General features: G+C 45.6%; 5 protein-coding genes and 4 pseudogenes across 9 annotated transcripts; 2 read left to right on the plus strand and 7 right to left on the minus strand.

The window, feature by feature from the left end:
• Window positions 1–2,764: 2,764 nt before the first annotated feature.
• Window positions 2,765–18,858, plus strand: LOC308164478 (EP300-interacting inhibitor of differentiation 3-like; the record flags this gene model as incomplete). The annotated part of the gene is given in 19 exon segments (XM_080538561.1): window positions 2,765–2,804; window positions 3,589–3,739; window positions 4,686–4,933; window positions 5,465–5,545; window positions 6,402–6,532; window positions 6,778–6,929; window positions 7,318–7,417; window positions 8,250–8,326; window positions 8,328–8,335; window positions 8,454–8,548; window positions 8,742–8,790; window positions 9,338–9,420; window positions 10,466–10,528; window positions 14,837–14,994; window positions 15,120–15,244; window positions 15,536–15,543; window positions 17,913–18,070; window positions 18,214–18,338; window positions 18,851–18,858. Coding segments are annotated over 19 exon segments (1,860 nt in total).
• An 18-nt stretch (window positions 18,859–18,876) lies between these two features.
• Window positions 18,877–37,244, plus strand: LOC308164479 (putative ATP-dependent RNA helicase TDRD12; the record flags this gene model as incomplete). The annotated part of the gene is made up of 16 exons (XM_080538562.1): window positions 18,877–18,918; window positions 27,643–27,828; window positions 28,140–28,293; window positions 28,821–28,948; window positions 29,484–29,675; window positions 31,673–31,801; window positions 32,416–32,533; window positions 32,634–32,773; window positions 34,117–34,331; window positions 34,516–34,597; window positions 34,782–34,960; window positions 35,161–35,391; window positions 35,800–35,875; window positions 35,989–36,161; window positions 36,360–36,558; window positions 37,182–37,244. 16 exons carry the CDS (start codon window positions 18,877–18,879, stop codon window positions 37,242–37,244), a joined length of 2,307 nt encoding a protein of 768 aa, XP_080394688.1.
• A 19,333-nt stretch (window positions 37,245–56,577) lies between these two features.
• On the minus strand, window positions 56,578–60,794 carry LOC308163586 (fibroblast growth factor 18-like; annotated as a pseudogene). The gene is made up of 2 exons: window positions 60,268–60,794; window positions 56,578–56,679 (listed from the first exon to the last, which is right to left on the minus strand). The product of its transcript is annotated as a fibroblast growth factor 18-like (transcript).
• Window positions 60,795–80,265: 19,471 nt separating this feature from the next.
• LOC308164480 (RNA-binding motif, single-stranded-interacting protein 1-like) lies at window positions 80,266–81,955 on the minus strand (annotated as a pseudogene). The gene is made up of 2 exons: window positions 81,950–81,955; window positions 80,266–81,010 (listed from the first exon to the last, which is right to left on the minus strand). The product of its transcript is annotated as an RNA-binding motif, single-stranded-interacting protein 1-like (transcript).
• Window positions 81,956–83,522: 1,567 nt separating this feature from the next.
• On the minus strand, window positions 83,523–85,343 carry LOC308163587 (glucose-6-phosphatase 2-like; the record flags this gene model as incomplete). The annotated part of the gene is made up of 5 exons (XM_080537754.1): window positions 83,523–84,040; window positions 84,139–84,260; window positions 84,352–84,459; window positions 84,774–84,887; window positions 85,126–85,343. The coding sequence occupies 5 exons, from the start codon at window positions 85,341–85,343 to the stop codon at window positions 83,523–83,525; spliced, it is 1,080 nt and encodes a 359-aa protein (XP_080393880.1).
• Window positions 85,344–87,419: 2,076 nt separating this feature from the next.
• LOC308164481 (RNA-binding motif, single-stranded-interacting protein 1-like) lies at window positions 87,420–89,557 on the minus strand (the record flags this gene model as incomplete). The annotated part of the gene is made up of 3 exons (XM_080538563.1): window positions 87,420–88,323; window positions 88,865–89,097; window positions 89,530–89,557. The coding sequence occupies 3 exons, from the start codon at window positions 89,555–89,557 to the stop codon at window positions 87,514–87,516; spliced, it is 1,071 nt and encodes a 356-aa protein (XP_080394689.1). The 3' UTR covers window positions 87,420–87,513.
• Window positions 89,471–90,549, minus strand: LOC308164483 (RNA-binding motif, single-stranded-interacting protein 1-like; annotated as a pseudogene). Its single transcript has one exon. The product of its transcript is annotated as an RNA-binding motif, single-stranded-interacting protein 1-like (transcript).
• Window positions 90,550–93,094: 2,545 nt separating this feature from the next.
• LOC308163588 (glucose-6-phosphatase 2-like) lies at window positions 93,095–97,659 on the minus strand (the record flags this gene model as incomplete). Its single annotated transcript, XM_080537755.1, has 5 exons — window positions 93,095–93,612; window positions 93,705–93,826; window positions 93,918–94,025; window positions 97,090–97,203; window positions 97,442–97,659. The coding sequence occupies 5 exons, from the start codon at window positions 97,657–97,659 to the stop codon at window positions 93,095–93,097; spliced, it is 1,080 nt and encodes a 359-aa protein (XP_080393881.1).
• Window positions 97,660–102,501: 4,842 nt separating this feature from the next.
• On the minus strand, window positions 102,502–104,107 carry LOC308164484 (annotated as a pseudogene). Its single transcript has 4 exons — window positions 103,537–104,107; window positions 103,236–103,468; window positions 103,118–103,191; window positions 102,502–103,019 (listed from the first exon to the last, which is right to left on the minus strand). The product of its transcript is annotated as an uncharacterized misc_RNA (transcript).
• Window positions 104,108–144,179: the final 40,072 nt, after the last annotated feature.

The raw sequence follows: 144,179 nt of genomic DNA on the forward strand, positions 1-144,179 counted from the left end.
TGTTTTAAAACAAGCTTGTATTTTGGGTGCTGATGGGGTAAGACAGTTGAACTAAGCTGATTTTAAAGTTACATTCTTCAAGAATCACTGGCTGTATATCATTCATTTAAAAGTCCAACAAACAAAACATTAGTCTGTCCCAATACTTTTGGTGCCATGAAATAGGGGGACTATATAAACATATTTTTGTAATTTCTAAATGGTGAAACTAATATGTACACAAATACCCGACATTACAAATAAAAGCTGAGAATCTATACATAACCTCTTAATCTATACATAACCTCTTAATCTATACATAACCTCTTAATAATTGTTTGATTTACAATCCAAACTTCTAAATCCAAAACAGTATTGAGCCAAAATAAGAAACAATTCTTCACTGTCCCAATACTTACAGTTGGCACTGTATGCTGATATCTGTTCTGCTCTGCTCAACAAGTGTTACAGGAAGTGTTGGAACGCTCTTTTTCAAAACTCTAATTCTACTGAGAGGGCAACATTGTTAATGACTCAGGACATTCAATTCAAGGGCTTTCGTCATTTAAATATGTGACACAGTCTGATCATTACCAACTTTGGTCCGCATGTCGGGATCCGATGTAATGATCTGACTCTTCTTCCGAAAAATGTGAATACATTTCCGCGCTGTTGAAAATCAATGACACATCGCTAGTCAACTAACACAGCTTGTTTTGTGAGCCTGCTAACAATATAAAGTAGTGTTCTAGTTAACTAGGTAGCAGTGGGGATTACTCACCCAATCCATTACGTTGCAGTATTTTGGCTTGACTAGAGAGTTTGTGTTGTGATTCGTATTTTCTTTCTTTTCTTGCCGACATGTGGACCAAATGATCAGACTGGGTCACTAGTGGCGCTTTTCCACTACCGACCCGAACCGGGCCGCATTTGTATCCGAGCCGTGCCGTGCCGTACTTTCAGAAACGCTTCTCCATTATACTGAGCGACCCGGGACTGTAGTTACGTGTCATAAGATTCCCCCCCCCCCCCCCCCGCTATACAGATCAGAGGGGGGAAATGCGATAAGAATTATGTCAAAATGCAGCACTATCGTGCACAGATCAGCCTTACAACATGTAACGTTAAGTGCCTGTTACTTGCCGCTTTCAGTTCTAGTAGACTAGTTTAGATCTCGCAACCAGGGAAATGCCGACATGATTCTTTTTTTATTTCTCCTGACACGTTGAGCACTGTGCTTTTTTTTGTTGGTGAACTACCGTAATAAGCCTAAAAAAGTTCAACTGTTCAAAAAGTGCAACTTCTCTGCTTTCAGAAACTGTTTGAATCTTTTAGATTGGGCATATAGTTCATGAATTACGGTAGTTTTAAGGAACGCTGTAAAATCCTGTCTGCACCGACTGCTCCCAGCTCCGGTTTCGGAGCAAGACGCGAATCTATCGGCATTAGTCAAATACATGCTCACATCCAGTCATCAGCTCACTGCTCTCCATCAAAAAGGGCACATCCATCAATAATATTACATAATAACAACTGCTCTGATTAGATTGCTTAGATTGTTTAATACATCAACGGGGGGGGGGAAAGCGAGATGAACTCTGAGCGAGTATCATGCTTCCTCCAAGACACGAATCTACCGGCATTTGACTGCCGCTGGACTGAGGAACAGCATAGGCACAGCACATCGCCATAATAGCGATTTTTTTGTTATGCTTGTTGTAAATAAAAGTTCTATGATGCATTGAAATGACATTAAACTAAGATAATACGATGGTCAGCATAATTTTTCGAATCTTTATTAATAAGCTATTACAGAAACAGTAAGTGACATTTTCCTAGAGCGAAATCTGTTGTGGTATTTAAAGATGGCGGTCAGAGAAGAAATCTATGAACATGGGATGACGATTTCCATTGACCAATCAACGGTGTGCAGCGTCACACGTCACACGCAGCCTGGCAAAAAAGTACCTTTCCCCAACTTTCCCTACCCATCCCGAACAAGAACTATTTTACCGTGCCGTGCTGACACGGGCCGCTCAATGGAAAAGTGCCAAAGAACAGGGCTGACCCGGGTCGACCCAGGCCGGCCCTGTAGTGGAAAAGCACCATAGCAGACCAAATGATCAGACTGGGTCACTAGCAGACCAAATGATCAGACTGGGTCACTAGCAGACCAAATGATCAGACTGGGTCACTAGCAGACTTAATGATCAGACTGGGTCACTAGCAGACCAAATGATCAGACTGGGTCACTAGCAGACTTAATGATCAGACTGGGTCACTAGCAGACTTAATGATCAGACTGGGTCACTAGCAGACCAAATGATCAGACTGGGTCACTAGCAGACTTAATGATCAGACTGGGTCACTAGCAGACCAAATGATCAGACTGGGTCACTAGCAGACCAAATGATCAGACTGGGTCACTAGCAGACTTAATGATCAGACTGGGTCACTAGCAGACCAAATGATCAGACTGGGTCACTAGCAGACTTAATGATCAGACTGGGTCACTAGCAGACTTAATGATCAGACTGGGTCACTAGCAGACCAAATGATCAGACTGGGTCACTAGCAGACTTAATGATCAGACTGGGTCACTAGCAGACCAAATGATCAGACTGGGTCACTAGCAGACTTAATGATCAGACTGGGTCACTAGCAGACCAAATGATCAGACTGGGTCACTGTGTTCAACAGGTTCCAGTTCCCCAGGCAGGTCTGGTCCTGTGCCGTAGAACAACTATTTGTATTGTTTCACTTTTGATTATGAATCTTTGACAGGATGGATGTGGAGAACTCAGCTAAGACAGCAGAGGAGAGAGGTGAGGGAACTCTCTGGAAGTTTTCTTTCTGCATGTCTACTATATCAACATAATGCATGTGTGTGTGTGTGTGTGTGTGTGTGTGTGTGTGTGTGTGTGTGTGTGTGTGTGTGTGTGTGTGTGTGTGTGGCGAGTATGCACTTATATGTGTATACAGTATGTATACTAGACAGACTATAATAGACAGACATGTTGTTTCCAAATGTATGATTATTTCTCTCCCTCCCTCCCTCCCTCCCAGAACCCATTCAACCTACTGTTCACCTTGCCTCAACCTCGCCTCAACACAGAGGACCATCCAGCCTCAGGCCACGCCCCCGTAGTTGGCCCCCTAGTGGCGATTCCAAGAACAGCACGGAAGATGTCAGAGTACATCTGTCTCACAACAACTTACCTGATGTCGTGTTAAGTTTCAAAGAATTTAACATGTTCAGCCTGAGCATGTTTATGCCTGACTCTCCCCCGGTAAGAGCTTCACCTGGAAGGATAGAGAGAATTTAGGAAGTAAAAAGAAAATGAAAACTATTTTATAATTTAAGTATGTGGTTCAATATCAATTGCTTTTACTTTTTAGACTTTTCACAAAAAATGTACTCCTGAAATCCTTGATGATGAGAGCAAGGGAAGATACTGGTAACTTGTTTTTTGTCATTATATTGTGTATTATACATATATTTCTGACTGTATGGGATTACTACAAGAGATTACTATGTCGAAATAGTTGAATTGGTGGATATCATTCGTCATTGTTGTATGTTCAACAGGTTCCAGTGCCCCCATGCAGGTCTGTTCCAGTGCAGTATAACAGGCCTGGTGTTTGGGATGAAGGGGGAGGGGGAGGTGCTCTATGAGACAGTCCCCTGGGACACGAGGCTCCTAGCCCAGAGTGGCAAGAGGCCTGCAGGACCCCTGTTCAACATAGACTGCCCTCAGAAGTCTGTCCGTCAACTACACCTCCCACACTGTGAAATCTACCCTGGTGAGAGAAGAATACACTGTGCTGTGTGCATGGAAAGAACATGTGGGCTATACATAATCAGGGAAACCGTCAATTATTTTGTCTTAATCACATAACAGAGACTTTAGTGAAAGACAGGAAGTAAGGAGGAGAGGGTATTGCAGCAGGGCATGGATCTGAACCCATGCCGACATGGGCATATGTGACACTGGCTGGTCAATTGAGCCGCAAGTCGGCAACCAATCAAAATGTTCTGATTTTTATTTTGAAACACGGAAATACATTTCAACGTTGTTGAAAATCACAACACAAACTCGCTAGTCAAGCCAAAATACTGCGACGCAATGGATTGAGTGAGTAATCGGGGAAGGGGCGCGTCGTCGGTGTGACGCAGAAGCATAAATCCGTTTATTATTTATTTTGTTTCATTGAAACAAAGATTGATTATTGTATGTATTAAATGTTTTGGAAGGTCCAAATTCAAATATTTCATGAGTCATTATTTGAATTTGCAATGGGAACGTATGTTAAGCCAGAGAGACTGGACAACAGGGTGACATTCACAGGTGTGCAGACTTGAGAAGGTGAGGTACAACATGCACTGGAGCCCGCGGCCACTGCCGCGGCCACACGACTAATCGCGACTAATCGAAAAAACAATCGACAGATTAGTCGACTACCAAAATAATCGTTAGTTGCAGCCCTAGTCTGAAGGTTGCCTGTTCGATACTTGATTTATTTATTTATTTTTATTTTTACATTTAACCGAAGCCTTCATGCAAATCGATTTACAATATATATATATATATATCTGTCTAAGTGAATCACCGTGGCATTCTTAATCCAACATCCACCACAGAAGGGTTAGCTACACTTCTTTACTAATCCAAACGTTTCCCCCCCCCCCCCCCATCACGTCTCAGTTTGGAAGAGGAAAAGAGGTTAGAAGACCACAGAACACCTAATTCGTCCAAGATGAGCCGGAGAGCAGTAAACAGAGGTGAAGAGTCCATGGCCAGACAGGATGGGAGAGCGGAGAAGGGCGGAGACACAGGTGGTGATGATGATGAGGCAGGATGCAGTCCGGTAGACATGATGGATGATGGTGATGACCTGGCTCGAAGGAGTGAGATCCGGAGCAAGTACCGAGACCTCATCAGCACGGTTCAACGTGAGTGGAGGACACTTAAGCAATATCACACGAGAGGGAGTGTGTTATACTGAATATCAGCACGGCTGTGATTCGGTCGTAGGTACGAGGCCGCAGACCTCGAGTGTGATATTGCTTTTATACAACAGTTCTACAGCGCGATTTATTAGTTAACAGTAATAAGCGACAACAGATTATGATTTGTTTGTTTATTTAATCATAAAAATAAACAAAAAATAGTTCCGCAACTGAACTTCAAATGGACGGTTGCCTAGTAACCTGAACACAAACATGTAGTCTAATTAACGGTCATTTAGTAGAACATCTGTGCGGCGGAGTGATACATAGTTAAAGGTCCCAGTGCTGTTATACTGTATATCAGCACTCATGGAATGCCTCTTGTCCAATCAAATTACTTGGTCGGAACTAACTGTTGTATAAAGCATGATAGTCTTGTTTAGGACTGCCATATTTCCCCCACTTTGTGTAACTATTTTTGACACCTTTCAGGGATACTGAGTTGGCTTGACCATTGATTATATCTGTTCACAGAAAACCGAGAGGACATGTTGAAACCCAAAAACAACAAACTCACTGAGGTTCTGGAGGAGGCCAACAAACTTTTTAAAGAAGGTATGCTATGATAAATATTCTCTCTCACCTTTCTGCATAAGGCATGGGCCGGAGTCCAAAATTGTGAAGTTCATTTTCGCCCTAAGTATTTTGTCGACGGTCTCTTTTACGCCATGGAAAAGGCAGAAACCAGAATGAAGAAGAAGTAAACAATGTTAGTGAGCCCATCTGTTCGGTACATGATAGATCTATTTTGGGAGTTGCACTTGAATTATGAAATGCCATCGTCGCGGAGTAAGTGGCTTTGTTCAAGCCTGTTTTCTATTGTCAAACATTGTAACCTCAGGGCTGTGGTTATAGTTTCTAAATAATGTGCATTATCTTTACTGTTCAAAGAAACAACTTCACCTGTTTATTTGTGTGCGTCTCTCGTCTATCTTGGTTTACTAAACTTTATTTAAACCACACAATACCAACGATGGCATCAGTGATGTTAGTCCAGTGAATGCAAGTAAACTGTTTGAACCTTTTTATCTTAGTGAATAGAGTTTACCCACCTTGCTTTGTGTGCTATTTGTTTTAGGGTTTTCCAACCTATTCAATCCATGGTGTTCAGGGTTTAACCTACTATATTAAAAAAAGGGGGGTCACATGTAGAAACTGTTGAAATTCCTACACTGTTCATCTGATTACCCTCAAATTACCCTCAATCAATGCTGAACGTCTGCACATCTTGATTGTTTCATTTCAAGTCTATTGTGGTGGTGTAAAGAGCCAAAATTATGAACGTTCTGTCAGTGTCCAAATATATATGGACCTATGAACTGTATAAGCAAAGTGCCTCTTCCCACCACCTTTCACAGTCCATTTCCCCTCCTGCTTTAATAATGACGTCGCTCTTTGTTTTCCCTCACAGTTCATCAGCCCCGGGAGGCAGTGCTGGATGCCCAGCTCCTCATTCTAGCAACAGACCTTGGCAAAGAGAAGGCCAGCCAACTGCATGCTGGGGGATCTACCTTTGACCCGGCTGCCTTCACTGAGAACCTTGTGAGTCAGAGTAGGAGGTGGTGGAGGATGAAGATAGTAGTTACTCTGATAGAAATCATCTCTAGTAATCTCCCAGAAGCAAAGTATCTTTGTCAGGGACCATATCATTGTATCTGCATTTAACTAGCCAGATGTCAGGATGTCTATTGATATGGTTGTCACAAGTCTTGTCAAATTTGCTTGTTCAGGACTTTGTATAAGTCTGATTGCTGAAACACTGTTTGTGTTTTGGATGGATTACCCAGCTCTCCTTCATGGGGCTGAATCGATTGGAGGATGAGGAGGAGGAAGCAGAGAAGGATGGCGCAACCGGCGGCTACCTACCCGCTGATGCCTGGCAGAAGTTGGCTAAGAGAGCAGAGTGCTGCTTCAGGACAGCCCCGACCTTCCACTACATGTGAGTGTCTCCTTCTCCTTCACCTCTTTGTGAGGATCGAGACAAAGGTGTCTACCGTACTGACCAACATGTGTCTTGTTATCCGACCAGCATATAAACCTGACTCAATTGTCACCCTATGTTCAGTCCTGAGCCTTCACTGTCGTATGTATCTGTATTTACCTGAGTTTCCTAGTAAAGTACCTACGTTTTGGATTATTGTGAACCTTGACGCCTGCGTTATTGCAGCACTTGGGTACACACACACCACTCCATCTCGTTATGTGCATGGAAGAAATTGATCAAGTTGACTAATAATAACTAATTGTTATCGTCTTGGATGATTTTCCCCTGTATTTTTGCATGGAGAGTATATCTCTGATTAATCCCAGTGTCTGTTTTCTACCAGGCTGGGCTCGTTCCCGGCAGAGCCACCTCCACCAAGGCAACGGGTAGAGAGGCAGAGGAAGGTGCCCGGCCAGGAAGCCAAGAGGACCATGCCCATGCAGGTCTCTGTACTTCACACACTCAACATATCGTGGCGTTAGAATTATAAGGTTCTATCTCCATTTTTGTCAAAATTGAGTTTTTTTACATAATCTGATCCATTAGGTGTTTATTAAAGCCTGTGTGGTGTTATTTTTAAAATGTTGACATTTTTGAGTTAGTAATTCATAAAATACAAAGGTTCCATCTGACAAAACATAATGGAATGTAAAAACTTTGACGCTCAATATCTCTGAACTACCGTAGACGGAGATAGAACCGTATAATTCTAAGCTCACGATTTGTGTTTGGAGGATAGTGATGTTACCTAATTTATGTATTTTTTAGAGGGGGGGGTCTACGTCTCATCCAAGTCACATGATGCGTGAGCTAACATCTTCCTGTCTGCTAAACTCCACTGCTGTTGGAATAACGTTTAGCTTCAGGCAGCTAGGTACAAGTCCAGACAGTGTGGAGTATCATTGTTAGACCACCATTAGTGCTATCTATTTATAGCACCACTATAACTCGTGCTACTAGTTATATATCACATATCAGACTCCATCTTTTGGCCAGCAACGGTAACTTTTCCACCTACCTCAAATCTATGGACCGCTTTCAAATAAACACAACAACTCTGTAAAAAGCAAAGGAGCACAACACTTTCTGGTAGCTTTTTAGTCATACGTTTGAATACCTAATTGTTACCAATTCACACACGGTGTGGCGCTACATCATTTGTGGAGGACGACATGTTTACACTTGTTTGTCATTTTAAGTGAGGTCACCCAGAGTCCAAGATGGGGGAAATAGGTCATGTTTTTTAACTGTAGTTTGCTTGACTTTATCTTGCAGTTGATGAACTTTGAAGAATCCCACCAGGAGGCAACTGAGAAGGAGGTAGAGAGGATTCTGGGATACTTGCGAAGCTACTGATGACCGTGAGTTTTGACTGTTGTTTTGATATATATTATATTGTATTATATATATCGACTTGATGTTTACATTTAAGTTAATAATTGTATATCAGATCGATAGCCGTTGTGTCTCTCTTCACAGCGACATCACCTATCTCATATTATGCGTTTGTGATCGATCCCAACTCGTTCTCGCGGACAGTGGAGAACATTTTCCATACGTCTTTTCTGATCAGGGTGAGTGGCTTATGTTTGATAGGTATAGTTATCAATCGATGGGGGGGGCAACCACCACTGCAGCACTGCTACTCATTTATGAGATGCAGATAGTACTGTATATACATAGGGAGATACAACTTTAAGATTCCTACATTTACTATTACATAGCCAATGGAAGAATTATTGTATTCCTATATTTTGTGTTCCTTAGGATGGTTTGGCAAGGATGTACCTGGATAACGACAAGTTGCCTTGTATCGGTAAGAAAAAAACTACATTTCCCATCACACCTTCCGTACGCATGTGTATGAGTCTTTAATGAGTCATAAATATGTGTGCAGGTCGTGAGCTTAGAATGATAAGGTTCTAGGTCTATCTCCGTTTAGGGTAGTTCAGAGATATTGAGCGTCAAAGTTTTTACATTCCATTATGTTTTGTGAGATGAAACCTTTGTATTTTATGAATTACTAACAAAAAAAATTCAACATTTAAAAAATAACACCACACAGGCATTAGTAAACACCTAATGGATCAGATTATATAAAAAACTCAATTTTGACAAAAATGGAGATAGAACCTTATAATTCTAACGTCACAAGGTGTTGTGGTTGTATTAGCCGCCCTGGTAGGAGTAATATCTGTGAGGTTTCATGTTTACGAGTCCTGTTCTTGATGTTGCTTCCTTCCCATTATTCTGCAAGAATTATCTCAGGTTGTTCTGCAGGAATAACAGGTCGTTATTAATGTGAGTGCATGTGATTCAATAATACTGGGTCATTATTAATGTGAGTGCTTCATGTGATTCAGCTCCTGTGGAGGAAGGGGAGGTGGAGGCTGGAGGGTCGTCCACACAGCAGTGTGTCATCTCCATCAGCCGTAAGAGCTGGAGGGTGAGGGATGCTCTAGCTCTATACCCATCACTCTAGCTCTATACCCATCACTCTAGCTCTATACTCATCACTCTAGCTCTATACCCATCACTCTGAGATTGAGAGATCGAGATAACGTTTATTGCCACTATGCGTTACACATATAGGAATTTGCTTCGTCACCACAGCAAGTGCGTTTATACTTTTTTCACATATCAAAAAACAGGACAACACAACAACAACACAGGACAGACAACAGTGCATTGGATAGTGCGGTATAAAGTAAAGTGCAGTGCAGAGTTTTTTTTTTTTTTACAGAGTCCAGTTCAGTCCTGGGCAGACTTGGGGGCGGGGGGGGGGGGGAAGCCAGAGTCATTTAACAGCCTGGCGGCTGAGGGGTAGAAGCTGAGCCTGTGGCGGGCCTTAAGTGCCTTAACTTAAGCTCTCTAGCACTCTAGCTCTATACTCATCACTCTAGCTCTATACTCATCACTCTAGCTCTATACCCATCACTCTAGCTCTATACCCATCACTCTAGCTCTATACCCATCACTCTAGCTCTATACTCATCACTCTAGCTCTATACCCATCACTCTAGCTCTATACTCATCACTCTAGCTCTATACTCATCACTCTAGCTCTATACCCATCACTCTAGTTCTATACCCACCACTCTATACCCATCACTCTAGCTCTATACTCATCACTCTAGCTCTATACCCATCACTCTAGCTCTATACTCATCACTCTAGCTCTATACCCATCACTCTAGTTCTATACCCACCACTCTAGCTCTATACCCATCACTCTAGCTCTATACTCATCACTCTAGCTCTATACCCATCACTCTAGCTCTGTACCCATCAGACCCTTTGTATCTTACTCACTAAGCTCATCTATCTCACACACCAAACATCATATTTTTGTTCATAACTTAAAGGACTTTTTTAATGCTCTTTTTCAACAAGTTAATATAATTTATGTTCACACATTTGACAACCAGCTGATTGTAAAAAGGTTGTTTTATTTGATGTCATCTCATGCTTTGTTGTTTTCTGTCTCCTAGGAACTCATTGATGTCTTTGACATAACGGAGCCCTTAATCCATGCTCCAAGCACACAGGCTCAGGCAGATTGAGGCATCAGAAGCTGTTAATACAAATTTTTTGGAAATGTTCATTTGTTTAGTTCTGACCTTTCTGAGCGACGATAATTAATATTTTCTTAGTTAATTCACAATAATTTTTTTATAGCACGATCATTTCTATGTAGGATAGATAATTTATAATTTGCGATCTGAAGAAGAGAATATAAGAAAAGAAGAATTTTATGTTCATAGAGTTGTATGGGTCAAAGTTGAAAGTTCGCCACAACTATCGCATGCCCTGCGTTCGCCTACAATGGCTAAACATCATCCAGATTTGATCTTCTGCAGAAAACAAGCCGGTGTTGGTAAGGTCTTACATTTTAATTCAGTAGATGTAAGCGCATTGATAGTGTGTGGTATTTGGCAATGGTCAGTCGAAAGAATGTTACCACAGAGAAGGAGAGAACCAAACCAATCTGTCAACTGTATTGTATTTTTATCTTGTTATTAAAGTTTGGACTGTTGTTTGACGTTTAGCAATTCCGGGTTTTTGTTTCAGTTTAAAGGGTTAGCCGGTTTGTTATTTTTCATTCATGATAAACGTGTACCGTGTGGCAGCCCTCTCACTATGTGCTGTGACCAGACGTTTTCCACAGAACTTTTTTTCAACACTTTCATTTTTAAAGGTTTGAACATTGATAAATGTACCTTCAGTATCATACACGGGGAAGAAATTGATACATCATTTATTTGCATACATCTAGCCTTGCTTTTCCCGCTTTGACACACAGAAACACTAATATTATTAATTTCTATCCTCCCGCTATCCTTGTTCTGCTCAGACTAGCAGAGATTTTGTATGACAGCGATCTGACCAGTGTAACCCTAACCCTGTATGAGGAGAAAAAACTAAGCACATAGGATAATTACATTGGAGTCAGATTATCAATATTAGACATGTTTTGCTATCAACAAAACATAGCCAAAAGTCTCTGCCAAACATTCATGTGAAAACTGATATTATTATATTTGCTCTACAGCCTGAGTCAGTTCAACCATTCTTCCTGTTCTAAAATGGTCATTGTATTCCTGCTATTTTTATGCAATAAAACGTATGTCACCCCATTATTCTATCCAGACTGTTTGAGAGTCTAGTTTCCTCCTTGTAGCTACAGTATCAGTGCACCCAGGTGGCAGGCTGCAGGTTATGATGTTGTCCACATGAGGGCGCTGGTGATCCCACTGCTTTTCCATTCCATGGAGTGGAATGTTACTGTGCTGCTACACAGCTGGATACATTCATCAATAATAGGAGGCCTTTCATATAAATAAAAACATTGGAAAATATAACAGTTTTTTATACTGCTGCTGAAACAATTCGGAGTGCCAGATGTGTGATAGTTTCAACCACTGAATAGGAAATATTCTCATGAAGTTCTGGATTCGCCAATTCGCTTTGTGTTGTGCTGACGACAGTTGACCACCAGATGGCGCCGTGCCTAGTGTTTCTGCTATATGGCCGTGATGATAGCGCCCTCACGTGTTCATACATTAGTATTGCAGTGTATCTGTTACGTTCTACGTTCGCTAGGGAGAAGAAGAAGTAACAAAGTATTACTGGTGTTATGTAACAAGGAGTTTTATTATAGCAAGGATAAATTAAAGTCTTATTGGTATTGAGAAAAACAGAACTGGAGTTACAACAAATGCTTCAAACAAAAATAAACAATAAACTCATCCGTGATGGTTCTTTAAACAATAATTACTAACAGGTTTCTAACACAAGGTATAAACTAACAAGTATCAAACTAACAAGTATCAAACTAACAAGTATCAAACTAACAAAGTAGTACAACAAAAGAATGGTGGGCACACAGCTCCTGCTGCTTTCATGTCAATGTCTTTTAAATGATGTGGCCTCTGATGATTGGCTGGTTTGGAGTTGATTGGCTGGAGTTGATTGACCACTGCTGGAGTTGATTGGCAATTATCAAGGGGGGGGGGTCCTCTGGACTGGACTTATCTCCTATGGCTGTTAAAGAGACATACACACAAACACACAGACAACCAGGCTACTCATAGCCGTCACAGTATCAGATGAGTGCTACGTAAACGCATTTAAACAGTATTGTTCATTCAATGTACATTGTTTTGATCTCAATCATTCTAAATAAATAATGTTAACTCATTCATAAAGACAAGTGTAGTGAATCCAGAACCTGAGATAAGGAGATCAGCGAGAGAGAGAAAGCCTGTTTGAGTGTAAAGTCTGTACTAGTAGGATCTACCAATGCTCACTCAGCGACGCAACAGTTTGCCAAACACTACAATAGTGATGCATGGTGGTGTAATTATTTTGCCCAGTGCAAGTCATGTATGCCTATAGTATCACTCTTTCTGCCCATTGATTAATTTGTATAAATGTTGTTTAGTTTGAGGAAGTGCACGGGGGCGTGACAGATGATTGAATGAGTGAGAGGAAACCACAGACACCTGTGGCAGAGTTGGCTGTGTGTTTGGAGAGCGTGCGACAATGACGTATTACTATCTTGTTATTTAAGTTTGGACTATTGTTTGACGTTTAGCAATTCCGGGGTTTTGTTTCAGTTTAAAGGGTTAGCCGGTTAGTTATTGTTCATTCATGATGAACGTGTAAAAGACGACCAAAGGGTGATGTCGTGGTTGGGTGGAGGGTGGTGATGTTGTGGTTGGGTGGAGGGTGGTGATGTTGTGGTTGGGTGGAGGGTGGTGATGTCGTGGTTGGATGGAAGGTGGTGGCATTGTGGTTGGGTGGAGGGTTGTGGTTTCGTGGATGGATGGAGGGTGGTGGTGGTTTCGTGGCTGAGGGGAGGATGGTGGTTTCGTGGCTGAGGGGAGGATGGTGGTTTCGTGGCTGAGGGGAGGATGGTGGTTTCGTGGCTGAGGGGAGGGTGGTGGTGTTGTGGCTGGAAGGCTGTGGTTTCGTGGCTGGGTGGAAGGTGGTGGCATTGTGGTTGGGTGGAGGGTGGTGGTTTCGTGGCTGGGTGGAGGGTGGTGGTGTTGTGGCTGGGTGGATGGAAGGTGGTGGCATTGTGGTTGGGTGGAGGGTGGTGGTTTCATGGTTGGGTGGAGGGTGGTGGTGTCTAATATTTGTAAACACTTGTAAATATACTTTTCGCGAAGGCAATAAAGCCTTTTATTTAGGATTGGTGGTGTCGTGGCTGGGTGGAGGGTGGTAGTGTCATTGCTGGGTGGAGTGTGGTGTTGTCATGGTTGGGTGGAGGGTGGTGGTGTCATGGCTTGGTGGAGGGTGCTGGGGGTTCGAGGGTGGTGGTGTCATGGCTGGGTCGAGGGTGGTGGGGTTGGAGGGTGGTGGTGTTGAGGGTGGTGGTGTTGTGGTTGTGAATGGGTGGAGGATGGTGATGTTGTGGCTGGGTGGAGGGTGGTAGTGTTGTGGCTGGGTGGAGGTTGGTGGTGTTGTGGCTGGATGGATGGATTGAGGGTGGTGGCGTTGTGGTTAGGTGGAGGGTTGTGGTTTTGTGGCTGTGGGGAGGGTGGTGGTGTTGTTGTGGCTGGGTGGAGGTGTTGTGGCTGGGTGGAGGGTGGTGGTGTTATGGCTGGGTGGATGGATGGATTGAGGGTGGTGGCGTTGTGGTTAGGTGGAGGGTTGTGGTTTCGTGGCTGGGGGGAGGGTGATGGTGTCTAATATTTGTAAACACTTGTAAATAAATATACTTTTAGCGAAGGCAATAAATCATTTTATTTAGGATTGGTGGAGTCGTGGCTGGGTGGAGGGTGGTAGTGTCATTGCTGGGTGGAGGGTGTTGGGGTTGGAGGGTGATGGTGTCATGGCTGGGTCGAGGGTGGTGGGGTTGGAGGGTGGTGTTATGGCTGGGTGGAGTGTGTTAGGGTGGAGGGTGGTGGTGTTGTTGTGGCTCGGTGGAGGGTGGTGGTGTCATGGCTGGGTGGAGGGTGGTGGTGTCATGGCTGGGTGGAGGGTGTTTGGGTTGGAGGGTGGTTGTGTTATGGCTAGGTCGTTGGGTGAAGGGTTGAGTGTGTTAGGGTGGAGGGTGGTGTCATGGCTGGGTGGAGGGTGGTGGTGTCATGGCTGGGTGGAGGGTTTAGTGTTTTAGGGTGGAGGTTGGTGGTGTTGTGGCTGGGTGGAGGGTGGTGGTGGTGTTGTGGCTGGTTGGAGGGTGGTGGTGTCATGGATGGCTGGAGGGTGTTGGGGTTGGAGGGTGGTGTCATGGCTGGGTCACCGTCCATAAAAGGTGTGAGTGTGTGTGTGTACGCGTCTCTGTTTGTGTGCGTGTGTGTGTGTGTTGACCAACCTTTGTGTGTGTGAGCAAACTTGTAACGCCCCTCTCCCAGGCCTCTGGAGTGGATCGAGGAGCAGAAAACAGGGGCGTTCCTAAGTGTGTCCTAAAGGCTCAGAGGAGCCCCCTGTCTTCCTGGAGGTGCATTACAACAGCTGCCCCAACAGCACACACTCCACTGCTGCTGGTGGGCAAGGGTGTCACCTTCGACAGGTAAAACACACACACCTCCATCTTCACCCTACCACCACCTCCACCACAACAGACATCACCTTTCAGGCACTCACTCATACCTTGTCCACCCTCTCTCTCCCTTTCTCTCTGCTCTCTGGTGGCAGCTGTAGGATCTCTCTGAAGCCGCCCTCGGGGATGGACGCCATGAGGGCTGACATGGGAGCTGCCGCCACTGTTTGTGCGTCCATCGTCACGACAGCAGCCCTGAACCTCCCTATCAACGTCAGCGGTGAGCTTGTGGACTCCAGTTGGACAGAGTATTCGATTTTGTAGTGTGTGAGTGTGTGTATGTATGCAAGTGGAGGAGGTGTCTGTATGACTATGTCTGTGTGCATGTCTGCATGTCTGCGGAGGAGGTGTATGTATGTAAGTGGAGGTGGTGTCTGTATGTATGTAAGTGGAGGAGGTGTATGTATGTAAGTGGAGGTGGTGTCTGTATGTATGCAAGTGTTACAGACTTGTATGTATTGTATTATGTCCTGTGTCTGTTTTTGTTTTCATTCTGTCTGTCTCCCCCTAGGTGAAGTGGTGTGCATGTGGTTCCTCCCCTGTTGGTTATTGGGTCCTGTCCATCATCGTTATCTCGTCAGCCCTCACCTGTGTTCAATCAGTTGTCATCCAAACCCAGAAGATCATCTCCTACTTAATGTGTGTTTTGTCATGTGTAGCGAGAGAGGGAAGGGGTGGTGTTTTGTTTGACTAGTTTGTTTATAATCTGTTACCAGAAATTGTTTCTTTTGTTCATAGCTGTGGGTTTAGTGTGTTGATGGACCCCTGTTTTCTCTTTTCTTCCCCACGGGAGAAGGGCTAGGTAAGATACCCTGGGGTATACATTACATCACGTAGATAACCGCTGTCTAAAAACATTAGGTAAGACGCGAGCGGGTGTCACGCCCCGTAGTTCTGTAGCAGGTAGTTTAGGTTCCGGGTAGGTTAGTTAGTATGTGATATAGGTAGGTCAGAGGTGTAGGGAAGAATAGGGCTGTGTTTTGTTGTGACACCGTTCGCATGGTCCTTCTCCTACCCTTTGTTAATCCCCAGTTGTTTTTGGGTCATTGTTAATGTTATATGACTGTTGTCAGTAATATTTGTAAACACTTGTAAGAGGGTGGTGTCATGGCTGGGTGGAGGTTGGTGATGTTGTGGCTGGGTGGAGGGTGGTGATGTTGTGGCAGGGTGGAGGGTGGTGATGTCGTGGCTGGGTGGAGGTTGGTTGGGTGGATGGATGGAGGGTGGTGGTGGTTTCGTGGCTGAGGGGAGGATGGTGGTTTCGTGGCTGAGGGGAGGATGGTGGTTTCGTGGCTGAGGGGAGGATGGTGGTTTCGTGGCTGAGGGGAGGATGGTGGTTTCGTGGCTGAGGGGAGGGTGGTGGTTTCGTGGCTGAGGGGAGGATGGTGGTTTCGTGGCTGAGGGGAGGATGGTGGTTTCGTGGCTGAGGGGAGGATGGTGGTTTCGTGGCTGAGGGGAGGATGGTGGTTTCGTGGCTGAGGGGAGGATGGTGGTTTTGTGGCTGAGGGGAGGATGGTGATGTTGTGGCTGGGTGGAGGGTGGTGTTGTGGCTGGGTGGAGGGTGGTGGTGTTGTGGCTGGAGGGTGGTGGTGTTGTGGCTGGGTGGAGGGTGGTGGTTTTGTGGCTGGGTGGAGGGTGGTGGTTTCGTGGCTGGGTGGAGGGTGGTGGTGTTGTGGCTGGGTGGATGGAAGGTGGTGGCATTGTGGTTGGGTGGAGGGTTGTGGTTTCGTGGCTGGGGGGAGGGTGGTGGTGTCTAATATTTGTAAACACTTGTAAATATACTTTTCGCGAAGGCAATAAAGCCTTTTATTTAGGATTGGTGGTGTCGTGGCTGGGTGGAGGGTGGTAGTGTCATTGCTGGGTGGAGTGTGGTGTTGTCATGGTTGGGTGGAGGGTGGTGGTGTCATGGCTTGGTGGAGGGTGCTGGGTGTTGGGGTTGGAGGGTGGTGGTGTCATGGCTGGGTCGAGGTTGGAGGGTGGTGGTGTTGTGGTTGTGAATGGGTGGAGGTTGGTGTTGTGGCTGGATGGATGGATGGATTGAGGGTGGTGGCGTTGTGGTTAGGTGGAGGGTTGTGGTTTTGTGGCTGGGGGGAGGGTGGTGGTGTTGTTGTGGCTGGGTGGAGGTGTTGTGGCTGGGTGGAGGGTGGTGGTGTTATGGCTGGGTGGATGGATGGATTGAGGGTGGTGGCGTTGTGGTTAGGTGGAGGGTTGTGGTTTCGTGGCTGGGGGGAGGGTGGTGGTGTCTAATATTTGTAAACACTTGTAAATAAATATACTTTTAGCGAAGGCAATAAATCATTTTATTTAGGATTGGTGGAGTCGTGGCTGGGTGGAGGGTGGTAGTGTCATTGCTGGGTGGAGGGTGTTGGGGTTGGAGGGTGATGGTGTCATGGCTGGGTCGAGGGTGGTGGGGTTGGAGGGTGGTGTTATGGCTGGGTGGAGTGTGTTAGGGTGGAGGGTGGTGGTGTTGTTGTGGCTGGGTGGAGGGTGGTGGTGTCATGGCTGGGTGGAGGGTGTTTGGGTTGGAGGGTGGTTGTGTTATGGCTAGGTCATTGGGTGAAGGGTTGAGTGTGTTAGGGTGGAGGGTGGTGTCATGGCTGGGTGGAGGGTGGTGGTGTCATGGCTGGGTGGAGGGTTTAGTGTTTTAGGGTGGAGGTTGGTGGTGTTGTGGCTGGGTGGAGGGTGGTAGTGGTGTTGTGGCTGGTTGGAGGGTGGTGGTGTCATGGCTGGCTGGAGGGTGTTGGGGTTGGAGGGTGGTGTCATGGCTGGGTCACCGTCCATAAAAGGTGTGAGTGTGTGTGTGTACGCGTCTCTGTTTGTGTGTGTGCGTGTGTGTGTGTTGACCAACCTTTGTGTGTGTGAGCAAACTTGTAACGCCCCTCTCCCAGGCCTCTGGAGTGGATCGAGGAGCAGAAAACGGGGGCGTTCCTAAGTGTGTCCTAAAGGCTCAGAGGAGCCCCCTGTCTTCCTGGAGGTGCATTACAACAGCTGCCCCAACAGCACACACTCCACTGCTGCTGGTGGGCAAGGGTGTCACCTTCGACAGGTAAAACACACACACCTCCTTCTTCACCACCGCCATCATCTTCACCCTACCACCACCTCCACCACAACAGACATCACCTTTCAGGCACTCACTCATACCTTGTCCACCCTCTCTCTCCCTTTCTCTCTGCTCTCTGGTGGCAGCTGTGGGATCTCTCTGAAGCCGCCCTCGGGGATGGACGCCATGAGGGCTGACATGGGAGCTGCCGCCACTGTTTGTGCGTCCATCGTCACGGCAGCAGCCCTGAACCTCCCTATCAACGTCAGCGGTGAGCTTGTGGACTCCAGTTGGACACAGAGTATTCGATTTTGTAGTGTGTGAGTGTGTGTATGTATGCAAGTGGAGGAGGTGTCTGTATGTCTGCATGTCTGCGGAGGAGGTGTATGTATGTAAGTGGAGGTGGTGTCTGTATGTAATATATATTATAGTATTAGTGGTAACACGGATGACGTCGCAAGTAAGTAGCAAGCTGGCTCCAATTTTGAGGCAAATGTATCGTAAAAAGTCGTAACGCTCTATGTAAAGCCAATGTATGTGATTCCTAACTAGCTACATTAGAATTTTCATTTACAAATCATTATTCGTCTAACTAAGTCATTGGTAGCTAGCTACATACTTTGTGTTATTGTTATTCTATTAGCCTACTAAAGTAGCTAGCTAGTATTTAAAATGTTGTTGTTGCGAGATAATACGGAGCTAGTTATCTGCACTTGGAAAGTGTGTATCAGGACTGACATGTTGTTCTTTTTTGCTGTTGTGTTGACATGTTTCCCCATTTAGCCTGGTAATGGACGATAGTCGTGAACATGGAACTAGACGAAGACAAAGTGTTGGTCCTGTTGGAGTGGGTAAGTAAGAAGTTAGGCTCAATTCTGTAGCTTACTATTTGATATGACATGGCACAGGCCATAGCTAGCAAGCTCTAGTAGTTGATATTGATAATTGTTCATGCAGACTCAAACCTTTTTCTCATCTCCAGATCAACAGCTTGAAATTGGACCAACCATTGCTACAAATCAATCAGTTACAAGATGGCTTGTTGTTGCTGAGATTAATGCATAACTTGTGAGTAAAGCGAATGTGCTTGGTTATATTTTACATTAAATTCCTACAGTGGGGTGCAAAAATGTGGCCACCCCTAGTCAAAATGCCTTTTACAATTAATACCTAAGTAAAAAGAAGCAAACCTAAGCTCTAAATGGTAAACATGACACATTTCATCACATTTTGAAGCAAGATTAATTTAGATTTGTCTTTTTACAATTTCAAAATAATAAAACAAGGAAAAAGGCTGTGTGCAAAAGTTTGGGAACCCTGTCAGCTAGTACTTTGTAACTCCTCCTCTGGCAACTATAACAGCTTGCAAATGCTTCCTGTAGCCAGCTAAGAGTCTTTCTGTTCTTCTCTACAAATGCTTCACCCTTTTCTCCAAACATACCTTCTTTGGTTGTGGCCAAAAAGTTCAATTTTGGTTTTGTCAGTTCAAAGCACATTGTTCCAATAGGCTTCAGGTTTCTCAAGGTTTTCTTTTGCATACTTCAGACGCTTCATTTTGTGTTGAGGTCGTAGGAAAGGCTTCTTTCTGTCAACTCTGCCATGTAGGTCTTTGTTGTTTAAGGTACGCTGTACTGTTGTCCTGTGAACAACTAGACCGGTGTCTGCTACTGTTTTTTGCAGATCTTTTGCAGTGATCTGTGGGCTCTTCTGAGCATTTCTCACCAGATCTCGGGCCATTCTATTTGACATTTTTCTTGGTCTTCCAAATCTTGCCGTGACTTCAATTGTTCCATTTATTTTCCATTTTCTCATGATGTTTCTGACAGTGGAAATGGGTAGTTTGAAACGTTGCGAGAGTTTTTTGTAGCCTTCTCCTTGATGGTGGAAGTGAACTGTCTCTTCATTCTGATATCCTTGGACAACTGTTAAGAGGAACCCATGGTTTTTAACTCCAGACACAACAGCCACCACAGTCAGGCTTTAGAAGGCATGGAGTTACTTAAGAATATATAGTTCAACCCTGGAATTATATTCACCTGACTCATTGAAGCCCTAACGACTGAATCACCTTGGTCTGGGCCTTAGTAATCATCTTCTCAAAAGGTAACAAAGAATAATCCAAAAGGGTTCCCAAACCTTTGCACAGGGCCCTTTTCCTTTAAAAAAAATGAGAAATGAGAAAAACAAAACATTGAAATAAAAAGAAACCTTTCTTTAAAATGTGCGGAAAGGTGTCATGTTTAACTTTCAGGTTTGCTTTCAATCACTTGGAGATTAATTGTAACAGACATTAAAACCAGGGGTGCCCAAGTTTCTGCACCCTATGTGTAAGGTAGACATTTCTACACAGTATGTGTGTTTTTGGGGGGATGTGTGTGGCTTCCATTCTCTCTGATGTATCTGCACAGCAGTCAGCCATGTATCTGGGTCTTTTTGTGCAGATGATCTTGTGTGTTGTGCTTGTCTTTATTGATAGCTTTCTCCCTAACAGGAAGGGAGTGGAGACCCCTCAGTCCTGCCTGGACCAGCCCATTCAGGCGCGGTTGAGCTTGCTCTCTGACTTCCTTCAAGGTGGGGCACACTTCTAAATACGTTGCCTTAACTTAATCAGTTAAGCTTCATTTTGCAGTCTTTTCCAAGTGCAATTGACTACTTATCTAACTACTTTTCAAGGATAAGAGAATCAGTTTAGGTTAATCTGTCTGGTTAGATTGTCCACTCAAAATACAAATGCCTTGCACCTTGTTATGCCCAAATTACACTGGCTGCGTTAGCTGTGTGTGCGTGGCAGAATTTTGCAGAACTTTCTGTCTTCCCTACTGCCCATGTTTTTTGTTACGCCTCTAATGCGTAGCTGCTACAGCCAGGCCTATCTTTGTACATTCAGATTGACCAAATCTCTTCTTTTGTACATGTGGTACACAGAGAACCACCATCAGAAGACCTGAGAGCTCTATTGGGCTGATATGCTAGCAAAAGCTCTTTCAGATATTCTGGTGCTGTGCCAGTGAGAGCTTTATAAACAAGCAGAAGGATCTTGAAATCTATCCTGAACTTAACAGGAAGCCAGTGTAGAGTCTCTAAAATAGGAGTTATATGAGCTTGTCTGCTTGTTTTGGTTAAAACTCTTGCTGTGACTCATTGCAGCTGGCCAATCGCTTTCTTCGGAAGACCAGAAAGGAGACCGTTACAATAGTCCAAACTATTTCACTATGAATAGTTCTGGGTTCAGTCTCTACTGTCATCCATCCTTAATGAGCGATTCAAAAAGTGCAATGGTTATAAGCAAAACGCAGTCATGCACACACAGACAGGGAAACACAGAGAGAAGCAAAGAGAAAGTGTGTATGTGTGTGTGAGCAAGAGAGAGAACGGTAGAAAGAGTAGTGGACAAATTATTCAGAGCATGTCCATTTCCACAGGAATGTTATTGGTTTTAATATTTTGCGATCGTGCCAACGACATGTCATTTCATGCGACTTCGATCTCAACATAAGCAAGATGGAAATGTATACCGTCACAATGTTGCCGTGGCAAGAGAATAACCAAACTACCGAACAAAGAGAGAGAGGGAGAAATCACTGGAAAAATACTGCCCTTCATGGTGCATGATGTTCTTTTAACTTATTAACATAATATGATTATAGTCTACCTGGGGTTTCTGCTTTGAAACAGATAGCGGAAGTATTGATTTAAAAAAAAGTTAGACATATTTAGATTGAATAGACATTGAAACTGTAGTCTATGTTGCTGGTTAAGATAATTTTCACGTCGGCCTCACACGTGAAAAATAGGCCAGACTCTGACTCTATAGCAAGCGAGTCGGAGGAGCCAGCATGAGGTGCACGTGAGAGCTCTAGCCCATTAGCATGGGCGCCTAAATGAAACTCACACGCCGCTGAGGTAAGGCGAGGTTGACGCTTCCAGTGTAATTTGGGCCGTAGTCTTTTACTTAATTTCCCCAGATGGCCAGCTCCCTCTCTCCGTCAGTCTTCCTCATAACTCTCCACATGTCTCTCCTTCTATCTATTTTTCAGGAGACTGCAGGTACAGTTCAGACCACGGAGCTATGGTCTCCTGGGAACATCTCAGTAATGGTGTAAACCTAGAGATGGAGCTATCAAAGGTATCTGCTTTATCACTGCATAAATGACAGTTATTGATTTTCCAGGCACAATCTGACTGTCCCAATCCCTTATAACATCACATGATCCCACAGCAAGGCAAGCATATTAATGCATCTGAGAAATATCAACCACCACAGACCAAACACAGACCAAGTTTCAGAATTGTAATCCACACTCACGGACAGAACTGGACAGAACTGGACAGAACTAGAGCATCGCTACTACTAGTGGGGTCACCCTGTGTGCTCAATCATACCTGTTGTGTTTTCTCAGGTGGTTCTACTGCTGCTCCACCATGCTGTGTATAATGATCATTATACCCTTCACACACTGGGGCATAACATTGAGGTAGGGGACAGGGCCTCATTATTGTAGACCTAAGTAACCACAGCATTTAAAGCAGTTTTTAAATGACAGTTCCATACTGTAGCATGTCATTTATAAGTTATATTTGTAAATACATAAGTGGCTCATTCCTTATCCCTTAGCTTGAGCTTGTCACCATGCTTCGCTTTGTTGTGGACGACGAGAACGGCCTCTGTGAGCAGTGATCTGGAGAAGTATCTGAAGAAAAGGAAAAGTAAGTCACAACATTTTTCTGTGTTTCATATTCATATTCAACAACACTGCCCCTGCAGTGGTCTGCACAGAGTTCTGAAATAACAGCAAGTATCTCTCTCTCTCTCTCTCTCAAATGTTTCAGCCTTTGCTAGTAGATGGGGGTCTAGTGCCTCCTCTTTCACGGATGATGAGTCGCCTGTCTTCAACCGCAAACAGAGGGTCCAGTTCATGCAGCTCCACACTGTGGCCTCCTCCTCAGTCAGGTATACTTTTCCATTTACTGTGATCATGTCATTTTGGGGGTGTTGAAATGGGTACAACGGCAACTCAGACTCTAGGTACATTGCCTGTTCCGAGGCATGGGTATTGCCAAATTACATTTGAATTTAGTGTTGATGAATTAAATCACCCATGTACTGTACACTGCAGACATTTTTGCAAATACTTGTATGCTCTTCAGCTCTCCCTTGCAGGATCTGATGAACACTCCTCAGTTCAGACTGAGGAAGCTGCAGAGGCAGCTGTCCCAGGAGAGAGACATGAGGGATGAGCTGGAGAGAGAATTGGCTAACAGTAGCACCACTATCACATAGAGAGGTATGCATTTCTCTGCTATTTAAGCAATCCATCAGGTTGATTTTATTTGTGCTATTGTATGAAAATTGCTTTTATATCTCCAGGTGCTACTACTTATACTGAGCTTCCTGCATTCTAATTGTCCCCCCCCCCCTCCCCTTAATAGAAGCCCAAATCTACCAGTTGCAGTATCGTTTAGAGAAGCTGAAAAGAAATCAGGCTGAACAGGAGCTGGAGCCCAGAGCGGAGCTACAGGAGCTCCAGAGCAAGAACCAAACGTAAGGATGGAGGAAGGGTGGAGGGAGGAGGAAAAAAGATGAATAACATTATGGAGGGTTGGGGAACTCTGTGTGACTGTGGTGTCTGTCTGTCTCTCGCAGCAATATGGGGTTCTCATGTTCAGGTGCTACAAGAATGTAATGTAATCTGTCTCTGGCTGTAGAATGTGCATGAAATCCTGAAGAATGTTGCTATATTGCAGGGCTTAAAGTTCTCCGGCGGCACGGGGGAATTTTGAGCAATAAAATAAAATCACATGCTATTTCTTTACATCGTAATTTAAAGAGTCATCTTCAGCAAAGAGACAGTTCCGCCTACCAATGGTATCACATTGCTCAAGCCAACCAACGACTTCTAGCCAATCGGAGGCAGAGTAGTGGGGCGGGCCTTAAGAAGTTTGAATGAGTGTAATGTTAAGGCCAATGCACACGGCGTGCAATTTTTGTTGCACCACAACATTCGATTGTAATGCACACGGCGTGCGATGCGATTTTGTTGCACCGCAAAATTCCATTTTCAACTCACACCATTGAAGTCTATGAGAAAATCATAAAGAATCTCATCCCAATGCACACGGCGTGCGATGCAATTTTGTTGCACCACAACATTCCATTCTCAATTGTTACTTTATTGTTACGTAGTCGGACCAGGCAGGCTGATTACAATAGGCTCTACCAATATTGCTTGCCTTGCTTCCACAATTTCTACAAGATACAACTGGACATATTGTGATAAAATATGTGGGTCCCCTGATTTAGGGGTATTGGTAAAATGTCAGGAGAGGGAGCGCACAAAACACACAGCCAGAAAGGTGTATTATAAAAGCCACTTTATTATTATGGGCGATGATCAGCCGGACATAGATTCGGAGGACGGCATAGTTCAATAAGTTAGAGCTGGTTTCCCTAATTACCATTACAAACAGTGTACAAAAAAGGCACGCTCTATTGGAGCCACAGCACGCTCATAAAGCCACACATAGAAGCACGCTCATATCGAGCCACAGCATAACCATACGGGCCGACACGAGGCCATAGGACACCACACAACTCCACTACAAGGGGCGATCAGCAAGACCGGGTGCTCACCACTACACGGCAGCGAATGTTCCTCCGTTCGCGCTACAATATTGTGCCTACATGCTCGATTGTTATTATTATGTAATATAGGCGTCTTGTATGTGAGATGTGCCGTGTAGCTATGTGGCATGACACGGAAATAAATCATGCATGCAGTAATTCGTAGATCTAGTAATGTGTATAGTGGCAGCTGTGGGCTAGGTGTAGTGGCTGGCTGATGGTGATGTTCATATATTGCCCTTGACTGTCAAACCGTTAAAATAGATGATTGCTCCATCCACAATTGAAGATGTCAGGTTGACTGGTTGACAAGTTATGAGCTTTTCGTCATCCATTTCATCCATTCAGGTTACCGGTAAATTACATACACGTACAGTAGAGTAAATATTAATTTTGGGTTGCCAGATGTCCGGTTTTCAGTGGACAGTGTCTATACAACGTGTGTACAATTTGGCTGGTCATTCAGTCGTGCTAGATTAGAAATCTGGCAACCCCGTGCTATCGTAGATCTTTGAGTAAACTAATATAATATATACAGTATACATTATACAAGTTTCACTTTTTGAATGGAATTACTGAAATAAATCAACTTTTTGATGATATTCTAATTATATGACCAGCACCTGTAGTATAGTATATATTATAAGTATAAATAACGTTACTTGCTAAAAGATTTACGATAGCCTTTTTGGCTGCACAGTACAAAATACAAATAACAACAATGATGATACTTTTTTAGTAATATTTTATTCACATGTAATACATGCCATCATGTTAAATAACTTAATACCCTCCCTAAAGCACGTATTTCATCAAAAACAAAACCAACATATTCATAAGAATGCAGGTATGCAAAGTTATAGATAAATTCACTGAAAAAGCTTAATGTCAAGCCCTGACAACACTATATTTGTACTTTGAAATTGCATGTATGTATTATGTATGTTACACTAATGTTTTTCAAACTACTGTTACAATTAATTTGGTTCCGTTTGTATTGGAAACTGTTAATAAGAGTACAGTAACGTAATAGACTAGTGTTTTGATGCTAGCTCCGAAATGTTAGCTAGCCAGCTAGCCACCTCTTTGTTTGTTAGCCAGGGCCAGGTAGAAACAAACAACTGTTACAATTAATTTGGTTCCGTTTGTATTGGAAGCTGTTATTAAACAGTTTATAACAGTACAGTACCCTAATAGACTAGTGTTTTGATGCTAGCTCCAGTGGTCTCTCTCCCCGTTATGAGTGACTCAATTAATTTAGATAGACCAGTTGAAGTTTTCCCAATTGTCCCATTGTGATGCAATAATCCGTCGCACCACAAACTTTTACAAAATTTGCAAAATTTGACAGTGCGACAAAACTTGCACGCCGTGTGCTTTGTCCCATTCATCCACGAATGGAATCGAATTTTCGCGGTGCGATTAAAATCGGGGCCGTATGCGTTGGGATGAGATTTTCTCATAGACTTCCATTCAAACTTCAAAATCGAATGTTGTGGTGCAACAAAAATTGCACGCTGTGTGTATTGGCCTTTAGCTTGTAGAGACGTTCGCTTTTAGCAGCCCGCTATCTCGCTAACTTTAGTAAGAGTCTATTAAAATGGAAGCCAAGTTTCTTAAACCTTGCTCATACAACAACCTTGCCGGGAGCGACGGCTACAGGTAGCCTACCACTTCATCTTCAATGGCCGACCGTGTTTGCGAGCAAAAGATCCGAGTGTGCGCGTTTATAGCTGAACATGATCTGTCTTTCACAATGGCTCAGCCACTCGTCGATTTGTGCAAGAAGCTATCAGAAGACAAAAATGCACTGACAAAGCTGTCCGTTTCCAATCAGCACGCCAGCTATTTAAACACACATGGCCTTTGTCCCGGAATTGAAAAAACGGCTGTGTGAAAAGCTTAAAAAAGCAACGTTTTCAATTCGACAAAGCTACTAATCTTAACATGGACAAAATCCTCAATGTCCTTGTTCGATTTTTTTAGGATCTGGCCAAAGTAACAACACAACACCTAGTCAGCAGGAAAGTAAACATCGCCAACTCGTCAGCCCTCATGCAGGAGCTCAAAGATATCCTGGAGTCCAATGGTCTTGACTGGTCACTAGTCATCAGTATTCTACTTGATGTAGATCTATTGATCTATTGTTATAGTGATAGTGGCTTGATAAGTGATGCAATCAGTTTGGCCTTAAGTGATTTAATCAGTTTGTTCTTTTAAAGACATCTAAATATATTATTTTATTTTGTATTGAGTATAAAACAGTATTAATGCATTTTAACATTGAGACATATATTTTGTATTGACTATAAAATAGTATTAATGCATTTAAACATTGAGACAAGAAGCTGTCTTCTGTACCCGCTCTCCCAATATCTCAAACTGTGACCCCCCTCCCCAAGAAAAGTTTCAGGCACAGGATTTTTTCCCACTTTAAGCCCTGCAACACACTACGGCTGTAACAATTTGATATTAATAAAAATATTGAATGAGGGTTTCTACATGTGATCTGGAAGATGTGAAATCACATTCATTGATTGTCAGTTGTCTAAGTCAGATGTTGTGGTGACGAATGTGTATAATATATGTGACACAGTCTGATCATTGGTCCGCATGTCGGCAACCAATCAAAGTGTTCGGACTTTTCTTTTGAAACACTACATTTCAACGTTGTTGAGAATCACAACACAAACTCGCTAGTCAAGCCAAAATACTGCAAGGCAATGGATTGCCGGTGAGTAATTTCCACTGCTATCTAGTTAACTATAACACTACTTTACATTGTTAGCAGGCTCACAAAACAAGCTGTGTTAGTTGACTAGCGACGTGTGTGTCATTGATTTTCAACAACGCGGAAATGTATTCACATTTTTCGAAAGAAAAGTCAGATCATTACATCGGATCCCGACATGAGGACCAAAGCATTAGAATGTGTCATATGTGTTCTCTCCAGATCCTAGTGAGACAGAAGTTCACTAGGCCGTCGGTGGCTGAAAGCTATTGCTGGCCAGCAGTCGCCTGGGGCTGTGACACGGTCCTCATCTCCCGCAGCGCAGACGAGCCCCTCACCTACCTCCCCCCGTTACTGGCTCACATGCAGCTGTCCTCAGGCTACAGCACCCTCTCCTCACACACCGGGGTGAGCCCAGCACACACACACACACACGCACACACACACACACACACACACACCAGACTGGAGGATGGAAGCTCAAGCCTGTCTCCATAGTGTCAATGTAGGAGTGTCTGTGTTATTAACAGACTAGCCTAAAACTAGCTAAAATATGTACAATAGAACAATATTGTTCCAACTCCAGTACTTTCCATGCTATCAGAAGGCTGATTTTTAGATGTGGTTTTCTGGACTACTACAAATCCATAGTAAAACGATCAAGTGGTGAGTGAAGATACCCATGTGTTGTTGTTGTCGTCTGGTGTCCCCCCCCCCAGCCCATAGCAGTGATCCTGTGCCCGGGGTGGGAGAAGGCCCAGACTGTGTTTGACCGGCTGGAGGAATGCCAGACTGCCCAGTCCCTTCACCCCATGATTGCACTGGTGGGACTAGGGAAGGACGAAGCCAAGACGATCAAGATCCAGAAGAACTGTAAGCCTACTGTCTCGGGGGCTCTATTAGACTTGCTCTAGTTGAAGTCATAGAAATTGTTTTGGGGGGGGGGGGGTTGAATTACAACATTGGGGGGGGGCGGCGGTGGGGGTGACGGTAGCCTAGAGGTTAGAGAGGCTGGTAGCCTAGAGGTTAGAGAGGTAGCCTAGAGGTTAGAGAGGCCGGCTTGCAATAGGAAGGTCAGGAGGGCGCTTGCATGTGGCAAGGCAATTAACCCCTGTGCGTTTACTATGCAGGCTGGGAAGTGTGTGTGTGTGTGTGTGTGTGTGTGTGTGTGTGTGTGTGTGTGTGTGTGTGTGTGTGTGTGTGTGTGTGTGTGTGTGTGTGTGTGTGTGTGTGTGTGTGTGTGTGTGTGTGTGGCTACTTGAAAAGTAGATCTTGGTTCAAAAAAGATTGGGCACCCTGGGTCTAGAGCAAAAATACCTAATTCCAACAATTGACTGTATAGTATATTGTTAGATATTTGAATATGTCATTCCCTCATTCCCTAACCCTTCTGTCTCCAGGCCAGATGGTTGTGACCACTCCCTTCAGCCTGGTGCGTCTGATGGCCTTCCACTGCTTTATGTTCCTGCGGCTGTGTCACTTGGTGCTGGACGAGGTGGATCTGCTCTACTCACAGGCCCCAGACGAGGTCAGAGAGAGAGAGAGAGAGAGAGAGATGATTTTATGATGTTTAGAATGGAGTTCACTAAGTTAAAGAGGAACAACCGCCTGATGCAGTGGAGGACTGTCTGTCAACTAGGGCAGGGCGATATGCCCAAAAAACGTTATCATTATATATGATATATTTTTCCTATTGATCAATAACTACAATTAACATAATCATTAATTCAATTATGTTCTATGTACCTTTTGAAGGGCATTTTATGCTTATGACTGAAGCCTAAAATAACCAGCAGGTTCAAAATGTCTGAAGGCAATACCAGATAACCAAAAAGCAGTGCTTGATTACAGTTGCAGTAATAACACTTATCTATATCTTTTTATTCATTGTCTTATTATATAGTTAAATGTGTATCTATTTATTTTCCTCCTTGTTCTGTATTTTTTAATGCTATATGAAAAGTTATTTGAATTGCCCCTGTTGAAATGTGCTGTACAAGTAAACTAGCCTTGCCAACACCATCTCCCTATGAGTGTTCTCTGACTGCATTGTTCCTTCTCAGATGGCCACCATTCTGCAGCACTTCCAGAAGGTGACCGACAGAAGCGAGCGGGCTTCCTGCCCCAGGCAGATCATCGCCGTGGGCAAACGCTGGAGCAGCCAGATGGTGGGGCTCCTGGCAGACCACATGATCAACCCCTGCATCATCATCACAGTGACCGAGGAGGCAGCACTTTACGGCAACGTGCACCAGGTCAGCTTAACCTTTGAGGTTGCATATAGCAGGGTATCCGCGGTGTCTTGAAAAGTATTAAAAGTTGATAAATCAATTTGGGGAAAATCAAGACCCTTAATAAGTATTAAGTCTTATCACGATTTTATGAGGTCTTGAATCTTGTCGATATTTTTCTGAATTAGACTCTGTCCAAAGAGTTGAGTCCTAAAAACTTTTAGTAAAAGTTTGGGAATTTATTAGTTCTATTAAAAAACAAAGATGAACCGGAAATGGTGTTGTATGATAGTGGTCTAGTGTCTATTACAACTAAAACTGTTAAGTTAAAGGTGTCACTGATGTAAACGGTTACAGCTCCAAGTGGCGGTGAGGTCTGGATATTGACACGGTCTTTAAAAAGTCTTAGAAAGGTATTGAAATTAACCTCAAGATTCCTGTATATACCCTGTATAGGCAACCATGTCTTTAAACTAATGCTGTCAATCGATTAAACATTTTAATCAAGTTAATCACAATAATAGGCTGTGATTAATCACATGTTTAAAATACTAGTATTTACTTGTATTTTTGGGGGGAGATAAAGCATAAAACAAAAACAACTGCATGGCATACTGGTTAGAGGAATCTGTTATTTGTTTTACTTTATTATAACATTTCTTTGTTTTGATGATTTCTAAATAAGATTAGAATCTCTTAAATGTGCAGAGTAAAAGAGTCTCAAGCTATGCAGTCAGAATTGCACTTAACTGCCAAACCTCAGACTGCACCCGTCTGTTCTCGCCTGAGTTCTAGTCGGTTGACTCAAGCCCTATCGTAAGTAACTGCTCCGCCTCAGAGGTGAAAGGAAAAAACGTTGTTCCCGCCCGGTCTCGAACCAGGGACCTCCGGAGTCGGGAAGAGTTACTCTGAAACTCTTATGTCTTCGACCACTAGTTCGTTTTGTGGCGCTGTTCCGACTTTTAGTACTTCAGCAAGCGGAGACGTAGTCTCCGAAGACTAGAAGAAGTCTGCTTCTTGCTTTCAGACAGTTTTTTTCTTCAAACCCATCACTGTTATTTTCATTCTCGAATTGCTATCACAGAATACAGTATACTTTTATAGCTCCTACATAAACTAAGAAGGACACAGGTTAAAGTATACCTTTTGCTCTTGAGATCACTTTGGCCTTGTGAGAGGAATGGTAGAGCGCTCGCTTAGCATGCGCGAGGTAGCGGGATCGATGCTACGCATCTTAGTAGAATTTGGTAATATGAAGTATGATTAATTTGCGTTTTTCTAAAGTTTACAGATTAATCGGGAGTGTTAACACGTTAACATTGACAGCCCTACTTTAAACACTTGATGACATGTCTGTACACGATCAATTCACAAAAGTAAATTATTTTCTTGAGCAAGAGATCCTAATAAAATGTTCTACCACCTTTTTGTGGCCGATTGTTATGATTACATCAAGTTTTCTCTGAAAAATGGTGGACATCGCAAGTCTGTAAACACAAAAGAGTGCGTTTGTGAAATTCAATGGATGCAAAATGCTCATAGAGTTGCCCGTATACATTTGTTATTATTTAAATGTTTTGTCAAAGGTATAACCACTTGAAATGCTAATGTTGCCTATGCGCAACATCGGGTGTTGACTATAAATCACACATTTATGCTTAGGCCTTCATGTAAAATAATGTTTTTGTGGCTCAAAGGCTGAATTAAAACACATGTGGGTATTAACTGCCTATATCTGTACAAAAAAGACAGACATGTTATCCCTTGGGAAGTCCTAATCACAGTTTCATTTCATGCAAGGCAAACTGGGTCCTGGTATCAAAGGGTTATGGGGGTAGAGGGTCTCCACAAGACAGTTGGGTACAACTATCAAACCCCATGTGTCCTAGTGTTGTCATAAACAGACTTTATTTGGCATAATCAATTGGTGTACAGATCCCCCCAAAAATCTGCTATTCCTGGTTAAATCTTACAGTCTTCAATCACTTGAGATTATGTTTCCCTCATCTTTCTCCCCACAGATGATCCTGTTGTGTCTGGAATGCACAAAGATCTCAGTGCTGCTTGGTTCGTTAGACTTCAACCCTGAGGTGGTCCAGAAGACCCTCATTATCGCTAACTCTGCAGAGGAGGTCGAGCATGTCTTTAAGGTACAACACTCTCCTGTGTGAAGAGGTTTTTTCATTTTTGCAACCTTATATTGGGAGACTGTCTTTTGCAGGGGTAGTGGAAGAACCAAAAGACCATTGTTGTTATTGATGTATCACCAGTTGCCTAGTTATGGCTTTGTTATGCCTACCATTGAAAAGGCATTTTTTTCAGCCATTTGACCAGTGATTGTTGTGCCATTTCGTATGTCTGCTCACTGTGCCGATGTCTACACGTCTCCTGAATATTGTAACAATTAGTTTGTGCCATTTTAGTTTAGCATTTACCTTTGTAAACGTGTATCTTGTCATGCAAAATATAAATCACTATCTTGGAGAAAAAGTACTGTAGAAGTATAATAAATACATAAATAATAATTGGTCATTAATTAATACATGTTTTTTTTATTTTTATATAATCTGTATTTTATTGGATTTTTCATATTGTCACATTTGGTCAACACATTTCTCGACTCATACAACTGTAGTATAAAATAATAACAATATCACAGAATAACTCTATTGGACAATTTCTCCTACATAACACTGTCACCAAACATTAATACATGTTTTTAACTACATCTATTTGATCTTCCCTCCTTGTGTCTGTCATTCAGGGTGTGACCAGCACATCTGCATTCTCCCTGAAAGCTCATGAGGGTTTAACATACCAGTTTGACTTTGTGATTGAGCAGTGGAGGAAGGACATTGGACTTGGCACTCATGTCATTCTGGGTAAATTAAATCAATTAATTATTTGACATTTAAATCTTGTCAATTTCATATTATTGATAACATTCAACAAATGTCTCCCTGTATTTCCCCTGTATTCCAGTCACCACCAATGAGTGTCTGAAGGCCCTGGGCATCAGGGATGCTACGTGTGTCGTGCATTACGGCTTCCCAAGCTCCCCTAAACTGTTTGGCAGCCGTCTGTTCTGCATGTCTGACAACTTCCAGAACCTCTCTGACAAGGTAGGACAGACCAGCTACCCTCCACTCCTTTCACAAGCATACTCACAGAGTTCACAGGTCATTTTTTTTATTTTATTTTATACACAAGACAAACAAACAAACGAACTAACAAACAACAAACTGCCAGGCATACATGTCTAGTATGATTTGGTTCAAAGCAATTCCCAAAATGCAACATCGTCAGGTATTACAAGGGTACAAGTAAAGAGTAAAATGTAAAAGTAAAAATAAAAAAGTGTACAGGCTTGCATCACTACAGGATATAATCAAACATTTGAATACACTTTGAGAGTCAATAATTGGACCCCATATGTTCAAATATCTATTGGGAACTTTAGAGTTGTAGAAGCGTATTCTCTCCATCTGCATGATACTGATTAATCCGTAGAGCCATTTCTGGAAGCAGGGAGGTGGAGGTGATTTCCAATCCAATAGAATAATTTTCTTAGCAGCAACAATACCAGTCATTCATTCCGACCGTTCCTCAGCCGTATAGTTGGAAGCAGTCTCTGAACATCCAAAGAGTGCCAGTTCAGGATCAGGGGGAATGTCCCTTCCATAGACCCTGGAAAACCACCAGAAGTTTTGCAAATGAGGACCGAGACAGAAAAGATGCGCTAGAGACCCATCTGCATTTTTGCATCTGTCACACAGTGGAGAAACCGATGGATAAATTCAGTGTAATGTCTTTGAATAGTGGAGTCTATGGATGACTTTGAATTGGATCAATTTGTACCTGACATTAATTGATCAAGATTGGATTCTAGCTAAACCTTGTTTGTCGTCAGTCACCTCGATATTAAGGACCAGGCTTCGCTCAGATGGTCAGTGGATACAGATGGGCCTCACCTGGGAAACCCCATTGCCAGTAAGACAAAGCCCTAGCGTTGGCTGCCCAGAAATAGTTACGAAATACAGGAAGGCCTAATCCTCCCTCAGTTTTGGACTTTTGCAGATGTGCTTTCGATATGCGATGAGCTTTATATCCCCAAACAAATGGAAAGATAATGGAGTCCAACTTCTTAAAAAATGCTGAAGTGAGGAAGATTGGGAGATTCTGAAATAAATATAAAAAATCTAGGGGGCGATACCATCTTGATCGTGTTGATACGGCCCATCATAGATAAGGGCAGAACGGAGAGGAGCTCTCGAAAGCACGTCTACTCCATCCACTACTCACTAGCGCCCCCCCAGTTCACAGGTCTTTTAATTTGCGTATTATACCTGTTGCTTTGCAAACGTCTGAGAAATGTGCCCCATTTCCCAGCACCATGATTGTATTGGGTATGCTTTCTCAACCTCAAGATTGCTGTCTGGACTCACCAAAGGCTTTTCTTCAACAGGACAAGAAGGGTGCATCCCACCCCCTGAAGTCAGTCCTCCTGCTGTCTGAGAGGAACGCCCGTCACGTCATCGGGGTCATGCGCTACCTGAAGCGCACCGAGGCATCGCTGCCCCCCGAGCTGCTCCACTTCGCCCAGGGGGTCCTGCAGGCCCAGGAGGAGCAGAAGACTGACAGGCCCTTCTGCAGCTACCTCAAGAGCTTCGGCTTCTGCAAGTCAGTGTTTAGAATATGGACGGATTGACCTAAAATGTACTTGATTTGACATTAATAATCTGCTAAGATGCAACTGTAATTAGCTGAACCCTGGATTTGGCTATTTTGCTCGTAGGTATGCGTCTGAAGAAAGGTGAAGTGGAACTGAATTCTGTAATGCTTAATTACTTTCTTTCTGTTGCAGGGACAGTAGTGTTTGTCCTTATCGACACAGCATCAGCCCTAAACAGGACCGCCCACTTCATCAAGACTCAGGAACTATAGTGGTGAATCATAGTTTATGATTCACCACATTTTTGACTATGGTCCAAATGTCATTCAGAGTATATTATTTGGGTGGTAGTGGGTGCTTGTCTATCTTCCACAATGAGATGAACCTCTAACTGTAACATGCTTATCTGTGTATGTACACTCGCAATATTTCCCTTTTTTACCTATTTGTCATCCAAGGTTTTGCCCTTGCACATCAAGACCGCTTCCCTCTATGGCCGCATTGTGAGCAACAAAGACGACTGTTATGAGAGCCTGGCTGCAGAGATGGTCTCTCACTACGCCAAGGAGAAGCTGTATGCCAAGGAGGTTCTAGAGGGAGGCCTCTATGGAGTACAAGAAGAAGAAGCCTATCATAGGTCAGAACCCCCCCCCCCCCACCAAACCCAACATGAATACAAATGAACAAATTTCAGCTATGAAACGATGTTCTCAATGTCAACAATCGGGTGACTCAGAGAGAAGTCCCGTTTGAGTGTGTTTCTGTGCTTAGACAACAAAGAGGCGGCTCCTCTGAGAGACTTAACCGTCTCCCCGCTCTGACGTTCGTCTCTGTCAGAGTGCGGGTGACCTCGGTGCCAGAGGCGGCCGGGTGTCTGTTCTCCAGCGTGACGGTGGCGTTCCTGGACGAGGGGCGCGAGCAGGAGACGAAGGCCCACCAGCTGCTGCAGCTGCCTGCTCTGTTCCACAGCCTGCCTCCCCAGGCCGTGGAGATGGTTGTGTGCCGGGCCAAGCCCGTCGACGCTGAGGTGGACTGGAACCCCAAGGTCAGTACAGTCACAGGACTCGAGTATCACGATTCGCAAATCTATGTACAAAAGAGACGGAGATGAGCAGACCAGCTAGCTAGCTTGCTAGTTCTTTGACAGTATTCACACCATGGAACTATAATCAGACACTTTCTAGTCACAATAATAACGACCAATTTGAACCAACGTTCTCTGTCAGAACACTCAGCAATTATATTTGCTAACCTTTCAACTTGCTTACTTTCATCTGCAGACATCTCACCCTGCAAAAACTCTCTCGCATTGCGCCTGCACAGTCGCGCAAACATTGTTATATTCTTCAGCGTTGGCCTTGTGGGCGACCAGGTGCCCGCGGGCACCGTGTTGGCTACCCCTGCTGTAGAAGAACATCATACAATGACATTCCAAGGGTGTAACTTACCCACTCTGGGCTCACCATCTCTCCTCAGTCAGAAGATCAAAGGCCTGCATCACCAAGCCAAGGTCGTTCTGTGTCTGGGAAACACCGTCTTTGTTGATCCCATGGTAGGCTTTACATTACACTTAGCACTATAGCAACTTGATAACCCAGAGTTATCTCTACTTCATTTCAAAGTCAACTGAACTCCTAGCCTAACCCTTGTGTGGCATGTCTGTAGGTGAGAACCACCCGTCTGCCAGGCCTGAAGATATCCATAAACGAGTACAACGTCCACGCCGAGATCCTGAACACGGGGATGGGCACCAGCAACCTGCACCACCTAGACCTGCTGAAGGAGCTCTGCCGGGGGTCTGTGCCCGCCGGCGCTGGGGAGGTCACTCACAGCCTGGGGTGAGCGATGAGGCTTCCAGCACCACACACACCAGACATCCTAATGACCTCCTAACACGTCAGGGGACCCGTGGCATTTCGTTTCTATATGATAGAGAGATTTGTCGTTCTCAATCTCAACCTAGTTCCCCAATAGTTGCTGAGAGCACTTAACTGGCTCCCCATTAATAGTGTGGGTGTGTGTGTGTGTCATGTTAGGCCGGAGGGCTCTGAGGTGACTCTGGAGGACAGGATGCAGGCTGCCGAGGAGACCCTGGCCCACCGGATGAGAGCAGCCATAAAGAGCATGCACTGTCACCAGGAGGTCCTGACAAACCCACCCACCCAGGCCCTGACACACCCAGCCCAGGCCCTAACAGACCCACTCACCCAGGTCCTGACAGACTCACCCACCCAGGTCCTGACAGACACACCCCAGGTCCTGACAGATCCACCCACCCAGGCCCTGACAGACCCATCCCAGGTCCTGACAGACCCACTCACCCAGGTCCTGACAGACACACCCCAGGTCCTGACAGATCCACCCACCCAGGCCCTGACAGACCCATCCCAGGTCCTGACAGATCCACCCACCCAGGTCCTGACAGACCCACCCCAGGTCCTGACAGAACCAGCCCAGGCCCTGACAGAGGTCCTGGCTTCCCCGGAGCCATGCGAGGCCCCAGTACCTGTCGCAACACAACCAAAGATGCAACAGTGGAACAGCCTCATAGCCAACCTGAAAAACGCCACTGAAACACTGAGGTTTGTTTCTTCTTCTTGCCCAGAGAGAAGGGGCGTCAAAAACTGACACTAAGGGCTCGATTTCACTGGCTGCGTCAACCTCAGCGGCTCGTGTGAGTTTCATTTCGGCTGCCATGTTAATGGGTTGGAGCAGCCATACAGCCCATGTTAATGGGTTGGAGCAGCCATACAGCCCATGTTAATGGGTTGGAGCAGCCATACAGCCCTGTTAATGTGATTAAATAATCATGTGATAATGTGATTAAAACCACCTCTGTGTGGCCTTGGATGGTCCAGTGGTCTCGCACCACGGCCTACAGTGCACATCTGCCCATATTGGCATTCGAATCCAGCCAATAAAGAGCTGATATGCCCTCTCCTCCTTACTCTCCTCGTTACTGTCTCTATCCAGTAGAAATGAAGTTAAATGTAAGAGTGGGACTGCGCCACTTTTTTATTTTTTGGGGGACTGCGCCATTTTTTTTTTTTTATGAATTATGAGCCGAATAATAATTTAGTTCTGTTTCCTGTCTGCTGTGCGTTATTTTAACAGTCTTGTAAGATTAGGTGTTCCGGTCCTACGGTGATGTTCATGCCCATGTCATGTGCCTTACTACTGGTTTAGGTGTATGAAAAGTCATGCCGTGTATACAATCATACCAATTCAATAAAGCTCTCATTCTCAGAGCGAATTACGTGTGAAATTAGCATGCTAGCGGGTGTTTTCATATAAAATGTTATATATTATATAGCTGACTAGTAAGCCTGCATCAACCTTAATGCTATTCAAGTGCAAGAAGATTACAATTGTCTTCGCAGTTTAAGATACACACATTAATCAGCTGCGGTAGTAAACAAAGCGCAGTAGAAAGACGTCACAGGCGGTCAGATTTTGGCCCTAGTCTGGAACGCACGTCGAACGTTCGAACGATTAGCAAACGATTAGCAAGAGCGTTCGAACGATTAGGCCGTTGATGGCCCTGCCAGGATTTGGCAGCTGCCAGGTTTTGGCATGACAGCTCCACCACTAATCCAACAGGAACAGTAGCCGTAGGGGGGCTAGCAAGGCTAGTAGTAGCCCTAATATTCAAGCAGTAACGTGCAATATTTCAACTTCTTTTCAAATGATTGGTCACTAGAATCCCTTCCAACAAAATGAAAAACACACTATTGTTTCTCAATTTTAATGTCTTCATTTAATATAAAATATAGAAGATTAATAATAATAATTATTATTATTATGATATATATATATATTATTTTGTTATATCTGGCCGCCAGTTGGGGGGGGCGCTGTCATGCCAAATCGTGTACAAATCTTACCGGGCCATCAACGGCCCATCAAAATCTAATCGTTCGAACGTTCGACGTGCGTTCCAGACTAATGGGCCATAATCACACGTGAGTGGGCGTCACCATAGTGACGGGCCTGAGGAGAAGAAACATGCAACGAACAATAAGTCAAATGTTTAAGAGAAAGGAGAGAGATAAAGAAGCAGATAATGTGGCTAAAGTTAGAAGGAGAGAGCAAATTGAGGGCCAGAGGGGGGAGGCAGAACCTCTGCAAAATGAAAACCCACCCTCAGATGCAAACACAGGTGATGATGCTAACTTACCAGAGAATGGACATGAAGTTAGCTTACTAGCAAACTAGACAGTGGCTTACTCAGAACACAGTCTGTGTGCATACAGTACAACATTTTGTATGTATCCTACACATTGTAGGATACATTTTGAGATATTTTATTTTACTAATAATCTGTTCATTAATGTATCTGCCCACTGTTCTGACAATTCAAAGACAGAGACTGTTTGACTGTCTTTTGATGAATTTAGTTGTAAATGTTATTCTAATTTAAAACAGTTGAAGGCCAGAGGGAGGAAGAGGAGACTCAACAAGAAGCAGCAGGTCCCTCTCCCTACTCAGAAGAAAGAACAGGCGATGCTGCTAGCCCTCCTACTGCTTACCCTAATGTATGGAAAGAAGAACAGTATAAACAGTGCAAGGAGAAAAATGAATGGCTGCATGCTGAAAATGGAAGGCTAGGCTGTAGCCCATGCCATGATGTAAAAGACCTGGGTGTCATGGCATCCCGTGGGGTCAACATAGCTACTCAGTGGGCTGAGGGAAAGATAGCCCCAAGTGGTAATTCAAGGGAAGTACAGCTTTCATCACTGCGGAAAAAGATCCATGAGCACAGGAACTCCACAGCGCATACTGAAGCTGTCAAGATTCTTCAGACAGCAAATAAAGACATACTTCTGAACGTAAACGCCAGTAGTCAGGAGTCTGCATTTGAGTCTACTGCCAAAGTATTCATGACAGCATACTATGTGGCCAAGAATAACAAGCCTTTCACAGACTTTGAGAGTCTGATTGACCTGCAGCAAGTAAATGATGTTAGCTTAGGGCGTGTTTTGCACAGCAAAACAGTCTGTGTTGATATAATTGAGCATGTGTCATCACAGATGAAAAAGGAACTTCTGAAAAAGATAATAGAGGCCAACTGTAAAATCATAGTATTGGCTGATGAGTCGACCAGTGTCGGGCACAAATCAACACTCATTGTGTTTCTGAAGGCTAGTGTTGATGGAGACATGGAGCCCATTGCCTTTCCATTAGACCTGGTTGAGCTGGATAGTATGTCTGCTGCTCATATCAAGGAACAGATTATGGGTTGCTTGCTTAAGAACGGCTTCACTGTTGAGTTGCTGAGGGAAGTCCTCATTGGATTTTGCAGTGATGGGGCCAGTGTCATGCTGGGAGTGAAGTCAGGTGTTGGGAAGTTGCTCCAGGATGACTTCCCAGGCATCCTACTATGGCACTGCCTCAATCACAGACTGGAGCTTGCTGTGGACCAGGCCCTGGATGTGACGGGGGGAACAAAGGACTTCCAGGCATTCCTTGACAGCCTATATTCATTATATAGCCAGTCACCAAAAAACATGCGGGAGCTGAGTGAATGTGCTCACAACCTAGACATTGCCCTCAGGAGGATCAGAAAAGTGTTCAGTGTTCGCTGGGTAGCTTCTTCATGCAGGGCAGTCTCTGCAGTTTGGCAGTCTTATCCAGCCTTGGCACAACATTTCCGTGAAGCATCAGAGGATAACACAAGGGACAACAGAGACAGGGCCAAATTCAAAGGTCTGCTTTCTAAGTTGTGCTCCATCAACTTCCTGAAAAGTCTTGCAGTGATGGCAGATGTTCTGACTGAACTTAAGAACTTGTCAGAGATTCTTCAGGACAGACAGACCACGCTCCCAAAGGCCCATGACAACATGACAATCTATATCAAACGCATAGAAAGCCTCAATCGCTACCCAGGACAACATGCAGTTGAAGCCAGCCAAGCAGAGGAAGTGATGGAATTCAAGGGAGAGGAGTTAAGAGTTGGCAGGTCTCCCATCATTAACTCTGCTCAGTTCATCCAAGCAGTGGTAGACAATAAAGACTCTTCACAACCACAGCAAACAGAGCACAGGCCAGTGTTGCATCCAACCGAAAAGAGGCGTACAATAACCTTATCAAACAATTGGCAGTCCTCAACCCTGACAACTGGGACCACGACAATGCTCGATTTGGAGATAATGAGGTGAGGGCTTTGTGTGATGTCCTACATCTGAATGGACAAGAGGCCGACCTTAGGTTCACTGAATACAAAGCAAGTGGAGGAAGAACCATTCCTAAGAGGATGAAGAAGTTGCTCATGGCAGTTGACACACTGTCTGCAAGCAATGCTGACTGTGAACGGGGGTTCAGCACAATGAACAACATCATAACTGAGTATAGGAGCAAACTGACAACAAGAAATGCAGCAAATCTCCTCTTCATCAGCTCTGTGGGACCTCCATGCAGACAGTGGGATCCACTGCCTTATGTGAAGACTTGGCTAGGCAAAGGAAGAAGAGCAGCCCACTCAACAAGTTGCATGACTCGCCAATACACAGAAGACAAGGATAACTACTTCAGCCCTCTGTGGAAAATGTGTTTAAGTGTTCCCACTTTCCCAGGGACCTAGATCCTGCATGGAAATTAATGAACCTCTATTGGGAAGAAACACTTGAGTTACCCAGTTTGTGTTTTAAAAAAATCTGTTCAAAAAGGAGACTTGAAGAGACACATGATAGTTCACACAGGAGAGAAACAATTTAATTGTTCAGTGTGTGGTAAATGTTTTGCTCAAAAAGGAGAGTTGCAATCACACATGATAGTCCACATAGGAGAGTCTACGTTATAGAGTCTGAGTTATGAGTCTGTTATAATGTTTAAATAAATAATTTAAACATTATATTATTATTATTGTCAAGTGTTTCTAATTTCAACACCAACACCACGATGTGTGTGTTCAGGGATGCATGAAGCTGGTGGCGGGAGGAGAACAATATGAAACGATGAAGGTTGGGGTAGTAGCCTATAGTTCCTGTAAGAAACTCAAACCACTTTCACCCCTGAGCCTATGGGTAAACCAATGCACTCATTCACATCCTTTTACTCCAGCATCATCATGTACATCTGGGAGAAGTTGAGGATGTGAGGAGGGCACTGTTTCTAATTCACCTTGAGCGTGTTACAGAAGCAGGTCGTGATATGCAGTCGTCGACAAGGCAAGGAGTGAAACAATGAAAGGCATTCTATTCGCCGACTATTAGTGCCCCATACTTACGATTTATCCCTGTAATGTATGTAGGCTCCTTCAATGGATCAATGACAATTGCAGTCTCTGCAAGCTAACCGGACTCACACAGCTGGGACCATTAGCGGCCAATCCAGCGGCGCCAGCCAGACGAAAGCTCTGATAAAAGGCGAAGCTGCATCTACAGCTGGCATTTTCAAAAACTTGAAATTGCCCAGTTCAGTTGTGACATTTGGTTCTCCAGATACACCCATTGGTAAAAATATGGCACGTTACGAATTCAGCTGCGAGAAGCGGAGCTGGTACAGACCATTGTCTGAGCCGACGGAGGGGAGGTGTACTGCATCCTAAAGTTGCAGCTGTGCAATTCTCTGATCATCATAACATCATGGTCCTAAAATGCTGTCTGTGTATCATAACATTATTGGATAACATCATAACAACAACATCTAATGATCTGAGGATAGTCATTATGCGCACTCTGAAGTGAAAACAAGTCTTTCCGCTGGATAAATGACAGTTAAGTGCCCAGAAATTGCAACATATATAGTAACTGTATCTTTATAGAGTTAATTGAAGCATACATCTATAAATAATATTATTTGAAATTGGCATGCAGTCATTATGCTGCCGCAGTAGGATAATGTCTCTTTTGTCCATATGATTGCCCCTTTTTTACATGATTGCCCCAGTTATGGAAGTGTACATCAGAACAACAAATCCTTCCTAACACTTCCCTGCACACTCACCCTCATAGTTCCCCTGGCCTAGATGGTTTCTGCCATGCTCAAAATAAATTGTGTAGTAATCGAGACTGTCCGTCCAATTACGTTTACATCTCCCAAGACAGCTTTGACCATATCACAGTTGTTGCGCTTTAATGCTCTTTAAATATACAACATGCGCCTGGATATGAGACTCTAGGTGGGCATTAATTGGGTACCTACACGATAGAAGAGTATGCCAGGGCGGTGGGCACAGTCCCACAGGTAGGTGTGCCAGGTGTTAGCCATTTAGACAGATAAGGTAATTGTAAATATGAGAAGGGAAACGATCCACAAGAGGCGCAAGTACAAGTATCTACATGGTCCCCATACTGTAGGTACAGTAGAGGCGCACTTTTTCGGAAGTTAAACTGCGTCTGTAATGGTTGCTCAAGTCACAATTCATTCAAGTTCACGCGTCCTTCAATGCAGCTACTGTATGTTACCTGACTACAGTATATTAAACCAAACGACACCCACTCCCCTTTAACTTCATCGCAATGTGCATGGAGCCACACTGTAGACACGTATGGATCTTGAAATAATGACCTGTCAGAATAATTCATACATTAGGCAGCAACCTTTGAGCTCTTGTATATTTGTTTTGTTATATCATATTATACGAGGCATATATAGAGAGAGATAGAGGAAATGGTTTACTCATTGTTTGTTATAGTCTCCCAACAGACCTGTAACATTTAACAATGCTAAACACCTATTTGACTGTGTTGGACTATTACACCCTTATAACAATGAAAACATGTTTTCTATTATGGAAATATCAACAGCCAGCCAATGTGTCTTTCTCATCTGAAAATAGTGAGCATTTGTATGCAATACAACTGAATGTAAAGTGTATTTATTTGAAATGTCTCCGGGTGACATGGAGACAAACTTAATCATGTGCTTGAAAATCAATTTTCTCACTGAGAAGTGTGTTGAGCAATCTTGTGATTGAAAATGTACAAATCAGACGGAGAGTCAGAATCTACGACCGGTCCTGTTGACGCATGCCAGAGGGAAATCAATACAGTGAAACAGGAAACAAATGTAGCAACACATGCAAACTGCCCTTGGGCTTGGCTGTATTCTATTATTGCCTTTTTGGGCTATTTTGACTTTTAATTGCTGATAGTATAAAAGACTCGATTGTGTTGCTGTAGAGGACGCATGTAGACGCACCATCTGCATGATATACCACTGTAGCTTCTTCTTCTTATTATTATCAATGTCATCACCAAAACATTTCACAAATGACAATTCAATATAGGTTCTAAAGCAAAGACTAGCGTGAAAAAAGACAAATACAATTAAAACCACATCCCTATACAATGCATTTGCAGCCATGACGAAGCAACCGTTTACCTTTAGCTTTAGAGAACACTAAACACTATGGGGACCAATGGTTACACACACACAGTTTATGCCTATCAAATATTAAAGAAACTTTAATTATTTGTTTAGGAGTGTTAGGGAACCCTGTGTCATTGTGCTTTGTAAAACACAAAGCACAGTATAAATGCATCTTTTAGCCCAGTCCAATAGCATGGTGTGTTCTATGAGCATTTAGTTAAGCGAGAAGCAAGAGGTCATTAACGAGGCATATTCTCACAAAGGATAGCTGCAGGGTATCCAACAGACTACAAAAGAAAAAAAATGGCCCTTTTTCTCTCAGTTCACATCTCCGCCACTGGAAGCAGGGTGACTGGAGGGACGTCAGGCTGAGTGTGGTGCCGCTGTCCATGGTGCTGATCCTGGCACACGGCACATCCGCTTCACTGTAGCTCCCGGGGGGAAACACTGGCAGTCATAGCGGAGGCAGTTGATCAGCTTCATAGCGACTTTAGTGAAAATTATCAGAATTGATTGATGAAAAGCTGAATAATGTCGCTTACTATTTCTCTTTTACACATTGTGTGTCGAGCACATCTGTCTTTCATATTATTCCACGACAGGCAGCCCCCTTTTTGGGTCAGTTTCTTGTGTTATGTATATAGTATTATTATTATTATTTGCATGATTATGATTATTATGATGATGATTATTATTATTATGCTGCTGCCACATTCCCAGAGAAGCCCCTACTCAGGGGTGAAAGTGGTTTGAGTTTCTTACAGGAACTATAGGCTACTACCCCAACCTTCATCGTTTCATATAGTTCTCCTCCTGCCCCCAGCTTCATGCATCCCTGAACACACACATCGTGGTGTTGGTGTCGAAATTAGAAACACTTTAGGGCTGCCAAGTTTCACCAAAAGTTTGGAGTGAGAGTTTTGGGTGGTGGAGCGACCCAAAACTGTGCACGTTTTGGTAGTGGCGGCCCCTCTCTCCCACACAATTATTTGTGCTAGTTTCCTGCAATTTTAAACCAGCACAAGAAATTAAAATAATTGGAACATTTGATAAAACAAGAGAAATTCAGATAATATATCTTAAGTCTTAATAAAAAAATACAGTAGGCTACAGAGTCTAAAACAAAATTGGGCCTCATCAAGTGAACTCAACCCCTTGGTCAGCAGTAGAAAGACCATTGGTCATCATCTTATATACAGTGCATTGCTCATAGATGGCTATCATGTTATACAGTACATACCAGGGTTTTTCCTGGGTCAGAATCAAGCCTTGGAGGTTGATGTTGTGCGTGCGCAGTGCGCCCACATTTTCTTTGAGGGACCCCCAATTGTTGTATTTGTATTGTAAATTGTAATTATTATTATTATTAATAATAATAATCATAATCATAATACGATGCGATGCGATTTGAAAGTACCAGTAGGCTACCAGATACGTATGCACATATTTTGCTACCAGGGTTGCCAGATGGAATTGACAATTTCCAGCCCAACCAGTCTAAAAGCTGCCGAATCCACCCGTCCAGTGTGACCAAAAGTAGCCCAATCTGGCAACACGGCTTGCTTATGGAAGCATATTATGTCCATCGTTACATTCCCACTCACCACACTGCCCTTGGTTAACAAGTCTCATGATACATTTACATTTTTGGGCATTTAACAGATGCCTTTATCCAAAGCGACTTTTCTTTTTTGCGATTGATGTGTGGTTTCATGTATGTGGGAATAAATGTTTTAAGTGACAAAAAAAAAAAAAAAAAAAAAGTTTACAAAATAAATACATCTTTCTTCTAATTCTAATAGATGCGTTTTCATTATTGTTACCGCTGCTTCATAGGTCTGAATAACACTGACAGGCTTTATATGTGTCCCTTGAACAGAACTTGTATATAAACATTATAGCATGCATCATAGGAAGGTGCCTGGGCGCCGCGCAATGATAATTTCTGTCGTTTTCAGTGAAAATTATTTTGTCACCTTTTTGGGCCAGCACCCCTGCATTCCCAAAAAAATGTGATAGAAATGAGCCATTGAATTGTTGCACTCTCTCCAGCAATTCCCAGTTCCCGGTGTACCATTCTGTAAGTATTTTCTTCTTGGGGTAATAAAAAACCTAATAATGTTCTTCCATGAAAATTCTCTCCATTGTCCAGAGCTAGAGGTGGTGGATTGTATTTTACATATGTTCAACCATTCTTCCTCAGTTAGGACTATGTTTGCTTCCTTCTCCCACTTATCCCTAACATATAAGGTGGAGTGATTCTTGGTGGACTGTATACTCTTCTGTATAATACTTGACACCAGTTTCTTGTGGGTGTTGCCCTTATACGCATCAATAAAAATGTTGACGAGACTCATTTCAGAAACCTCATTATTCTTTATATTCTTATAGAAGTAGTAATGCCTCAGTTGTAAATACCTGTAGAAATCTTGTTTCTCTAGGTTGTGATTATCAATAAGATATTGAAAGGCCTGTATTGGATGAAATTAGGTAGGGATGTCCCGATCCCATTTTTTCACTACCAATACCTGGGCTTCAGGTATCTGCGATACCGATATCAATCCGATATTTGTATTTATTGTTTTACTCCTGAATAATAACAAATACTTCCCCAGTATAGTCCACAACATTTGGCTATTAAAGACTGCCAGCCTTTATTCAAGCAACAAAAACAGTACTCACTGAGTCTGTTACTCACTACTCAGTGACCAACTGGTTTCAAGTTAAAACAATTTAAACAGCAGCATTCAGCATTGTAGAAAAAAAATGAGTTACTGTCTGATTTCTAGTTGTAGTGCCTTCAGTTCTCGTATCTCACTATGGGGAACGCCCCCTGCGTGACCTCATCAGAAACTGAATTACACTGCGCCAGCCCATTGGCTGGCCCAGGCGACGCTTGTGTCACGAGGGACGGGACCCTCCGCCTATATAACACGTACACACGGCATCTGTCGTCCTTTGCCCCCTTCTCACTGGAGCTGTGCGGGTTGCTAGAGCTAAACAGTCCACAGATACGAGCGACCACAACACACACACACACACACTGTATGGAAAGTTTGAGCGGCAGTGACGGCCGCGCGCTGCACTTAGTATTTATTCTTGATTATTTTGAACGTCTTGTTCAGCCCGTCAGTGACGGTGCAGTGTGTGTGTGTGTGTGTTAGCCCGTCAGTGACGGTGCAGTGTGTGTGTGTGTGTGTGTGTGTGTGTGTGTTAGCCCGTCAGTGACGGTGCAGTGCGTGTGTGTTAGCCCGTCAGTGACGGTGCAGTGTGTGTGTTAGCCCGTCAGTGACGGTGCAGTGTGTGTGTGTTAGCCCGTCAGTGACGGTGCAGTGTGTGTGTGTTAGCCCGTCAGTGACGGTGCTGAGCCGTGCTGTACATTAACAAACACGTTTGTACAGCTGTTCCTTTGTGTCGACCTCCCTCTGTGCCTAGAGACTCTTACACTAACGTTACCACCAGGTGCTAGCTAGCTAAGGTAGCTAATGTTACCACCAGGTGCTAGTTAGCTACGGTAGCTAATGTTACCACCAGGTGCTAGCCAGCTACGGTAGCTAATGTTACCACCAGGTGCTAGCTAGCTACGGTAGCTAATGTTACCAACAGGTGCTAGCTAGCTACGCTAGCTAACGTTACCACCAGGTGCTAGCTAGCTACGGTAGCTAACGTTACCACCAGGTGCTAGCTAACTAAGGTAGCTAATGTTACCACCAAGTGCTAGCCAGCTACGGTAGCTAATGTTACCACCAGGTGCTAGGTAGCTAAGGTAGCTAATGTTACCACCAGGTGCTAGCCAGCTACGGTAGCTAATGTTACCAACAGGTGCTAGCTAGCTACGGTAGCTAACGTTACCACCAGGTGCTAGCCAGCTACGGTAGCTAACTTTACCACCAGGTGCTAGCTAGCTAAGGTAGCTAACGTTACCAATGCATCATCAGACAGAAATGAGCAACTGCGACTCCGCTGGCAGAAGGGTGAAAGAGGAGAAACGCTTTGAAATGGATACCATTTCCACCGACATAAGAAATATTGCCTCTCACGTAGGCTATTATGAAGGAGTGCACACAAAGGATACGTGCACACTGCACATATCGTATTCGTCCATGTGCTATACGCATCACACTATATACATATATATTTACTGTTCATATCATATTGATATTCATGCAAATATATTTACTTTTTACATTCATATTCATTGCATGTATAGCGCGAGGTTGACCACTGTCCGCATTGACTTCACAGTAATGTACGTCTTTGAATGAATGAATGAATGGTCTTTATTGTCATTGCTATAGTACAGGTACCAAACAACGACATTTAGGAGGGGTGGCTCCCCTGGTGCTAGGAAAGAAAAAAAAACTAAAAAAAACACAAGGGGAAGGAGCTGGTTTACATAAATAAAGGCTATGTACACTATCCACTATACTATACTGTACAGATAGACGACTAGGGTTGTCATATTGCACATAGTGTTATTGCACATTTGAAGTGTCGCAGTTTGCAGGCTAGAAATGTACATATTTGTGCCTCTACTACTTTATAAGGGTAACATTCCCGATAAGTCCAATGATTGCAATATCCATACAGTGAAGAACATGAACAGGCCCACTGTAGACAATTGACTATCATCCCCAAGTAGGCCTGTATGCATGTTATTTAATTATCTTGTATCCACCTAAGGTAAGGTGACCAGATTTCTCAGATGCAATTTCCAACATTTTAGGAAAAATGTATACATTTTATCATGATGAAATACAGAAACGGGGACAATTGCTGTTTCATTTATTTTGACCTTATTTTGACCAATGTATACACATTCAAGCAAGAATACTCAAGTGTAACAACTGGAATGTGCCTCTCAACATTAGTGTCAGTGTACTGTAAGTGGTATTAAAAGTAATTCTTAGAACTGTTCAGGTTGACGAGCCAACCAAAGCTGTTCTGGTTGCATTATGGATGATGTGGGCAGGACAACCCAAGCCAATCACCTCCCGCTGCAGAGAATCTTTTACTTTGGTGTGGACATTGACCCTCCCTGCCCTATTCAGGCCCCCAAAGTTTGTGTTTGTATTATCTGCAGAGAATGCCACCACTTTGTTCTGAAGAGTGTATTTCTCTATGACAACAAAGATCTCACTATCTCACTCCATGTTTTTCCCAGGAAATCAATAGGACACATGCTGTATTTCTCGACTACATCAATATGCTATTATATCATATATATATATATATTATATTATTATAAACAGCAAAATGGCGCCGGTTGGGTGGCTGCCAGTGAAACAGCTCAGTCTTACTTCTACTTTTTAGCCCTTTTTTAGCCCTTTTCAACCTTTTATTTCAAACTTTTATCTTTTATCTTTTAACCGGAGTGCTCAATATGTGCCTGATAAACGGAGGAATGCGGGTGTATTCCAGAGAGGAGCTCATTGCCTTTAGGAGTCGAGCCGCCGCTCCCCCTACCGGAGTGCCCAGCGAAATAAGGACACGCAGACGAGGAACTAGGGCTGGCGCGTTTGTGAGGGCGAGGAGAGACAGACAAGCAAATAGGACCTACCTGCCGGCTGTTCTTATGGGGAACGTCAGGTCGCTGGTCAACAAGGCTGATGAGCTCTCTGCTCTGATGAAGGGACAGGGGGAATATGGGAAATGCAGCCTGCTATTCCTGACTGAATCCTGGCTGAATCCTGGTATCCCAGACGGGGCGATGGAACAAGATGGTTTCACAATGGTCCGCGCGGACAGAACGAGAAACAGCGGTAAGATAAAAGGAGGCGGGATCGCTGTGTTTGTTAATTCCAAATGGTGCAAGCCAGGTCATATCACTATCAAAGAGCAAGTCTGCACTCCAGACATAGAACTGTTGGCGCTAGGTTTGAGGCCAGATCTCTGTCCGAGAGAGTTTTCACATGTGGTGGCTGTGACTATTTACATTCCACCAAGCGCGAACCCGGCGCGCGCAAATGACGTCATCCATTCCTGTATCGCGGGGATACAGACCGCTCACCCAAACGCATTTATCATTGTGAATGGGGACTTCAACCACGTAAATATGGAAAAGACATTGACGGATTTTACCCAGTATGTCACATGTAAAACAAGGGAGAACAAAATACTAGACAAACTATATGCCAATGTGAAGGGAGCCTACACATCCACTGCCCTCCCGCCACTAGGGGCATCCGATCACAATATGGTCTGGATGGAACCAACATACACCCCTGTCATAAAAAGGCTGCCTATCACCACCAGGACTGTCCAGCAATGGTCAGAAGACGTGGAGGAGGAGCTGAGGGCGTGTTTTGAAACAACCGACTGGGGGATGTTCCAGAGAGTCCACGGGGAGGACATAGATGGTCTGCTAGACTGTGTCACAGACTATATCAAGTTCTGCGAGGAGAGCATCGTCCCCATTAAAAAGGTACGGTGCTTTCCTAACAACAAGCCGTGGATAAATGGGAACATCAAGAACCTCCTGAAAAGGAAGAGGAGGCTGTTTAAGGCAGGGGACACTGAGGGAGCCAGGGCCACTCAGAAGGAGGTGAAGAAGGAGCTGAGAGCAGCCAAAGAGGAATACAGGAGGAAATTGGAGGGCGGGCTAGAGGCCCACAGCTCCAAGGAGGTGTGGAAGGGCTTCAAGAAGATCACGGGCCACAAGCAGCCACATACTGTGGTGGAGGGGACCCGAGAGCAGGCAGATGACCTGAACTGCTTCTTTAACAGGTTTGACCAACCATCCCCCTGTCACCCCCCACAGCCCCCGACCCTGTCACAGCCCCCGACCCTGTCACATCCCCCGACCCTGCCACCCCCCCCATCCCCCTGTCATCCCCCGACCCTGTCACCCCCCCCATCCCCCTGTCACCCCCCATCCCCCTGTCACTCCCCATCCCCCTGTCACCCCCCACAGCCCCCGACCCTCTCCTCCCCTCTCCAATGTACCGCACCCCTGGCAACAGTAGCCCCCACTCCCCCTGACACCCCAGCAGCACCCCAGCAGCAACTGCCTCCCCTTACCAACACCAGGAGCCAGGGAGCATGCTTCACACCTGGAGACACCGGTACTCACAGCTTTATAACATCTGAGCAGGTGAGAAGGCAGCTTTCCAGGGTGAATGTGAACAAGTCCAGAGGTCCAGACAACATCAACCCCAGGGTTCTGAAGGTGTGTGCTGGAGAGCTGGCGGACACATTCCAACATCTCTTCAGTCTATCTCTAAGACTGAGGAGGGTGCCACAGCTCTGGAAGACCTCTTGCATCGTCCCAGTGCCAAAGAAGGGACGGCCCAGCACCCCAAATGACTATAGACCTGTCGCCCTGACACCACAGGTCATGAAGATCCTGGAGAGGCTAGTGCTGCAACACCTTAAGCCCCAGGTGAAGGACTTCCTGGACCCCCGGCAGTTTGCATACCAGGAGAGCATGGGGGTGGAGGACGCCATCATTTACATGCTGCACAGGGCCTACACACACCTGGAGAGGCCACAGAGCATGGTGAGGACCATGTTCTTCGACTTCTCCAGTGCATTTAACACTATCAAGCCATCACTGCTGGCTGACAAACTAGCAGTGATGTGTGTGGAGGACTCCCTGACGGCTTGGATCCACAACTACCTCACAGACAGGCGTCAGTATGTGAGACTGCAGGGCTGTCAGTCTGAGGTGGTGGTGTGCAACACCGGTGCCCCCCAGGGAACTGTTCTGTCACCCTTTCTCTTCACCCTCTATACCTCCGACTTCCAGTTTAGCTCCGACCAGTGCCACCTGCAGAAGTTTTCGGATGACTCCTCTATCGTCGGTTACATCACAGACGACAGGGATGAGGAGTACAGGGCCCTGGTGGAGAGCTTCGTGCAGTGGTGCGACACCAACTACCTTTTGCTTAACACCAGCAAAACAAAGGAGTTGGTGGTGGATTTTAGGAGGAAGAGAAGGACCCCAGCCCCCATCACCATCAAGGGGGTGGAAGTCGAGAGGGTGGACTCCTACAGGTACCTGGGAGTACAAATTAATAACAAACTGGACTGGACTGACAACACCGAGGCTCTTCTCAGGAAAGGGCAGAGCAGACTGTTTTTCCTGAGAAGGCTGAGGTCTTTCGGTGTCTGCAACAAGCTGCTGCAAATGTTTTATCAGTCGGTGGTTGCCAGCGTTCTGTTCTTCGCCGTGGCCTGCTGGGGTGGAAACATCTGTGCCAGGGATGCTGCGAAGCTAAACAAACTGGTGAAGAAGGCCAGCTCTGTGGTGGGGACCGGGCTGGACAGCCTAGAGGTGGTGGCAGAACAGAGGATGGGGAAAAAACTGGCGGCCATGCTGGCCAATCCCTCCCACCCGATGTACTGCGAGCTGGCAGGGATGAGGAGCAAGTTCAGCCACAGATTTGTTCTCCCCCGTCAAAGTACAAAAAGATTTGGACAGTCCTTTATTCCAGCTGCACTCCGACTCTACAACCAGGCCCGGCAGGGTGGGGGAGACCTGGAGATGGAACTTTTGGAACTTTTTACTTATTGAGCCTGCACTGTTTTATGTATTTTATTGAATGTTTTTCTGTTTTCTGTACTGAATGTTTTCTGCCCTAACTGAGCTGTTTGACAACAAAATTTCCCCATTGGGGACAATAAAGGTTTTCAATCAATCAATCAATGTGTCCACATCCGTGCCAGTATTGGGAAACAAGCTTTGATATTTTAGGCTATCTGATATTTTCATTCGTAGGCTAGTGGCCACAATATTATTCAGTGTGTAGCTGGAAAACAAAGTGTCCTGTCCTCCATAAGTATGGGAAAGAGGAACATGTTATCTTCTTTTAGCTCTACACTCCAACAGTTACTATGGAGTCAAAGTAGAGATTCTCAGCCTTAATTCAATGTTGCTTTCAGATTGGTTCCACCATTTAGAAAGACCATTTAAAAAAACAAAAAAAAACATGCTCCCCCTTTTTCAGGGCTTCAAAAGTACTGAAAAAAGTCTAAATAAAGCTCTCATGTTCAGTATTTTGGTCGTCAGTGATCCTTGTTGTTGGCCAGTTGACGACTGTGGTTACACGTCTTCATCTTGAATATCGTCAAGGCAACCCAGTTGGTCAGCCCTTCAACATGTGTTAGAGTGTTTTTCTAGGGGGTGGGGGGCGTGTGTGTGTGTGTGTGTGTGGGGGGGGGGGCCTAATTAGAACCCATTCTCCAAGTCCCGGACCAAATGGAGCAATTATCTGGCCTAGCGGGTAGATCATTCCCTCCCATTCATCTCTCACTGTCAGGGTACCCCCCCTCCCCCCCCACCACCACCATCACCACTGTGGGCTGTGTGTATGTGTATGCAGAGGTGGGGGGGGGCTGCCGACAATGACCCCCTCCACCATACACTCACGTTCACACTCACGCTCGCACACACACACACACACACACACCTACACACACACACAGACACACGCACACACACACAACACACCTACACACACACACACACACCCTCTAACACTCCCCCAACGGTCTCCTATAGCAACGGCCAACACGGTGGGATCACCTGGTCGATAAGTTCTTCCGTGGCTGTCACATACCGATGAGAAAGTCCAGAACAACGGCCGCTCCGTCTCAAAATGCCGCCGACATTACCGAAACGGCAAAGGAAAAGGACAACTGACACATTTTAATTTAAAATCATTTGGGCAGCAGAGTACAATTGAGGATATCATATTTGATGGAGAAATTGATAAGAATTTGATAGGTAAAATTTATAGAACTCTACAGAAGACCTATGTAGCTGAAAAACTGTTAGAAAGTAGGATTGAGATGTGGAATCGAGAACTAGGAAGAACAGATATAGGTTTAAAATGGAAAGAGTGTTGGAATACTACAAATGACATGACAGTTAATGAAAATCTACGTTTAATCCAATATAAAATAATGTATAGAGTCTACCACACGCGAGATAAAATCCATAAGTATTATAGTAATGTATCAGATAACTGTTTAAAGTGTGGAAAAAAAGACTCACTAATACACGCATTCTGGGAGTGTCCCAGAGTACAGAAAACCTGGGTTGACATAGAACATTGGCTCTCAGGGGTACATAAGGAAAGATTCAAATTTGATCCTTCAATCTGTCTTTTCCAGGATGTAGCCACAGTAAGATACCCTAGGGGGTGGATAATTATGTACTCATCAATTATATTTAAAAAACTAATACTTGGAAGTTGGAAATCAAGTAAACCTCCAACACTACAACAATGGAAAAACGAAATTCTTTATTATACACAAGATTAAGTGTAGCGAACGGGAATCTTCTAGTGTAACTCGCCCCATGCGGGAGTCGAACCCCGATCTCCCGCATTACCGACGGCCGCGCTAACCATTAGACCAAGAGAGTTAACTCCCTTGGTGGAGCTGTTAACGGGCCTCATACAGGATCGTTACACTATCCTCACTGTTCGGGAGAGCGTGCCCTCACGCTTCACTATGTCAAGTCCCTCACGTGGACACGCCTCTCCGATGGCCTTCCTTCCATCCCAACTTTCTGACACCAGTGTAGTAGCCAATTTGTTATATACGGAGACAGGTTTATGACTGCCATAAAACCATAAAGTAGTCGGAGCACGGAGCTTCAGTTAGTGCGTCTTTATTTCCACTCGGTACTTCAATACAAAGACAACAACCCCGTTTCCCAACATGCATTGCACTTCCAGCTACGGCAAACAGCACAGACCAAAATACATAACATCTCCTCCCCCCTTAGAACAGAGGCCCTCCCCCAACAATTACAACTGAACTTTAAACTTCTAATCTTAAGGCACAAGAACAACAATATACTGTATAGTTATATCGTTTCAAACAGTCTGTTTTCCAAACACAAACCTAACTACGAGATGAGGGTAGACTACCTCATCCCGTGACCATACCCATGGGAATTATTCTGTCCCAGTTGTTTGGGTGGTCTTAAACTTAGAGTCTATAAGTTCAGGCGTTCTGGAGGACGACGATCTCTTCCCGGGTAACGCTGCTCAACAGAATGTTCAGTCTTACTGTCTCTGTGAGGGGACTCTGGAACAACCGCAGGTGTAGGAACATCCATCACCGCCCCTTGTAATGGGAATTCAGGCACGGAAGTCTCCCCATCGGGTTCAGGTGCACCTGGAGGTGGTGACGGTGGGCGATGGGGTGCTCTGAACTCTGACTCGTCCGGGACATCCACCGAAGGTTGGTCTCTGGGCGATGCTGCCAGAATTTGATCGACGTGTCTTTTCCACACTAGTCCGGCAGCAGTTTGGACAGTGTAGGAGACGGGACCAGACCGCTTGACGATGGTTGCAGGAACCCACTTGGGTCCAGTACTGTAATTTCTGGCCAGTACTGACTCATCTGGAGAGAAGGCTCTTTCTTTAGCCCGCAGCATCCTTTGTTGGATCTGCTTCTCCTGCTGATGCTGAACTACATCTTTCACTGTTGTCGGCTTTAAGAGGTCGAAGTTGGTTCGTAGATCTCTTTTGAACATCAGGGCAGCGGGTGAAACTTTAGTAGTGGCATGTGGCGTGTTGCGATAGTTTAACAGGAATCTATGCAATCTCTGATGTAGTGTTCCTTTGCCTTGAGATGTCTTTAGTGCTTTCTTCAAGGTCTGAACAAACCTTTCAGCCAAGCCATTGGTCGCAGGATGGAACGGTGCCGATCGGATGTGTTGGATGCCATTTGCTTGTAGGAATGTAGTCATTTCTTGTGACACCAGTTGTGGTCCATTATCAGAAACCAGCTGAAGGGAAGACCCGAAACGGCTGAAGATCTCTCCAAGCTCTTCAAGCTTTTTCCCAGTGTAGCGAACGGGAACTTGTAGTGTAACTCGCCCCATGCGGGGAGTCGAACCCCGATCTCCCGCATCACCGACGGCCGCGCTAACCATTAGACCAAGAGAGTTAACTCCCTTGGCGGAGCTGTTAACGGGCCTCATCCAGGATCGTTACACTACCCTCACCGTTCGGGAGAGCGTGCCCTCACGCTTCACTATGTCAAGTCCCTCACATGGACACACCTCTCCGATGGCCTTCCTTCCATCCCACTTCTGACACCAGTGTAGCGAACGGAGACTGGTAGTGTAACTCGCCCCATGCGGGAATCGAACCCCGATCTCCCGCATAACCGACGGCCGCCCTAACCATTAGACCAAGAGAGTTAACTCCCTTGGAGGAGCTGTTAACGGAGCCTCATACAGGATCTTATAACATTACAAAAAGCTTGGAGAGATCTTCAGCCGTTTCGGGTCTTCCCTTCAGCTGGTTTCTGATAATGGACCACAACTGGTGTCACAAGAAATGACTACATTCCTACAAGCAAATATTTTTTATTCCAGTGTAGCGAACGGGAATCTTCTAGTGTAACTCGCCCCATGCGGGAGTTGAACCCCGACCTCCCACATAACCGACGGCCGCGCTAACCATTAGACCAAGAGAGTTAACTCCCTTGGCGGAGCTGCTAACGAGGGAACTCTTTATGCTCTTGTAGCGGAGAATTCCTTCCTTCCATGCGGGAGTCGAACCCCGATCTCCCGCATTACCACCGGCCGCGCTAACCACTGAACCAAGGAGATTAACGGGATAACTACTACCTGTCATTGTTCCTGGGTTGTGCAGGGGAGTAGGCCAGGCCAACGAGCTGACAGTGATGGACTGGGTCTGATAGCAGGGTTAGCCATTAACGGTTAGCATGCCCGGTGAATGAACACGATAGGGACAGAAGGAAGCGGAACTGGGACAGCTAGCAGGGCTTACAGGCAACTTAGCGGTTCTAGCGCTAGCTTTCGTCAGGGTTCGGAAGAAGGTACATTTTTATCCCAGTAGAGGGAAGCGTTAGGTGGGGGGTGGGGGGAGGGGTGTCCTGTGACAGGAGTGGTGTGGGGGTGTAGAGATGAGCGGGTACAGACAGGGGGTGGGCAAGGCGGGTTGGCGTTAGCCGTTAGCGGGGGCCAGTGGCCCGCACCCTCTTGCTCCTCTTGCTGACGGTGGTGAAGCGGAAGGGCTGCAGGTCAGGCTGCTCTCCGGGGGGGTAACGGTTTTACTCGTTGACTTCGTTGTCCGGGGTGCCAGTCAGGGCAAGGCCTGACAATTTTAGTTAGTGTGGGGTTGGTTTAGTCAGTCTTTAGTCAAGTTACCGTTACAAGCGCTACATGCATCAAAACATGAACCCTTTTTTGTTATACACAGGTGAATATGATATTGTAATATTATAGCATTGCACAACAGACGAAAATTAGTACACAAGGACATGTGTTGCAATTCAGGTGGTACTGTATTGTCACAATAAACAAAGAACTCTCAAAACATCGACTCAACAGTTCATCACAACCCCAAAAGTTCAGTTCAGCTCAATCACCGTCAATTGTATCTCACCCCGCTCCCACACAACGAACGCAAGACTTACAGTTTTAACAGTCTGTCAGTCCGATAGCTTAGTGGTGTCCGGCTGCTTAAGATGAGCCTCTACTGCTCTCTCCCCAGCTCCGGTGTAAGCGTATGACATTCCACGGCCTTATATCCAACTGTATCCTTACGGTGTATCCTTACGGGGCATTGTATCAAAAAGTATCATCCAGCTCTTCGCGGTCCGAGTAGGCTAAAACATACCGAGACGCAGACAGCGAACGCGAACTGCGGCACAAACACGAACGGACGGAATAATCCACTTCCTGGTTTGTTTGAATCATTCCGCCCTCAGCACTCGGTGAGAGACACCTTATCATTTCCCGTCGTCTGTCGAGAACGGGGATTGGCTGATTTACGACTGGATACCGGCAGCGTGTGACGTGTGACGGCGTGTGAAAAAAACGTGGAAGTGACAGTCGGCGGCGGAGACATGGCAGAATCGCCACACTCCCTCCCCTTTAGAAAAAGCCGGACCATGGGGTAGGCGTACTCCAATCCACTTTGGATATGGTATTTCACTCAAAACCTTTGAAGTCTTCCTCCTCACTCTCCTCAGCGAAGATGTCCAAAACCCGCTGACGGTCAGTCTTCACGTGGCTTAGAGCAGTGCTGGAGGGATGGTCTGGTAGCGGACAGTCCTCGGATGGGAAACCTTTGAAGTCTTCCTCCTCACTCTCCTCAGCGAAGATGTCCAAAACCCGCTGACGGTCAGTCTTCACGTGGCTTAGAGCAGTGCTGGAGGGATGGTCTGGTAGCGGACAGTCCTCGGATGGAAAACCTATGAAGGTCTCCTCATCACTGCCGTCCTCAAAAAACTCAAGGACCCGACGACGCTCTTCCTCCTCCACTTCAGCAGCCGACGGGTAGCAGGGTTTAAGTCTGGCAACATTGACCACTCGATGGTCCTCTCCTGTCTCTTCCAGTACAACCTCATACGGGAGAGGGCCCACTTTCTGGATGACACGGTAAGGTCCCTTCCAACGTGGTGCGATCTTGGCCGAGAAGGACCGTGCGGCTTTTGAATAGGGGTGAGAGCGCATCCACACCCTGTCTTTATCCACGTACGCCACCTCCCTCCGATGTTTGTCGTAGTGCTGTTTCTGCTTCTGTCGAGCCTGCTTCAGCTTGCCATCCACATAGTCATGCAATTCACGGAGCTGACTTTCCTTCTTGTAGGCTGGGGCATCAGGGGTGCAAGTCCTTGGCAGCAGCATGACCTCCATGGGTCCTCGGATCGGTCTGCACAGATTAGCTTCGGCAGGTGTCACACCAGTTGATTCATGGACAGCTGAATTCAGTGCAAACCGAAACTCCGGCAGGTGTTTGTCCCAGCCTTTGTGGTTGTCCCCGACATATGAGGCTATCATAGTCTTCAGGTTTCTGTTGATCCTCTCCGTCAGATTGGTCTGGGGGTGGTACGCTGTCGTCCTCTTCTGTGCCACATTCCACTGTTTGCAAGTGGCTTCAAACACCGAAGAGACGAACTGCGACCCTTGGTCGGAGAGGATGTACTCAGGGACTCCCCAGCGGGTCAGGATTTCCTCTGTCAGGACCTTTGACACTGTTTCAGCAGTGGCCCGCCGCAGGGCAAAGAGCTCCACCCACGGGAGTAATAGTCCACAAACACAAGGAGGTAGATGTTTCCCTTCGAACTCCTAGGGAATGGGCCCATCAGGTCGACTCCTAACATCTCCCAGGGCCGATGGACTATGGTCTGCTGGAGCTTCCCGGCAGGCTTCCGGCTCTCAGGCTTATACTGCTGGCACACTTGACAACGCTGGACATGCTGTTTGACATCCAAACTGAGGTTTGGCCAGTAAGCCAGAGCCTGTAGCCTCTTGTAGGTCTTAAACCTGCCCAGATGCCCAGCCAAGGGGTCCTCGTGGAAGGTCTGCAGCAGCTGTTGTCGCAGAGGGGGAGGAATGTACACCTGGTACAAGGTCTTGTGAGGTAGGTGGACCACTCTATAGACGTTGTCCTCCAAGATGGTGAATCTGGTGGTAGAGTTTACCTCAACCTCGCCTGTGTTCGTGATGTTCTCATACAGCCTCTGGATGACTGGGTCGGCTTGCTGGGCCTTCCAGATGGTTTCATCAGAAACATGTAGGTCCTTCCCAGTTTCCCAATGGGAGGAGACAGACAGCAGGATGGCACAGGTGGGTGTGGTCAGACAGGAGGGGTCTGCCGGGGCTCTGGATAGAGCGTTGGGGACTGTGTTATATTTCCCTTTCCTGTACTCCACTGTAAAGGTGAACTCCTGTAGTCGGAGAGCCCATCGGATGAGTCGGGTGCTGGGTTTTTGGGTTTTGAAGACCCACACCAGGGAGGAGTGGTCTGTTACCACAGTGAAAAACCTGCCTTCCAAGTAATGCCTCCACTTTTCCAGAGCCCAGACTACCGCCAGGCATTCCTGCTCTGTGGTTGAGTAGTTCCTCTCTGCATGATTCAAACTGCGGTTGGCGAAGGCCAGGACCTCTTCCGTTCCGAGTCCAGTGTGTTGTACCAACACTGCACCCAGCCCGTTTTTTATTTTTTTTTATTTTTTTTTATTTATTTATTTTTTTCAAAAGAAAAAATGCATTTTATTTATCCAGGTAGGTAAACACAGAACACTCTTTTATAGTAACAGTCTGGTCAATACAGCAGGCAGCAGACATCACTAATTAACGTACATTAATTATGTCAAAAGGGGAGAGAAAAAACTTTTAGGCAAAACACAGGAACGGTATAGCCATCAAGAACTGTTATGGGTTACAAACAGTCATAGCAATGCAGAGAGAAGCTGAACAAAAAAAGATAACGACACAGACATTCAGAAATGAACACAAAAAGTGTTTACAAAAAAAAAATGTTGGTCTACATGTTGTTGTCGACCCACTCATTGAGACCGTTGTAGGCTTGTGTCTGGGTCCTGGAATTGGCCCCAGTCGCATCCTCCAGCCAGCCTTTGAACACCACCGGGTCTCTCTTCGACACCAGGAGCTGACCCAACATCTCACTGGCCGTGTGGTAGCCCTTGTTCTCCAGCTGTCTGCCATGGCCTGTCCCAATCCCTGGAACATCTCTCACAGACTTTGTTCCCATTGGCTCGGACACAAAGTTGCTGTGTTTCTGGGTTGTGGTGGTGGGTTTTGACTTTTCAGCCATATCTCAGGAAGATTGTCAGACTGCCTCTGTACCTGTGGGAACTTCAGAGCTCCGGAGGGGATAAACCAACTCAGACGGAAGTGGACATCCTGCTGGTTGGGCAGGGTGTGGGGGCCGCGGCGAGGGCGCCCCCTCTTGGTGAAGCCCACGTACCAGCCGGAGTAGCGCGCAGACATCAGCGCCGTGTAGTGGTTCTCCAGGACCTTCTCCACGAAGACGCAGTCTGCACTGCGGTTACTGGCCTTCTTCCCCACCAGCTTGCCGCGGCGGTTCATGCACAGGTAGAAGTTGGTCTCCTTGCCTCGGATTCTCACCTGGCTACCAAAGGTATCGGCCTCCACTACGAGCATATTTGTCTCCGTCCTCCCCGCGGGCGCTGATCCGCCGGCCCAGCACCTGGACGTGCTTCCCGCTGGTGCGGCTGTAGAGCTGGTAGACCCGGTGGTGCCGGCGGCTCATGGCGTCCCGGACACGCGTCTGGTTCTCCACGTGCACGCTGAAGTTCACCCCGTCCACGCCAAACACCTGCTGCTGTAACGGATTGCACATCACCAGCAACATCTGGATACATAAGACAACCAGCGTGGGGAGAAGGGGCCACATCGCTTCCCCCCTCCACTACGGAACTTTGCCCGGAGTCAGTCCCCTCGCTCGGCCAGAGGCGGTCCGACAGTACGGAGAGTGTTCTCTGTCTGTGTTTATAATCCGTTGGACGGAGTGGAGGGTCAAAGAGTCAGCGGACACTCCCGTTGGCATCGGCGGCGTGGCCCGCTTCCCCCGGCGGGGATGGGTGTGTGGGCGCGGGCAGGCAGGGCGGGGTGTGAGGAGGAGAGGGCGGCCGGGCCACTGTGACCGGAGGACTACCCTCTGGGCTGTCCCCGGCGGGCGGTGCTGAGGGGGGGGGGGGGGGGGGGGGCAAGGTGGCGCTGGAGGAGGTCAGGGCATCAAACGGCTGCGCGCCGCCGCGGGGCTGAGAGGAACAGGTGAAAGCGCGTTCACAACTCACACCAGCAAAAACTCCAGTCGACTCCACTCCGTATGAACAGAGGCGCCCCGTCCATAGAGGCAACCAAGGCAATTGCTTGGGGCCACCAAACAAAAAGGGCCTTTTTGTCAAACTAAAACTGTCCTTGGATGAATGTATTTTCAATGGAAATCATGGCATTCAGCGTTCAGTCGCTCTGAGTCTGCTCGCGCTGCGCATACATTCTGTTGTGGATCCCGCTTCGGCTCCACTCGCTTCCACCTCAGCGCCGCTCGGGGAGACCAATCAGGCTGTCATCTGAGCCATAAAGGATATACGATATAGGATATTACATTACATAATTATAAAGGATATAGCTTTTTATATATTCCAAGACGACTTTTTCTGGAATAGCAATCTCGATGCAGGGCGACTCTCCTACCTCTTGGCGGCAGCTGGACCCTGTACACGACTTCGCTCAGTCTCTCGAGGACCCTGCAGGGCCCCATCCACTTGCTGTCTAGTTTGGGGCACCTGCCTTTCTTTCTCTGGGGGTTGTAAACCCAGACCAGCTCCCCGGCCGTGAAATGCTGCCCTTTGGTGTGCACGTCGTAGTTCCTCTTCTGTCTCGCCCCTGCACTCCGCAGTTGTTTTCTGGCGAACTCGTGGGCGCACTCCAGTCGATCCTGCAGCTTTCGGGCATATTCCAGCCCCGGGGGGTCCACCGGGGGGTCGGGCGGTCTGCCCAACATCATCTCAGCCGGGGTCCTAATCTCCCTGCCCAGCATGAGAAGTGCGGGGGAGCAGGAGGTGGAGTCTTGCGTCGCAGACCGGTACGCCATCAACACCAGGGGGACATGCGCGTCCCAGTCTCGCTGGTGTTTAGCCGTCACTATGGCCAGTTGCTGTCCCAGCGTGCGGTTAAATCTTTCAACTAGTCCGTCGCTTTGTGGGTGGAGGGGTGTGGTGCGGGTCTTGTGGGAGCCAAGCTTTTCGCACATGGCCGCAAACACGCGAGATTCAAAGTTCCTGCCTTGGTCGGTGTGAATGACCTCAGGGACCCCCAGTCTGCTGAACATCCCCTCCACCAGTGCATCCACTATTGTCTCTGCTTCTTGGTCCGGCAGGCAGTACGCCTCCGGCCACTTTGTGAAATAATCCATGGCAGTGAGGATGTAGCGGTTTCCTTTGTCTGAGCGAGGAAACGGCCCTAGCACGTCAATCCCCACTCTCTCCATGGGACAGCCTGTGGGAAACTGTTGGAGTTGGGCGTGAGATGTGCCCGTGGGGCCTTTACGTGCTGTGCAGCTGTCACAGCGGCGGCAGTAGTCCCCCACGTCCCGCCCATGTTGGCCCCAGTAGAACCCCTGACGAAGGCGGCGGAGCGTTTTGCTGACCCCGAAATGACCAGATCCAGGGGCTCCGTGGACTGATTGTAGCACCGTTTCCCGCAGGGTCCTGGGTACGACCACCTGCCACAGCGTCTCTCCTGTGGCCGCGTCTTTCCACCCCCTCTGCAGTACCCCGTCACACAGGCGCAGGTTGGTAAACATACTCCACAGTCCCTTCGTAGCCCTTGAACACAGGCCGATCTCTTCCAACCGGGGTTGGTGTTGCGCCGCTACCCACGTGAGCACGGGTCCGATGTCAGCATCCTCTTCCTGTTTGCGTCTCCACTCTCCCGCGTCGATAGCTGTTAGGGCCGCTGCGGCGCATCTCACCCCTTGTCGCAGCTGCTCCTCCTCCCGCACCTCTCTTCTTTCACAGTAGGTACAGCCGTCAGTGGTGCAGGGCCGGCGGGAAAGCGCGTCCGCGTTTCCATGCTGTCTACCCGCACGGTGGATCACGTTGAAGTCGTACGCCTGTAGCTCCTCGATCCAGCGTGCCAGCTGGCCCTCTGGCTCTCTGAAGGTCATGAGCCACTGTAAGGCGGAGTGGTCACTCCTGACTGTGAAGTGGAGGCCCCCGAGGTAGTACTTGAAATGTTGGACAGCCCTGACCACGGCGAGCAGTTCCCGCCTGGTGACGCAGTAGCGGCGTTCATGTTTGTTGATTGATCCGCTGTAGTACGCCACCACCTTCTCCCCCTCCGAGGTCACCTGTGACAGCACCGCCCCCACGCCGACATTGCTGGCGTCCGTGTCGAGTATGAAGGGCAGGGTGGGGTCGGGGGGGGTGAGGATGGGGGCCTCCAAGAGGGCCTTCTTCAACGAGGTGAATGCTCCCTGGCACTCGTCTGTCCAGATGAACTTCTCCCTGGGCCGTTGTAGCCGGAACAGGGGCGCGGCTATGGTGGAGAAGCCCCTCACGAATCTCCTGTAGTAGGAGGCTAGTCCTGTGAAACTTTTCACTTCGGAACTGGAGTTGGGGGTGGGCCAGTCTTCCACCGCTTGCACCTTCTCCTGTGTGGTGCTGATACCGCCAGACCCCAGCTTGTGCCCCAGAAAGTTGACCTCCCGTCTCATGAAGTGGCATTTCTGGGGGTTTAGTTTCAGGCCCGCTGCAGCCACCCTCTCCAGCACGCGTCTGAGCGCCCTGAGGGCCGTCTCAAATGATTCTCCATGGGCCAGGATGTCGTCCAGATATACGACGCACTCCTGGCGGGGGATCCCAGCGAGCACGTTGTCCATTAGTCTCTCGAATGTGGCGGGTGCATTGCAGAGGCCGAAGGGAAGAACTTTGAACTGCCACAGGCCCCCGTGTGTGACGAAGGCGGTTTTGGGTCTGGCGTCGGGGGTGAGGGGGACCTGCCAGTATCCGCTGCGTAGATCCAACGACGTGAACCAGGAGGACCCCGCCACCGCGTCGAGGGACTCGTCGACTCGTGGGAAGGGATAGGCGTCCCTTTTGGTCACGCCGTTGAGGCGTCTGAAGTCCACGCAGAAGCGCCAGTCGTCCTTTGTTTTCTTGGGGACCATGACGATTGGGGCGGCCCAGGGGCTGGTGGAGGGTTCAATGAGACCCGCACGCTGCATGTTCTGTAACGCCTTCTCTGCCGCTGCCTGTCGAGCCATCGGCAGGCGTCGGGGTCTCATCCTGATGGGTGGAGCATCCCTCGTATCGATGCTGTGTTGGGCTAGGTGGGTCTGTCCCACGTCGTCCTCTGACAGGGAAAAACTGTCCTTAAACTCTAATAACAGTTGCCACAGTAGGCCCTGTTCAACATGCGACAGTCCATCACAGTTCCCCTGCCACACCTCCCTCACGACCGAGACCCTCTCTCCGTCTTCTCCCCCCCCCTTACCAGCGGGCGCAGCGGGTGTGGGGTGCGGTTGCGCCTCTGTGGTGGTGGGTGGGGCATGGGGTAGTATCGGGTGTCTATCCGGGACGCCGCCGGAAGTCGTGTTGGCCGCTGTCTCAGTCGTCAGCACTGCAACGGTGGGGGTCGGGGAACGTTTCGGCGGGGTGGGTTGTCTAGTCATCTGCACTACGTGTCCGTCTGGGAATGTGAGTGTCCCCCTCCGGGTGCTAATCACACAGTCCAGTCTTTCGAGCACATCCAGTCCCAATATGCAGTCTTCTAGATCCGCTACCCATACTGGGCAGTGAACTCTCTCCCTCCCGACCCCCACGGTCTCCAATGCCTCCCCCACCATGGGTGCCCTGTCCCCAGTTACTGTCTGTAATCTCACCGTGGTGGGTAAAACTGTGGTCCCGCTCCCCACCGCGTCGGGTCTCACCAGGGTGGCCGATGATCCCGTGTCGACGAGGGCGGAGCAGCATATCCCCCCAAATGTCACCGGGGTGTACCAGCAGTTTTCCGTCCCCGTCCGCCCCAGCATGACGACCTGCACCTGCTGGCCGCCCCCACCCTCCCCTGTTTGTAATGTCCCCACCTGGTCGTGTCGTGTTGTCTTCCCGCCTGTGCGGGGTCGGGACGCCACCCCGGGGAGTCGCACCGTCCCGGCTATACGTTCCCCGTACCGTTTCCCGGTTTCTTCGCCGTGTTGGTGCACTCTCTGGCCAGGTGGCCGGGTTTTCCGCATGCCCAGCAGAGCCTCGGTCCCATCCATGGCCGCTGTTGTCCACTCAGCGAGGCAGCCCGTACCAGTTGTGTTAGCTCCACCGCCCAGGCCGGCGCCGCTTCACTCCTCTCCGACACGACAGCAGCCCTCACCCTCGGTGCGTCCTCCAACGTAGCAGCGGGGGTGCCAGCGCCCAGCATCTCCCTCTCCGAGGCTAGCTCCAACGCCTCCAGGAGAGATTTAGGATGAGCCAGCAGCGTCTGGACGCGCAGATCACTCGGCAGTAGTGCCTGTAGGAAGTGGTCTCGAGCTAATTCACTCAGGATGGACGGGGGCATGTGAGCATAGGCACGGTGAACGAGCCTTTCCACTTCATTGGCGAGATCTCTCAACGGCTCCCCGGGCCGCCTCTTTCGACTGCACAGTTCAGAGCGAAGCAAGCTGTCCGCTGAACATTGTCCAAAACGCCTCTTTAATGCCCCCACTAAAGCATCATAGTCACTTCTATCATCCGGGGTCAGTAACAGCAGGCTTGACAGAGCATCACCAGTAAGACACATTGCAAGCTGTAGCGCCTTACTTTCTTTGGACCAATTGTTAGCCCTGGATAACAGTTCGAATTGTGCATGAAAAGCCTCCCAATCAGCCTTGCCATCATACCTGGGTGTCTTCACTGAGAGGGGAGCAATGTTGACGTCATCGCTCCGTGCCCGTGGCCCTCTGCGCGCCGCACGTCTGTCCATGTTGTGTGCAGCTGGTTGAAATCCGGCCTCGTTAGCCATTTGAGCCGTCATTCTTCTCACCCGCTCTCTGTGTTCCGCCTCCTCGGTCGTCTCGTGCTGGCTCCGCTCACGGCGTTCCGCCTGCCATGCTGCCGTGTATCGACCCCACGCGCTGTCTTCCTCCTCCCGCTTGATCTTGTCCGCACCGGCGGGCAGCATGACTCCGTCGGGGAAGGGCGAGTGCGTCAGGCTAGCTTGCGTTAGCGGTTGTAGGCGTACTTCCCTCGTAGCTTCGTATTTCTCTTTGTTTTTTTTGTTTTTTTACTTCTGACACCAGTGTAGCGTTTGTCACAGACCAGACTGAGGGTTCTTGATTTCCAGCTTTATTCTCAGTTACAAGTTATAACTCTCTTAATATCACACACAATCTAAATCAACACCCAGCACTCAATCCTCTCGTCTCACTCTCCCGCTCTCCCTCTAAGCCCCTCCTCTTCCGCCAGAACCCTCCCTCCCCCGGATGAACGTCATCCAACAACAACAACTCTTAAAGACACAGTAATCTTAACCCACTAAAACTCAGTCCGTTACACTACCAATATAGAGAAGAATTTAGCCATAGACAATAATAAGAAAGATCAGTTTGAAAAGATATGGGGAGAGATAGTGAAGGTGTTAGTGAGGTTATGGGAAAGGACTGTATACGGTGAATAGTTCAATGGGAGTATGCTCCATTCGCCCCCGGGGCGTCGATCAGGACACACATGACAGGAGATTGACTTTTGGTTCAGGTTTCTTTAGTGGGTCAAACAGGGTACAGTTCAGGCATGGGTAGGATGCTTGCAAACACTACAATGGGTGTATGTGTGTGGTTCTGCAATAAACAGAAAGAGGTATTACAGTACACATGTTGTTACTAATAATACAGTACTGATCTACAATATCAAATGCATTCTACAGTACAAAAGTACATGTAACTTAACCATACAGATTAAGCTACTTAACAGTACACTTTGCCATACAATCTGAATTATAACACCAACTTAAGACAGTACTCAAATAACAAACTCTGCAGCGTGAACTGCGCCAAACGAGCTTCATTGAAGAGCACGCAATAACGGCGGCCATAGAAAGCACATGTCCAAACTAATTGCTATTGCTAGTATAGAGTGCAGAAAACGGCAGTATCCAAATCAACACAACAAATATGTACAACCTAAATACTGGGTGAAACATTGTACTTACAGTAGTTCAGTGACGCACTTTACACTGTAATGCTGCACAATGTTTCTAACTGATTGGAGTGGTAACACGAGACACTTGTGTGGTACTTCCAACTTCTTCTCCGATCTGAATCAATGCGGCCCAGATTCCCAGAATGCACTGCGCACTTAAGGTGGCAGGTGATATTACGCACCTTAGCTCTTAAGGTGGAAATGATAACCAAATATAACCTAGAACATTGGAACCTTTCTAACAGAAGGCCTTAGCTAAGACGTAAAGATAGTGCAAGAAACATAGTACTAAGAGATTAATTTGATTATGCATTAGAATTATTAGTTAGATAAGTATAGGGGGTAAACTGGGATAAACTTTAGACGGTTTAAAAAAAAAAGTGGGGCTTTGGGATGTTAGGATGTGTTGTGATGTTTGTCAAGGTGTGATGTCCCTGATTTGGAAAGAAGATATATCTTAATCTCACATGAACCATGACTTAGACATTTTAAGTTAGTGATATAACTGTGTGAGATGGTGCCTCTTAGCCTCCTCCATCACGGCCAGGCGCTTCGTCATGGTGTCCATGTATGGCGGGACCGAATAGCCCTTGTCTCTCTATTGGAGCATTCAGTAGGGCCGTCCGGTCCGCCCGGGTCATGGTGGTGAGAGACAGCCACATCTGCACCACCGCGTTTGGCCACCAGGCGACCCCCGCAGACCGCGACGCCCTGGGCCAGGTACATCAGGCGACCCCCGCAGACCGCGACGCCCTGGGCCAGGTACATCAGGAGAGAGAGACGCCTCTCCTGTCTGGCCCTCAGACATCCTACACACACTCTCTAAGATAAAACACTTTAAGATAAAACACTTTAAGATAAAACACTTTAAAACACTTTAACACTTTAAAACACTTTGTGTCTGCTGGTTCAGGCTGGGTCTGTCATCCATCCGCCAGGAATACAAATAAATACAAATCACATACAAAATATGGTACAAAAATATACTACAACAGCTGAGTAGAAACAAAACGTCTTGGTAAAGCACCAAAAATGTCTCCTGGTCGAGACCAACATGGAGGTGTTGTAGGAAATCTGACACGGCATAAGTAGAATGATCTTCCTACAATTCTGTTGTATACCAGTTCCAGATACGTACGCTGACTGCACTCCATCATATACTGTTTGCGAAGAGTTTGATGTTTTGTAAGTCATAGACTGATTACCAAGTCAGGGTGAGAGACAGCCACATCTGCCGCTCGCTGCTGCACCACCGCGTTTGCCAGCTATACAATACAAGTGTCTTTGACAGCAAAGCTCCCTACAAACATGTCATTCTTCGTAAGTTACATTTATTTATATAAGTAACGTTTATTTATATAGCACACATTTACAACCACAAACAGCCGCCAAAAGTGCTGAACAGATAAAAAGAGAGAACACTGGTAAAACAAGCAGTGGTAAAACAACAGTTAAAATAGATAAAATACACTAAAAAACTTTAAAATTATTAACCATTTTGTTAAAATGTGCTGATTATTATGCTACCTGGTTCTCCAAGGCCTATGATGCCCATGTGCTCCCTTTTTGCCGCCTCAGAGCGGGGCAGGTTACCGACTGAAAAGTACATTCCGTTAGTGGAATGGTACTTCCTCCTGTACAGCCCAAATCCATCAAAATATAAATGGATGTAGAGTGGCAGAACTGGTACCCCTTTAACGAAACAATTTTATGGCAACCATTACTTCATGCATGTTCTTGTTCAGCTTACTCACAGCAACCTATCATATTTGATAAGCCATGAAACTATGACTTAACAGTGCCAATGAAAAGTAGTAGTGCAATATCATGGTAAGCTTTTTAGCCTACCTGTGGGTAGTTCTCTTTCTGGCTGCCCTTCACTACAATGAGCAGGGAGAGTTGCTACATCTTTGATGTATCTGCTGCTTGGCTCTTCAAATGCAGTGGCAGAGTGGTTGCTGTATATGTAGTAGCCAGTGAACTGTGGAATCTGAGGTATTTTCTGAACCACAGTATCCACTTTGATGGACTTAAATGCATCAGATATAAATAGTTGTTCTCTAACAGGTGTTAGACTGTGGAACTGTTGATGATTCCTCATCTCAAGGCCACGGAAAAGTATTCTGCACCTGAGCACTAGATCCTGGATGGAGCTGTCAAATGCTATGGACTCCACTCTTGCAAGACGCGATCTGCGGTCGATGTTGATTTTGATTATGTCACGGGCAGTTACCTTGAAATATGAAAAATGAATCAAGTTACACAAACTGATGACATGCATCTTTTTGGGTGGGCGCTATTTACCACATTTAAGGGCAGTTACCTTCCCTACATTGGTGCCAATACATTGTATTCCAAAGAGTTTGCTCTCATGAAATAGCCTGGAGTTACAGGCGTCTCTATGGCAGTCGGTCACTGGCACAAAAGTCATTTTTGCCATATGCTTGTTGTTCTCCAAAGTTTTTGCCACTGTTTTCTCCATGTCAAAATAATAAAAAGAAGAATCTTCTCCATGCACACTAATAGTGGGCTTCTCCAGCACGTCAGTGAGCCTAGACTGGTTTCCAGAGTGTATCTGCTTCTTCATGGCGGAGAGGTATGAGTCTTCCACCCCCAGTGAGGTCAGAGTGAAGCACATCATCGTATCTGTCTGTGAATCTCTGAGAACTCTGTCCAGCTCTTCCTGAGATTTCACAATGGGGAGGTTCTGTGTTTTGTAGACATTGACAGCCTTCACCTCTGTCTCTTTGTAGTCAAGCCACTCGTTTAGAGCCTGGGGACTAAATGGGGACTGACTGTAGCCTTTAAGAAGCTCTTTCAGTCCCTCCACGCCTGATTCTCCACTCTCTCGAATGAACTCTGTTGCTGTGGCCAGCTCTTTCAGAAACGCTGTCTGGTACAGTAGCAGCAACTCTGAAAACTGTGTCAGTTTTTCTTTGGTACTCGGGAACCATTTCATCACATAGGCATTGGTGGGGTCCATCATCATGTCCTGACATCTTGTTGTGACCTGTCTCAGTTGTTCTATTACATTCTCAGCCCTAATCAGCAGGTCGAAGCTGACTTCAAATGTAACACAAGACGCTTCAGTGTCCAGATTCTTTAGAGGGTACAGCCAGATGCGCACAGGCACAGCCTTTTCTCCTTGTTGTCCCAGGCGACTCGGGAGGGACTTGTACACTTCCACGGCTGCAGCATAATCCATTGTGTTGGTTTCATCAACATCACTGTAGAGGGTGCAGTGATACGACAGACTGCTGAGTTTCTCTGAGTCTGTTAGACTTGAGGGAATGTCCTCTGAAGGGAAGGTGGTTGTCATCTTCTCGATCACATTTATGAGCATGTTCTTTTGGACTCGCGTACTTCTTTCTTTGATGTTACTAGGTTCGCTATCGAAGACGAAGAATGCCTGAGCTCCATATAGAACAGCCATTACCACGTGCGTTGCCTTCCGACGTTTTCCAACACTCTCCTCCTCGTCAAATATTCTATGGCTAAGCATGTCCAGCCTGGTAGAGGATCTGTACTGTAGGGTGACCCGCTCCAGAAGTTTGGACTGGGCAGGGTGGTTTACATATCCAGCAGCCCCACCGACCTCCACCAACCCAGAGAGGACGCTAGCCCTCAGGGGAAGGGTTACATCCAGAGCTGTGAATCTGTCCTGCAGGGAGTCTCCTTCGATGCACCTGACGTATGTGTGAGGCCGAGGCAGAGACAGACGCATAGAGGAAATGGTGCTGTCATCCCACAGGCACACGTCTGAGCAAAAAGAGTCATTGTGGCAGTCATACAACATCCCAAGATCTAGGGGGCGACCAAGGGCAGCAACCATGACATAATCTGCTGGACAATCTCTGGGGACGTCCTCCTCAAATCCTCTGCAGAAACGTTTTGCTTGACGGGTTAACTCAGTGGTAGCATTTTTCACGGTCTGTTGAATCTGTTCACGATCTCTTTCCTGTTTGACTGATACGACGTCATGGCTTCTGTGCTCCTCTAATGCACATTCGAGACAAACCAAAACCTGGTCTGTCTTACAGAAGACCTCCAGAGCTCTGCGGTGCAGCTTGCAGAGTTTCTCCTCCAGGTCTCCAGTCACCTCCACCAGTTTGTGTCTCTGCAGTGCTGATACGGTGTAGTGCTGCCTAACATGGGCCTCACAGTAGGAGGCAGTGCAGGTCAGACAGAGCTTCACAGCTTTGAGCTTTTTCTCAGGCAGGCAGAGGTCACAGGCCACATCTCCGGGTCCAGCGTAGCAGCGATAAGGCAAGGCAGGAACCTTGAAGCCTGCCTGCTGGAGCTTCTGGATCACCCTTTCCAAGGCTGAGTTTGTGTAGAGAGTTGGGCGTGTTCTGAATCTCTTTCTGCACTGGGGACAGGAGTAGTCCTCTGGCTTGTCTGTGTTCTTCCAGTGAGTCCCAATGCACCTCCTGCAGTAACTGTGACCACAGGGGATGGAGACTGGGTCTTTCAGAACCTCAGTGCACAACGAGCATCTGAAGTGATCGTCTGTCAGCAGACTGTCTGTCAGCTCGCTGGGACCTGGAGAGAAGGCTTCTTTTCCAGATGTGACTGGCTTGTCCAGGTCACTCTTCACGGACAGACCAGGCGATAACCTTTCCTGTTTGACACTGAGATCTCCGTTTTTAAATAGTATTGGTTGATCCATGGAGTGGTCACTTTTCATGGAGAGACCGCTAGGAGCAGGAGATGCTGAATTCAGGGGCCTGACATGTCCGTCTGTAAATGTTATTGGTCGATCCAGGGAGTGGTCACTTTTCATGGACAGGCAGCTCGGAGCAGGAGAAGCTCCTTCCGGAGGCCTGACATGTCCGTCTGTAAATGTTATTGGTCGATCCAGGGAGTCGTCACTTTTCATGGACAGGCACCTCAGAGCAGGAGAAGCTCCTTCCGGAGGCCTGACATGTCCGTCTGTAAATGTTATTGGTCGATCCATGGAGTCGTCACTTTTCATGGACAGGCAGCTCGGAGCAGGAGAAGCTCCTTCCGGAGGCCTGTCGTCACCTTCAGGACTGTCCATATCCCTCCAGTGATCACCGATGCACTAGCTGGCAACCCAGATACGCTAGCTCTCTTCTCTTCTGTTCTTGTCTTCTGTTCAACACCTCATTCACTCTTCACGACAGCTGTCAATCAAGCCACGATGACGTCCGTGTGGGTGTGGTTCGCGTTGACAGTGACCAATCATAACATGGTATCTACTGGTATCTCGGTATCTAGGTATCCGCCCCAAATTGTCCAAAGTCACGTGATCTCCTCGAGCAGAAATGAACCCCTCGCGTAACAAAGTTGACCGAAATAAATGTATACAAAAATGTGTAAAAAGTTGACTGCGGGAGGCAGAGAGAAACTCGCGCGCGCAAAACTTAACTGCGCGCACGCAAAATAAATGTATGCGCGCCCGCGCCCGCGAGGTGGATTTATGACCGTGTGAAACTTGCGAAGTTAATATCTGCGAGTGTGGAATTTATATCTGTGCTTGTGGAAGTTAATATATGCGCGTGTGGAAGAGAGCTCTCTCCCCCCTTCCTCCCCGGGCGTAGAGAGCTCTCTCCCCCCTCCCTCCCCGGACGTAGAGAGCTCTCTCCCCCCTCCCTCCCTGTTAAGTTTCTCTGTTATGTTTCTCAATAGGTTCTGTTATGTTTCTCAATAGGTTCTGGGTGTACACAATAATGTCGGATCCAGGTGCGGTGTAAGTAAAGAATGAGACGGAGATGTAATAAAATAAAGATTCTCTTTACTGAGACGTATGATTCATAGGTACAAACATAAACTCTTAGCCGGACAACAAAAAGGGGAGCAGTAGGGCTCAACACGTAGGTAATAATAACTCAGGCACTACGGTCAATAATAAAGTGCACGAAAACCAAAGATTGAGCAAAGGGCTCCAAAGGCGGTACAAGGCTGCAAACCAGCAAACAAAGTCAAAGTTCAAATTACGTTCCGGGTAACGGATACGTGAAGTGGTAATACATACACAGGGTTCTGAAGCATTCCATACGGTGTAACACAAGTGATCGACTGACAGGGGAACAAGGAAATGGGACACACCTAAATACACTGACAAACATTCACAGGTGACAACAATCATTCGATAATTAGTCCAGGGCTGGAGCACTGTCGCTCTTCGACCAGTAGGGGCGATGGGGAGTCCTCTTCGCTGACCCCCCTTGTAACAGTGCCCCCCCCTGACGAACGGCACCAGAAGTTCACCCGGGTGCCTCGGGATGGAGCCGGCGAAAGTCCGTGATGAGGCTCGGATCTAGAATATCCCGCCGAGGCACCCAGGTACGCTCCTCAGGCCCATAACCCTCCCAGTCCACCAGGAATTGGAGACCCCTCCCCACCTTCCGGCAGTCAATAATCCTGTTAACCGTGTAGGCAGGTTGTCCATCAATGAGACGGGGCAGGGGGGCGGGGCGGGGTGGAGGGGCCATGGGGGAGAAAACAACGGGTTTGAGGAGTGAAACATGGAAGGTGGGGTGAACTCGCATGGAGGGTGGGAGTAGCAGTCTGTAGGCCACGGCGTTGACCCGCCGCACCACCTTAAACGGCCCCACGAAGCGAGGAGCCAGCTTGCGTGACTCCACCCGGAGGGGGAGGTCCCGGGTAGACAGCCAGACCCTCTGACCAGGACGGAAGACCGGGGCCGGACGGCGCCTGCGGTTGGCCTGGCGTTGGGACCTGTCCGAAGCCCGCACAAGCGCCGCCCTTACCCGCCTCCAGGTACGGCGACAGCGGCTGACATGGGCTTGGACCGATGGTACAGCTGCCTCCTCCTCCTGCTCCGGGAAAAGGGGGGGCTGATACCCGTACTGGCATTGGAAAGGGGAGAGGCCAGTGGAGGAGCAGAGGAGGGTGTTGTGGGCGTATTCCGCCCACGCCAGCCGCCGGTTCCATGTCGCCGGATTGCTGGAGACGTAGCACCTCAAGACCCCCTCCAGATCCTGGTTGACGCGCTCCGTCTGCCCATTGGATTGGGGGTGGAACCCGGAGGACAGGCTGACGGAGGCGCCAAGGCTGGTGGCGAATGCCTTCCAGAACCTGGAGGCGAATTGAGGACCCCGGTCGGATACCATGTCCAGGGGTAGTCCGTGCACCCGGAAAACGTGCTGGACCACTAGCTCCGCCGTCTCTTGGGCCGTGGGGAGTTTGGGGAGGGGGATGAAGTGCGCCGCCTTGGAAAACCGGTCTACCACCACTAGTATGGCGGTGAACCCATCAGATGGGGGTAGACCCGATATGAAATCGAGGGCTATGTGCGACCAGGGATGTTTGGGGATGGACAGGGGGTGTAGGAGTCCCGGCGGCCGTTGCCGGGAGGCTTTACTGCGCGCGCATAGGGCACAGGCTGCCACAAACGCGCGCGTGTCCCCCTCCGCTGTGGGCCACCAGAACCTCCTTCGTATGAAGTCCAATGTCCTGGTGGCCCCTGGGTGACTGGTGAGGGAGGAAGACTGAGTGAAGGAAGAGCCGATGTTGGAGGGGCTACTGGTGAAGTGTTCAGCCACCGCAGCAATGCGCTCCAGGCTGGAGCACACAGAGGCCAGGAATGGGGCCAGGCGGGTGTGACTCCTGGACATGCGTCTGACAGTTACCAGCAGGACGTCAAAGAGGCTTCGGAGGAGGCGGCGGCGGCGGCGTCCTCCACTACTGCGGGCCCTCCTTGTCCTGCCCCGTCTTATTGGAACAGCCTCTCTAGCACCAGTAGCAGCAGCGGCGAGGGCCATGAGTGCTTCTGGGCTGGATGCTGGTCTTCCTCCTGGTTGTCTTGAGTGGGGCATAACAATGTGCAGATAATCTCACGATGAAAAATGGTGAGAGTTGATATCGGGGTGATTAGAATGTGATCTAGCTGACTAATTTGCTAATTTGGGGTTCTCAGCAGGCTAGGCTGTGCTAATTTGGGGTTGTTGAATGCCTGTCTTGACGGCCATCTCTCTGAGCAGCGAGATCCTCTGAAGGCCGTACTTCTCCACTACCTCCTGGCTGTGGTGTGGGATGTTCATGACGGGCAGGGGCCCGTAGTGGAGGTGGGACTGCTGCGGCGTTGGCCGCGACGGCGACCCGCTCCGCGTTGTCCTGGCGGTCCACCAGGCTCGAGACGGTGAGGGACAGCTGGCTGAGATGTTCACCCATCTCCCGGAGGAGACGTTCATGCTGGGTCAGCATAACATAAATAGTATTGGTTGATCCATGGAGTGGTCACTTTTCATGGAGAGACCGCTAGGAGCAGGAGATGCTGAATTCAGGGGCCTGACATGTCCGTCTGTAAATGTTATTGGTCGATCCAGGGAGTGGTCACTTTTCATGGACAGGCAGCTCGGAGCAGGAGAAGCTCCTTCCGGAGGCCTGACATGTCCGTCTGTAAATGTTATTGGTCGATCCAGGGAGTCGTCACTTTTCATGGACAGGCACCTCAGAGCAGGAGAAGCTCCTTCCGGAGGCCTGACATGTCCGTCTGTAAATGTTATTGGTCGATCCATGGAGTCGTCACTTTTCATGGACAGGCAGCTCGGAGCAGGAGAAGCTCCTTCCGGAGGCCTGTCGTCACCTTCAGGACTGTCCATATCCCTCCAGTGATCACCGATGCACTAGCTGGCAACCCAGATACGCTAGCTCTCTTCTCTTCTGTTCTTGTCTTCTGTTCAACACCTCATTCACTCTTCACGACAGCTGTCAATCAAGCCACGATGACGTCCGTGTGGGTGTGGTTCGCGTTGACAGTGACCAATCATAACATGGTATCTACTGGTATCTCGGTATCTAGGTATCCGCCCCAAATTGTCCAAAGTCACGTGATCTCCTCGAGCAGAAATGAACCCCTCGCGTAACAAAGTTGACCGAAATAAATGTATACAAAAATGTGTAAAAAGTTGACTGCGGGAGGCAGAGAGAAACTCGCGCGCGCAAAACTTAACTGCGCGCACGCAAAATAAATGTATGCGCGCCCGCGCCCGCGAGGTGGATTTATGACCGTGTGAAACTTGCGAAGTTAATATCTGCGAGTGTGGAATTTATATCTGTGCTTGTGGAAGTTAATATATGCGCGTGTGGAAGAGAGCTCTCTCCCCCCTTCCTCCCCGGGCGTAGAGAGCTCTCTCCCCCCTCCCTCCCCGGACGTAGAGAGCTCTCTCCCCCCTCCCTCCCTGTTAAGTTTCTCTGTTATGTTTCTCAATAGGTTCTGTTATGTTTCTCAATAGGTTCTGGGTGTACACAATAATGTCGGATCCAGGTGCGGTGTAAGTAAAGAATGAGACGGAGATGTAATAAAATAAAGATTCTCTTTACTGAGACGTATGATTCATAGGTACAAACATAAACTCTTAGCCGGACAACAAAAAGGGGAGCAGTAGGGCTCAACACGTAGGTAATAATAACTCAGGCACTACGGTCAATAATAAAGTGCACGAAAACCAAAGATTGAGCAAAGGGCTCCAAAGGCGGTACAAGGCTGCAAACCAGCAAACAAAGTCAAAGTTCAAATTACGTTCCGGGTAACGGATACGTGAAGTGGTAATACATACACAGGGTTCTGAAGCATTCCATACGGTGTAACACAAGTGATCGACTGACAGGGGAACAAGGAAATGGGACACACCTAAATACACTGACAAACATTCACAGGTGACAACAATCATTCGATAATTAGTCCAGGGCTGGAGCACTGTCGCTCTTCGACCAGTAGGGGCGATGGGGAGTCCTCTTCGCTGACCCCCCTTGTAACAGTGCCCCCCCCTGACGAACGGCACCAGAAGTTCACCCGGGTGCCTCGGGATGGAGCCGGCGAAAGTCCGTGATGAGGCTCGGATCTAGAATATCCCGCCGAGGCACCCAGGTACGCTCCTCAGGCCCATAACCCTCCCAGTCCACCAGGAATTGGAGACCCCTCCCCACCTTCCGGCAGTCAATAATCCTGTTAACCGTGTAGGCAGGTTGTCCATCAATGAGACGGGGCAGGGGGGCGGGGCGGGGTGGAGGGGCCATGGGGGAGAAAACAACGGGTTTGAGGAGTGAAACATGGAAGGTGGGGTGAACTCGCATGGAGGGTGGGAGTAGCAGTCTGTAGGCCACGGCGTTGACCCGCCGCACCACCTTAAACGGCCCCACGAAGCGAGGAGCCAGCTTGCGTGACTCCACCCGGAGGGGGAGGTCCCGGGTAGACAGCCAGACCCTCTGACCAGGACGGAAGACCGGGGCCGGACGGCGCCTGCGGTTGGCCTGGCGTTGGGACCTGTCCGAAGCCCGCACAAGCGCCGCCCTTACCCGCCTCCAGGTACGGCGACAGCGGCTGACATGGGCTTGGACCGATGGTACAGCTGCCTCCTCCTCCTGCTCCGGGAAAAGGGGGGGCTGATACCCGTACTGGCATTGGAAAGGGGAGAGGCCAGTGGAGGAGCAGAGGAGGGTGTTGTGGGCGTATTCCGCCCACGCCAGCCGCCGGTTCCATGTCGCCGGATTGCTGGAGACGTAGCACCTCAAGACCCCCTCCAGATCCTGGTTGACGCGCTCCGTCTGCCCATTGGATTGGGGGTGGAACCCGGAGGACAGGCTGACGGAGGCGCCAAGGCTGGTGGCGAATGCCTTCCAGAACCTGGAGGCGAATTGAGGACCCCGGTCGGATACCATGTCCAGGGGTAGTCCGTGCACCCGGAAAACGTGCTGGACCACTAGCTCCGCCGTCTCTTGGGCCGTGGGGAGTTTGGGGAGGGGGATGAAGTGCGCCGCCTTGGAAAACCGGTCTACCACCACTAGTATGGCGGTGAACCCATCAGATGGGGGTAGACCCGATATGAAATCGAGGGCTATGTGCGACCAGGGATGTTTGGGGATGGACAGGGGGTGTAGGAGTCCCGGCGGCCGTTGCCGGGAGGCTTTACTGCGCGCGCATAGGGCACAGGCTGCCACAAACGCGCGCGTGTCCCCCTCCGCTGTGGGCCACCAGAACCTCCTTCGTATGAAGTCCAATGTCCTGGTGGCCCCTGGGTGACTGGTGAGGGAGGAAGACTGAGTGAAGGAAGAGCCGATGTTGGAGGGGCTACTGGTGAAGTGTTCAGCCACCGCAGCAATGCGCTCCAGGCTGGAGCACACAGAGGCCAGGAATGGGGCCAGGCGGGTGTGACTCCTGGACATGCGTCTGACAGTTACCAGCAGGACGTCAAAGAGGCTTCGGAGGAGGCGGCGGCGGCGGCGTCCTCCACTACTGCGGGCCCTCCTTGTCCTGCCCCGTCTTATTGGAACAGCCTCTCTAGCACCAGTAGCAGCAGCGGCGAGGGCCATGAGTGCTTCTGGGCTGGATGCTGGTCTTCCTCCTGGTTGTCTTGAGTGGGGCATAACAATGTGCAGATAATCTCACGATGAAAAATGGTGAGAGTTGATATCGGGGTGATTAGAATGTGATCTAGCTGACTAATTTGCTAATTTGGGGTTCTCAGCAGGCTAGGCTGTGCTAATTTGGGGTTGTTGAATGCCTGTCTTGACGGCCATCTCTCTGAGCAGCGAGATCCTCTGAAGGCCGTACTTCTCCACTACCTCCTGGCTGTGGTGTGGGATGTTCATGACGGGCAGGGGCCCGTAGTGGAGGTGGGACTGCTGCGGCGTTGGCCGCGACGGCGACCCGCTCCGCGTTGTCCTGGCGGTCCACCAGGCTCGAGACGGTGAGGGACAGCTGGCTGAGATGTTCACCCATCTCCCGGAGGAGACGTTCATGCTGGGTCAGCATGGCACCTTGGGTAGCCAGTACGGTGCGAAGGTGTATTACATCCGCTGGATCCATAGTGGTCAGTCGATCTGTTAGGTTTCTCTGTTATGTTTCTCAATAGGTTCTGTTATGTTTCTCAATAGGTTCTGGGTGTACACAATAATGTCGGATCCAGGTGCGGTGTAAGTAAAGAATGAGACGGAGATGTAATAAAATAAAGATTCTCTTTACTGAGACGTATGATTCATAGGTACAAACATAAACTCTTAGCCGGACAACAAAAAGGGGAGCAGTAGGGCTCAACACGTAGGTAATAATAACTCAGGCACTACGGTCAATAATAAAGTGCACGAAAACCAAAGATTGAGCAAAGGGCTCCAAAGGCGGTACAAGGCTGCAAACCAGCAAACAAAGTCAAAGTTCAAATTACGTTCCGGGTAACGGATACGTGAAGTGGTAATACATACACAGGGTTCTGAAGCATTCCATACGGTGTAACACAAGTGATCGACTGACAGGGGAACAAGGAAATGGGACACACCTAAATACACTGACAAACATTCACAGGTGACAACAATCATTCGATAATTAGTCCAGGGCTGGAGCACTGTCGCTCTTCGACCAGTAGGGGCGATGGGGAGTCCTCTTCGCTGACCCCCCTTGTAACACCTCCCCGGTCGTAGAGAGCTCTCTCCCCCCTCCCTCCCCGGCCTTAGAGAGCTCTCTCCCCCCTCCCTCCCCGGTCGTAGAGAGCTCTCTCCCCCCTCCCTCCCCGGTCGTAGAGAGCTCTCTCCCCCCTCCCTCCCCGGGCGTAGAGAGCTCTCTCCCCCCTCCCTCCCCGGCCGTAGAGAGCTCTCTCCCCCCTCCCTCCCCGGCCGTAGAGAGCTCTCTCCCAGAGCAGCAGGGTGAAGTCGCTCCTCCATCCACTGACATTAACTCCAGCAGCACTTGGGAATGGAGGCAGGGGGGCATACCGTCTCTCAGGTAACGCGAAAACAACTCTCCTAAAAATAAAAACCAGTAACATCTCACCAAATGAACACTCATTGCAAGCAACATATTTTTTTTCATATATCTGACTAATAAACTACCTGTAAAAATCATTGAAATCTTTTATAGAAAAAAACAAACTTTCAATCGCATGCATTTTCAATATCACATCACGCGGTAGGCCTACGTGTCCCATTGCATCAACTTGAGAATCCTTGGTGGAAAATACACGTCTTTCGTCTACCTATTTTTCTGTATCTTTCTTTTTTGGGAATAATTCGTTTAGTCCATTTACACCTTTTTCCATCCTCCGCCGTAGTAGTTTCTGTTGACTCCGTCTTCCACAGATGTTTGGTTGAAGCTGCAAAAGAGGGTCCCGGGTCTGGTCCATCAACAGCGGCTGAGACTGCCCTCAATGTGACATCATCTGTCATCGCCCACAGCATCCATTAGGGCTCACTGAGGTCATCTGCTCATTACTTGCTTTGTTGACTATATGGAGAGGAATTGTTGGACGAATCCACCTGCTGCTGCGTGCCGTTTTCAGCAGCAGCCTGCATGTGGGAATACTGGGGGATGTAGGCTCCTTGCATGGCTGTGTTAGCAGGAATGTACGCGCCGCTGTTCCCCAGTGAGAGATGGCCCATCTGCTGTGTCATCATGGCGGTAGGCTGCATTGACATGGTGTGGTCCACAGAGGGCGACATCACAGCTGCCGGGTGTTGCATAATGTAAGGCTGATGGGCCATCCAAGAATGATTCTGCACCTGGTAGGTGGAGACAGGAGACAGGAGACATATAAGGAGACATGGCCGTCTGAGCCATCATCCTGTTAGTCAGGGTGTACGGAGACGCGTAATACCCATTCTGCATAGCGGCTGAGGATGGATCATAGGCCAGAGTCATCCCACCCAGTCGCAGCTCCGCCTCCCTGGGCCATGTCCGTCCGTTGGGGACAAACGGACTGTGACTGTGCCTCTTCCTCTGACCATCAGCAAACTTACAGAGCAGGGGCTCAGGGGGCGCCAAAGTTCCTGGCACCATCTTGATAAACTTCCCATTGAAGTGGGAGATCACTGCGTTGCACTTCTCTGTGGACTCCATCCTGGCGAAGCCCACCCCTCTGCTGTTCCCACTGTAGTCCCTGAGGACGCGGGTGGAGATGACCTGGCCGAAGGGCCTCAGCAGGCTCTCCAGCTCCTGCTCGTCCACTGACAACCTCTTTCACTAACACATTATGTTTGCATGTCCTGGCTCAGAATCCCCTCCACAGACTGCCAATTTCCAGCAGAGTACACCACTGCGAGGTCGTCTGCATAGGCGTACTTCCGCGAGAGTGTGTTGGCCAGGTCATAGGTGTAGATATTATAGAGGAGGGGGGCCAGGACCGATCCCTGAGGGACACCGTTCTTGAGGCGTCGAAGCCTGCTTAGCTGTCCGCAACCGGTGGTGAGGGTAAAGCTGCGATTACGGATGAGCTCCATGATCATTCTGACCATGATAATGACAGTGTATAATATTGTTGATAGTGTGTATTGCTTAGGACACTTTAAAGAACTGATAAGGTCTCGCTGTGGTTTGTTTTCTGTAAGGTCCCACTATATTCAGAGCTCTTATTGCAATGTTGTCTTTCCTTTTTCCTGATGAAGCCACAGACAACACCCAAAGGCAAATCATCAACTTGATATGTACATACAATAATACAATAAATTCCTCATTCTTCCTGACATATTTGACTTGATTATTAATCTGAGGTTTTGAAATGCCATCATCGATTGAAACGCTGAAGAAGGCAGCTTGCTGCCAAAATGTTGGTCCAATAAATAATTAGCATCAGAGCAAGAGTGTGTGGCTCTCTTTCTTTCTTTGAAAAGCCATCCAACACCTCCCTTCATGAGGAGTGCTGAGCCAATATATGAATTAAGATCCCTCACATAACACCAAGCCTTTGTGAACAATTGATCATGTTTGGTGAGTACACTATGCAGTAGGTCTACATGCATACCTGTGGCACACTTACATGTGTGATGAATAGGTATACTGTATACTGAATCCTGCTGCTGATTTATGAGTAATGTGACTCTCTGCTGAACCCTCCATTTCCCTCTACCATCAGCACTGAGCCATAACAACAGACTGAATGATCACAGATGTCTCTACAGGCATGACTAGACGAGCCGACAGTTATATTGTATCATCAACAACAACAGATGTTGGGGGATATGTCATGTAAAGTGACATACACGAAAACATACATATTCCAAGAGTATAAGATAGTATTGTGACGGCCCTGGCCCCATATATTGTCCTGGCCTGTACTAATATCTGTTTCCCTGTCTGCAGAGAGGCCTCCTGCTGGACAGGGTTACTAATCAGTAGAATGCAGGTCAGCTGGTGGACAGCTGATTGTGCCCCACCTGGTTCCAGGATCCAGGGCATAAGAGACCCATGCAGGCCTCAGTATGGAGGCCTCCTTCTAGGCACCATTATTTTCTTATTTGTTTGTTCCTTGTTTCACACCATGCAACACTCACCTCACCACTTTCCACTACACTCACATTACACCACTGATTTACTGACTACCACACCTCATCTTATTATTGTTATTAGCCTCATTTAGTTTATAATAAAACATTTATTTTCATTACTTTAAGATCGTGTGTGTGTCTCCCGTCTTTTGTCATGGTCATGAGCCTGGCCGTGACAGTATCAACACAGTATCTGTAGGTCAACATCCGAATTGCCTTGTATAAACTGAGTGATTCATAGATAATGACTTGAATGTGACATTAAACAACAAAGTGTTCACTAAGAGGAACAACTCAATCAATCAACTATGCATATTCATATGAACAATGTCACTCTTTGGTACATTCACTGGCTACATGCCAACATGATATGGGCATGAGGTGAGGACTAATTTACATGGATTCTATAAAGATCCTGGAAAGGATATTGTGCTGTGAATGCAATGTACTGTATTTCATAAGTAATGTTAAAGATACTTTCCTGCCATTACAAATGCATCCCTTTTTAAAAGTAGAGTATGCCAAAATGATCCAACAGCGTATACAGTGAAGAGTTTCTAGTCCAAGATAGACATTTACCAGATATTTCTATTAATAGAAACTCACTTTTTAAATTTGACCCCAGTAAGGTTTGTGAAATTAGGATTATCCAGGACACTGCAAAGGAGTGCAATCTTTAATATAGGTGGGAGTGAAGAAAGTAACAGTGTTTTCGGTTGGCAGAAGAATATTATACTATAAGCCTGGCTTACAATTACATATTTACCTATTCATTCACAAATGGTCTACAAGATACATCATTATTTAAGAAAACACTCACCCAGAACCAACTACTGATAGAGCAATTCAAGACTTCTCAAGGGATATTTGATAATAGTGTTTTTATTAGAAGCCCTTTCTCAAGGAAGAACATTCATTAGAGGTTTATTTACACAGAAGTACAGTACTAGAACACATTTTATTTACAATTGACTTTCATACATATTCATGGAACAGTATCCTTCTCTTGTTTCACATTGTACATGTAATGTAACAAATGTGCAATGAACTACATACACATTGACTAACATGAAATATAGATGAGCTTATCAACAATCAACTACAGCACCACATAAAGAAATGGATATACAGTACAGTACAGGTCAGCCAATCTACAGTACTAATGTGTATTCTATGCTGTACGTCACAGCAACCAGTACAAACATCTAATCCAATTTCCTCTCCTCATCCTCGTTCCCTATCAACAAGTGAACACAGTAGGGGACGATGGCAACCACACTGAGAGGCACTGCTGCACTCTTACAGAAGGAGAGCGTATAGAACAAGAGCTCTGTGTGGGTGGGGACTTTAATAAAATCATAGAGCTGCAGAGAGGTCAGAGTGGCTGTCACACACATTAGTTTGAAACTGGTCTTGTAGCTGTTCTTCCCCTTGCAGCCCTGTATGAACATCTGAGAGTTGATGGCCAGGCCCAGTCCAAACAAGGCTCCTAGGTTCCTCACCAGACCTGCGAAGGGCGTAGTGTCGAGGTGGATCCAGTCAGGATTGGCACACCATTTTTTGGCTTTCGGTATCGACCACAATAAGTCAATGTCTATCATTTTTAGGAGCAAGTAAAAGCTGACGGCGAAGGAGAACATAAAGAGGCTAGTTTGAAGGTAGACTTTTAAACTTGCTGTGTGGATTGAGGGAATATGCTCAAATGCCTCAGCAACCAGCATACCTGAGAATAGAATTTAAAAAAAGATACAAGTGTAACACTGGTACCGGTAGTATAGTAGCAATGTCTACTATTATTTGCAAACTCATTTTTGGTCTTACCTGCTAAAACACCAAGGATGACCTGGTGAGGGAAGTGTGTGGCGATAAACACCCTGGAGATGCAAACACTAACTTGGATGACCCAGAAGGTCATCCACAAAAAGGGCCATACAAGACGGAACCTAAAAGGATGGGGGAATTGAGGCAATTATGACATTATAAAGATGCACAACTTTTTTTTACAAGGCAATATAACAGATTGCTAATAGTTACCTCTGGCAGCCCTGTATTGAGGTGTCACTGGGGGATCTGGTTAAGTTGAGGGCTGAGGTGATCATCACATACCACACACATGAGGAACCCATGGCATGACCAGATGGACTACCTGTACAAACAAACACAGCTTCGCTGTCATACAAGCATTAGACATCATAACATCTTCATAAACATATTGCTCAGTTGACACAACAAATACATAAAGCAGTTTTGCTTTTTGCCAACTATTATACAGACGTGTTGAAGAAATTCAGATATAATCGTTATATCATGTTCATTTCTGTCTCAGGTTAAAACTATTGATATATTATTGATATATTGATATATCACTAGCTAGCTGCAGTACATTAGATTGACAGCAGTGTCTGTGCAATAACAGTATGGAAATTATTGTCATTATGCTACAAACACACTGCCACTGACCTGGTCCTGTCTCACAGGTGATGTGAAACTGTTCCAGGTGAGGGAGTGAGTGATTCTGGTAATAGTGAGTTTCCTGCACCCACCAGTAAGGCCGGTGACCAAACAGAATCCTGAAAACAAGATGGAGTCAGTTGAACATTAAAAACAAAAACAAATGAGTGGCATTCAAATGACATTCAAATAAATGATTGATGCTGGGCATTGGATCAAAGGATTCATGCAATTGTCATACAGATCACTTTAACAGCTACCGTATTCCAAATTGTACGCATAAACATAATTCACATTCTCTCTATCTATCTATCTCTCCCTCTCTCTAACCTCTAATCCAACTAATTACAGGTTTACCATTTGAAAATTAGGTTGAACCAGTCTCCGATAACTGCAACCCATATCATCTTAGTGCCGACAAAATGGCTGAGCTGGAACCAGAGAGGGAAATAGACAGAAAAAATGTTATGAGGGTCTCCCACAGATGACATGAAGTTGAGGAAGTCATGGTAGTCCCTGTAGTTGTGCTGGAGATGCTGGATCACCAACACCTCACTGCTGTGAATGAAGTCCATCTGGGGTTGGCCTCACATACAGTCTCTGGCACAACTGGAACAGCTGCTCCCTCGGCCAAAGCTATAACCACCACTCCATGGCTCCCCCTTTTAACCCCAAAGTGATCCGTATTTATATAAAATCCTGGTATCATAAATCATTCACCAGCTATGGCAACCATGGGCAGATTGGCATGGTTGGAGTCACCCACAAGATGAAAATAAAACGTTGGGCATCATGAAAACTCAGCATTTTAAGGCATGTTACCCAAGGTTGTTTACAGGATAGGTGTGTGGACATTAGATTTTCCACAGGCCATTGCTTTTATTAGTTAATTATTAGTCATTCTATCTACTCCTGGGGGCAGTGTGCTCATGCAGATATACTGTTACAGCACTAAACAGGTTTAATATTTCAGATTGCAATGTTATGATTTTGCATTTCCTATTTCAAGTCCTGTCATCAAATGTTTATGGTTGTTTTTCTAAACTGGAAAAATTGCACTTTCAACATGGCAAAATGGAGAGTTCACTGGGACACTTAATGATTATGTTGAGGAACAGTTAGTAGGGTTAAATGAGCCAAACCATAATTGACAAGGCCCCATTATCTAGACAACATCCAAGTGCTATATCAAGGCTGGCACTAACTGTTAAAGGTTGACTGCAGTCCTCCAACTTCACTGCCACCATCTCTGGACCCTGCTGTGAACCCAGGGACTCTGTGGACTTGGCTTCAGACATGGTAGCTGGGCTGTGAGATGGATATTTCTGCGTTTTCACCAATGTGGAGATACCGGCGCTGCTCGAAACGGCCCTGTCGGAAGTCTTCTGTCCTTATAATATAATATTATGGTCATAGAGACGTTACCTTGCTGTCTGTCCTTATATGGTCATAGAGACGTTACCTTACAAGCTGGCGACCTCGACAGACTCACTATTCCACTCGTCTTCAGGGCATGGACTGCCTTCAGGGCTGCTGCTGGACTGTCAAAGTCCACAAACCCATAGCCTTTACATTTATTTGTTGTCTTATCAAGGATGGCCTTAGCCGATACGATCTTGCCATACGGCTGGCAGAGTTTGACTAGATCCAGGTCGGTGGTTGCCGGGGGCAATCTTTCTCCTCCACTTCCTCTTCTATTTCTTCTTTCACCATCATAGCTTTTTCCTCCTCTTCCTCTCTTCCAGCCACCATCATTTCTTCTTCTTCCTCTTTCACTAACACATTATGTTCCAGTGGTTGACTGCAGTCCTCCAACTTCACTGCCACCATCTCTGGACCCTGCTGTGAACCCAGGGACTCTGTGGACTTGGCTTCAGACATGGTAGCTGGGCTGTGAGATGGATATTTCTGCGTTTTCACCAATGTGGAGATACCGGCGCTGCTCAAAACGGCCCTGTCGGAAGTCTTCTGTCCTTATAATATAATATTATGGTCATAGAGACGTTACCTTGCTGTCTGTCCTTATATGGTCATAGAGACGTTACCTTACAAGCTGGCGACCTCGACGGACTCACTATTCCACTCGTCTTCAGGGCATGGACTGCCTTCAGGGCTGCTGCTGGACTGTCAAAGTCCACAAACCCATAGCCTTTACATTTATTTGTTGTCTTATCAAGGATGGCCTTAGCCGATACGATCTTGCCATACGGCTGGCAGAGTTTGACTAGATCCAGGTCGGTGGTTGCCGGGGGCAACCCGCGGATGTACAGGTTGGTTGCTTAAGACCAAAATAAAACCAGTAACATCTCACCAAATGAACACTCATTGCAAGCAACATATTTTTTTTCATATATCTGGCTAATAAACTACCTGTAAAAATCATTGAAATCTTTTATAGAAAAAAACAAACTTTCAATCGCATGCATTTTCAATATCACATCACGCGGTAGGCCTACGTGTCCCATTGCATCAACTTGAGAATCCTTGGTAGAAAATACACGTCTTTCGTCTACCTATTTTTCTGTATCTTTCTTTTTTGGGAATAATTCGTTTAGTCCATTTACACCTTTTTCCATCCTCCGCCGTAGTAGTTTCTGTTGACTCCGTCTTCCACAGATGTTTGGTTGAAGCTGCAAAAGAGGGTCCCGGGTCTGGTCCATCAACAGCGGCTGAGACTGCCCTCAATGTGACATCATCTGTCATCGCCCACAGCATCCATTAGGGCTCACTGAGGTCATCTGCTCATTACTTGCTTTGTTGACTATATGGAGAGGAATTGTTGGACGAATCCACCTGCTGCTGCGTGCCGTTTTCAGCAGCAGCCTGCATGTGGGAATACTGGGGGATGTAGGCTCCTTGCATGGCTGTGTTAGCAGGAATGTACGCGCCGCTGTTCCCCAGTGAGAGATGGCCCATCTGCTGTGTCATCATGGCGGTAGGCTGCATTGACATGGTGTGGTCCACAGAGGGCGACATCACAGCTGCCGGGTGTTGCATAATGTAAGGCTGATGGGCCATCCAAGAATGATTCTGCACCTGGTAGGTGGAGACAGGAGACATATAAGGAGACATGGCCGTCTGAGCCATCATCCTGTTAGTCAGGGTGTACGGAGACGCGTAATACCCATTCTGCATAGCGGCTGAGGATGGATCATAGGCCAGAGTCATCCCACCCAGTCGCAGCTCCGCCTCCCTGGGCCATGTCCGTCCGTTGGGGACAAACGGACTGTGACTGTGCCTCTTCCTCTGACCATCAGCAAACTTACAGAGCAGAGGCTCAGGGGGCGCCAAAGTTCCTGGCACCATCTTGATAAACTTCCCATTGAAGTGGGAGATCACTGCGTTGCACTTCTCTGTGGACTCCATCCTGGCGAAGCCCACCCCTCTGCTGTTCCCACTGTAGTCCCTGAGGACGCGGGTGGAGATGACCTGGCCGAAGGGCCTCAGCAGGCTCTCCAGCTCCTGCTCGTCCACTGACAGGGGCAGGTTGGAGATGTAGAGGTTGGTAGGGTCCTGCTCCTGCTGCTTAGCCATCTGAGCTTGTATTCCACTCGTCTTCAGGGCATGGACTGCCTTCAGGGCTGCTGCTGCACTGTCAAAGTCCACAAACCCATAGCCTTTACATTTATTTGTTGTCTTATCAAGGATGGCCTTAGCCGATACGATCTTGCCATACGGCTGGCAGAGTTTGACTAGATCCAGGTCGGTGGTTGCCGGGGGCAATCTTTCTCCTCCACTTCCTCTTCTATTTCTTCTTTCACCATCATAGCTTTTTCCTCCTCTTCCTCTCTTCCAGCCACCATCATTTCTTCTTCTTCCTCTTTCACTAACACATTATGTTCCAGTGGTTGACTGCAGTCCTCCAACTTCACTGCCACCATCTCTGGACCCTGCTGTGAACCCAGGGACTCTGTGGACTTGGCTTCAGACATGGTAGCTGGGCTGTGAGATGGATATTTCTGCGTTTTCACCAATGTGGAGATACCGGCGCTGCTCAAAACGGCCCTGTCGGAAGTCTTCTGTCCTTATAATATAATATTATGGTCATAGAGACGTTACCTTGCTGTCTGTCCTTATATGGTCATAGAGACGTTACCTTACAAGCTGGCGACCTCGACGGACTCACTATTCCACTCGTCTTCAGGGCATGGACTGCCTTCAGGGCTGCTGCTGGACTGTCAAAGTCCACAAACCCATAGCCTTTACATTTATTTGTTGTCTTATCAAGGATGGCCTTAGCCGATACGATCTTGCCATACGGCTGGCAGAGTTTGACTCGATCCAGGTCGGTGGTTGCCGGGGGCAACCCGCGGATGTACAGGTTGGTTGCTTAAGACCAAAATAAAACCAGTAACATCTCACCAAATGAACACTCATTGCAAGCAACATATTTTTTTTCATATATCTGACTAATAAACTACCTGTAAAAATCATTGAAATCTTTTATAGAAAAAAACAAACTTTCAATCGCATGCATTTTCAATATCACATCACGCGGTAGGCCTACGTGTCCCATTGCATCAACTTGAGAATCCTTGGTAGAAAATACACGTCTTTCGTCTACCTATTTTTCTGTATCTTTCTTTTTTGGGAATAATTCGTTTAGTCCATTTACACCTTTTTCCATCCTCCGCCGTAGTAGTTTCTGTTGACTCCGTCTTCCACAGATGTTTGGTTGAAGCTGCAAAAGAGGGTCCCGGGTCTGGTCCATCAACAGCGGCTGAGACTGCCCTCAATGTGACATCATCTGTCATCGCCCACAGCATCCATTAGGGCTCACTGAGGTCATCTGCTCATTACTTGCTTTGTTGACTATATGGAGAGGAATTGTTGGACGAATCCACCTGCTGCTGCGTGCCGTTTTCAGCAGCAGCCTGCATGTGGGAATACTGGGGGATGTAGGCTCCTTGCATGGCTGTGTTAGCAGGAATGTACGCGCCGCTGTTCCCCAGTGAGAGATGGCCCATCTGCTGTGTCATCATGGCGGTAGGCTGCATTGACATGGTGTGGTCCACAGAGGGCGACATCACAGCTGCCGGGTGTTGCATAATGTAAGGCTGATGGGCCATCCAAGAATGATTCTGCACCTGGTAGGTGGAGACAGGAGACAGGAGACATATAAGGAGACATGGCCGTCTGAGCCATCATCCTGTTAGTCAGGGTGTACGGAGACGCGTAATACCCATTCTGCATAGCGGCTGAGGATGGATCATAGGCCAGAGTCATCCCACCCAGTCGCAGCTCCGCCTCCCTGGGCCATGTCCGTCCGTTGGGGACAAACGGACTGTGACTGTGCCTCTTCCTCTGACCATCAGCAAACTTACAGAGCAGGGGCTCAGGGGGCGCCAACGTTCCTGGCACCATCTTGATAAACTTCCCATTGAAGTGGGAGATCACTGCGTTGCACTTCTCTGTGGACTCCATCCTGGCGAAGCCCACCCCTCTGTTGTTCCCACTGTAGTCCCTGAGGACGCGGGTGGAGATGACCTGGCCGAAGGGCCTCAGCAGGCTCTCCAGCTCCTGCTCGTCCACTGACAGGGGCAGGTTGGAGATGTAGAGGTTGGTAGGGTCCTGCTCCTGCTGCTTAGCCATCTGAGCTTGTATTCCACTCGTCTTCAGGGCATGGACTGCCTTCAGGGCTGCTGCTGGACTGTCAAAGTCCACAAACCCATAGCCTTTACATTTATTTGTTGTCTTATCAAGGATGGCCTTAGCCGATACGATCTTGCCATACGGCTGGCAGAGTTTGACTAGATCCAGGTCGGTGGTTGCCGGGGGCAATCTTTCTCCTCCACTTCCTCTTCTATTTCTTCTTTCACCATCATAGCTTTTTCCTCCTCTTCCTCTCTTCCAGCCACCATCATTTCTTCTTCTTCCTCTTTCACTAACACATTATGTTTGCATGTCCTGGCTCAGAATCCCCTCCACAGACTGCCAATTTCCAGCAGAGTACACCACTGCGAGGTCGTCTGCATAGGCGTACTTCCGCGAGAGTGTGTTGGCCAGGTCATAGGTGTAGATATTATAGAGGAGGGGGGCCAGGACCGATCCCTGAGGGACACCGTTCTTGAGGCGTCGAAGCCTGCTTAGCTGTCCGCAACCGGTGGTGAGGGTAAAGCTGCGATTACGGATGAGCTCCATGATCATTCTGACCATGATAATGACAGTGTATAATATTGTTGATAGTGTGTATTGCTTAGGACACTTTAAAGAACTGATAAGGTCTCGCTGTGGTTTGTTTTCTGTAAGGTCCCACTATATTCAGAGCTCTTATTGCAATGTTGTCTTTCCTTTTTCCTGATGAAGCCACAGACAACACCCAAAGGCAAATCATCAACTTGATATGTACATACAATAATACAATAAATTCCTCATTCTTCCTGACATATTTGACTTGATTATTAATCTGAGGTTTTGAAATGCCATCATCGATTGAAACGCTGAAGAAGGCAGCTTGCTGCCAAAATGTTGGTCCAATAAATAATTAGCATCAGAGCAAGAGTGTGTGGCTCTCTTTCTTTCTTTGAAAAGCCATCCAACACCTCCCTTCATGAGGAGTGCTGAGCCAATATATGAATTAAGATCCCTCACATAACACCAAGCCTTTGTGAACAATTGATCATGTTTGGTGAGTACACTATGCAGTAGGTCTACATGCATACCTGTGGCACACTTACATGTGTGATGAATAGGTATACTGTATACTGAATCCTGCTGCTGATTTATGAGTAATGTGACTCTCTGCTGAACCCTCCATTTCCCTCTACCATCAGCACTGAGCCATAACAACAGACTGAATGATCACAGATGTCTCTACAGGCATGACTAGACGAGCGGACAGTTATATTGTATCATCAACAACAACAGATGTTGGGGGATATGTCATGTAACGTGACATACACGAAAACATACATATTCCAAGAGTATAAGATAGTATTGTGACGGCCCTGGCCCCATATATTGTCCTGGCCTGTACTAATATCTGTTTCCCTGTCTGCAGAGAGGCCTCCTGCTGGACAGGGTTACTAATCAGTAGAATGCAGGTCAGCTGGTGGACAGCTGATTGTGCCCCACCTGGTTCCAGGATCCAGGGCATAAGAGACCCATGCAGGCCTCAGTAGGGAGGCCCCCTTCTAGGCACCATTATTTTCTATCTTATTTGTTTGTTCCTTGTTTCACACCATGCAACACTCACCTCACCACTTTCCACTACACTCACATTACACCACTGATTTACTGACTACCACACCTCATCTTATTATTGTTATTAGCCTCATTTAGTTTATAATAAAACATTTATTTTCATTACTTTAAGATCGTGTGTGTGTCTCCCGTCTTTTGTCATGGTCATGAGCCTGGCCGTGACAGTATCAACACAGTATCTGTAGGTCAACATCCGAATTGCCTTGTATAAACTGAGTGATTCATAGATAATGACTTGAATGTGACATTAAACAACAAAGTGTTCACTAAGAGGAACAACTCAATCAATCAACTATGCATATTCATATGAACAATGTCACTCTTTGGTACATTCACTGGCTACATGCCAACATGATATGGGCATGAGGTGAGGACTAATTTACATGGATTCTATAAAGATCCTGGAAAGGATATTGTGCTGTGAATGCAATGTACTGTATTTCATAAGTAATGTTAAAGATACTTTCCTGCCATTACAAATGCATCCCTTTTTAAAAGTAGAGTATGCCAAAATGATCCAACAGCGTATACAGTGAAGAGTTTCTAGTCCAAGATAGACATTTACCAGATATTTCTATTAATAGAAACTCACTTTTTAAATTTGACCCCAGTAAGGTTTGTGAAATTAGTGTTTTCGGTTGGCAGAAGAATATTATACTATAAGCCCGGCAATTACATATTTACCTATTCATTCACAAATGGTCTACAAGATACATCATTATTTAAGAAAACACTCACCCAGAACCAACTACTGATAGAGCAATTCAAGACTTCTCAAGGGATATTTGATAATAGTGTTTTTATTAGAAGCCCTTTCTCAAGGAAGAACATTCATTAGAGGTTTATTTACACAGAAGTACAGTACTAGAACACATTTGATTTACAATTGACTTTCATACATATTCATGGAACAATATCCTTCTCTTGTTTCACATTGTACATGTAATGTAACAAATGTGCAATGAACTACATACACATTGACTAACATGAAATATAGATGAGCTTATCAACAATCAACTACAGCACCACATAAAGAAATGGATATACAGTACAGTACAGGTCAGCCAATCTACAGTACTAATGTGTATTCTATGCTGTACGTCACAGCAACCAGTACAAACATCTAATCCAATTTCCTCTCCTCATCCTCGTTCCCTATCAACAAGTGAACACAGTAGGGGACGATGGCAACCACACTGAGAGGCACTGCTGCACTCTTACAGAAGGAGAGCGTATAGAACAAGAGCTCTGTGTGGGTGGGGACTTTAATAAAATCATAGAGCTGCAGAGAGGTCAGAGTGGCTGTCACACACATTAGTTTGAAACTGGTCTTGTAGCTGTTCTTCCCCTTGCAGCCCTGTATGAACATCTGAGAGTTGATGGCCAGGCCCAGTCCAAACAAGGCTCCTAGGTTCCTCACCAGACCTGCGAAGGGCGTAGTGTCGAGGTGGATCCAGTCAGGATTGGCACACCATTTTTTGGCTTTCGGTATCGACCACAATAAGTCAATGTCTATCATTTTTAGGAGCAAGTAAAAGCTGACGGCGAAGGAGAACATAAAGAGGCTAGTTTGAAGGTAGACTTTTAAACTTGCTGTGTGGATCGAGGGAATATGCTCAAATGCCTCAGCAACCAGCATACCTGAGAATAGAATTGAAAAAAAGATACAAGTGTAACACTGGTAGTATAGTAGCAATGTCTACTATTATTTGCAAACTCATTTTTGGTCTTACCTGCTAAAACACCAAGGATGACCTGGTGAGGGAAGTGTGTGGCGATAAACACCCTGGAGATGCAAACACTAACTTGGATGACCCAGAAGGTCATCCACAAAAAGGGCCATACAAGACGGAACCTAAAAGGATGGGGGAATTGAGGCAATTATGACATTATAAAGATGCACAACTTTTTTTTACAAGGCAATATAACAGATTGCTAATAGTTACCTCTGGCAGCCCTGTATTGAGGTGTCACTGGGGGATCTGGTTAAGTTGAGGGCTGAGGTGATCATCACATACCACACACATGAGGAACCCATGGCATGACCAGATGGACTACCTGTACAAACAAACACAGCTTCGCTGTCATACAAGCATTAGACATCATAACATCTTCATAAACATATTGCTCAGTTGACAGGATTCTTAATAGGACTGGTTGTTAAAATCCCTAAATATTCAGCACAACAATTGAGTGGAGTTGGAGATGTCCTCTTGGGTGGAGTGGAATTTGGCAATGATCACGTGGTGCCACCAGTACGACACATCTTCAGTTGTGGTCCCCGACCTCATTGGGTGTTTCGGCCAGTTATCACAAGACACCCTCTGCCGAGGTTGGCCCACCACAGGCTGATCAGGCCTGGGTGTGTGTCGCACAGTGGCACCACGTGGTCATTTGGGAGCCCATGTTGGGTCCCTACGTTTCAGCCACAGCCAGTGACTGCTCCGTTCTGCTGCAGTGGACAGTTCTCTGATTGCCTTCCGTTGGGCCTGTCCTCTGATCCCTACTGCCCTCAGGAGCCTTGTGGTGGAGCTGGCTCAGATTTATTGTCAAAGTGAGAATATACAGAATTACAATGAAAGCAAACATTGAAATATGAAACAGAAAATATAATCAAACATGCAATGAAAACAAACCTTGAAATTGCAGAAATAACAGGTAAAAACACATCAGAAGTATATACAATGTCTGCCACTCAGTCATTTGCACCTGCATTTATTTTGCACTAACTCTCCTCAAAACAGTTCCTATAGTGCAACATGCCACTCTTCAAAACAGCTCCTTTTTAATGTGAGGCACAGAGGGACCTGGCCCTTCCTGCAGTATACAGGTGTCTTGACCCTGTCTTTGCCAGCGTCCTTGCACCTCTTGCAGTACCTCCTCATCTCAGTACCATCCGAAGAATATACAGAATTACAATATGCATCCCAAAATGTTTATCCATAGACTCAAGAATCAAGCTTCATTTAACTGTAATTTTAGAAAGACAGACATTACACAATACTATTTCAACCAAAAAACATATATTGGATAGGCAATATGAAATAATATGAATAATGAAAGCAAACTTTGAAATATGAAACAGAAAATATAATCAAAAATACAATAAAACCAAACCTTGAAATTGCAGAAATAACAGGTAAAAACAAATCAGAAGTATATACAATGTCTGCCACTCAGTAATTTGCACCTGCAATTGCACTTCCTTCACCACAAGAATGTTTCCTGGATAGGATTTCACTATGAGGACAATAGTGAAATAAGATTCATTTTTATCTAATCATGAAAATAGGTTGAACCATCCCGTTAAAAGCCATGATATCTGTGACCACTAAACAGTCCGATACTCCAACCCTACCCCTACACTTAACTCCTAACACTGAGGACCATGTGTTGGTTATTACAATATTTCTAATGAGGTCAAATACAGAATCCATTAGAGGACACAACCTTCCTGTTCTGTGAACAAAGACCACAAGTTACTATAAATACATGGATGAATCTGTCTTCGTTTTTACTATAATAATAATAATAATAATAATAATAATAATAATATATGCAAACACTTTCATCCAAAGCAACTTACATTGCAGTGAGTGCATTCAACAACACCTCCATATATAGACCTTAAATAAGCTACTTCAACACCTTCATATAGACCTTAAATAAGCTACTTCAACACCTCCATATATACCTTAAATAACCTACTTCAACACCTCCATATAGACCTTAAATAAGCTACTTCAACACCTCCATATAGACCTTAAATAACCTACTTCAACACCTCCATGCGTATGTCCAGAAAATAAGCTGATCTAATAGAAAACTGAGAAGTGATAGGATGTATATCTTAATGTGATATGATGTACAACATCTCAGTCTTCCAGCTGAAACGTTAGGAGGATTTATTGCAAACTTAACAACATACCAGTATTCAGTCACACTCGGCTTCTAAACACCAAGGCCACATCTGGGTGGAAGGGGCGGTGACATGACGCAGGAGGGGACAAGGACATCTCAACTCCTACGACCTCGATTCCTCCTTCACTCTCCAGGAGGGAGAGGAGGGGAGAAGATGAGAGGAAGGGAGGAGAGGAAGGGGGAGAGGAAGAGAGGAGAGGAAGGGGGGAGAGGAAGGGAGGAGAGGAGGAGATGAGAAGAAGGGAGGAGAAGAAGGGGGGAGAGGGTGGGAGGAGGAAGGAGGGAGAGGAAGGGAGGGTAGGAGGAGAGGACGGGAGAAATTGAGAGAAAATAATCTAGAAAAGGCTAATGTTATGACACAACCTTCTCCCTGATCCGATCAACAAGCACATGTACATACAGTAGATGATGGTGCAGCCAGAAGACCCCCCCCCCCCTTCTTCTTTAGGGCTCCTGCCTCCTTTATACACCTCCCACACTGGGAGCAGTCGTGTTAACTAGTGTGTGTGTTCTCTGGTGTTTCTTTAGGGATCCTGCATGACTGAAACTCTTCCCACACTGGGAGCAGAAGAATGGCTTCTCTCCTGTGTGTATTCTCTGGTGTGTCTTTAGGTTTCCTGCCCCACTGAAACTCTGCCCACACTGGGAGCAGTGATATGGCTTCTCTCCTGTATGTATTCTCTGGTGTGTCTTTAGGTTTCCTGCCCCACTGAAACTCAGCCCACACTGGGAGCAGCAGAATGGCTTCTCTCCTGTGTGTATTCTCTGATGACTCTTTAGAACGTCTGCGTGTCTGAAACTCTTCCCACACTGGGAGCAGTAGAATGGCTTCTCTCCTGTGTGTATTCTCTGGTGTGTCTTTAGGTGTCCTGCCTCACTGAAACTCTGCCCACACTGGGAGCAGCAGAATGGCTTCTCTCCTGTGTGTATTCTCTGGTGACTCTTTAGGTTTCCTGCCTGACTGACACAACAAATACATAAAGCAGTTTTGCTTTTTGCCAACTATTATACAGACGTGTTGAAGAAATTCAGATATAATCGTTATATCATGTTCATTTCTGTCTCAGGTTAAAACTATTGATATATTATTGATATATTGATATATCACTAGCTAGCTGCAGTACATTAGATTGACAGCAGTGTCTGTGCAATAACAGTATGGAAATGATTGTCATTATGCTACAAACACACTGCCACTGACCTGGTCCTGTCTCACAGGTGATGTGAAACTGTTCCAGGTGAGGGAGTGAGTGATTCTGGTAATAGTGAGTTTCCTGCACCCACCAGTAAGGCCGGTGACCAAACAGAATCCTGAAAACAAGATGGAGTCAGTTGAACATTAAAAACAAAAACAAATGAGTGGCATTCAAATGACATTCAAATAAATGATTGATGCTGGGCATTGGATCAAAGGATTCATGCAATTGTCATACAGATCACTTTAACAGCTACCGTATTCCAAATTGTACGCATAAACATAATTCACATTCTCTCTATCTATCTATCTCTCCCTCTCTCTAACCTCTAATCCAACTAATTACAGGTTTACCATTTGAAAATTAGGTTGAACCAGTCTCCGATAACTGCAACCCATATCATCTTAGTGCCGACAAAATGGCTGAGCTGGAACCAGAGAGGGAAATAGACAGAAAAAATGTTATGAGGGTCTCCCACAGATGACATGAAGTTGAGGAAGTCATGGTAGTCCCTGTAGTTGTGCTGGAGATGCTGGATCACCAACACCTCACTGCTGTGAATGAAGTCCATCTGGGGTTGGCCTCACATACAGTCTCTGGCACAACTGGAACAGCTGCTCCCTCGGCCAAAGCTATAACCACCACTCCATGGCTCCCCCTTTTAACCCCAAAGTGATCCGTATTTATATAAAATCCTGGTATCATAAATCATTCACCAGCTATGGCAACCATGGGCAGATTGGCATGGTTGGAGTCACCCACAAGATGAAAATAAAACGTTGGGCATCATGAAAACTCAGCATTTTAAGGCATGTTACCCAAGGTTGTTTACAGGATAGGTGTGTGGACATTAGATTTTCCACAGGCCATTGCTTTTATTAGTTAATTATTAGTCATTCTATCTACTCCTGGGGGCAGTGTGCTCATGCAGATATACTGTTACAGCACTAAACAGGTTTAATATTTCAGATTGCAATGTTATGATTTTGCATTTCCTATTTCAAGTCCTGTCATCAAATGTTTATGGTTGTTTTTCTAAACTGGAAAAATTGCACTTTCAACATGGCAAAATGGAGAGTTCACTGGGACACTTAATGATTATGTTGAGGAACAGTTAGTAGGGTTAAATGAGCCAAACCATAATTGACAAGGCCCCATTATCTAGACAACATCCAAGTGCTATATCAAGGCTGGCACTAACTGTTAAAGGTTGACTGCAGTCCTCCAACTTCACTGCCACCATCTCTGGACCCTGCTGTGAACCCAGGGACTCTGTGGACTTGGCTTCAGACATGGTAGCTGGGCTGTGAGATGGATATTTCTGCGTTTTCACCAATGTGGAGATACCGGCGCTGCTCAAAACGGCCCTGTCGGAAGTCTTCTGTCCTTATAATATAATATTATGGTCATAGAGACGTTACCTTGCTGTCTGTCCTTATATGGTCATAGAGACGTTACCTTACAAGCTGGCGACCTCGACGGACTCACTATTCCACTCGTCTTCAGGGCATGGACTGCCTTCAGGGCTGCTGCTGGACTGTCAAAGTCCACAAACCCATAGCCTTTACATTTATTTGTTGTCTTATCAAGGATGGCCTTAGCCGATACGATCTTGCCATACGGCTGGCAGAGTTTGACTAGATCCAGGTCGGTGGTTGCCGGGGGCAACCCGCGGATGTACAGGTTGGTTGCTTAAGACCAAAATAAAACCAGTAACATCTCACCAAATGAACACTCATTGCAAGCAACATATTTTTTTTCATATATCTGACTAATAAACTACCTGTAAAAATCATTGAAATCTTTTATAGAAAAAAACAAACTTTCAATCGCATGCATTTTCAATATCACATCACGCGGTAGGCCTACGTCTCCCATTGCATCAACTTGAGAATCCTTGGTGGAAAATACACGTCTTTCGTCTACCTATTTTTCTGTATCTTTCTTTTTTGGGAATAATTCGTTTAGTCCATTTACACCTTTTTCCATCCTCCGCCGTAGTAGTTTCTGTTGACTCCGTCTTCCACAGATGTTTGGTTGAAGCTGCAAAAGAGGGTCCCGGGTCTGGTCCATCAACAGCGGCTGAGACTGCCCTCAATGTGACATCATCTGTCATCGCCCACAGCATCCATTAGGGCTCACTGAGGTCATCTGCTCATTACTTGCTTTGTTGACTATATGGAGAGGAATTGTTGGACGAATCCACCTGCTGCTGCGTGCCGTTTTCAGCAGCAGCCTGCATGTGGGAATACTGGGGGATGTAGGCTCCTTGCATGGCTGTGTTAGCAGGAATGTACGCGCCGCTGTTCCCCAGTGAGAGATGGCCCATCTGCTGTGTCATCATGGCGGTAGGCTGCATTGACATGGTGTGGTCCACAGAGGGCGACATCACAGCTGCCGGGTGTTGCATAATGTAAGGCTGATGGGCCATCCAAGAATGATTCTGCACCTGGTAGGTGGAGACAGGAGACATATAAGGAGACATGGCCGTCTGAGCCATCATCCTGTTAGTCAGGGTGTACGGAGACGCGTAATACCCATTCTGCATAGCGGCTGAGGATGGATCATAGGCCAGAGTCATCCCACCCAGTCGCGGCTCCGCCTCCCTGGGCCATGTCCGTCCGTTGGGGACAAACGGACTGTGACTGTGCCTCTTCCTCTGACCATCAGCAAACTTACAGAGCAGGGGCTCAGGGGGCGCCAAAGTTCCTGGCACCATCTTGATAAACTTCCCATTGAAGTGGGAGATCACTGCGTTGCACTTCTCTGTGGACTCCATCCTGGCGAAGCCCACCCCTCTGCTGTTCCCACTGTAGTCCCTGAGGACGCGGGTGGAGATGACCTGGCCGAAGGGCCTCAGCAGGCTCTCCAGCTCCTGCTCGTCCACTGACAACCTCTTTCACTAACACATTATGTTTGCATGTCCTGGCTCAGAATCCCCTCCACAGACTGCCAATTTCCAGCAGAGTACACCACTGCGAGGTCGTCTGCATAGGCGTACTTCCGCGAGAGTGTGTTGGCCAGGTCATAGGTGTAGATATTATAGAGGAGGGGGGCCAGGACCGATCCCTGAGGGACACCGTTCTTGAGGCGTCGAAGCCTGCTTAGCTGTCCGCAACCGGTGGTGAGGGTAAAGCTGCGATTACGGATGAGCTCCATGATCATTCTGACCATGATAATGACAGTGTATAATATTGTTGATAGTGTGTATTGCTTAGGACACTTTAAAGAACTGATAAGGTCTCGCTGTGGTTTGTTTTCTGTAAGGTCCCACTATATTCAGAGCTCTTATTGCAATGTTGTCTTTCCTTTTTCCTGATGAAGCCACAGACAACACCCAAAGGCAAATCATCAACTTGATATGTACATACAATAATACAATAAATTCCTCATTCTTCCTGACATATTTGACTTGATTATTAATCTGAGGTTTTGAAATGCCATCATCGATTGAAACGCTGAAGAAGGCAGCTTGCTGCCAAAATGTTGGTCCAATAAATAATTAGCATCAGAGCAAGAGTGTGTGGCTCTCTTTCTTTCTTTGAAAAGCCATCCAACACCTCCCTTCATGAGGAGTGCTGAGCCAATATATGAATTAAGATCCCTCACATAACACCAAGCCTTTGTGAACAATTTATCATGTTTGGTGAGTACACTATGCAGTAGGTCTACATGCATACCTGTGGCACACTTACATGTGTGATGAATAGGTATACTGTATACTGAATCCTGCTGCTGATTTATGAGTAATGTGACTCTCTGCTGAACCCTCCATTTCCCTCTACCATCAGCACTGAGCCATAACAACAGACTGAATGATCACAGATGTCTCTACAGGCATGACTAGACGAGCGGACAGTTATATTGTATCATCAACAACAACAGATGTTGGGGGATATGTCATGTAAAGTGACATACACGAAAACATACATATTCCAAGAGTATAAGATAGTATTGTGACGGCCCTGGCCCCATATATTGTCCTGGCCTGTACTAATATCTGTTTCCCTGTCTGCAGAGAGGCCTCCTGCTGGACAGGGTTACTAATCAGTAGAATGCAGGTCAGCTGGTGGACAGCTGATTGTGCCCCACCTGGTTCCAGGATCCAGGGCATAAGAGACCCATGCAGGCCTCAGTATGGAGGCCTCCTTCTAGGCACCATTATTTTCTTATTTGTTTGTTCCTTGTTTCACACCATGCAACACTCACCTCACCACTTTCCACTACACTCACATTACACCACTGATTTACTGACTACCACACCTCATCTTATTATTGTTATTAGCCTCATTTAGTTTATAATAAAACATTTATTTTCATTACTTTAAGATCGTGTGTGTGTCTCCCGTCTTTTGTCATGGTCATGAGCCTGGCCGTGACAGTATCAACACAGTATCTGTAGGTCAACATCCGAATTGCCTTGTATAAACTGAGTGATTCATAGATAATGACTTGAATGTGACATTAAACAACAAAGTGTTCACTAAGAGGAACAACTCAATCAATCAACTATGCATATTCATATGAACAATGTCACTCTTTGGTACATTCACTGGCTACATGCCAACATGATATGGGCATGAGGTGAGGACTAATTTACATGGATTCTATAAAGATCCTGGAAAGGATATTGTGCTGTGAATGCAATGTACTGTATTTCATAAGTAATGTTAAAGATACTTTCCTGCCATTACAAATGCATCCCTTTTTAAAAGTAGAGTATGCCAAAATGATCCAACAGCGTATACAGTGAAGAGTTTCTAGTCCAAGATAGACATTTACCAGATATTTCTATTATATTAATAGAAACTCACTTTTTAAATTTGACCCCAGTAAGGTTTGTGAAATTAGGATTATCCAGGACACTGCAAAGGAGTGCAATCTTTAATATAGGTGGGAGTGAAGAAAGTAACAGTGTTTTCGGTTGGCAGAAGAATATTATACTATAAGCCCGGCTTACAATTACATATTTACCTATTCATTCACAAATGGTCTACAAGATACATCATTATTTAAGAAAACACTCACCCAGAACCAACTACTGATAGAGCAATTCAAGACTTCTCAAGGGATATTTGATAATAGTGTTTTTATTAGAAGCCCTTTCTCAAGGAAGAACATTCATTAGAGGTTTATTTACACAGAAGTACAGTACTAGAACACATTTTATTTACAATTGACTTTCATACATATTCATGGAACAGTATCCTTCTCTTGTTTCACATTGTACATGTAATGTAACAAATGTGCAATGAACTACATACACATTGACTAACATGAAATATAGATGAGCTTATCAACAATCAACTACAGCACCACATAAAGAAATGGATATACAGTACAGTACAGGTCAGCCAATCTACAGTACTAATGTGTATTCTATGCTGTACATCACAGCAACCAGTACAAACATCTAATCCAATTTCCTCTCCTCATCCTCGTTCCCTATCAACAAGTGAACACAGTAGGGGACGATGGCAACCACACTGAGAGGCACTGCTGCACTCTTACAGAAGGAGAGCGTATAGAACAAGAGCTCTGTGTGGGTGGGGACTTTAATAAAATCATAGAGCTGCAGAGAGGTCAGAGTGGCTGTCACACACATTAGTTTGAAACTGGTCTTGTAGCTGTTCTTCCCCTTGCAGCCCTGTATGAACATCTGAGAGTTGATGGCCAGGCCCAGTCCAAACAAGGCTCCTAGGTTCCTCACCAGACCTGCGAAGGGCGTAGTGTCGAGGTGGATCCAGTCAGGATTGGCACACCATTTTTTGGCTTTCGGTATCGACCACAATAAGTCAATGTCTATCATTTTTAGGAGCAAGTAAAAGCTGACGGCGAAGGAGAACATAAAGAGGCTAGTTTGAAGGTAGACGTTTAAACTTGCTGTGTGGATTGAGGGAATATGCTCAAATGCCTCAGCAACCAGCATACCTGAGAATAGAATTTAAAAAAAGATACAAGTGTAACACTGGTACCGGTAGTATAGTAGCAATGTCTACTATTATTTGCAAACTCATTTTTGGTCTTACCTGCTAAAACACCAAGGATGACCTGGTGAGGGAAGTGTGTGGCGATAAACACCCTGGAGATGCAAACAAAAGTGCTTACAAAAAAAAAATGTTGGTCTACATGTTGTTGTCGACCCACTCATTGAGACCGTTGTAGGCTTGTGTCTGGGTCCTGGAATTGGCCCCAGTCGCATCCTCCAGCCAGCCTTTGAACACCACCGGGTCTCTCTTCGACACCAGGAGCTGACCCAACATCTCACTGGCCGTGTGGTAGCCCTTGTTCTCCAGCTGTCTGCCATGGCCTGTCCCAATCCCTGGAACATCTCTCACAGACTTTGTTCCCATTGGCTCGGACACAAAGTTGCTGTGTTTCTGGGTTGTGGTGGTGGGTTTTGACTTTTCAGCCATATCTCAGGAAGATTGTCAGACTGCCTCTGTACCTGTGGGAACTTCAGAGCTCCGGAGGGGATAAACCAACTCAGACGGAAGTGGACATCCTGCTGGTTGGGCAGGGTGTGGGGGCCGCGGCGAGGGCGCCCCCTCTTGGTGAAGCCCACGTACCAGCCGGAGTAGCGCGCAGACATCAGCGCCGTGTAGTGGTTCTCCAGGACCTTCTCCACGAAGACGCAGTCTACACTGCGGTTACTGGCCTTCTTCCCCACCAGCTTGCCGCGGCGGTTCATGCACAGGTAGAAGTTGGTCTCCTTGCCTCGGATTCTCACCTGGCTACCAAAGGTATCGGCCTCCACTACGAGCATATTTGTCTCCGTCCTCCCCGCGGGCGCTGATCCGCCGGCCCAGCACCTGGACGTGCTTCCCGCTGGTGCGGCTGTAGAGCTGGTAGACCCGGTGGTGCCGGCGGCTCATGGCGTCCCGGACACGCGTCTGGTTCTCCACGTGCACGCTGAAGTTCACCCCGTCCACGCCAAACACCTGCTGCTGTAACGGATTGCACATCACCAGCAACATCTGGATACATAAGACAACCAGCGTGGGGAGAAGGGGCCACATCGCTTCCCCCCTCCACTACGGAACTTTGCCCGGAGTCAGTCCCCTCGCTCGGCCAGAGGCGGTCCGACAGTACGGAGAGTGTTCTCTGTCTGTGTTTATAATCCGTTGGACGGAGTGGAGGGTCAAAGAGTCAGCGGACACTCCCGTTGGCATCGGCGGCGTGGCCCGCTTCCCCCGGCGGGGATGGGTGTGTGGGCGCGGGCAGGCAGGGCGGGGTGTGAGGAGGAGAGGGCGGCCGGGCCACTGTGACCGGAGGGCTACCCTCTGGGCTGTCCCCGGCGGGCGGTGCTGAGGGGGGGGGGGGCGGGGTGGCGCTGGAGGAGGTCAGGGCATCAAACGGCTGCGCGCCGCCGCGGGGCTGAGAGGAACAGGTGAAAGCGCGTTCACAACTCACACCAGCAAAAACTCCAGTCGACTCCACTCCGTATGAACAGAGGCGCCCCGTCCATAGAGGCAACCAAGGCAATTGCTTGGGGCCACCAAACAAAAAGGGCCTTTTTGTCAAACTAAAACTGTCCTTGGATGAATGTATTTTCAATGGAAATCATGGCATTCAGCGTTCAGTCGCTCTGAGTCTGCTCGCGCTGCGCATACATTCTGTTGTGGATCCCGCTTCGGCTCCACTCGCTTCCACCTCAGCGCCGCTCGGGGAGACCAATCAGGCTGTCATCTGAGCCATAAAGGATATACGATATAGGATATTACATTACATAATTATAAAGGATATAGCTTTTTATATATTCCAAGACGACTTTTTCTGGAATAGCAATCTCGATGCAGGGCGACTCTCCTACCTCTTGGCGGCAGCTGGACCCTGTACACGACTACACGACTTCGCTCGAGGACCCTGCAGGGCCCCATCCACGGTTGTAAACCCAGACCAGCTCCCCGGCCGTGAAATGCTGCCCTTTGGTGTGCACGTCGTAGTTCCTCTTCTGTCTCGCCCCTGCACTCCGCAGTTGTTTTCTGGCGAACTCGTGGGCGCACTCCAGTCGATCCTGCAGCTTTCGGGCATAGTCCAGCCCCGGGGGGTCCGCCGGGGGGTCGGGTGGTCTGCCCAACATCATCTCAGCCGGGGTCCTAATCTCCCTGCCCAGCATGAGAAGTGCGGGGGAGCAGGAGGTGGAGTCTTGCGTCGCAGACCGGTACCTATTCAGGCCCCCAAAGTTTGTGTTTGTATTACAGGGGTGCAAACAGGTGATGGCCCAAAAAGGTGACACATTTTTTTGGTGGCTAATCTTAGGGGGGGGGGGGGGGGGTAGCGCTAGCACTAATGGTGTTAAATAGATATCGCTAGCACTAACAGTGGTCTAACAATGATGCATGTGTAAGTAGCGGCAGCCCTGACCTCAACACCTGCAGAATTACTTCTAAAACAGTTTACTGTGACTGGGTTCTCTATGCTGTCTGGAACTGTACCTAGCTCCCTGAAGCTAAACGTTATTTCAACTGCAGCAGAGTTTAGCAGACAGGGAGATTAGCTAGCTTGTGCATCATGTGACATGGATGAGACTTAGACCCCCCACCCACCACACCCAAAACATTTTTTTTTGCAGATCTACACAATTCACATGGATGACCTATTTTGAGATAAAAACGGCTAATTTAGCAGAAAGGTGACAAGTTTGCACCCCTGAATGATGTTGGTTTGCACTGTCTTGTCCTGTCTTGCACCTGTCCTGTTGTAAACTGCACTCTACTGTCCCAAACCAAATTCCTAACATGTTTACATGTCATGGCAATAAAGTCTTCTGATTCTGATTCAATCATGTTTCCTCCCCGGTCTAAGCGGCACCGTCTCCTCACCTCATCTCCACCATCATGCTCTCCAGGGCGCGGGCCTCCTGGGTCTCGTGGAAGCGGATGTAGAAGTTGCTGGGCGACTCTACATGCTCCACCAGCACGGCTATCACCTCCCTAGGGGCCCTGGGCGTGGGGGCCCTCAGGCGCTGGCCCCGCAGGGCGTCGAGAGGAACCATACCTGCCATACACCGTACCTGCACGGCAGGGAACATGGCCACCATCTAGAGGGGGTAGAAACACGCAGCCATGGGTGTCCACAAACACACGCACACACAAACATGAATGTGCGTGTATATACACACACACACATACATGAATACACACACACACACACACACACGAATGTGCGTGTATACACACACGCACACGTTTTTATTGTCACCACAAAGAGACTTGTGGATTGAATGGGGTTGTCCTTGAACATTTAACAATCACCAAAGAAGATGTACAGACATAACACCACACAGGCATTAATAAACACCTAATGGATCAGATTATGTAAAAATGCAATTTTGACAAAAAATGTAGATAGAACCTTATAATTCTAACGTCACAAGACGGGTCTCGTCTCTCACCTGTTGGAACGCCGTGGTGGCGATGCGGAGGTCTGTCTCTGACATCAAGTCGGCAGGGTCCTCCCCGTCCTCCTCCTCTCTGCGCCCCTCCCAGGGCGACTCCCCAGAGCTGAAGTAGTACCCCTGGCTGGAGGGGTTCAGACCGTCACCCTGCTCAGCATCCCTGGGGCTGTCGGGCTCTACAGCCCCTGGACAAAAACATCAGGGAGGGTGCTGCGTTTATAGAACGCCATGAGCTATAAGATACAGTACTCAGTTCTGCCCCCCCTATCTTCAAATGACCCTTCCCCCAATGGGACAAATGGCTGTGATCTCTCAGTGATCTCTCAATAATGTGGGAATGCAATGGTATTAGCTGAATAGAATAGATAGGATGCATTTTTACATTTTAGCCATTTAGCAGACTAGTACTTGTCACTTGTCCAATTCTCTCACTTATGTCTTATATCTATTGGCACTTTATTTATCTTGACTTATTTGTCTTTGTGCTGCCATGTCAAGGAAACGAAGCCAAAGATATTTACTCTCTTACACTTGTATAATGTGACAAAACAATAAAACGTGAAACCATCCAGCTGACCTGGTCGCGTGTGGCCGGTGTGTTGGATGTGGGTGATCATCCAGCTGGGGCCCTCGTCCCCGGCCACAGGCCGCAGGTGCAGCGTGTCGCTCAGCGCCCCCACCATCTCCGTCACACTCAGGAAGCCACTCTGGGCCACTGGGAGCTCCTCCCCAAACATCCTCTGTTGACCAGGGGGAAATGGTAAATGGACTTATGACATGTGGCCAGCAGGAGGTAGAGTCACCGTCTAATGATCACAAGGTTGGCAGATCAGAGGTTCGAGCCCTGGCTGGCCACATGTCGAAGTGTCCTTGGGCAAGACACTGAACCCCAAAATTGCTCCCAGTGAGCGGGCCGGCACCTTGCATGGCAGCTTGCCGCCATTGGTGTGTGAATGTGTGTGTGTGAATGGGTGAATGAGAGGCCGTTGTAAAGCGCTTTGGACCATTTACCATTTGTGTAATAAAGGAAACTAGTATAATTACCTTGTATTCGGCATGAAGATCATGAATTGATATTCCTTCACTGTTCTGAGCAACAACCTATAAAGAAGGAATCACACTGATGTTAGAATCTTCAGTCACCATCACGTGTGACTAGAACATTAGGAGATTTCAATGATTTCGGGATCCACCCATTTACATTACATTTACATTTTTGGCATTTAGCAGACGCCTTATTCCAAAGCGACTTACAATCAATACATTTGACTAAGCAAGTGAATCATCAATCCACCAGGCGTATCAGGAAGAGTAATCTAGCTCAGGCCAGGGGCCATTGGCAGTCTCAGTGATTTTTTAAAATATCTATAGACACTGGAGAACAGAGGGACAGTACAAGGGGGGCAGTAGAAGTCTTGGGGGACACAGTAAAAGGGGAAAAGCGGGTGTCTCAGGAGACACAGTGCTGGGGGGTAGTGAATGTCTCAGGAGGAGCAGTTAAGGTGTAACCCATAAAGGAGCAACTCAATAGTCTGGCTCCTGACTCGTTTACTTAAACAAATGTACTTATTGTAAGTCGCTTTGGGAAAATGTAAACTGACCTGGCGAAGATTGGCCTTCAGCTCCTCACTGACGGTTCCCGCATGGCCGTTCTCCAGGATACGCTGCCTGAGCTTCTCCTCCAGCTGCATCGTGGCCAATCAAACACAACACATTCACTAGTGGTGATTGGGTGAGTTCCCATTCATATAATGTGAAGTGCAATGAGACCAATATCATAAAATATCTCATTAAATGTTCTTCACAAAAAAACATGACTTCTAGTAGGAGGGAACTACTACAAGCATTTAAAGTAATGTTACAGTTTCACCTTGCACTTTACATGTTCTTGCACTTAGTTGTACAGTATATTTATTCATAATATCCACTCATATTGGTACTGTATATTTTGTCTTGAGTAGTGTCGTGTTGTCGTCTTGTTGTTATATGTACTGTAGCTTGTTTAGCATGGAGAATACCAAATCATGTTCCTAGTGCACTGCACACGGCGAATAAAGTTGAATTGAATTGAATCACATACAGAATATTAATGAGGTAAAAAGAGAAACAGACTCACTTTTATGACACATTTTTCAAATAGCTGCCCTTGTTGGATGAGCTGTGGCTCAGGTTGTGTGAGTTCCATGTGCAGACCTCCTTGATCCTGGTGTCCCCCTGAGCTGTCAGGGACGGGGTCCTCAGGACCAGAGGCCATGTGATTCTGTACTGGAGTACCAGAGGGCTTTTCCACAGGAGCTGAAGTCAGGCAAAATCTTACATTAGTCACAACCAATACCAGATCACTACTGTTTACATGTTACACCCATTTACATTTTAACCATTTAGCTGTTAAAATAATGAAAATACCACCGCTCATCCGTGATCAGACTTGAGCTGAGGTGCTGGAATTGAAGAGTATCAATAAAGTGCAAAAAAACAGCATCTGTCCGCACACTCAAATCTGTGCAAAAAAACTTAGTTTATTGCACGAACTTTCAGTCATAAACCTTCTTCAGGGATAAAGCAGACAATTGAATGCAGTGGTATAAAGGCTTCAAACAACATAACTTAATTAGCCAATGCACAACATCTGTGTCACATATTTCACCTAGTGGCTAGGCATCAAGGGAATTGTAGTCCTAGATTTAGTGGACTACAAAAAACATGTGTTCATGTTTCAGACAGGAAACACCAAAGTACATGAAATATTTACAATATCTACTTAACAGAAGAAAAAACAATAGAGAAATGCTACAAACATGCAGACATCAGGCAGTAGCCATCATATAGCATAGAACATAGTGTCTAAAGTAATTTATTCATAGCACAACACTCAATCACACAATCCTCATTCAAGCCTAGGCGTTGTAAACTTTCTAGGGTGTGGATCCAAAAAAGCTCTCTGGCATATCCTCCTGTCTGAATGGTAATCTGCTCTATGCCGCCTGAACCATTTAGTAGTTAGCATTTACCACTTAACTTGGTTAGAGTGTAACACAACATTTCACTTTTCTATTACAATTGTATGTCTTAATAACAACTGTATGCGATAAACGATAATTGTGTATGAGGAGTGTAGTCGCAGCACGTGTGTGCTAGCTTAGCTTAGCTTAAGTAGATGGCTGCCTAACATAGGTGATCATTGTTAGTAACATTTTTTTTTGCAGATCTACACAATTCACATGGATGACCTATTTTGAGATAAAAACGGCTAATTTAGCAGAAAGGTGACAAGTTTGCACCCCTGAATGATGTTGGTTTGCACTGTCTTGTCCTGTCTTGCACCTGTCCTGTTGTAAACTGCACTCTACTGTCCCAAACCAAATTCCTAACAAGTTTACATGTCATGGCAATAAAGTCTTCTGATTCTGATTCAATCATGTTTCCTCCCCGGTCTAAGCGGCACCGTCTCCTCACCTCATCTCCACCATCATGCTCTCCAGGGCGCGGGCCTCCTGGGTCTCGTGGAAGCGGATGTAGAAGTTGCTGGTAGGGGTGGGACGATTAGAAAATGTCATGTCACGATTATCGTGGGCAAAATAATCGCGATCCACGATATTATCGCGAGAATTTAAAAAAAAAAAAAAAAAAAAAAAAACTTTTTTTAAGAATGCCAATAAAACACACTGTAATCACTTTAACTTAGATTTTGTTGTATTTGTATTGAATCATGTTAATAACATTAACATCATTTTAAAAACTTCTTGACAAAAATAAAAATCTTTAATAAAATCTTAAATAAGGTAATGATAAATTATAAGGTATCACTGCATAAATAAAGGAAAAAAATACTGTCAAACAAAACTTGAACACTGACACTTTTCTGTCATCAAACTGAGTGCTAGCCTTGTGGCTTAGAGACTTGAAAGCTTCAAGATAGGTTAAAGTGCAAATGTGAGAAATCTCAATTATATTACTATTTATTTATAACATACGATTATGACATCCTCCCTCTCGCCAGTTTGGGGCAACATAGACTTCTCCCCTGGTGCCACGGATAGGGGTTTCAAGCGGTGGGACAGCAAAGGGATGGTTACTATCGGACATTTATATGATACGGAAATACTACTTTCATTTGACCAATTATGTAAGAAATATGACCTACCACGAAATGAGTTTTTCAGATACCTTCAGATACGAAGTTTTTTAAATAGCCAAAAAGACACTGGCCTCTGTCACCAACCCTCTCCGCTGGAGGAGATAGTCTCTGCTGGAAAGACGAGAGGCATTCTGGGGCTTGGGTATAGAGCACTTTCGAAATATGATAAAGGCAAACCTGCATTTACGCTCAAAGACTGGAATAATGACCTGAACATTAATACTGATGAAGCAACTTGGTCACTAATATGGCAATTGGCAAACGACATCTCAATCTGTAATAGGACGAAGGAAACGCAATTTAGACTACTACAACGTTTGCAGATTACTCCCCAACTTAGACATAAAATGGATCATCACAAATCGGAAATGTGTACAAAGTGTATTACCGAGGTTGGGAGCTTTGTTCATTGTGTTTGGACTTATATAGATGATTACTGGAAAGGTATAGTGGATAAAATTCATCTAATTCTAGATGTTACATTGGATAAGGACCCCATGTGTCTATTGTTTGGGTTCCCAGACAAACAACTTAAAAGTATGCATTCCAAAAGACTTCTGTGTATCCTCACTTTTTGTGCAAGGAAAAATATATTGCTGAAATGGATAGACTGCAAACCGCCTACAATAGCTGGATGGCACAAGGTAATTTTTGATATGATTCCTATGGAATATCTGACATATTAGGTCTAAGTGTAAGATAAAGACATTCTATAAGATTTGGTCTCCGTTCTTAGATTATATTGGTACCAGCCTGGCTGCCATTGTAATGAAAGGTTTGGTGGATTACACTCAAGAAAGTACACAAGACTAATATGTAACAGATCTACAATGTATGGGTCACAATATTATTTACTGTGCTGGTGTTGTGCTGCCGCTGTGTTTAGGACTGTAAGACATGGATGCTGTCTCCGATGGGGGTGATCCCCCCATATATTATGGCATTTGTTGTGTCATTTTCTTTTCTGTTTATTTCTGATATGTGACATGGCCTCCTCCCCCCCCTGTTTTTTTGTTTTTGTTTTGTTTTTAAACATTTTCTGTTTATGGACAATGTACTGCATAACAAAGTGCAAAACTAGTTTTCTACTATTAATGGGACAATAACCTCCCCCACGGATACTAGTTGTTGTTGTTATGTCCTGTTGTGTACATGTCTCTGTGAAACACTGTGAAATATTAACCCCCCCCCCAAAAAACACACATAGGTCACATACATTAATACATACAATAAAAACAGACAGACAAAGCAGTGTTTATCAAATGTAGTGCCTATTTAAAAAGTCCAGTAATAAAAAAAAAAAAAAAAAAAAAAAACGATTATGACGATTATTCAACTAATTAAAATTCTCCACGATAAAGTTATCGCGGGTGTTTTTATCGCGATTAACGATAAACACGATAATCGTCCCATCCCTAGTTGCTGGGCGACTCTACATGCTCCACCAGAACGGCTATCACCTCCCTAGGGGCCCTGGGCGTGGGGGCCCTCAGGCGCTGGCCCCGCAGGGCGTCGAGAGGAACCATACCTGCCATACACCGTACCTGCACGGCAGGGAACATGGCCACCATCTAGAGGGGGTAGAAACACGCAGCCATGGGTGTCCACAAACACACGCACACACAAACATGAATCTGCGTGTATATACACACACACACACATACATGAATACACACACACACACACACACACACACGAATGTGCGTGTATACACACACGCACACGTTTTTATTGTCACCACAAAGAGACTTGTGGATTGAATGGGGTTGTCCTTGAACATTTAACAATCACCAAAGAAGATGTACAGACATAACACCACACAGGCATTAATAAACACCTAATGGATCAGATTATGTAAAAATGCAATTTTGACAAAAAATGTAGATAGAACCTTATAATTCTAACGTCACAAGACGGGTCTCGTCTCTCACCTGTTGGAACGCCGTGGTGGCGATGCGGAGGTCTGTCTCTGACATCAAGTCGGCAGGGTCCTCCCCGTCCTCCTCCTCTCTGCGCCCCTCCCAGGGCGACTCCCCAGAGCTGAAGTAGTACCCCTGGCTGGAGGGGTTCAGACCGTCACCCTGCTCAGCATCCCTGGGGCTGTCGGGCTCTACAGCCCCTGGACAAAAACATCAGGGAGGGTGCTGCGTTTATAGAACGCCATGAGCTATAAGATACAGTACTCAGTTCTGCCCCCCCTATCTTCAAATGACCCTTCCCCCAATGGGACAAATGGCTGTGATCTCTCAGTGATCTCTCAATAATGTGGGAATGCAATGGTATTAGCTGAATAGAATAGATAGGATGCATTTTTACATTTTAGCCATTTAGCAGACTAGTACTTGTCACTTATCCAATTCTCTCACTTATGTCTTATATCTATTGGCACTTTATTTATCTTGACTTATTTGTCTTTGTGCTGCCATGTCAAGGAAACGAAGCCAAAGATATTTACTCTCTTACACTTGTATAATGTGACAAAACAATAAAACGTGAAACCATCCAGCTGACCTGGTCGCGTGTGGCCGGTGTGTTGGATGTGGGTGATCATCCAGCTGGGGCCCTCGTCCCCGGCCACAGGCCGCAGGTGCAGCGTGTCGCTCAGCGCCCCCACCATCTCCGTCACACTCAGGAAGCCACTCTGGGCCACTGGGAGCTCCTCCCCAAACATCCTCTGTTGACCAGGGGGAAATGGTAAATGGACTTATGACATGTGGCCAGCAGGAGGTAGAGTCACCGTCTAATGATCACAAGGTTGGCAGATCAGAGGTTCGAGCCCTGGCTGGCCACATGTCGAAGTGTCCTTGGGCAAGACACTGAACCCCAAAATTGCTCCCAGTGAGCGGGCCGGCACCTTGCATGGCAGCTTGCCGCCATTGGTGTGTGAATGTGTGTGTGTGAATGGGTGAATGAGAGGCCGTTGTAAAGCGCTTTGGACCATTTACCATTTGTGTAATAAAGGAAACTAGTATAATTACCTTGTATTCGGCATGAAGATCATGAATTGATATTCCTTCACTGTTCTGAGCAACAACCTATAAAGAAGGAATCACACTGATGTTAGAATCTTCAGTCACCATCACGTGTGACTAGAACATTAGGAGATTTCAATGATTTCGGGATCCACCCATTTACATTACATTTACATTTTTGGCATTTAGCAGACGCCTTATTCCAAAGCGACTTACAATCAATACATTTGACTAAGCAAGTGAATCATCAATCCACCAGGCGTATCAGGAAGAGTAATCTAGCTCAGGCCAGGGGCCATTGGCAGTCTCAGTGATTTTTTAAAATATCTATAGACACTGGAGAACAGAGGGACAGTACAAGGGGGGCAGTAGAAGTCTTGGGGGACACAGTAAAAGGGGAAAAGCGGGTGTCTCAGGAGACACAGTGCTGGGGGGTAGTGAATGTCTCAGGAGGAGCAGTTAAGGTGTAACCCATAAAGGAGCAACTCAATAGTCTGGCTCCTGACTCGTTTACTTAAACAAATGTACTTATTGTAAGTCGCTTTGGGAAAATGTAAACTGACCTGGCGAAGATTGGCCTTCAGCTCCTCACTGACGGTTCCCGCATGGCCGTTCTCCAGGATACGCTGCCTGAGCTTCTCCTCCAGCTGCATCGTGGCCAATCAAACACAACACATTCACTAGTGGTGATTGGGTGAGTTCCCATTCATATAATGTGAAGTGCAATGAGACCAATATCATAAAATATCTCATTAAATGTTCTTCACAAAAAAACATGACTTCTAGTAGGAGGGAACTACTACAAGCATTTAAAGTAATGTTACAGTTTCACCTTGCACTTTACATGTTCTTGCACTTAGTTGTACAGTATATTTATTCATAATATCCACTCATATTGGTACTGTATATTTTGTCTTGAGTAGTGTCGTGTTGTCGTCTTGTTGTTATATGTACTGTAGCTTGTTTAGCATGGAGAATACCAAATCATGTTCCTAGTGCACTGCACACGGCGAATAAAGTTGAATTGAATTGAATCACATACAGAATATTAATGAGGTAAAAAGAGAAACAGACTCACTTTTATGACACATTTTTCAAATAGCTGCCCTTGTTGGATGAGCTGTGGCTCAGGTTGTGTGAGTTCCATGTGCAGACCTCCTTGATCCTGGTGTCCCCCTGAGCTGTCAGGGACGGGGTCCTCAGGACCAGAGGCCATGTGATTCTGTACTGGAGTACCAGAGGGCTTTTCCACAGGAGCTGAAGTCAGGCAAAATCTTACATTAGTCACAACCAATACCAGATCACTACTGTTTACATGTTACACCCATTTACATTTTAACCATTTAGCTGTTAAAATAATGAAAATACCACCGCTCATCCGTGATCAGACTTGAGCTGAGGTGCTGGAATTGAAGAGTATCAATAAAGTGCAAAAAAACAGCATCTGTCCGCACACTCAAATCTGTGCAAAAAAACTTAGTTTATTGCACGAACTTTCAGTCATAAACCTTCTTCAGGGATAAAGCAGACAATTGAATGCAGTGGTATAAAGGCTTCAAACAACATAACTTAATTAGCCAATTAGCCAATGCACAACATCTGTGTCACATATTTCACCTAGTGGCTAGGCATCAAGGGAATTGTAGTCCTAGATTTAGTGGACTACAAAAAACATGTGTTCATGTTTCAGACAGGAAACACCAAAGTACATGAAATATTTACAATATCTACTTAACAGAAGAAAAAACAATAGAGAAATGCTACAAACATGCAGACATCAGGCAGTAGCCATCATATAGCATAGAACATAGTGTCTAAAGTAATTTATTCATAGCACAACACTCAATCACACAATCCTCATTCAAGCCTAGGCGTTGTAAACTTTCTAGGGTGTGGATCCAAAAAAGCTCTCTGGCATATCCTCCTGTCTGAATGGTAATCTGCTCTATGCCGCCTGAACCATTTAGTAGTTAGCATTTACCACTTAACTTGGTTAGAGTGTAACACAACATTTCACTTTTCTATTACAATTGTATGTCTTAATAACAACTGTATGCGATAAACGATAATTGTGTATGAGGAGTGTAGTCGCAGCACGTGTGTGCTAGCTTAGCTTAGCTTAAGTAGATGGCTGCCTAACATAGGTGATCATTGTTAGTTAACCCTGTAGCACGTGTCTGTGCTAGCTTAGTTTAGCTTCAGAGGTCAGAGTCGCTAGTTAGCTCAACTCACCGGTGTCGTCGTCGTGGATGGTCTCAGAGACGACATCCACTCCCCTTCAACGTGTGTGGTCTCCGTCTCCGTCCCAGTGTTTCATCCATAGCGGCGAAATTAATCAAGTTTTTAAGGATTCGAGCCGCTGGTGCGATTCTGTCTTTTAGCCTCTGAATAAGGCCGCCTGGAGGGTCTTCCACCGGCACCTCGCCTGTCGACTGTTCCGTCAAACCCTGCCTCCTGAAGTTTGTCACACACATGTTTTAAATATGTCGTTATTTCGACGACGTCTTCCATCGACGTATTCCATTATATTTAATGTTTATTCCTTCATAATTTGAAGGAAGACTGAGGTCTCTTCCTCGCTCCAAAAGTGCTGCTGCACCTTGTTCGTTGCCATTTTCTATCGTCGTCGACGATCAAATAAAGTTGGACGGAATCAAAGCCTGAGTGTGCGTCACCCCTGACCTTTCCAAACACGTGGTGCAAACACGTGATTCTCCGCCCCTATCAAAACTGTGCGTGTACTTTTCAAATCGCGTAAGAAAGCAAAAAAATGTAATCAACAAATCACTCAATAAGTTGAATTGATCTTAAATAATGTGAATTAAAATAATATATAATAAATAATAGATTTGATAAAAAATAAATAAAAAAATACAAGGTAAACTATATAGGCATCAAGAACAATAACATAAAATGGATGAGAATGAAAAAACGGAGCATTAATTCAAGGATAATAGTTAATGTAATTTTGGAATCAATATCTTTGTTTTTATAGGGTCTCTGATTTGCATAGGAATCAAACAAGATAAAACACTTTTTGACCTATCATTTACTTACAGTCACTTTAGGCTATTCAGAATGCACTCCCGGCCTTCACGATGAGCATAAACAACGAGTGACATCTCTGGGAAGTTGATAAAACATTTAATACAAGTACAATTAAATAGAAAAGTACCAAATAGTTTAATACAAGTAAATACAGTGTATTAAATATGAAAACAAGTAAATTGTATAATAAATATTAATTAATTAAATAAATAGAACAAATATATATCAAATATATTATTAAATATATTAAATTATTATACAATTTCATTTTTATCTTTTTAAATATGTAACAAATCATTAAATATTAGAACAAGTAAATAGTATAATAAATATTAATTAAATAAATAGAATAAATATATAACAAATATATTACATTATTAAATATATTAAATTATTACGGTATATACAATTTCATTTTTATAAAATATGGGAGGGAACTGAATGAGTCATGCCACAGCATGACAGCCGTTTATGTAACAAATAATAAAAAAAACTGTACAAAAATCTAAGTAAAATCATAAATCATTGTCTTTAACAGCGTTAACTGCTGCGGTCTGTGCATCTTTATCACTTTGCACTGCCTTGTGCCACGCCAACAGAAAAACGTCTGTCATGCTGTGGCACGACTCATTCAGTTCCCTCCCGTTCCCTCCCATATGCTTGAAAGCAAGCTTGGTGGCTCTCTGAACCAAATTTTTCACTTCAGCCTCTGTGGAGGTTGGCAGGATCTTCCTCTCGGCCCGTTTCTTGAGAGCATTGAACATGCTGTATCTGCAATCGAAAAAATACAGATATTAATGACTTGCATGTTTCCTCAAAGTGGTGTGAAACGGTGTGCAATGGGCTTTGAAGTAGATTTTCTCTTGTTTGGTGAGACTATAGTGCGGAGGCTACTCTGCCCTCGCAGTTAAAAGACGGCTTCACCCATTTTCAACCAGCTTTCTATCATTACATTTTAGGTTTTAAATGGGTAATAATAATGTTATACACACTAGCTGTGCTCTGGTCCAATCAGAGTGGCCTGTGGGTGCTCTGCTCTGGTCCAATAAGAAGCATGGGGAGTGGCCTTGGAAAGGGGGAGAACCCCACTGCATTCTGGGTGTTGTATTGTTTCTGCCATTTCTGTAAAAGGGCATTTTGCCACGTGGCATTGTTTTGACCAGGAACAAATGGTTAGGACCAGGTTTGCGTTCACAAAATGCTCTTCTCCACCTTTGTATATATTTTTATCACACACCTCTGACGACTCTCCCACTTTGAGAAAATTAAAAAACAATGCAACAAACTATGCAATCAGGTAATTACCATGACCAAATCTGCTAAGAAAGAATACCTCGATAACAAAATCGAAGAAAACTTAAACAAACCACGTGACCTTTGGAAGCTACTTAATAGCCAACTAGGTTGCAGTCAAAAACTCAAAACCAGGTCTACAAACATCAGCATCAAATCTGGTGATTCTCTCCTTACAGACAAGCTGGATGTGGCTAAGTGCTTAAACACTTTCTTTACAACCATAGCCACTAAATTAGTTAACAATCTACCACCCCACTCAGGGCGTTATGGTGTAGAGCACATCCGTGAGTTCTACAATAAACTGGGTGTACGCAATGATGATTTTAAACTCTCCATGGTGTCAAACGATGAGGTGTTTAAAAAGCTAGGCGCTCTACACTCAGAAAAGGCCACGGGCCATGACAATATTCCAGCCAGATTTCTAAAAGACTCAGCTGCCTCCATTACCCCAATCATCACCCACATAATAAACCTCTCCATCAAACAGGGACACGTCCCCCTTGACTTTAAAATAGCAAGGGTAACCCCACTATATAAAAAAGGAAGCAAATTAGACCCAGGCAACTACCGACCTGTTTCTATTCTTAATTCCATCTCGAAACTTATGGAAAAAATAGTTTATGAACAGGTCGATAGGTACCTTACCGAAAAAAAGCTGATGTATGAATTTCAATCAGGATTCAGAACATCCCATTCCACTGACACATGCCTTCTCTATTTGAACGACCACATCAACCATGAGGTGGACTCGGGCAAGTACTGCGGCATGGTCATGCTGGACCTCCAGAAGGCCTTCGACACAGTAGATCACCACATATTGTTAGATAAACTGAAAGCAATTGGGTTCGATAGAACATCGGTGAGCTGGATGCAATCCTACTTAGAGGGGAGGGAACAGGTGGTTAGTGTGAACGGAACACTGTCCCCCCCCCTCCCAGTGACCTGCGGCGTTCCACAAGGAAGCATTTTGGGACCTTTACTGTTCCTAATATATGTGAATGACATGTCATCAGCATGTGATTGCAATTTGTTCCTGTTCGCGGATGACTCGGCTCTGCTGGTCTCTGACAGGGACATATTGCAGGTGGAAAAAGCGCTAAGCACTGAACTGAGTAGAATCTGCATCTGGCTAGCTGACAATAAACTATCAATACACCTAGGTAAAACTGAAACCATCCTATACGGATCCCCATCTAAACTCAGAAAGGCTGAAAATTTTAAAATAAAAGTGGGTAACATTAATATCACAAGAAAAGAGGATATTACATACCTGGGCTCCATCTTAGAGGCAAATCTTTCCGGAGATAAAATGGCAGCAAAAGTAATCAAAAAAGTTAACCATAGAACTAGATTCTTGTACAGGATATCCTCACTTGTCAGTAAAAACACACTGAGGACCCTATCAGGAGCTCTCATTCAATGTCACTTCGACTATGCCGTAACATCATGGTACTATAGAACCACAAAGGCCCATAAAACAAGACTCCAGACAGCCCAAAATAAACTGGTTAGGCTTCTGCTAGGCCTCAACCCTAGGACACATCTAACCGCTGCTCATTTTTTGAGCCTTGATTGGCTACGAGTAGTTGACAGAGTGCAGCAGCTTGCACTGGGCCTGGTCTTCAAGATACGCTACACCACAAAGACACCCAAGTACCTGTCAACATACTTCCAAAAAGTGAACAACGTCCACACATACAACACCAGAGGAAGCTCCACGAACCACGTTCAACCGCGTTGCACCACAAACAAGGGGTTAAACTCGTTTGCAAACTATGCAGTAAAAATGTGGAACGCCCTTCCTATAATCTTAAAGGAGTGCAAAACACTGCCCACCTTCAAAACCACTCTCAAAAAACATTTACAGGAGGCTGCAATCCGTAACTGGACCCTCTAAATCAAAAATCAGATTAAAAGACCCGAACTACCCACTGTACATACTTTGTGTTTTGTCCCCCGCCCCCACCTGTGGTGTATGTCCCCACCTGTCCTACCCGCTGTACATACCTTATGTTTTGTTGTATTGTTCTTCCCATGATGGATGTGTGTTTATCTTGTAGATAGTAATAGTTATTTGTCTGTATTATCTTGTAGATAGTACTAGCTTTTTTGTCTGTCTTACATGTAACGATGAATTGAGAATCAAGGACCCCAATTGAAATAAGCCAGTGGCTTTCTTGGGTTTTTATCCTGTTAGTTGACCTTGTATGTAATATGTACTTTCATGTACCTACTTCTGCAAATCTTCTAATAAAGTTTTCAATCAAATCAATCAATCTCCCTCTGCTCTGGCCGAATCTGCTCAAATTTGGAACAAGGAGTCGTCCTCTCCTCTCATCCTCTCTCCTCTCCTCTCCAGAAACATCTGCTTCTGGATGACACAGGTGAGTTTATCATTATAAGGGTAAGGGAGAAAGCTTAGTTCTGTAGGTCGCGCACCAGCGAGAGGCGGGAATTACTCAGATTAGCTCACGCGCAACTCTGTTCCATAGTAACCTTAGCAGGTACAGCCAGACATTATCCGAGCTTCGGTGCAGCACCATAGAGATAGTTTTGCTCTAGATAAATATAACATTTTGTAGCCTATATAATGCGTCGGACTCGTTCGGATCGCTTGGACAACACTCCCCCCTGTTAAGAATAAGAGAACATACAGTTGGTAGGCTAGTAGTAGTAGGCCTATATTATTTTTAACATCTAAACTGTCTTGAGACATTCCAACGTTTATGTCTCAAGACAGACACTGACACTACTTCAATTTAAGACAAATTACTTTGAGATATGGTTTATTATCTATAAGTTGGCTGAGTGGGATCATTACAATGTTGCTTTCCACCTGTTGTGCTTTTCTTGTGTTGTGTCATGTTTGACGTGAGATTTATATATCTGAAGGGCATCCAACGAACCTTGCACTCCACAAAGTCCTCATTTGTTATGTTGAGTTTAGGGGATAAGCGTTTAACAGTTACTACTATATGGTAATGTCAAATTGGCATTGCCTCACTTGATCGAATTGGCTGTATTGGTATTAAGATTTGCCTTTGGGTAATGAATGTGTCAGTTTGTATGGAGAAAATGTCATCCCCAGCTTTGTCAATCTAATCATAGGTGCCTACAGATTCTGTCTAGGCCTATTGATAAAATATTGCTTTTTGTGCCTTGCTTGCTAGTTCAGAGTGACAGGGAATCTGACTTTGATGACAATCATAACGGTCATGATGAAGAGCAAGAGGTGCCTCATTCAGAGGGGGAGATGGACAGTGATCAAGCCCCTGAGCCAGAGGAAGAGCGGAGATGGACATTGGAAATGCTCATGACAATGGAGTGGTAAACTGCTATTGGCAGTCTTGTTGTTGTTGACTATTATGGTTTTGATAGGGATGTGATCTGCTTGGGTGTCTCTACTCATCACTTATCTTGCCCCTTCAGCCAGATCCATATCCATGGAGATCTTTCACAGAAGCAGCCCTGAGCTTGTTTTTTGAAACCTCAGGAATTTCAGAGGCAACATTTTCAAGTTTACTTGAAATCATATCACATGAGAGTTTCAAGAAGGAGGACGTCCCACCTAATGTCAGTGCTCTCAAGGTAGGCTATAGTGATACAAGTAATTTTTCTATGCTAATGAAATAGCTATCACTATAAGACCATATACTGTATTTATGTAATTCCACTGCTATTCCTTATTTCAGAATATCAGAAAAAAAACTGCCTACGGTGCCTATTAGTGTGCATGGAGAAGATTCTTCTTTTTATTATTTTGACATGGAGAAAACAGTGGCAAAAACTTTGGAGAACAACAAGCATATGGCAAAAATGACTTTTGTGCCAGTGACCGACTGCCATTGAGACGCCTGTAACTCCAGGCTATTTCATGAGAGCAAACTCTTTGGAATACAATGTATTGGCACCAATGTAGGGAAGGTAACTGCCCTTAAATGTGGTAAATAGCGCCCACCCAAAAAGATGCATGTCATCAGTTTGTGTAACTTGATTCATTTTTCATATTTCAAGGTAACTGCCCGTGACATAATCAAAATCAACATCGACCGCAGATCGCGTCTTGCAAGAGTGGAGTCCATAGCATTTGACAGCTCCATCCAGGATCTAGTGCTCAGGTGCAGAATACTTTTCCGTGGCCTTGAGATGAGGAATCATCAACAGTTCCACAGTCTAACACCTCAGATTCCACAGTTCACTGGCTACTACATATACAGCAACCACTCTGCCACTGCATTTGAAGAGCCAAGCAGCAGATACATCAAAGATGTAGCAACTCTCCCTGCTCATTGTAGTGAAGGGCAGCCAGAAAGAGAACTACCCACAGGTAGGCTAAAAAGCTTACCATGATATTGCACTACTGCTTTTCATTGGCACTGTTAAGTCATAGTTTCATGGCTTATCAAATATGATAGGTTGCTGTGAGTAAGCTGAACAAGAACATGCATGAAGTAATGGTTGCCATAAAATTGTTTCGTTAAAGGGGTACCAGTTCTGCCACTCTACATCCATTTATATTTTGATGGATTTGGGCTGTACAGGAGGAAGTACCATTCCACTAACGGAATGTACTTTTCAGTCGGTAACCTGCCCCGCTCTGAGGCGGCAAAAAGGGAGCACATGGGCATCATAGGCCTTGGAGAACCAGGTAGCATAATAATCAGCACATTTTAACAAATGGTTAAAATGTCTAAGTCATGGTTCATGTGAGATTGAGATATATCTTCTTTCCAAATCAGGGACATCATTTGAGCAGTGCATGAATGCCATTTCTCCATACATACGCAGACTACAGGAGGGGTATTATGCAAACTGCCCTTACTATGGAGGCAATGTGTTTGTATGTGGAGGAATTGGGGAGATCAATGCCGATATGCCCCAGGCAAACCACTGTGCAAACTGTTTGTCTTCCACCGCAAACAAACGGTTAGATTCAGTATAACTTCTCTGGCCATTTGGTCTTCTTGGTTATGTACATTGTGTGAAATCTTTCAAATGCATCCCTTATTAAAATGATGTCTCTCTTAGATGCAGAATTTGCACAGTCGACAATGCCGACCTCTCCAACCCACAGATTGCCAGTGAAGCACCCCGCAGAACAAAGTCCAACACCAACATCATTATCGCTGGCATGTCTGAGATGGGTGTAGTGGAGAGGAAACGACAAGAAACAGAGACTGGGACCTTGTTCAGCCAAAACAACCAGCTTTTCTCTGATGACATTGTCATTGAACCGCACATTCAGGTAAATGTTTTAATGTAAGCTCTGTCTATACATGCATGTTACCTATGCCTAATGAAGCTCAGAGCAAGGTATATGTTTTTGCCATGTTGCTGGAAATGGTTGCAACTAAGAAAAACATACTAATGGACTGAAAATCTCCTGTTCTGCCTTGTGTTAAAAATGATTCAAATAGAAAGCATATAATGATAAAACCATGTAAAAGCAATACAACTGTTGGCTTTGTATTTTGTTACAGACAAGAATCGATCACTTCCACTTAGATGCCCTTGGTGTTGGAAGACTCCAAATAAGTCTAATTTGGGGCAACATCAAGACACAATTGCAACTGTTCGTATCCAATCTGATTGTTGCAATTGACAGACCACACTGGCTCAAGCAGGTAAGTCACAGTTATACATTTTGACGCTGGTGTATTTAATTGTTAAAGGAACAGTTTACCCAAAAATGAAACTTGTGTCATCTCCTCACCGACATGCCACTTGAAACACAGGTGCAGTTTGTCCATATAACACACAGGGAGGTTGCCAGCACTACTTGAGTGAAAGCTAGTCCCCATTGACTTCAGTAAAGAACAACCAAAGTCAATGGGAACTAGCTTTCTCTCTAATAGTCTGCCTGTTTGTTATATGTGACACCCGCTGGTGATTTGGTCCTCTTCTCTGCAAATCCTGAATTACGCTAGAATTTGTTGGTTTTTTTCTCCATATTACGGAAGTTGAAGTGAAGAACACACTTAATATAACAAGCAACTGTTTTAAGATCACTAAATAGTACATTTTTGTCATCAAAGTCCATGTCCTGTGAGAAGTGTGAACAGCTCTGAATGAAATTGCATTACACACCACATTATACTTTCAGCTCCCAGATGTTCATCACTTGGCATGTGCCACTGGCTGTGAGGTACTCCATCTCATTCAGATGTGGCCCATCATAGCCAGAGATGTCATGTGTTGCCCTGAGGCATTTACAGCAGCCTCTGCTGAATACATTGGCCGCAACACCTGCCGACTAGTGACTAAAGCCAACATCTTGCTGAGTGGATACTTGGCTTTGATCCGATCAGCTAGTTTGACGGACGACGAAGCAAGGCAACTCCAGGTCGAGATATGTGACCACCACAAACTTTTTGAGAGGGTATATTATTATATATATATTATTTTTCTTACAGGATTTTGCATCAAAACAGTGTGGTTTGATTAGATATTAATTCATATTAACATATTAACTCATATTAACACCATTTAGCAGAAGTAAGTACATTTTGGTGTCATATTTTCTTTAAGATATGGAAAGCAGATGTTGCAAACCGTGCCAACATTCATTGTGGGTATCACACTGGAGAGCAAACAGATGTGCTGGGCCACCCCATGATTGGAGACTGCAACCGCTTTGAACGATACCACCACAGGGTCAAGGACATGGCTAAATGTAACTACACATACAGTATTTAATTTGCAAGGCCATATAGGTGCTTAAAGCTAATTGTTTTATATGAATGTTGTACTTCAGTCATCGCTCACAAGAATGGTGTTAGTATGGAGAAGACCATGGTCAAGAGGATTGCAGTCTTGGATTCCATCACCACATTGTCAGCACCCAATCATGTGGCAGACAATACACCTGTACACGGGCTGCCAGGCTATGCCCCTGTATACAGAGCATCTGGTTCAGTCGCATTAGTATCGGCCACTGATCTTCGGCAAAGACGAGCGCTTGGTAGGAACATCTACTTCAAAATGTGTTTATTTACTTAAGTAACTGTATTATCTGTATTTATCATGTACAGTATTATTTCCTGCATGTCAGTTATACCAAAGATATCTAGAATGTTGGTACCAAAATATAACTCGTTCCAAAACAGGCTTAAGGCAGCATGGAAACGAGGTGTTGCCAGAGCTGTCAAAACTACAGGTGTCCAAAAATATGCGGCAACCTGATCTAATGGAGAGGATGAAGAATAGAATCCTGACACAGGAACAGGTCTTCCTCGGACCAAAGGTATGGTAGGGTGGGGTTGATCATAAATGTATTAATTATTTCAATACAATATTTAATACAATTAATTATCAAATAAGTCAGTATTAACTTCTTGTAAGAGAGCATTCTTTGAATCATATGCATGCTGTTTTATTTCCTAGGTTTGGAAAAGGGGAAAGCCTGTCATCCAAAATATTGACAACCCTCTTGCTGGGCAAGCAGCACAGAGACACACTCAATATCAGAGTGCAACATTGTCCCCTGAAACATACAAGTATATTATATCAATGTGTTTCTATGCAGTATCAATAGCATCTAATTTAGATTTTTTATTTTAGTTGTTTATCTAAAGAAAATAATATTTTAAAATAATGAATTATCTAAAATAATACATTAAAAACAATCTAAATTATATGCTATTATCAATAGCATACCCCTTTTATAATTAGCATACTGAATTTCGTTCTCAGATTTGATATAAAGACTATCAGAGTTGGGTCATTTGTGGAGACAACCCCAACCCAACTCAACCCAACCCTACTTGGTGAAGACAGGAACCACAGGCAACCGGTGAAAATCACAGGCATATGGGCTACCATGTCAGGTAAAATAGTCTTACTGAAAGACCTTGTATAAAAAATATTGATGGGAATCTATAGCCTACCTTAATACTTGATGTCTTTTATTTTCAGAGAATCCACAGCTCCTGTTTGAAGGGACCGTGTTCCTGCCACTCCACAGAGATCCCCCCTGACAGGCTGTGAAGAGTACAAGGAGGGAGCAAAGCTTCTCTTCCCACCCTCAGCCATCACTGACACCCTCCTGTTCCTACATCATAAATGTTTTTGGGAACCACGCCAACTTGTTGGGATAGGTATGAAGTCAACTGCCACCAATGGGCAATACTGTGAAATTGTTGATAAAAGAGTAGTCCACAACATCAGGAACACATGCTACCTGAAGAATAGGTTTCTCCACTCTCATATGGAGTAACTCTCCCATGTCACACTGTGATGGTGGTCATTGTAGTCTGTCTGGGATGGAGGATGTCAGTGTAGTCTCTTTCAGAAGGACAGTTTAGTCTCTCTGTGGTGGAGGGGAATCTTGGGGGAGTTGTTACACAACACATTCTTGTTTATTTATTTATTTGTATTTTACATAATTAGAGTTAGTAGATTTGTGACAGCCCCCCAGTGTGTCTGAATTGGAGTCCTAGTATACTGTACTTCCAAATGGTTTAGCATGGGGGGTCAGGTTCAGTACTAGATTTGGGCCGAGGTCCAATAGTGTCCTACCTACAAAAGGTTTTGTACATATAATAATTTTGTTCATATAATAATGTTGTACACATAATCATTTTGTTCCTATTTATAATAGTTCCTGCAATTTCCTGTAAATGTCTTTATCAATTAGTAATCCACAGTATGATTATGTATTTGTGTATGTTGTTTTTTAAATAATAAAATGCTGAGACAATACTATGACATTCATTGTGTTCTTCATATTTCCAAGACATCTCAAGACATCTCAAGACATCTTCATATTTCCAAGACATCTCAAGCCATCTTAAGACATCTTCATATTTCCAAGACATCTTAAGACCCATGTCTATAGACACGTCCTTAGACGTGTCTCAAGACGTCTTGACAAATGAGTCTTAAGATGTCTCGAGACAAGGTGATGGCTGGGTATGTTTAGACATAGCGGACTGTTGTTGAGTCCTAGGGCTTGATCTATCTAATAGAGGGTTCATCACACAGTTCAGATCGCCTCCTAAAATAAGATGGTGAGTGTTCAAGTGTGGAAGGGACGATAGCAGGTTGCTGGCAAAGCTTGCATCATCCCAGTTGGGAGCGTATACATTTACTAAAAGTACCGGTGTTTGGCAAAGGGTACCCGCCACAACAACACATCTGCCTTTTGTATCTACCCTGACCTCCGAGACCACAAAATTAAGTATTTTATTAATTAAAATAGCTACACCTCTCGACCTACTATTGAGGCTCGAGTGAAAGTATTGGCCTACCCAGTTACTACGTAGTCTAACATGATCTGACAGCCGAAGATGAGTTTCCTGCAAAAAGGCTACATCTGCCATCCTCTTTAATCGACTCCAGCAGGAGGTTGGCATCACCGACACCGCCTTGTCCTGGTTCAAGCCTTACCTCAGCAATAGAACCTACGCCGTCCACATAGCAGACAGCTCCTCCAGACAAGCCAACCTCACCTGTGGGGTCCCTCAGGGCTCCATCCTCGGCCCTAACTTGTTCTCCCTCTACATGCTCCCCCTCTGTCTAATCCCTCAACGCTACCAGATCTCATTCCACTGCTATGCGGACGACACCCAGCTTTACTTATCAATCAACACTGACGACCCCGCCGATCTGATGCGCCTGATGGACTGCCTCCACGATGTGAAGGAGTGGATGGCCCAGAACTTCCTACAGCTGAATGAGAGCAAGGGGGAAATCCTCCTCATCGGCAACACCACCGCCATCACTCAGCTCAGCACCAACATGGGAAGCCTGTCCACCCTTGTCAGACCACATGTCAAGAACCTCGGTGTCATCTTTGACTCCGAGCTCAACCTTAACCGACAAGTGAGCTCCGTCGTGAAGTCATGTTTCTACCAACTACGTATCATAGCCAAGATCAAGTCCTTCCTCACCCCCAGTGACCTGAGGAGGGTCGTCCTCATGCTAATTTCATCTAGGCTCGACTACTGCAACTCACTCTATGCTGGACTTCCTGATAAGACCATCTACCGCCTGCAGCTAGTCCAAAATGCCGCTGCCAGGCTGGTGTCAGGCACTAAAATGAGGGACCACATCTCCCCTGTCCTCATCTCCCTTCACTGGCTCCCAGTAAAGAAGAGAGTGAAGTTCAAGATCTGCACCTTTGTCTACAAAGCTCTCAACAGTCTCGCCCCACCCTACATCAAGGACCTCCTAGACCTGTCTTCCACCTCAAGGCCCAGGCTCAGGTCCGACGCCCAACTCAGCCTGAGGGTCCCCCGCACCAACCTCAAGAGGAAGGGTGACCGTGCCTTTGCGGTGATAGCACCGACCCTGTGGAACGCGCTCCCTTCCGCCATCAAGTCTGCCCCCACTCTGGACTCCTTTAGAGCCAAGTTAAAAACCCACCTCTTCGTCAATGATGTTCCCTAAGTCTACTCCCTATTTGTTGTAAATTGTATCCCTTGAGATGTTCATTTAAGTAGTCTGTATCTGTTTGCTATCTGTGTTCCTTGTCCTTGTCCTTGTCTTTATCTGTTCCTTTACCCGGGCTGCGCCCCGGGCCGATGTAAAAGTTGGATGGGGGGCGCATTATAAATAAAATTAACATTAACATTAACATTAACATTAACATCTGCTTTTAGACGTTTTAAGTGTAGAAAAACCTTAGATCTTTTGACTGGACCATTCAAGCCTTTCAAATTCCATGATAGGAACCGAACATTTGAGTATTTATCCTTATTGCCTAAATTGGTCATATTGTGAGTGTAGCAGGTAAGTAATTGTAAGCATCCTTACAGTGAGTGTAATGCCTTTGCAAGGCCTACTTCGATTGAGTCTTGGAGAGCGAATGATTCCTTGTTTAACAAAGCAGATGACAAAACAAAATAGATGGGGTAAAATAGGTACAGAAAGAAAAGAAAGAAAATGAATAAAAAGAGAAAGCAAACAATAAAACCTCTGGTGTGAGTAGCACTTTTCTGCAGACAGTCCCTCCCCAGTCCCTAAGTCTTCTTCCCCAAACGAAAAAGACAGAGGGAAAAAACATCCAAAATGTTCCCAGTTAACGCAACTCTTATACATTCTAACCTTAAAGCACTAAGGGTGGCTCCCAGAGTACAAGAAAAACAACAACAAACAACAAAAAAACAAAAAGAAACAGTGTCAATATGATGAATGAATATAGCCCATATCCAGTGTCGCTAAAACAGAGCTGCCGGGGTTCAGAATATATGCAACACACAAACACACACACACAGCAACACACACACACACACACACACACACACACACAGCAACACACATACACACACAGCAACACAGACACACAAACAGCAACACACACACACACACACACATACACACACACAGACACACACAGCAACACACACACACAGCAACACGCACACACACAGCAACAAGCACACACACAGCAACACACACACACACACACACACACACACACACACACACACACACACACACACACACACCTGCCTATGCATGTATGCACCCGCCCCGTGAATGATATGCGCGCGTATAAACGCACGCCCCTTTAGATATGTCACAGATCCCCTCAACGAACCCCAGCTCCTGCTCCGGTGTTATTTTAGTTCTAGGTAGCCTATCATACAAGAGCTATCCGGCTATAGATGAAAAGTAATAAAGGCGTTTGAAGCGTCAATACTGTTAAGCACACTCACACACATTCAATCAAAGAAGGAAGTAGGTCCGTAATACAGCATCACGCAACGTCAATTCAAACACATGCACACCAACACACACATATTAGCAATAGGAGAAAGTATACCCGAAATACAGCGCTAAGTAACGTCAACTTAAGCATGCGCGCGTATATAAACAGTTAGTCAAGGTAAGAAGTAAACCCATAATACAGCGCTATGTAACTATGTAATAACAACAGTCAATGAGTTGAGCAATCCCTGAAATTAGCTCAGAGTTAGCTGGATAATGACCTGGGGACTGTTTACTCACGTTATCATCATCCTATGAAGCCTATGGAGAGTCTGAACGGTTTTCAGTGATTAATTAAACTGGTCCGTGTATAAAGTGTTCAATCGAATCAGGCATATAAGTTTGGTTATAGGTCCAATTGTCCTCTCATAGTATCGCAGTTCAAAAAAGCGATGCAGCCTCCCGGTGAAAAATAAGCACAGTATAAACAAAACATAGAGCTAGCCAGCCCCGGTGGCTTATGATCAGGGTCATATACATTCAATCCTTCGTGGGTTGTCAACAGTTCACGGTAACGTTATTACGGGGCAAAAAGAAAAATGGTTAATGCTATATAGAAGTTAGTTAGGCTAAGCATAGCTTTAACTTTATACTAGCAGTCATGAAGGTAATCGTTTCCTCTTGCGGTGTCAGCTACAGAATAGCTTATGCTCACCGCATATGGCCATATACTAGTCAGCATCCCCGCCACCATCCGCTCCAGCGGTTGGTTATAAACCCGTTGTGCTTCTGGGGCAGTCTTGAAGTCGTAGATTTTGTCCTTGAAGTCCACTTTTAGAAGAGCAGGATAAATTAGACAGAACTTGACCTTCTTCTCGTAGAGCAGTGATTTCACTCGGGCGAATGATGCACGCTGCTTGGATGTGTTGATGCTGTAGTCTGGGAAGAATGGTACTTTACGTCCACGCCATACGAGCTGATTACGATCGCATCTCAGAGCCCGGGCTTTGTCCTGGTAGTAATGGAAACGGACAATCATCACTCTGGGTTGTCCAGTGGGTCCAGGGCACCGCTGGACTGGCCATACAATCTTTCTGCCCGCTGGCAGATGGGCCGCGCTAGTTTTGGGCCGGTCGGGCCGCCTGACCCCCCCCCCCCCCCCCCCCAATTTAAAAAAAATAAAATAATAATAGCACCGCCGAGCCCAAACTAGCGCGGCCGAGCCCAAAATAGCGCGGCCCAAAATAACGCGGCATCAACTAGCGCTGAATCAAGCGGCGGCCCCCGTTTATACTAACACATGGGCTGGCCCAATCACATGCTTAGGCCCTGCTGTCCATCGGCCCCCTCCCCCACTCTGATCCCTCGGCCGACAACCCAAGTACAGTGTCATGTCCGTAGATAAGATAGTGAAAGGGGGTGCCCAGAAAATTAGGGAGAAAAAAAGTAAGAAGCTACTACAGCTGCGGCTGCCACAGCAAAATCTTTACCGCTAACTAACGTTAGCACTGATGTGCCGTTAGCAATTGAGGAGGAGACAGAGGACACAGCTAGAGAGGTAAGCAATGTTGTTACTTGGTTTTACAAAAGCAAAGTTATGTTAGTCGCTTGCATTGGCCAGATTAAGGGAGCAGCAGCAGAGAATGTCTTATGACTTATGCTAACCCGTACAGGCAGCATGATTGCATTGCGCTTCACCAGGACTTGGCTGGAATTCATGCACACACAGTGATCTCTCTCGTGGTGTAACGTTAGTGCTGCTTGGCTGTGGACTCTATAGCTAACGTTAGATGGGGGTGTTCTGCATTTTGTGACTTTCTATTTTGTTGCTAGCTAGCAAGTTGAGGTATCACTGTCACTGACATAAATGCAATACCAACAATGGGTGTTAATAATACTTTTTATTTGAAAATAAAAATATTTTTAAAAAAAATCTACACTAGCCTAGTTCAGAACTAATGAATGCTTTTTATTGCATGGAGAAATAAAACTCATGCAGTCTGCAACCCAATAATGTTGTCTTGCAACCTTCCATTTGAAATGACTGGGCTTCTGGTGTAACATAATGCAATCATGCAGCCTGTGTGTACATGTAAATGAGAACTTTGCTGATTTTGACAACCAGTTAGTTTACTTCTCTGTCCATGTCTTGTTGAACCAGGTTGAGCTGCTGCTGCCCTCCCCAGAAAAGCAGAGTGTCAGGGAAAGAGAGGAAAAGGAGAGAGAAAAAGATGAAACAGAGGAAACAGAGTGCCACGTTCAGGACTTCAATTACTTTGCCTGTCCTGAGCCTTCCATGCTAGATCACTTTTTAGATTACCACCCTCAGCAGAGAACCAAAAATACAGCGGCACAAAAGTATTTCACATGTGCAGATGGCACCAGTAGGAAGTGGCTCACATATTGCGAAGAACAGCATACATTGTTTTGTTTTGTCTGTATGGCATTTGGCAATAGCACTAACCCCAGAAAATGTATTACTGGAATGACAGGATGGAGATGTGCGCAACAGAATGTGGAGGAGCATGAAAAGAGTGCTACACACCGAAAGTGTGCTGAAGCCTATTTTCTAAGAAGTAGAAAAGGAGATATCCAGAGCAAGTTTGCTGGCAGTCAGATGTCTGCTCATAGGCAGCAAGTAAGAAAGAAACGCCAGGTTTTGGAGTGTGTTGTGGATGTGGTGAAGGTGATAGGCAAGAGGGGCTTGAGCTACATAAGGGGTTTTACAATTGGTATATTCAACAGACTGCCAGCATGTTGATCGGGGTGTCGGACCGATTGTGTTGGGCCGGTCTGAGCCACATGGCAGGGCCTAATTTTTGTCCCAGTCCAGCCCTGGTCCAGGGCGTACTTGGCCAATCCGATGTGCACGGTCCAGCACGGGGGGAGTTGGATAGACATCTTTGCAGACCTCTGTAAAGAACTCAGCCATGAACTTAACAGTGTCCGTTCCCTCCGCGTTCTCTGGAATATTGATGACTCGTAGGTTGCACCTGCGGGACCGATTTTCAATGTCCTCCGCGCGGCTAGCGAGAGCTTCATTCTCGGAGCTAAGTCGTTCACAGGTCTTTTCCAGGGCTATAGTCGTGTCACTGTATCCGTTGAGCGCCCTTTCTAATTCAGCAATGCGTTTACCATGGTCAAGGGTGGTTGATTGCACAGCATCTAAAGACTCCTTGAGTGGAGAGAGGGCGCTTTCAATCAATCCCTTAATCATGTCCTTCATGTCTGTGACTAGCATTAAGCGGAGATTTTGTAGGTCGGTAGGCAGGTTCGCTGAGGCTTCGGCCGCCATATTAGCTACTTCGCTAGCGTCTTCTTTTAGCTGTTGAGGTGTAGATGATCGTGTGCCCCTTTTGGTGCGTTTGTTGGGCATATCCTCGAGACAAGTTGTACAACTGAACTTTTTCTAATTGTTTTTCTTAAAAATATGTTTAAGGGATCACGATAGTTGAGATTTAAAAGATTAAATACTGGGAGCCACCCTCCACGCGTCTACCTCCTTTCACATCGTAACCGGAACAGTCTTCTTTATTTTTATTTTTTGTCACTCTCCTCGTTCTTTACTTTTCTCTTGTGAGACCCTGACTTTGGCTTCGCTTTTCTCTTTTGAGACCCTGACTGACTTCGCCTTTCACGACATCGTCTCTCTCCTGGTCAGAATATTTGCGGTAACGTTCCTCTAGTCTAGCAGCTCGCGCGCGGTGGACTGAACCATGCAATGACTAAATAGAGGGGTGTGGTGGGTTGACATAATTCACCCACGGAACTATGGGTTGGGAGTATTGTTCCGCACGGAGAGTTAAGTGCGTGGTACCGAAGTTGTTACGTCAGATATAGTTACTGCTTGAAGCGTGTGGTTGAGACTCGTTCATGTCTGTCAATAAATGTCTAGCTGTGATATTTGATACGCCGCCTCCGACTCCCGTCTCTCGGCACTACACAGGTAAATAATAAGGCTTAATTTTGTCAAACATAGAGAAACAAAACTCCAGTTTGTTTCTTTGGTGACTTTTTTTAATACATAGAATTATAATTTGAAGTCGGCTACATTAACGTCCTTATGATAATAATAATAATATTATTATAAATATAATATATAAAAAAAAGATTATCTTGGGCCCCTGTCAGTGCTGGGCCCTTAGAATCGTCCTAACCTTCCCCCCCCCTTGCGGCGCCCCTGCATACAACAGTAATTCAACTTGATATTTGTTCACATATTTTCTTATTTGTTTTGGTTTGAATGCTCGGATATTCTCAATGGGTGATAGTTTTTGGCGATGGTTTTTTAATAATAATGAGAAAATAAACTACACCGAAGCTTTCTCAGGATGGGCCCATGAGTAAAGTGGGCGGGCCTGGGCCTAACGTGGCTACGCTACTGGGATGGACTCCTGTGCTGCCTCTCCATAACGCCTTTTTTGTATGTTTTGGTTTGTTTAATGTATTGCTGTTTGTAAGTGCTTAATGTTGTGTGGCCTGTAATTGTCCTGTGGCTTCTAGGTGCTTGAAATGTCGCTGCTCCCATAAGTGTGTATGTGGTGTGGTTTGTAAACATGCTCTGGCTTGTGTGCTTCTACGTGTTTGCTATGACTTCATGTGTCCCTGTCCCCTATGCGCTGTTAGTGTTTGTTGCAGCCGCTTGTAATCACCTCAGCTTGTTTACTTGTGTTTTTTGTCAAGTGTGATGTTGGGGTACCTTGTCTCAGTCACGTGTTCTTAGAATATTGAAATGTTTTATTTTAATTAATGACGTTACTTTTCAGGATGCCATGTTGCAACTGGCCGGGGACTTCAACTGAAAATTAGCTGACTAGGCTAACACTGACTTTTTTACTGTATTTTATATGGTTCATGTATTTGGATTGTCCTCGATATAATAAACTAATAAACTAAACTAAACTGCTAGGTGGACTCATTTCTGACACAGTCTAATCATTTGGTCCGCATGTCGGCAACCAATTAAAATGTTCAGATTTTTTGAATCATGGAACTACGTTTCAACGTTGTTGAGAATCACAACACAAACTCGCTAGTGTTGTTTCTTCTTAAGTAACTTGTTTGAGATAGATCACGAATAACCTTCTGAGTTTTAAGACTATTTATTAAACAAAAGTACAAGTTACAAGTTGTTGGTGATGCTGGCTGGAATGATGAGAGAGCTGGCTGGAGTGGTCAAGAGGCAGCTGATTTCATTTGTTTCACCTTCATCACCTTTATACCTTTTTGATATGCAAATATAGCTTCAACAATGGTCCTATCATTTTACTGTAGCAACTAGGCAGACCCTACATGATGTCACCTGGGCTATAGGCCAGGGGGTAGGGCCCAGGCCACAAGGAGCCATCTTTAGAATGCCCACATGGCCCCAATAAAGGGTCCTACATATCCTATCCCCCACAGTTCAGGAGAATATCTTATAGAAAGAGTAGAGAAACTAATTGGGCTGTAAACTTGGATTAGTGTATGATGTATTACTGTAATTCAACCTACTGACGTCTGTAATCAAGTTTGACGTTTAAACTTTCAACTTTCTTCTGTTTGCCAAATGATTGATGAGTTTTATATTGGTGTTGTTAAACGTACAGGACTCACCTGGCGTTAGTGGTCGGAGTGCAGCCTTGTAGCAGCACACAGTGGACATAACCGCCCATCATCATGGTTACCAGGGTTCTCCTGACCAGGGGGCCATTCCACTAAAGGTGGATCAGTATAGCCGCGATATAAATAAATGCGGCGCTCAGGCAACTCGAGATTGGAATTCAAGCCTCAGGTGATTCCTTGAACGAGGATCAGCCTTGTGTCATCAGTGTTCACAGAAGACAGGCTTACAAATCTTCGATATGGGCGCGTGCATGCAGACATACGCAGCCCCGAAGAGTCGATCTGTCGAAATGAAGATACTCCACTCTGCAGGGGTACTACATTTGCGCAGCATTCCGAATTATTGATTTTTATGAAGACGGAAAAATAAGATGTAAAATAGTGCAATACTGCCGTAATTAACAAGGCGAGGGAAATGGTTTGGCAAGAAATTGCTGACCGATTAAATGCGTAGGTCATACTAGCCCCAGTTATTGTTATATGTTCATATTTTAATAAATGAATATTTACTACTGTGGTCATATCAGCAGCAGGCTACAAACCGTCATAATGCCACAATGGCCTAGTGCAGGGGTGCCCAATACGTCGATCGCGATCGACCGGTCGATCGCAAAGGTAGTATGGGTAGATCGCATGGCATTGAACAAAACGGAAAAAAATAATAAAAATAAGAAAAAAAACACGAAAACGAAAAAAAAAGTTCGCCTATCATCCATCCTCACTATGGCTTTTGCCACTTGATTGACGTACAGGTAAGCCAGTCTGAGATCTGATCTTTTCACCTACACCTAACACGCGGTTCACCACGCATGCGCAGTCAACAGCACCAACTACAAAATACAAAATACCGGCGAGACTAATTACCTAGTTAGCCTTCCAATTTCTACTATTTACTATATAATACTAAATAAAGGCTATACAAATGAGTGGGGAAGCTGGACCAAGTAAGAAACCAATAACGTATAACTTCCATCCAGAATGGGAGGAGGACTTTTTTACACGATGTGATATTGGAAATGCGTCTGTCTGATCTGCAAACCTACGATGGCTATTTCGAAGAAGGGAAATGTGGCAAAAGAGCGAAAACGTACGGCTGCAACGAGAGCTTCTTATCGCGTCAGTCACGTTCTTGTTAAACACAAGAAGTCATTCAAAGACGGCGAAATTGTGAAAAAAGTTTCTCGAGGCTGCAGATTGCCTTTTCGATGACAGATCCACAGTGGCTGATGACACCTTGCAACCAGCTCCTACAGCCCTGACTACTAGAAACTAGCTGCCTCCTCCCAGTGCCAGGTCTCCCACTAAGGTAGAGAAATGCATTTATTTCCTCCTTTCAAACTAGGGAACTACCTGTTTTGTATCTGGTTTACTTTTCTGTTTGTTGGATCAGTAGTTGGCTATGGTACTGCAGACTGGCTGTCAGTGTGTGAGTGAGAGAAAGTGAGTGTGTGTGTGTGTGTGTGTGTGTGTGTGTGTGTGTGTAAGAGAGTGAGAGAGAGAGAGGGAGAGAGAGGGGGAGAGAGAGGGAGGGTTTGTGCTATGGCTCCCTATGCAGACTGGCAAATGTGTGTGTGTGTGTGTGTGTGTGAATGTGTGTGAGCGAGAATAGCAAAGAGGGAGGGTTTGTGATGGTCTTCTCCTGTGGCTGTGTGACAGAGAGAGGGAAAGTGTATTGTGAGTTTACTATGCAGGCTGGGAACTGTGTGTGTGTGTGTGTGTGTGTGTGTGTGTGTTTGTAGTACGTGCATGTACGTTTGCGATGTTGAAACTAGACTGGTAGATCTTGGCAGACTGGCTACTTGAAAAGTAGATCTTGGTTCCAAAAAGTGTGAGCACCCCTGGCCTAGTGGTACCGACCGCTGCCATAGGATTAATTCGTCATTTTATATCGGTGGTTCAAATCCCTCTTCAGACACACTTTTTACTGCATTTCGTTGTCTGAATCTAATCTAAAATCTCATCTAAAAAAGTATGTAGGCTTTAAAATTATGGTGCAGGCTAATTTACAAGAACGGACACGATTACAATGGTGTTTGAAGCCTTTGCATGAAATCTTCGGTTAAATGTAAAAAAAAAAAAAAAAAAAAGACTTAGTCAAGTCTCGAACACTTGGAACTCCAGTCGGCTGCCTTAACCACTACGCCAGCCAGACCGCTGTGATGACAGCAATGCAAGTTGACACAATTACTTTTTTTTTAAAAACTCTTTTCTTTATTGATTTATCGATCTATCTATCACACTTTCAAAATATCAAGTTATCTATCACACAATCAAACTATCTATCGATCGATCACACTTTCAAAATATCAAATTATCTATCTATCACACAGTCAAACTATCTAATCTATCTATCTCGTGTGAAGTGGGAACTAATATTTCCTAAAAGACACATGAGGAACTGTCGTTCGGGGTTTAGTTTCCGCCTGTGTGCCTTTTTTGACGCGCGTCTCACTATAGCCTGTGTTTTAGCCTGGTCGCGAGCAGGCTAATTATATCTGAAGGGCTCTGCACACAGCGTGCGATTTCTGTTGCGCGTCAACGTTCCATTTTGAAGTTTGAATGGAAGTCTATGAGAACATCGCATTTACCCACACACGGCCCCGATTTTAATCGCACGGCGAACATTCGATTCCATTCATTTTGAATGGGACAAAGCACACGGCGTGCGAGTTTTGTCGCACTGTCAAATGAATGGAATCGAATGTTCGCCGTGCGATTAAAATCGGGGCCGTGTGTGGGTAAATGCGATGTTCTCATAGACTTCCATTCAAACTTCAAAATGGAACGTTGACGCGCAACAGAAATCGCACGCTGTGTGCAGAGCCCTTGACTCAGAAGGAGCTCAACCAAGCAGCGAATTATTTGAGCCACATTGATGGCACCGAACGCAAGCTAACATTTTCGAGGCTTAAAACTTTATCGAGGCTTAGAACTTTATCGAGCTTCGTGGAATACCCCTCAGGAGCCATGCAGCACAGCAGGGAAGTGGATATACTGGATAACCAACTGCTCATAGTGATGAGGTCCTGAGGGGTAGATATAGATAACTGCTCATAGTGATGAGGTCCTGAGAGGTAGATATAGATAACTGTTCATAGTGATGAGGTCCTGAGGGGTAGATATAGATAACTGTTCATAGTGATGAGGTCCTGAGGGGTAGATATAGATAACTGTTCATAGTGATGAGGTCCTGAGAGGTAGATATAGATAACTGTCAGTCATCAGAATCAAAATGGTTCAGTTCTGATGTATAAGTGGAGGGCATGTTCTGCTTTATGTACAAGCAGAAGAGTAACTGGAAAAGAAACATTCTAAACTCCTGTAATCATTTTGAAGCACCTACTTTATAATTATTGAGAAATTCAGTTTATTATTATTGCTGGAGGAGTGTAGTGAATTTATTATTCCTTTGTATTTCATTTGTTGTTTATTGTGTGTGCTTGAAACCCTAAAGAGGGTCTAATACAGATATTATTTACATTGAAGTTACGGGGTCTGTCTTGCCTTGTGGTTGTTCTGTTTATACCTTTTTTTGTGATAACACAGTCGTTTCATAAGTAGGAGGGGGAGTTGTTATAAGGTCAGTCAGGATACTACGTTAGATGACGTTAGATGACGTTAGATGACGTTAGATTTCTGGCTTGGGGAACGAGACCCTACTTGCGAGTCCGATTGTGACGTGGATGGAATGTAGCCAATCAAGAAGCGAGCTGACTTCTTCTTTTCGTTCTTCGGCACTTTATTTGCCCTGTCACATGGCTGCCTCGTACAGGTCAGTCAGGGTACTACGTTAGATCACGTTTGATTTCTGGCTTGGGGAACGAGACTAGACTGTCGTAATGATAATCTTTATGTATGTGGGGTGCTGAAATGGGAATATCGACGCACACCACACACAATACGATCAAGGCTGTTCAATCCAAGATGTTTTCTCTTCATCTCCTCCCACCCTATATTCCCGCAACGCCCCTAAGGTCAGCTGAGACTAATCAGCTAATCACTCCAAGAGTAAAAACAAAACACGGTGCAGCAGCTTTTAGTCACGCTGCTGCATGCTCCTGGAACAAACACCCTGAAGAAATCAAACAGGCCCAAACCCTTAAAATATTTAAATCTAAGCTAAAAAAAACTTCATGTTTTGCAGCAGTTATGATTAAACACAAACACTTCTATCAATGTCTTTTTTTCCATTAACTATTGTCTTATTAAATGTTTTATCTAGTTACTTCTTTTATTTGCTTTTATTCATTGTAATTTGTATTTTCTTACTATGCTCCTCTTGCTGTATTTTTAAATAATGTATGTAAAGCACTTTGAATTGCCCCTGTTGTATGAAATGTGCTATAGCTATACAAATAAACTTGCCTTGCCGTGCTTGAATATGATGTTTCAGAAGGTGTGGGAACTCTGGGTATTCTATATGGACAACGGTATACGGGTGGTGGCACGCCCCAGGAGCTTTTCAAATGTTGACAGGTGTAAATTAGGCCCAACAGGAAAGCCCACCACAAACATGATGCAGCCTGTCACACCGGGTAGGACCAACCAGAATGTCCCTCTATAGGCTTGGTGTTGGACACAAACATATCATCACATCTGTCACTTCTCAGGTGAGATCGAACGAGAGAGAGGCACTCTTGTCTTGTAAACGAACATGCGGTCTAAGAATATGAATAAAAAGTAAGCGATTTACCATGAGAGGAAGGGGATTGTGGAGACATTTACCACTGGTACAGGGTTGTGGCACGAGGCCAAGCTCAGTACCAGTGGTAAATGTCTCCACAACCCCCGCCCTCCGATGGTCAATTGCTTTTCTACAACAGCCACCATATAATATAAAAAAAAACAGTTGTAACATAAATGTAAATTCATTTATTTACAATCATTAATCGTTTCAGAATACATATCCTTCCGCCACAGAATATAGTCCCATAAACAAGATCAACCATTGCATTGTAGGTCAGCACAGGTGTTCTTAATCAGACTGATTGGGAGGCGCATTTATACTGGAAATGCGGTCTCTCAAAATGAATGAATGACCAAGAGATACACTGACCAACGAACCAAGACCCAACCTGGTGCAATCACTTTGACCAGAGTGAGACTGTTATCCCTCTCTAATCTGGGGAATCTTTCTGACATTGCTGTTACATTAAATAGCATGGATGTGTTGAAATCCTTTCAACCATTTATGTTTGTGTTCTATCAGGTGCATAAAAACGATGTAGGTGGAAATAGATACGAGTATTGGTATCATGAAGGAGCTGGGGAGCTTTATAACAGAGAAGTAAGTAATGTCCACTGTCATGTAAACTCAACCACACGGGTCCAACACACACACTCCTTCTCAGAAGGTGTTGAGGAATGCAAAGTCTGCCACATTTAAGTCAATACACATATATGCGCCGGATCTAGAGACTTTCAACACTCTGCTTAGAACTCACTCCTGCCATTAACTAGGCTACTGAGATGTTCTGATGTGTGAATGTCCGTCTTAAAATGTGTGGTTATGAATGTTAGACGTCATTGAAGACGTACTGCATTTCATGCAACTGGAGAAAATCAAGCATACCCTACGAGGCTCCCTACTCAAATTTGACCAAATCTGGCAGCCATTTTCACATTATATAGATGCCATTAAAATGACCCCGCCACCTCCCAACTGAAACCGTTATCCCTCTCTTGACCTAGCAGCAACCTTGACCTACCTACCTATCTGACCTTTGACCTACCTATCTGACCTACCTACCTATCTGACCTTTGACCTACCTACCTATCTGACCTACCTACCTACCTACCTATCTGACCTACCTACCTACCTGACCTTTGACCTACCTACCTATCTGACCTTTGACCTACCTACCTATCTGACCTTTGTACTTTTATTTGATTTTTTTCCCCTCCTATGTTTTTTATTTTTTACTTTTGCATTAATTTGATAATATATATTGTTGTTGTAATTCTTTTTCTTTCATCATTATTTGTTTATTGTTTGTTTGTTTTGTTTTGTTTTCTGTTGATATGTTTGTGATGTAGGCCTACATGTGTGTTTGTGACTGAAACTGAACTGAAAAACCCATAAATTAAAATAAATTAAAAAGAATGTTAGACGTCCTCCGTGTTTATCTTGTTGTCCTTATTATAGATATGAGTATTGGTATCAGGAAGCAGCGGGAGAGCTTTATACCAGAGAAACGCGGGACCTGGAATGAGTAATGTCGACTGTCATGTGAAATCAACCACACTGATCAAGCACAAGCTAAGTAACATTTATTTATTATTATTATTTAAGTAATGTTTATTTAGGAATGGTAGGGGGTGATAGGGGGGTGGTATATGGGTGGTAGAGTGTGATAGGGGGTGGTAGAGGGTGATGGGAGGGTGGTAGAGGGTGATGGGAGGGTGGTAGAGGGTGGTATAAGGTGGTGTGGTATGGTTACTCTCCTGTGTGTGTTCTCTGATGCCTCTTCAGGCTTCCTCCTTCACTAAAACTCTTCCCACATTGGGAGCAGTGGTATGGTTTCTCTCCTGTGTGTGTTCTCTGATGCCTCTTTAGGTGTCCTGATTGACTGAAACTCTTATCACATTGGGAGCAGTGGTATGGTTTCTCTCCGGTGTGTGTTCTCTGATGCGTCTCCAGGCTTCCTCCTGTACTGAAACTCTTATCACATTGGGAGCAGTGGTATGGTTTCTCTCCGGTGTGTGTTCTCTGATGCGTCTCCAGGCTTCCTCCTGTACTGAAACTCTTCCCACACTGTGTGCACTGGTATGGTTTCTCTCCTGTGTGAATTCTCAGGTGGCTCTTTAGGTGTTGTTCCTGATTGAAACTCTTGCCACACTGTGTGCACTGGTATGGTTTCTCTCCTGAGTGTATTCTCTGATGCGTCCTTAGGTTATCTGCCCGAGGGAAACTCTTCCCACACTGTGTGCACTGGTATGGTTTCTCTCCTGTGTGAATTCTCAGGTGGCTCTTTAGGTTTTGTTCCCGATTGAAACTCTTCCCACACTGGGAGCACTGGTATGGTTTCTCTCCTGTGTGAATTCTCAGGTGGCTCTTTAGGTTTTGTTCCCGATTGAAACTCTTTCCACAATGTGTGCACTGGTATGGTTTCTCTCCTGTGTGTATTCTCTGGTGTCTCTTTAGCTGTCCTGTATGATTGAAACTCTTCCCACACTGGGAGCACTGGTAAGGTTTCTCTCCAGTGTGTATTCTCTGATGTGTCTTCAGGTGTCCTGCCTGCTTGAAACTCTTGCCACACTGGGAGCAGTGGTGTGTTTTCTCTCCTGAGTGTCTGTGTTGTTTATGGTTTCCTGATGTGGTGGAGCTGGGCTCGCTGTCTGAACCTGGGTTGGAGCTCTGCTCATCTGTAAGAATATGAACATATACAGGGTTACAAACACATTTTGTGCAAAACATTGAGCAAAGTTGTCAAAAAGAAGAATATTATTTTAAATAGATATATAACTATAGTTTATACTGCAAAACATGATGGTGTCTCTCTGGTTTCTCAAATATATTGTTAAAGAAAAAGTGTAACAAAATAAAATAATATAAACATGCCTGTACGTCATATACGTGTGAGTTTGTCCCAACATAATACAAGGGTCAAAAGGTCAAATTGTATGACCAAGTGGATTGGGGGAGTAACACAATGGTTAACTCATTTAAACCGGGGGCGCTGTTGCGTTGTTCTACCTTTCAAGCCGGGAAAGCGGATACGACATTTTGTAGTATGTGTATTTTTTCCACATTCTTCTGGTCTCTTGGCCAATGGAATGCATCAACATATACACGTGGGAGTATCTACGCACGTGCAGATTATATATTTTTTCACGATATCTTGGCAACAGCGGAGAAGTTTCTGAAGTTAGTTTTGAAGGGAGTGATATTGATGATGCAACGTTTGCAGGAAAAGCGCTATACAAATAAAAGTTATTACTATTATTATTATGACAATGTTATAACTGATTCGGATGATTTAGAAGGCTTTGAAACGGAATGGAAGACGGACAACTAGCACCGTAATCCTAGGAGGCGTTTCATCAAAGCTGGCTGAACTGCGCCCTTCAGTTGCCAGGGCAAGTGCTACTAGACTGGTTTAGATCCTACCTACAGGACAGAAGCTATTATGTCTCCATTGGCAACTTTGTGTGCGACCAAATAAAAATGACATGTGGGGTTCCCCAAGGGTCAGCCCCCCTCCTATTCAATCTCTAGATGCTTCCATTGGGACACATCATAAAAAAGAACAAAATTGCCTACCACAAATATGCAGATGACATACATAGCCCTCTCACCGGACGACTATATCAGGGGTATTCAGCTAAAATTCAACAAGGTCCAATTAGAGAAAATATCCTCAAGCAAAGGTCTGGAACATTATAATGTCTAGATTACGTTATGATTCAGTGCCTATATATAAACTCCTCAAAAAAAGTTTGGAAACGTTATTTCAGTCGATTCTTATTCTATATCGTTGGAAAGCCTTATTAGTCACCTTTACAACGAGCTACAACTTGTAAGGATCATGCATTCGTGGAATGAGTAACACAGCTAAACGTGTGGGTAGCGGGCCAATTTTTTTTTACAAAATCCCCTGCAATATTCTTCTGTTGGTATTCACTCTCGTTTTGAGCTTCAAGTGCTGGCAGGTGTATGTCAGTCACAGGTGTGTGACTGGCACCTGAATGGTACCTAATTGACAGGAATGATATTCTGGGGCCAGTGGCGATCCCATATCTCCAGATTCTGGGACCTAACTCCATCCTCCAGGAGGACAACGCTCGCCCCCACAGAGCCAGGATAATCACAGAGCAGTGGAGAGGGCGGAATGGCCTGCCGTGAGTCCAGACCTCAACCCAATTGAACACTTGTGGGATCAGCTTGGGCGTGCTGTATGTGCCAGAGTGACCAACGCAACCATGTTGGCTGACTTGCGGCAAATCCTGGTTGAGGAATGGGATGCCGTCCCACAGCAGTG

Source organism: Nansenia antarctica (genome assembly GCF_963989245.1).
Source record: "Nansenia antarctica genome assembly, chromosome: 8".
NCBI lineage: Eukaryota > Metazoa > Chordata > Actinopteri > Argentiniformes > Microstomatidae > Nansenia > Nansenia antarctica.